The sequence below is a fragment of the Polypterus senegalus genome, chromosome 8 (assembly GCF_016835505.1).
Source record: "Polypterus senegalus isolate Bchr_013 chromosome 8, ASM1683550v1, whole genome shotgun sequence".
In the NCBI taxonomy this organism is placed as follows: Eukaryota; Metazoa; Chordata; class Cladistia; order Polypteriformes; family Polypteridae; genus Polypterus; species Polypterus senegalus.
The window spans coordinates 158,103,811-158,239,354 of NC_053161.1; the positions used below are offsets into that span (position 1 = coordinate 158,103,811).

At 42.5% G+C, this 135,544-nt stretch overlaps 1 protein-coding gene across 1 annotated transcript; it reads right to left on the reverse strand.

The window, feature by feature from the left end:
- Positions 1-31,717: 31,717 nt before the first annotated feature.
- LOC120533232 (calcium-activated potassium channel subunit beta-4-like) lies at positions 31,718-121,369 on the reverse strand. The gene is made up of 3 exons (XM_039760013.1): positions 120,224-121,369; positions 41,667-41,794; positions 31,718-34,001 (listed from the first exon to the last, which is right to left on the reverse strand). Exons 1-3 carry the CDS (start codon positions 120,557-120,559, stop codon positions 33,833-33,835), a joined length of 633 nt encoding a protein of 210 aa, XP_039615947.1. The 5' UTR covers positions 120,560-121,369; the 3' UTR covers positions 31,718-33,832.
- Positions 121,370-135,544: the final 14,175 nt, after the last annotated feature.

A 135,544-nucleotide genomic window follows, 5' to 3' on the forward strand; every position in this document is an offset into this window, starting at 1 on the left:
AATGTTAACAGTTTTCCATTAGAATAGATTTTGCAAAGACAATTTACAAATCACAGAGACAAAATATTCGAAAAAGTCTTTTTATTTAATAGAGAGAAAGAAACAAAATTCACTCACGGGCAGTTATACGTTGTATGCGTCACGATGAAAGTCCAAACACAGAATCAAAATTCAATGTGATATTGAAGAAAATATAATTAACAAAATTGTATTTTACTGAAGTTTCACAGTAAAAGTGTAAGTTTAAAAAATATTTGTGTGTTAATTTTAAAGCCAAACAGAATGAAATTGTATTATGCAGCAAAGAACTCTAACGCAACATGAAACATAATTTACTTTCAATTTATCATGTTTTACTATTTTTTAATATGGTTAATTACTCGCTGTAATGTAAAATAGTTAGTAAATTGTACATCCGCATCTCCATACGTGAGCAGCAGAAACGCAAAGAGGCCAGTGTGTAGTGCAGGCCGGGTAGTTGGCGAGAGAAGTGAGCAGGGGGCAAGTTTTTTAATATTTTAATGAATAATAAACATTTAAAAACATATGATGCAGACAATTATTTTCAAAGTTCCTATTCTTGTTATGTATCAGCATGGGTCTGACCCTTATCTCAAGCTTGCCTTCTGTTATTTTAAAGTTTATGTCATGGTTTGTTTTTCATGCTGTGTTAATTCTGTTTGATTAGTTTCTTTTTATTTGAATTTATGTAATTTTATGAATTATATAGTTTCTTTATTCTTTTGTATTCTGTGGGTGGCACCCTAAGGGGTGGGTCCATTCTGACATCCTCACTGAAGGACCGCCCCCGGTGTTTATATTCTGCCCCAGGCCTTTTGTCCAGTGAAGAGTCCCTGTGTGTTGTGGGGTTCACATCATTTTATTAAGTACTGTTTGGATTTTCTGATTATTGAGGATTTTTTGCTTCTCTCTTAGTTGATTCCGATTCTCGACTGGCAAACTCTCTTGCCTTACTTTTTGATCCTTGTACCCTTGTACCTTTTTCGTTTTCTGCTTCTTTTTTTTGATTATTAACTGCTAAAAACTCATTACTTTAACATGGCCTTCTCATAACTTCATTTTAATTTAATCATGATACTCTGTATTTTCAATTAATTATCATAACTATTCATGTTGGATCTAAAATCGATACTAATCCCTACTCTCTCTTTTGTTTCTTTCCCGGATTTCTGTGGTGGCGACCTGCACCACCATCACCTAATCAAAGCACCATGATGTTCCTACATTGATGGATTAAAAGCCAGAAGTCCACATGACCACCATCATCAAGTCCTTCCATAACCCTAACTCCAAAGAGGACTGTTTCATTTATCTTAGGTAGAATGCCCAGAGGGGGATGGGCGGTCTCATGGTCTGGAACCCCTGCAGATTTTATTATTTCTCTCCAGCCATCTGGAGTTTTTTTCTTTTTTCCTGTCCTCCCTGACCATCAGACATTACTCTTATTCTATGTTAATTAATGTTCTCTTATTTTAATTCTTACTTTGTCTTTTTTTCTCTTTAGTTCATCATGTAAAGCACTTTGAGCTACATTATTTGTATGAAAATTTGCTATGTAAATAAATGTTGTTTTTGTTGTTGTATTAAGTAATTTCTATAAAATATAATAGCATTTCACTTTTGTCCTTACAGCCAGAAGTTAACATTCATCCTCTTCTTTGAAGGACATTTCTAACTCTTTTGACGTTTGAAATTTTAAAGCCTGAGCCTCATTTGGATCATTGCAGTCTTGAAAGCATGGCTGTTACGTTTGGGGTCAGGCTGACTGGGGTCGAGTCCTGGTCTAGTTTTTGCATCTCTTTCCAGTGGTTTTATTTTGTGGAAACACAACAATTCCAGAGTAACTGGAAAATGCATTTTATATACAGAGTGAAACACATCAATATAATAATTATGGTAATATTTAATGTAATATTATTTTTGTCCAATGGTTTGTGTTTTACTTTTTGCCAGATTAAATTGATGCCTGCCATAATTAAATTATGGTAAATGGTTTACCATGGGGTCATAGACAACTGAAGGGTCTGCTGTCTAAAGATGATATGAACCTCTTGACCAAATTAGACACCCTTGACTGAGAATCGGTCCCTCTAAATCTAAGCTAATGGTTCCCTTCTAGAAAAGAGTTTGCTGTTTGATTCAAGTAAGGTTTGGGCAGCCACCCTACCTGAAGGGGTTCAAGTACCTGATGGTCTTATTTACATGTCAGGATGAAGTTGATCTCAAGATTGAACTGCCAATTGGCACAACTGCAGAAATTCTGTGTTTTATTGGACCATGGCTGTCAAGCAGCTACGTTCACAGATGGTGCTGACAGTGTGACGTGTCAAGACAACAAAACTTTACCAAGCACTGGTCAATCAATTGGTCATAAACTCTAGGTGGAAACTGGAAGAAAGAGTTGGTGAGTGCAAGGAGGTGAAATTAAGTCCCAGCTCACCCTCTCAATCAGAATGGCGAAGTCAGCTTTTTGTTATGAGCTTGGATCTCTGGATCAAGCTGAGTTATGGACCAGGAATATCCCCTGGGAGACATAGTGGACATGACCCAGGTGGAGAAGATCCATGTATGCTTAATATCATATCATATCACAACATTTGCAGACCCTGCTTAGATGTTCACAGGCTGTAGGAAGGGGGTGGTGCCATCTTTAGAAGATGACCATAATGGTGTGCAGGCACAATCTGCATGAACAGGAGCACTGAGAAGGTGATTTTTTTGCTAATTCTGATGAATACGCCAGCTCTGACACTTATTGATTCTTTAAAATAATCAAACAGTTTGGGCCAATGACTTGCAAATTGGCTTTAGCAATGCATTTCAGAGTTTTATTGTCTATTCACATTTTACTGTTGAAAACAGTTTTCTGACATTCTACATCTGCCAATGTATACATTATTTTGGATAGTCAACCTGTGTGTGAAATTCACAAAATGTAGCTTTTCTGCTCCACTGTTTTGTCTTTTGTCACGGTTGTAGTCCTGAAGACCATTCTTGGTCCTGATTCCTGATTTCCTGAGGAGATTTCACCATCACCAACCCTCTAAGCCTGCTGGAAATGATGGGAGTCCATATCTAACTTAATACTTACTTTGTATTTATTATTGTATCATCTTCTTCCATCACACATTGCTGTTCTGCCACTTTTGGATTCTAGTTATTGTGATGCCGCTGTGACTGCTAGAGTTTTTGTTTTCATCATTTCATTTTTTCTGATTTTATTTTGCTTTCTTCTCATTTTTGTCTTCTCTGTGGAGGTTTCAAAATGTGCAGGATCCATTTCTGCACTCACAATTTATTTGTGAATGGAAACTAGAGGCGCTAAGAATAGGGTGTGTCTTTTTTCAACGCCATTTTAACAGTCATTTCGTGGGGCAGATGCTACAAGGTAACTAAGGAAAATTATCAGAAGTGCACGGTATGTGACAGCATTACCTTGAACGTCTTATATTTAAGCCACTGTTTGTGCTTGGCTTAAATATATTTTCTCTTTTGTTATCATTTACTGTATATTGATTTTGAGTTATACCGTTTATGTATGTTTTATAATTTGTCATTTTTAATAATATTGTTCTGTTTAAATACTTGGTGCTGTAGTTGTGTATTGTGCCATATGTGTCTCACAGTTACAGCCCTTGTGTTTTGTGGGTGGGACCCTCAAGAGGCGGGGCCACCGTGACATCACTGCCTTTAAAATTAGGTAGAACTGATGGTCCTCATAGTGTCATTGAGCATTATTTAGTGTGGAGTGTTATTTCATCTTTGTAAGTGTTATTTAGAGTTTTCTGGCTAAATGGATTTTTAGCTTTGTCATTGAATTTTGTCTTGTTAGGTTTAAAATTTAGCAAAATCCATATGCGGACAGATGATCCACTGTGGCAACACCTAACGGGAGCAGCAGAAAGAAGAGGAAGAAGAAGTCTTGAGTTTTTCAACTCTAAAAGCCCAACTTCCAATTGGAGCCTGTGCCAGATGTAGCTGCATTTATCCAAAATTATCGAAGTTCTGCAGCTTTTAGTTTCTTTGTAGGATGATTCAAGCACCAGTGTGATGCATGATCAAATAATTCCACAGACAAAATATCATTTTTTTTAAAGTTTTTGTAAAATTTCAAGGCAAAATGGTTAACACAAAAATAGAGAAAAAACTGAGATTAAAGGTAAGCAAAGAGAAGTTCTTGTTTTAGAAAAGTTCTGCTTAAGGCTTAAAAAATCTTGCTTCATTTCTCTAAATTTGATCATGCAGTGTCACACATGTGCAACTAGGAAGACGTTGGATGGACCAAGCAAAGGTAATTCCATGCCAGGCCAGGGGTGGCGGAGTGCACTAAACCTTCTCCTGTTATCTCTACAGACCAGCTGCGGGAAAACCTGTCTGATATTGAGCAGATGATGTCATTGCCAGTTCCAGCGCCCAGAAGAATACCAGTTCCGATACCCAGAAGAATATTACTTCAGGCACCTACTCTGACATCTGAAGAACATCACTTCCATTTCCCTTGCGTCAATTCCTGTCCAATCCCTTAAAACCGCCACCTTGACAAACCATCAACAGTTCAGTTTTTTGACTCAGTATTGAGAACATCTGAATACTATAGAAAGAATCTTTTGGAGCCAGGAATAATATACAGCTGGCTCCCCCAAACCTTTTTAAGTGTTTCGAGTCTATTCTTTAGCAGTCATACTTGGGGCACATTAGACATGGTCAGAAAACTGTGTGGCATCTCCTACTAGCAAAGATCTTACAGTCCAAGCTAGCAGTAAGACGACTTCCGCACTAGATTAATTAACACTCTTTTCTACAGATATATCTATATACAGTATATGTATCTATATACAGTATATATATATATATATATATATATATATATACATACAGTGCATCCGGAAAGTATTCACAGCGTATCACTTTTTCCACATGTTGTTATGTAACAGCCTCATTCCAAAATGGATTAAATTTATTTTTTTCCTCAGAATTCTACACACAACACCCCATAATGACAACATGAAATAAGTTTACTTGAGGTTTTTGCAAATTTATTAAAATAAAAAAACTGAGAAAGCACATGTACATACTGTAAGTATTCACAGCCTTTGCCATGAAGCTCAAAATTGAGCTCAGGTGCATCCCGTTTCCCCTGATCATCCTGGAGATGTTTCTGCAGCTTAATTGGAGTCCACCTGTGGTCAATTCAGTTGATTGGACAGGATTTGGAAAGGCACACACCTGTCTATAGAAGGTCCCACAGTGGACAGTTCATGTCAGAGCGCAAACCAAGCATGAAGTCAAAGGAATTGTCTGTAGACCTCCGAGACAGGATTGTCTCGAGGCACAAATCTGGGGAAGGTTATAGAAAAATGTCTGCTGCTTTGAAGGTCCCAATGAGCACAGTGGCCTCCATCATCTGTAAGTGGAAGAAGTTTGAAACCACCAGGACTCTTCCTAGAGCTGCCCAGCCATCTAAACTGAGTGATCGGGGGAGAAGGGCCTTAGTCAGGGAGGTGACCAAGAACCCGATGGTCACTCTGTCAGAGCTCCAGAGGTCCTCTGTGGAGAGAGGAGAACCTTCCAGAAGGACAACCATCTTTGCAGCAATCCACCAATCAGGCCTGCATGGTAGAGTGGCCAGACGGAAGCCACTCCTTAGTAAAAGGCACATGGCAGCCCACCTGGAGTTTGCCAAAAGGCACCTGAAGGACTCTCAGACCATGAGAAACAAAATTCTCTGGTCTGATGAAACAAAGATTGAACTCTTTGATGTGAATGCCAGGCGTCGCGTTTGGAGGAAACCAGGCACCTCTCATCACCAGGCCAATACCATCCCTACAGTGAAGCATGGTGGTGGCAGCATTATGCTGTGGGGATGTTTTTCAGCGGCAGGAACTGGGAGACTAGTCAGGATAAAGGGAAAGATGATTGCAGCAATGTACAGAGACATCCTGGATGAAAACCTGCTCCAGAGCGCTCTTGACCTCAGACTGAGGCGACGGTTAATCTTTCAGCAGGACAACGACCCTAAGCACACAGCCAATATATCAAAGCAGTGGCTTCAGGACAACTCTGTGAAAGTTCTTGAGTTGCCCAGCCAGAGCCCAGACTTGAATCCGATTGAACATCTCTGGAGAGATCTTAAAATGGCTGTGCACCGACGCTTCCCATCCAATCTGATGGAGATTGAGAGGTGCTGCAAAGAGGAATGGGCGAAACTGGCCAAGGATAGGTGTGCCAAGCTTGTGGCATCATATTCATAAAGACTTGAGGCTGTAATTGCTGCCAAAGGTGCATCGAAAGAGTATTGAGCAAAGGCTGTGAATACTTATGTACATGTGATTTCTCATTTTTTTTTATTTTTAATAAATTTTCAAAAACCTCAAGTAAACTTTTTTCACGTTGTCATTATGGGGTGTTGTGTGTAGAATTCTGAGGAAAAAAATTAACTTAATCCATTTTGGGATAAGGCTGTAACATAAAAAAATGTGGAAAAAGTGATGCATTGTGAATACTTTCCGGATGCACTGTATGTATATATATATATATATATATATATATATATATATATATATATATTGTGAACTGGGACCCGGACACAGGCAGACGGACAACATAGTTCCACCACACACCGTTTATTATACAATAATATTTACAAATTTGTGCTCACGTGCACCCCCAGTGCCTCCAGCACCGTTCCCCCAAATGTCCAGGCCACACAAGTCCAATGCCTTTCTCCTGGCCGCCTCCCGTCCTCTCTCCAGTTCTGTCCTCTTCCACCCGATATCCACTGCTGACTGGAGGGAGACGGCCCCTTATATGGGAACCCGGATGGGCTCCAACTGCTTCCCGGCAATCAGTCATAGCCACACCCCAGTGTGGCGGAAGTGCCGGCTGCGCACCCAGAAGCTGTCTGGGTGTCCCCTGTCGTCTTCCTCCACACCAGGAAGTGCTGGGCTCCAGGGATATGCAGGCATTGTGGCGCCGCCTGGTGGTGGCCACGGGTCCCTACAGGGCTGGGCTTTCAAGCCCTTTACCCGAGGCCCCCCACATAACCAGGACGGACGCCCCCTCGCGGTCTGGAGAAGGCACAAGCCCTCCTCCGGTCCTCCTGGGTGTCCTGGCTGGGGACCACATGGGATATTCCGGCACAGGGTGCCGCCTGGCGGTGGCCACGGGTCCCTACAGGGCTGGGCTTTCAAGCCCTGTACCCGAGGCCCCCAACATAACCAGGACGGATGCCCCCTCGCGGTCTGGTGGAGGCACAAGCCCTCCTCCGGTCCTCCTTGGCGTACCGGCCAGGCTCCAGCCCCGGCCGGGGACCACAATATATATATATATTTTATGTTAACTTACAGGGTAAAGGGCTAAACCATATCTTAGGTAACCATAAGGAACTGATATTCTATTATTAAAATTAAGCTTTCACTACATGAATTTATCATCAAACATTAACTTTGTACAATTAACTCTTACTTATTGAACCTGCCTTTTGAGTTTGGAGCCAAGCTGTCATGTTTAAGTCTGGGCTCATCGCCTGGCTTATGTTTCATTTCCATTTTTATGTCTTTGGTGTTAGTTTTGATGCATTAATTACTTTTGGTTATGTAAATATTCTCATATACTTTTTATTATTTGTAATTTGATGTGTTATATATTATTGTATTTTGTGATTATTTCGATATTACAGTCATATGAAAAAGTTTGGGAACCCCTCTTAATTCTTTGGATTTTTGTTTATCATTGGCTGAGCTTTCAAAGTAGCAACTTCCTTTTAATATATGACATGCCTTATGGAAACAGTGCTATATCAGCAGTGACATTAAGTTTATTGGATTAACAGAAAATATTTAATATACATCATAACAAAATTAGACAGGTGCATAAATGTTGGCACCCCAACAGAGATATTATATCAATACTTAGTTGAGCCTCCTTTTGCTCCTTTGAGCCTCTAGACTCCCTCCTATAGCCTTTGATGAGTGTCTGGATTCTGGATGGAGGTATTTTTGGCCATTCTTCAATACAAAATCTCTCCAGTTCAGTTAAATTTGATGGCTGCTGAGCATGGGCAGTCTGCTTCAAATCATCCATAGATTTTCAATGATATTCAAGTCAGGGGACTGTGACGACCATTCCAGAACATTGTACTTCTCCCTATGCATGTGGCGTGAATGGAGAAAGGGCTTCTTTCTCATCACCCTGCCATACAGATGTTCTTTGTGCAAATTGAGCTGAATTGTAGAATGATGTACAGATACACCATCTAGATGTTCTTGCAGGTCTTTGGAAGTGAACTGTGGGCTGTCTGTAACCATTCTCAGAATCCTGCGCATATGCTGCTCCTGTATTTTTCTTGGCCTGCCAGACCTGCTGGGTTTAACAGCAACTGTGCCTGTGGTCTTCCATTTCCTGATTCCATTCCTTATAGTTGAAACTGACAGTTTAAACCTCTGAGATAGCTTTTTGTAGCCTTCCCCTACACCATGAGACTGAACAATCTTTGTTTTCAGATCTTTTGAGATTTGCTTTGAGGATCCCATGCTGTCTGTCACTCTTCAGAGGAGAGTCAAAGGGAAGCACAACTTGCAATTGACCACCTTAAATACCTTTTCTCATGATTGGACACACCGGTCTATGAAGTTCAAGGCTTAAAGAGCTAATCCAACCAATTTGGTGTTACAAGTAATCAGTGTTGAGCAGTTACGTGCAATCAAATCAGCAAAATTACAAGGGGACCCAACTTTTTGCTCAGCCAGTTTTTCACATCTGATTTAATTTCATACAACTAAATACTGCTTCACTAAAAATCTTTGTTCGGAAAACACCCCAGTACTCAGATATTCCTAGGAAGTGAAAGACATACCACTGTTATCTGTTTTGTTGAAAACAGAGTAAATCATTATGCAGGCTGAGAGGGGTTCCCAAACTTTCTCATATGACTGTGTGTGTTGTGACGCGTGAGTTGCTGTTTTGCACCCATAAAACACGAGACTGAGTCTCAGTACTTTAGCAAAACCAACTTTATTCAGCTTGAAACAGGAACAGCACAGTTTTTATTGTAGCAGGAATTGAGGTACCACTCTCCTATACAAAGACACAACAAACAGGGCATTTGTAATTTTCTTTACATTAACCATCGGCAACAGGAACTTGTAGCGTGACCACGATGGACTCGTAGTTGCCCTGTGCTGCTGCACTGCAAACCTGCAGGTCCTTTGGCGACAGACAAGCAGCCCTCCACAGATGCAGCAATAACGCTTCGGTGTGTTATCCCCAGGTGTTCGGGGTCTCAAAAGAGTTCAGAAACCTTGAGAATTCAGAAACTTTTGTTCTGCTGTGTTTCTTCTATTTTGTAGTTTTTTATATTCAAAAGCACTCTATTGTTTGGTTGTGTTGTAAGCACTATCTTGCTGGATTTTCTGAAGTTTTGCCTCTGCTTATGGTTTTCGATTTCTGGACTTGAACTGGGCTTCGGTTACTGTGGATTGATTTTTAGACAAATCCTTTTGTCTCTCTTTTTTTATAGATTATGAGTATTTTGTTATTTTTGCTGTTTTGTTAACATTCTTATTATTAAGGTTATTTGTGGACTTTTCTCTTACCTAACCAATTCTCCCTCTGGTAAGATATCTTCAAGTTTTTTTGGCGACTTTTTGCTGTTGTTTTGAATTTAAAATCCTGGTCTCTCATCTGAGGCCTAGTCCGGTTTAAGCCTCCCATTCTCCTGGGGTCAGGCAAAATTACATTCGGGCTAAGTCCCATTTTTTGTGGGATAATTTGGAGGCCTCATTCCTTGATATTTTGCATTGCCAGGCCAATCATAACACATGCTGTCTCGGGTGCAGGATGTTTTTCATGGAAGATCACTAAAGTCCTGGTCTCTCTGTTTGTTGGGGTGTGCAATTCTTAGTTATCATTGGGTAAAAGAATCTTTGCTTTAGTTCTTTGATGATCTTTTCTAATTAGGATTTCAGCCTTAGAGGAAAGACAGAATTAGGCTCAGCTCTCAACTAAAATTCATCTTGTCATAATGATAATCATTCCATCCATTCATACATTCATCATCTAAGACCATCTTTATCTTGAGCAGGGTCACACTATTGGAGACATAATAGCTAATAAGTAAGGCTAGGTGTGCCTGTGTACTTAAGTGTGATGGCATGATATCCACTATTACAGTTTACATATCACTCTGGCAGATCCACAGATGCTTTCCTTACCTTAATCCTACATACGGTACTGGCCCACCTGGAACGCAGGAAAATATGTGAATGCTGTTTATAAATGATACTTAACCTAATAAGCCCCTCTAAGCTCATCACCAAGCTCAAGGACCTGCGTCTGAACACCTCAGTGTGCAGCTGGATTTTTAACATCCTGACAGACAGACCCCAGGTGGTTGAAATGGGTGGCGAAATGTCATCATCCCTCTGCCTAACAACACAGGGGCACCACAGGGCTGTGTTCTGAGTCCTCTGCTGTATTCCCCTCTATGCATATGGCTGCATTTGATACCAATATCATTGTCAAGTTTGCTGATGACACAGCTGTAGTTGGCCTGATCTCAAACAAAAAAATGAGCAGACATACCTGGATGAAGTGAAGTGTCTGTCACACTAGTGGCCAAACAATAGTCTACTCCTGAATGTCAGCAAGACAAAGCAAAGCAAGACTGTGTACCTTGGGTGGAACCAACAGAGGCACTACCATCTCCTCAGTATTAACAGCACCCAGGTAGAAGGGTTGACAGCTTCAGACACTTTGGTTCCCACAACACAGATGGCCTGACCCGGTACAAGCAGACTGACACCTTGATGAAGAAGGCACAATGTTTTTACCACATCAGATGGCTTCAGAGATTTTCAGGTGCCCTCCCGGGTACTAAAGAATATCTATAAGTCCACCATTACATGTTTCTGACAGGAAACATTACCAACAAGTTTGGAAAGCTTTGAAGACAGTGGTGCAGTCACCTGAACACATCTTTGGGTGTGAACTCTTCAACTTCCAGGACATCTAAACCAAACGGTGATATCAGATCAGAGCAAAGCAAATGATCAATGATTCCAGCCATCCCAACAATGGCCTCTTCTCTGTGCTGCAGACAGGTAACCAGTTCATAGAGACTGAGGAGGAGCTTCTGGCCACAGTCCATCTGAATCCTTAATAAGGATAGTGACCTGATTTACATGATGCCCTATTGATAACATTACATTATTTATTTTTTATTATTTATTTATCCCATATTTTATCATTCTAAGATAATACATACTACTGGTGACATTTAAGAATTAATTTTATCAATTTTTCTTTAAAGTAACATCATATGTTTACGTGTCTTATTGTCTTTAATTATTCCTCTTAACGCACAATCTTGGAGTTTAGTAACTAAGCATTTCACTGCATATTGTACTTTGGGTATAATTATATACTAGAAATAACATTTTATGTAATTTGATTTAAGGCCAAGCAGAATGCTAGACTATAGTCTTGACTACAGAAAGTACACTGTCCTTTTCTAGAGTTAGGAATATAAAATACAATCAGTATAGCACATATTAGCATTATGTGTATAACAAAGACTTTTTTTTATTATTCTTTGATCTGTGTCTCTGTTTCCTCCACCACTGTTTCGCTCAAGTACAACACTAAGGTGAAAATGTGTAAGAGTGCCATCACATTTGGTGGCAGCGGTGGGATATAAACAGTGAGAGGTGAGTAAATGTTTGGCCCCGACAGAGTGCAGTCTGACTAAGCCAGAGTTATTTTAAAGTGGCTGTGTTGGGGATTGATTTGTTTCGAACCTAAATTTGGTGAACTTGACTTGCTTGTATGGAATGTTATTTGATTTTAATAAAATAAATAGTGGAGATCTAGATATGGAATCGGCGGTAGATAACAGATATTGTAGTTTCATCCAAGCCTTGGAGTTTCTTTCTTCTTTCTGTATGTGAGGCCTGATTTCCTAGATAACAAACAGTGCTGGAATCTTGTAGTCAGCTGCCCTTATGAAGGGGTCTATGAAATGGACATTGAACTGTACATTATCCCAATTAAGATCTGTACTGGTGGAGATTGTCCTGATTTCATGGATTGCTTGCTTTTGTAAGATGAGGCCACAGGTGAAGATTTGGGTTGGTCTTCTGATTGGGGAAGGCTCAGAAGCAGTTTTGGGTAATGTTGCACTCTAAGTACATCATATGTTGCGAAGAATCATTGCTGGGGTGATTCTTGTGTCTGACCATGCGACCTGGAATCGTATTGGGGAAGGGGAGTTGTGTTTAAGATTGCTACTTGGAAATAGGGCAAGAGTTGGCTTGGCTATTTCTAGAATTAGAAGAATATGTAAATAGTTAAGTAGTGCGCATACCCAACTGATGAGGGATGTTGGTTCATGTTGGCTCTGTAGTGTGGAGTGAGGGTGCGATGGACTTCCGGGGGTGCCACAGACTGTGAAAGGGTCCAAGTAAGGAATTAAGGTTCTGGTAGGTTGTAATACTACATTTTTCTTTATGTCACTGTATCTGGACAGTACTGTTATGAGTTTTATTCACATGTGCATGTTAACTGTGGCACACACGGGCTCAGCAGTTAGAATTGCTGACCAAGCATTGGATTAGATAGCCAAAGACAACTGGAGGCTTGTATAGTCAGCTTAAACACAGGTTAGGGTATTTCTGTCCTCTATCAGCACAAACCTTCTTTCCTTCTTGGGAGAATGAGAATCGACATGTAAGCACTATGATATTTCTGTATTTTGTGGGAGAGGAATTCAGCCCTTGTTTGGAGACGGAGAAGACCAGCAAATGAAGCAAGAACCATATAAAAGGTCTGGACAGTGGCCAGACCCTTGGAGGCTGTGCCGACACAAGGTGTTGGAAACCCTCCCAGCGTGGGGACGGAGAAAATGGCTGACTGTGTTGATCCAGATTCCCACCTGGATAAAAGTCTGTCCATATGCCTCCCCGTCTGTAACCGCGTAAAACGTCAGTAAATGTAAGCTAAAAGATATTTTGTCTCATGTGATTCTTGTACCGTAATCACTATGGGAGGGATATCGCCTTTTCTGGTATATTATGATATTGTTTAATTATTTAATAAGCCACAATATTAAAAGAACACATTTCCAAGAGAGCTAATGCCTCTGCAGGAAACATAATGGCGTAGTCGGCAGGATTGTGGCTACATTAATAATTATTATATATTACTTATAATATTTTATATATATTAAAAATATGCTTACACTGATGAATGAGAGGCTCGGTAAATATTTGGTATATATTTCGGGAGGTCGCGCGCACAGTCATGGACTCCCGGCCGAGAATTAAAAACTGCCTTAACATGCCTGGCCCGAATTGGTTATCCCATCAAAAGACAAGAGGCGGACTTGTCAAACTCGGCACAGTGCATGAGGCTGGAAAGAAAGCCCGACATCTGTCGGCGAATCGTGGTAGCGTCTGCTACCTACGGTATGCGAGTGAACTTTTAAGGTTGGACTTTTAAGTTTAACGCATAAGTGGGACTAAAATTGGACAAAATAAATGGAATACAACAAGATTGAAACTGATGGCACGAGACTGGCTGTCCAGTAAAATGAAACGGCACTCACAGGGGCAGCACAGATTAATTAATGGCCGTACGAAGCCCAAAATCTACCTAGAAAAGTAAATGCCGTGTTGGGAACACATATTTAAAATAAATTACATTGCTAGGCTTTAGAAAACAATATTGAAAAGCTATAAAGAACGGCGTGTTATTGTATATTAGTTGCGGCAGGCAGACAAGACATGCCGGGAATGCACTCACCTTGCCGTTATGCGTGGTAATCCAGCGGAGCTGAAAAAACTTAAAGATGAAATCAAAGCAACAGCGATAGAATCCATAACGTCTCAATTGCGATCGCTAAAATAATTTGTAGAAATCTTTAATGGCATCCAAGCAGCTCGATGCAAAAATACAAGCTTCGTCCACGTGTTACAAGCGGTCTAAAAGACGCCAGCTGTTTCTATCAGTCTACCTACAAGGGTAAAGGTTAAAGGTTAAAGGTTTTGGCGAACCCCATCTATTTTGGTACTTTTAAGAAATTGCCGTGTGTTTAAACACACAGAAATAATTAAATTTCCTTTTAAATATAGCTTAAATAACGAACCTACGTTATAAGCTAATGTTTAAAAAGAATTTGTAAAACGGTGTACACATATAGCGCTACAATCCAAAAGAGCTCTAACAACAAAGTGGAAAAAGAATACATACATTTGGGGATGAAACTTACAATAAGAAACATGCCTTTGTACCTTCTGGTAAGTACTGGCCAAACTTTGTTTTAAGAAGGGATTATTTAAATAAGTATGAAGTTAAAATCACGAGGCAGTTTCTCATAAGACAATTGGTTTAAAGCAAATCAAAAAAAGAATGTCTCCACTTTTGTTTAAAACTATAAACGTGCAAAACATGTTTTCTTTTAAACCCTGATCAAGTTTAAAGGAAAAATACTCTTTTAATAATACTAAATAATAAGGGAGACAAGTTCTCACGGATATGTAGCATGTGCCCGATTGTGCATGAATGGAGGTTATGTATTTTGGGAACTCTTAAGGGAATGTATGGTGGCGCAGTGGTTAGCACACTTGCCCGGTGATATGAGATAAAGGTTCAAGCATGTATGTTTTCCTTGTTAAGTCAGAATATTCTTTGTGACCGCATAACTTTTTCTGGGAACACTTTCTTGTTGTGGAATTGTGCTGCGTGATTTCCTGCGTGGATTTTTCTTGTTGTCACTGATTTTACGGATCGCCAACGGGTAATACGTTGCCTTCGTTGCCGCTGGACTCGTGATGCTCGCCACGAAAATTCCATGATCTGGAAAATAGAGCGTATTAAACTGAGGTAAGAAGCATTCCTAATATTTTCAGTAATATCAGCTTGCGGCCTGAGATGTTGTTTGATTAATAATAAGCATGAAGGAAAAGACGTGCTTAAGTATGTTGCATGGTGAAACCCTATAGATAAACAAAAAAGCACAACCTCGAGTGAGTTTATAGCACGTGTGCTAGAAATCGAGAACTTTATTCTGTGAATGAAGTATTGTTGTAAAAGAGAACGTGAGTATGTGAATACATGTGAAAGAATGAAGCAATTGCCAAATACTGTGTGTAGAAATGACTGAAACGAGTGAAGGTTGATTGTCTGTTCTCTAGTGAACGAATTTCTGCTTTAGCCAAGTAATTCTGCTTGGACATGAAGCAGGGTTTAGAATATATAAAAGAAAAAGAAAAGACGAATAAATTATTTTTATTTAGAGTCTGGGGTGGCAGATGCGTGTTTATGTCATTTGTACGTCTGTCTTTCTATGTTCGTCAGCTGACTAAGAATGTTAAACTGTAGAAATGGGAGACGTCCCATATAATAATATTCAAAGTTAAATGTAATACATGTGAATATCAATAGTGATCATGACTGGTGATTGATAACACAATCTGTGCCTGGTCTGTGTCTTTGAAGCCTGCAAACAGATGCAGAGTTTAAATAACGCCATGACTTATTGACCTCGACGAATCTCAGAATAGCTTGTAACATGGTCAGTTAAAGAGAAGAATTTTCAAATCTGAATTTCATGAAAAGTGTTATAAGCATAAAAGTTGCATTTAAAATCTATAGATGTTCTTTTTCTCCAGATTCAGCAAATCCACTGACCAACGGATGAAAAACACAAACTATGTTTCTATACAAGTTGCAAAAAATAGCTTAATAGCAAGTTTGGGCAGAGCAATTAGAAATAATCTAATCGAAGGATAGTGAATATTTATCAATCATAAATTAATGAACAGCAGCTATTAGAATAATTTTCTTGCATGCTGATTTAGTGCAAGTGTTAAAATGTTTAAATGAAAAAATGCAAACAAATGAACACTAGACTGATTTCGTTCTTTGAAAAAACAGTATAGAGGGTTTACATATTTTGATGTATGACAAATGATTATTATTATCACTTCAGTAATTACAAAATGTATTAGAAATGACATACATGTATTGATTTGTTTCTGTAAGTGATTAATTTTAAGAAGAGTTGTTATTGCATCAATGTATTAAGTTAATGCTCAGTGATAATGCACATAGCTAAATGGATTATTTCAGTTATACATTAGAAGCATTAGTCTATATGAACTGTTATAAAATCTTACAGATTTTGTCTTTTAATAAGATGAGCTATATGATATGGATGTTATAAGATATTTTTGTTTAACACTTAAATTCAAAAATGTAACATCCTGTTATAAGTTAAGACACTTGGATAACTGAGGCAATGTGTGAATTTTGTGTAATGTATGATCCTACTGAAGAAACATTGTCACTAGCCTGGTTTAAATGTATTACTCTATTTCTTGCTGTTATTTTATGAGACTGAACTGCGGGCCTAAAATGGTCATTTATAATGCTGCATTGTATGATACATATGATTGGAAAATAATTGCTTTATGTTATGTATTTGCTCTACCTTGAACCCTTCTTTAGTTAGCCTAGCAAGTAGCTTAATGAAGTTTAGCCATTAAATTTAGTGGTGAAAGCCTCTCCATTCAGTGGTAAAGTTTCATGGATGAAGTAACAGGTGGTGTATACACAAATGAAGATTTACAGAGACTGTACTGCGCTAATGACTTTTAATCTGCTGCACATACCTGAGAATAGCTGGTGAAGAAACACTTGCTTTCCAGAGGGAACGGAGTGAAGAACTAAAGAAAGATTGCAAGTCCAGCTACTCAAACTTGATGCCATGAACTAAGACAAGTTTTATGGAATCTTCAAGGACTGGCTGTAGCCACTGAGGTGATGTGACAGCTGTTGAAGGCTCCCATGAATGACCACTGCATACAGTGCAAGCCTAGAGGGAAGTGCACCTCTGCTAAAAGGGACAGTCACCATGTGTTCATCTTATGAGCTCCCTAATGGCAAAAGGACTGTTTACTTTCTGTTCCAGTAACAACAAACTTTAGTGCCTTGAAGCAGTCACACTTTGTTCAGACGGATCTGCAAAGTTACCAATCTGCAAAGCCACCAAGAAAAAGACTTTGTTAACAGACCACTGGGTTGGACAAGGCATATATATATAGCAAGTCTAGGAAAATACTTGAAACTATTATAAGAAGGGCTCAAAGGTATGAGGATATGCATGATTTATCAATGATGTGAACTTGTAAATTGTTAACTTGGAATAGAACATCTGATAGTGAAGTTGGGGAGGATAACAGATAGTGAATGAACAATTATGCAATAATACTAGTTAAGAACAATTAATAATCATAGCAATGAAGCTAGAATAGCATCTGAGTTATGTTACAACTATTGTAACTCATAAAGGGATCAGACACCAAAGGGTGGGCACATATAGCAGTATGTTGAAGCTAGAAATGATAGGAGTGCCAAAGACTAGTCTAATCCATCAAGATGCTATATAGGATTATAATATAATCTGATGCTATGACACCCACTGCATGAATTCAGTAATATGTAGACACAACACAGACTATGTAAGAAATAACAGGGCAAAAATCTCCACTAACACCATTGATGAGATACATTGATCACTACTTGATAACAGCATGTTAAATGTAACTGTTTGTCCATGTTTACGCTGGTTTTAGATGAATGGTACAGAAGCTATAGTGATACTACATCTCACATATCCGCAAATGACTTGAAATATTGACACTGTGATGGGGGATCAAGTACCTTTTGTTTTGTGGATATGACTTTCAAATATTGTTTTTTGTCACAGATCCAGTGACAAAGGGTGGCTTGTAATACTACATTTTTCTTTATGTCACTGTATCTGGACAGTACTGTTATGAGTTTTATTCACATGTGCATGTTAACTGTGGCACAGACGGGCTCAGCAGTTAGAATTGCTGACCAAGCATTGGATTAGATAGCCAAAGACAACTGGGGGCTTATATAGTCAGCTTAAACACAGGTTAGGGTATTTCTGTCCTCTATCAGCACAAACCTTCTTTCCTTCTTGGGAGAATGAGAATCGACATGTAAGCACTATGATATTTCTGTATTTTGTGGGAGAGGAATTCAGCCCTTGTTTGGAGACGGAGAAGACCAGCAAATGAAGCAAGAACCATATAAAAGGTCTGGACAGTGGCCAGACCCTTGGAGGCTGTGCCGACACAAAGGTGTTGGAAACCCTCCCAGCGTGGGGACGGAGAAAATGGCTGACTGTGTTGATCCAGATTCCCACCTGGATAAAAGTCTGTCCATATGCCTCCCCGTCTGTAACCGCGTAAAAACGTCAGTAAATGTAAGCTAAAAGATATTTTGTCTCATGTGATTCTTGTACCGCCGTAATCACTATGGGAGGGATATCGCCTTTTCTGGTATATTATGATATTGTTTAATTATTTAATAAGCCACAATATTAAAAGAACACATTTCCAAGAGAGCTAATGCCTCTGCAGGAAACATAGGTAAAGGCGTGTAAGTGAGGGGGCGTGAGTGAGCTAGTGAGACGATGTCGATTGGGAGGTTTTTATATCAGACATGCTGGAATGATGGGTGTCACACACGTGCGTTTGGGAGACAGTTTATGGGCTCAAATAGATGCATTTACCTGTCAAACCAGGGGTTGGCGCTGCTCTCTAACTCTTTCTCCTTTCTCCCTGCAGAGCAACTGAAGAATCTACAACCTAACAACATCACTTCTGGTCCCAACCCTCAAGATCCCACCTCTTCCTGATGTCACTTCCAGTTCCAGAATGCTATTCACCCATGACATCACTTCCTGCAGCCATCTATCTATATATATATATATATATAGCGGCACGGTGGCGCAGTGGCAGCGCTGCTGCCTCGCAGTTAGGAGACTTGGGTTCGCTTCCCGGGTCCTCCCTGCGTGGAGTTTGCATGTTCTCCCCGTGTCTGCGTGGGTTTCCTCCGGGCGCTCCGGTTTCCTCCCATAATCCAAAGACATGCAGGTTAGGTGGATTGGCGATTCTAAATTGGCCCTAGTGTGTGCTTGGTGTGTGGGTGTGTTTGTGTGTGTCCTGCGGTGGGTTGGCACCCTGCCCAGGATTGGTTCCTGCCTTGTGCCCTGTGTTGGCTGGGATTGGCTCCAGCAGACCCCCGTGACCCTGTATTCGGATTCAGCGGGTTGGAAAATGGATGGATATATATATATATATCTATACCACCTCCATTTTTCTATTTCTCAGTTCTGTTTTGAACTCTGTCGGTCTTTTTTTTTTCACTCTACAGTATAAGGGGGATCCACTCAAACCTTTAACAGTGTTTGTGTCCTTATTTTTCAGGGGAATTCCAATGTGTTAACAATTAAGGGAACATAAGTAAGGAATTGGGTGAGGTCTCCCCAGTGCCGCTATTTAAAGCTGAAGTGAGTAATGGGGAGAAGAGCAACTCAAGGTAGGGCAAATCATGAGAGCAGTTCATTAGAGTGCTCTTTTCTTTAAGTTTCAAGATTCAGTGATCAAAGTCAGATCTGCTGAAGGACGGGATTGTGAGGATGGGGTGCATGTGCAACCAACTCCAGTTAAGCAAAGAGTGGAGTGGACATCAGGTCTGCGGGATCAAGAAGGAACAGAGTTGAGAGATAGAAAGTATTATGACTTTCAAAACTCGACTTGATGTTTTTTAAGAAGAACTAAGTAAGCTTTGTTGGGCTGAATGGCCTGTTCTTGTCCGGACTGTTCTAATGAGGGGAGACCTCCTAAATCAGAGGTAAAAGTACTTTCAGGGATTACCTCTGTGGACGATGGGCTCTCGAAGAGGATCATGGCTAAATGGATGCCAGTTTTTCTTTTTTTCTTCTAGGAATATTTATTCATATTCTTTACATGATTTGTGACGTCCTGACTGCTTTACAGAAAACATGCACTGCTTTGGCACTGTGAATATAAGGAGCACACATTTTGCACTGTTTATGAAGTAGTTGGCGTTCCTCATGACCTCACTGGTGCTCCTACAGTTGGAGCGTGTTGAAGCTGAAATCGCAGGGCATTAAAAGTCCACTGGGAGAAAAGGTTGAGTGGCAGCCACCTTTCTAAACTGCAGGAAAGTGCTGGTGGCTGGGTGGCGTGGTGAGTCAAGTGTGGTGTGCACCAGAAAAGGTGCCATGAAAATCTGACAAACCCTAACAAGCCCGTACTGGATAATCAGATTAGAAATTAGACAGACAGACATGATTGGATAAAACGATTTGGATTGTTTCTGTCATTACCTTATCTTTTTAACATTCTATTGCCAGGATACTCTCACAAGAAAGAAAAGAAAGAAAGAAAGAAAATCAGAGCCACGTTGCAGAACAACAACCTTTATTTTATATAGTGCCTTTTCACAGTTAACAGCATATCAGTGCTTTCCAGTAACACCACATGTCATCCCGCATTTCCATACTGGATCTCTTTCAGGGTGCCGTGGGCTGGCGTCCTGCCCGGGGTTTGTTTCCTGCCTTGCGCCCTGTGTTGGCTGGGATTGGCTCCAGCAGACCCCCGTGACCCTGTAGTCAGGATATAGCGGGTTGGGTAATGGATGGATGGATCTCTTTCAGGGTCATACAGAGTGTAGGGGTGGGCGTTCATCTGGAACACTGTGATTCCATATAGCGCCTTTCCCCACTTTACAGGATCCTAAGAACAGTCTTTCTTTCTCTATTCTTGTCATTTTAAATAACGGCTCACTGATGTGGGTTTACTCAGTGAACTCCTATCAGTACTCGAATAAACATTTACATATCAGTGTGACCATTTTGGAAAAATCTCCTAACTGATAAGTACAGTAAATGAAATAATAAAAGTTATGACTATCCTAGGGTCTTTATGTATAAAAGAAGGAAAACAACTTGTCAAGAGAATGTCACACCTCTGCCCACATTGTGTCATCTACAGATTAATGGGTCCATCATGGCAGTGTTGCTGCTACGTTATAATATTAATAATATTAATAATAATAATAAATATGGGTGGGGGTTGATTTGATTCAAGCCTAGTTTTGTAAAATTTGACTTGCTTGTATGGAATGTTACTTGATGTTAATAAATTAGATTTTTTGTAAAACAATAATATTAATACATTTTATTCATATAGCGATTTATAGAACCTAGCAGTGCCCTCAGTTTAAACGCCATGCCTGGCGTCCGTCCGTGTCCACCTCGTATGTTCTCTCTGTGTCTGACTTCATTCTTTCTGGGTTTCTCCTGAGATATGTGGACATTAGGATGGTCTGTGAGTCTGGGTTCAAATCCCACACCTGGCCTCTCTCTGTGTGCATCTTTAATGTTCTACTAAGGTCTTCCTGCTGTTTCCTCCCAACCACGTATGTGTATGTGTGTGTGTGTGTGTGTGTTAGGGCAAATGGTGATTCTAACTGGGCAGGTGACACATTCAGGGTTTGCTCCACCAATTGATTTCTGTAGGGTTGAGAATGAGAACTAAAATGGACGTACTGACAGCCGGTCCCCCTGCCAAAGCTCCAACTGGTTTCGAACTTCACGGCTCCTTTGCTGACTTTTCCAAACCTCAAGTCGGTAATCTCGGTGTCATTTTTGACACTAACCTCCCTTTTGAGAAACAGGTTAACTCTGTAGTCAAGAGTTGCCTTTTCCAGCTTCGACTTTTAGCTAAGGTCAAACCTTTCGTTATCTCCTAGGGATCTTGACAAAGCTACTCATGGTTTTATCTTTTCTCAGCTTGGTTACTGCAACTCGTTGCATTCTGGGATCAGAGAATCCTTGATACGCAGGTTGCAGTTGGCTCAGAATGCTGCTGCCCGTTTTTTGGTTGGGGAACGAAAGTTTCATTCTGTTCCTCCAATTTTAGCTTATTTTCACTTGCTTCCTGTTAGTTTCAGAATTGAGTTTAACATTTTGTTGCTAGTTTTTAAATCATTACGTGGGCCTGTTTATCCCAGCCATCCAGAGAGCTTAGATCTGCCGGTCAGTTGTCTCTTGTGGTCCCTCGCACTAAGGGGGACAGGGTTTTGGCAGCTTCCACCCCTCGTCTTTACCTCATTACACTAAGGAGTCCCCCTCAATTGAAATGTTTAAAACGAGACTGAAGACCCATTTCTATTCTCTAGCTTTCAGTGACTTTCACTGATACTAATGGTTGCCCTGCTCTCAGTCGTCTTCTTTCTTTTCTTTAACTCACCACTGGCTGTATTTCATTTGATTGTACTTTATTTATGTTCATTGTATGTCGTAATGTAAAGTTCTTTGGCTACTGATGGTGTTTTAAATGTGCTCTACAAATAAATTGACATTGACATTTAGACTCGAGCAGAAGAGACTGCAGGTATTTCAAATCTCCAAAGGCGTTGATAGAGTAGATCCAGTAACATTCGTTCGGCTTAAGGATGAATCGCATCCTCGAGGACATCAGTGGAGATTAAGAGGAAGTGCATTTGAAACTGAAGCCAGCAAGCACTTCTTTGTGCAAAGAGTTGTGGGACTCGGGAACAAACAACCGAGACATGGAGCTGAAGCCGATGCCATGACAAGCAGAAGAAGAATCAGGACGAGATATCTGGAGAGCTAAACCAACGGGCTTGATGGACTGAATGGCCTCCTCTCGTTTATCAGATTTCTTATGTTTTAAAGTCTCGTTATAATAAATGATTATATGGGACTGGTATAGTTTGATCCGCTCCTTAATTCATTTGTCAAATCATCACCTAATGCTGTCATAATGAAGCTCAGCACAATGAGCCACAAACCCGTACTGACTTCGGCCTGCACCTGCACCTGCACCTGCACCTGCACCTGTGCTCTCCACAAGAGACCCTTGGCATCTAGAATGGTAGGGCTGGGCACTTGCTAAGGCTGCCTGTGGTGCAAGCTGATCCTTCACAGGTGTGCATTTCAGTCCAAGGTGTTTCTTTCAGGTGTCTTACCTGACGTGGACGAGCTGCAAAGTGGGAGACCTCCAGCTAGTGAGCTCAACAACATCTCGGAGCTGTGGTCTGTGGGACAAGCAGTTGTTACCTCAATTTGTCGATTTGTGTCGCAACGCTGTCACTCTTCGAATTCAAAATAATCCACCAAGACCGGCAGAAATACTGTTTTTTTTTTTTATGGGTGTATTCAGAGCATGCGTTTAGTTAGCTTTTTATTTTTACACAAAAGCGCAAGCTAAACTTTAACACTACCTTCGCCTTGATGTGTCCAGCATCTTGACGTGCCTGATTGTTGTTTGTATGCACTTTAGTTGTTCCCCTCGTGTGAGTGTCTGTGGGTTTCCCATCACATTAATAAAGATGACGCTAGTCTGGTTAAATCAGTGGTCCCAAACTCCAGTCCTGATGGGCTGCAGTGGCTGCAGGTTTTCATTCTAACCCTTTTCTTAAATGGTGACCAGTTTTTGCTGCTAATTAACTCCTTTTCCATTCATTTTAATTGACTTGGTCAAGATTTCATCCATCCATCCAACCCTAATTACACGGTCACGGGGGTCTTGTTTAAGATTTGTTCCCCTGAATTTCTTCATCGTTCCTCTGAATTGCTTCATTTCTATCCTTAAACAGAAATAAAATGTGAAGTGAGGGAGCCAACGGAAGACCAACTAAATTAGGGCCTCAAACTCCAACCAGTTGCTTGATGAGGCGCAGGGTCTTGTTAATTAAACCGATTAAGAAAGAAAAAAGAATTAAGGGGTATGAGTCTTCAAGAACAAGCCAATTTAAGCGAATTAAAAAGAAGTTAATTAGCAGCAAAAACAGGTTACTCATTAAGAAAAGGGTTAGAATGAAAACCTGCAGCCACGGTGGTCCTCCAGGACTGGAGTTTGAGACAACTGGATTAAATTATCTCTATGATGGACTGTTGCCCCGGTTAGGGTTGTTTCCTGCCTGATGCCAGCTACTGTCCAGATAGGCCCTGGCCCGCCATGACACTGAACTGGACTAAGTTGCTTTCACAATGACTTTCGAATAACCCTTAGTTCATGGGTGTCGAACTCCAGGCCTGGAGGGCCGCAGTGGCTGCAGGTTTTCATTCTAACTCTTTTCCTAATCAGTGACCAGTTTTCACTGCTAATTCACTTTTTTTCCCTTCATTTTAATAGCCCTGTTAGAAGGATTCAGTCATCTGAATTGATTTGTTTCCTCATTAAATGGCAGCCAAGCAGAAATAAGGCATGAAACGAGCCAACAGATGACCAGCTAAACTGGTGCTTCAAACTCCAACCAGTTTCTTAATGAGAAGCCGATTCTTGCTGTTGATTAAACCCGTTATTTAATTCCATGGCTTGTTGCTGCTCTCATTCTGTCACAGCAGACATTTCGAAAACTGTTGTTTTTCTGTTCTTTCTAAGAGCACCATCAAAATGTTTTGGTGACCTGAGAGATCAGCCTTACCAAGACCAACACCTCTCTTTAATTTCAGATATTGTGTGATGGGCACAGGGGAGCTGGTCATGTGGTGGCTTGTTTTGTGTCTCATTATTGTTTGGCTGCTAATTAAAGAAAAAGAAACAACTATGGGGTCTGAGTCAAGTTAATTAAAAAAAGTAATCAGCAGCAAAAACTGGTCACTAATTAAGAAGATGGTTGGAATGAAAACCTGCAGCCACAGAGGCCCTCCAGGACTGGCGTTGGACACCCCTGCCTTAGTTGATTTTTGTGTAGTTTGGCAGTAACCTCACATTTTCTCCCAAAACACTCACCTAATGCTATGTCCACACTAGTCAGTTTTCAAAATAATAATAAATTAAATAAAAACAATCTATATCCATACCATCATTTTCAAATCGTTTATGAAAATATCTCCATCCATCCCTACTCTCTCTTCTGTTTCCTTTTCGGGTATCCTTTTGGTGGTGGCCTGCACCACTACCATCTACTCAAAGCACTGTGATGTTCCAACAATGATGGATGGATTAAAAGCCAAAAGTCTGCATGACCTTCAACATCAAGTGACTCCGTGAGAACCCTAACTACAAAGAGGACTATTTCATTTATGTTAGGTAGAATGCCCAGATGGGACTGGGTGGTCTCGTGGCCTGGAACCCCTGCAGATTTTAGTTTTTTTCTCCAGCCGTATGGAGATTTTTTTTTTATTTTTGTCTGTCCACACTGGCCATCGGACCTTACTCCTTTTCTATGTTAACTTAAGTTGTCTTATTTTATTTTCTTATTTTGTCTTTTATTTTTCTTTTCTTCATTATGTAAAGCACTTTGAGCTACTTTTTGTATGAAAATTTGCTATATAAATAAATGTTTTTGTTGTTGTTGTGTATAACATGGACATTCGCTTCCACTGTGTGCAAGAGCTTTCCTTCTGACATCCTCAAAGACTTGTGAACAATTGATGACTGACTCTGAATTGGCTTTAGGTGAAGGTGTGTGTGACCGAGACCAGCGACAGCCTGACGGGACGACTCTCAGCTGGATTAAGCGGGTCTGAGAAGGTTAGAATATGGAATCACAGTATTGAAGCTGCAAACCTCCCAAAGGCCACGTCAATAAAACTGAACTGAATTTACTTTAGTCCCGCCATTAAAACATATGTACAAAATCTAAAACACAAATAAAGATCTATCTATCTATCTATAGTGCCATGCACAAGTTTGGGCCCCCTTGTTTAAAATGTCTGCTACTTTGACTAGCTAAGTGAACAAAAGATGAACTGATCACCAAAAGGCATCAAGTTTTATGTGAGATTAGTGAATTATTTTTGCTTTGTACAACTATACAATGATATTTGAGGTCACAGATAACTTTTCTCAAGGTGGTCTCAGACCTCCACTAGCTCATTAGGACTATGGGCTGTTCATAGTCATCATTCAGAAACTCCGGGTGATGCAAAGCTGTATAAATTCTCTGAGTCCTTAAATCTCGTCAGAACAATCAGCAGCCATGGGCTCCTCTAAGCAGCTGCCTAACACTCTGAAATATAAAAGAATTGACATTCACAAAGCAGGAGAAGGTTACAAGAAGACAGCAAAGCTTTTCAGGTCGCTGTTCCCTCAGTTTATAGTTTTGTTAAGAAATGGCATTTAACCGGAATGGTGGAGGTCAGGTTGAGGCCTGGAAGACCAAGAGAAGTTTCTGAAAGAACTGCTCATTGGATTGCTAGAAAGGCAAATAAAACCCCTTATTTGACTACAGAAGACCTTCAGGAAGATTTACCGGACTCGGGAGTGGTGGTCTACTGTCCTACTGTGCAGCAACACCTGAACAAATAGGACCTTCATGATGGAGTCAGTAGAAGAGAATCTTTCCTGTGTCCTCACAACAAAATTCAGCTGCTGAAGTTTGCAAACGAACATCTGAACAAGCCTGATGCATTTAAGTCCTGTGAACAATTGATGTCAAAATAGAACTTTTTGGTCACAATGTGCAAAGGTATGTTTGGGGGCCGAATTCCAGGAAAAGATCATGTCTCCAACTACTAAGCATTGGCAGACTTTGGGTTTGTGTTGCAGCCAGTGGTGCAGGGGGCATGTCATTTGTAGAGGGAAGAATGGATTCAAATAAACACCAGCAAATTCAAGAAGTAAACATCACACCATCCGTTAAAAGTTGAAGTTAAAAAGAGGTTGAGTCCTACAACAAGATAACGATCCAAAACACCCTTCAAAATCTACAATGGAATACCTCAAGAGGCTCAAGCTGACGGTTTTGCCATGACCCTCACTGCCCCCTGATCTAAACATCATTGAAAATCTGTGGAGCGATCTCAAAAGAGCAGGGCGTGCAAGACGACCCAAGGATCCAGCAGAATTAGAAGACTTTTGCAAGAACGAACGGGTAAAAATACCCCAAGTAAGAAGCAAAAGAGTCTTAGCTGGCTACAAAAATTGTTTACAAGGTGTGATACTTTTGAAAGGGGCTCTTACTAAGTACTGACCGTATCGGGGGCCAAAACTTTTACTTCAATCCCTTTTTAATTTTTTTCGGGAGGTATTTTGTACCTAGAATGTTGGAAATAAAAATGTAATGTTGCTTAAACTATTAAAGAAATGTGTCATCTTTAATTTTATGCCTTTTGGTGATCAGTTCATCATCTGTTCACTTAACTATTCACAGTAGCAGACATTTTAAGCAAAGGGGCCCAGACTTTTGCATGCCACTCTCTCTGTCTATCTAGTTAATGTGTTTTTATCTGCACATATTAAACACATCTGCAATTCCACTTCTGTTATATGAAATGACGATCCGTTTCTGCCCATCTCCGAATGTGGTCTGAGCGAACCCATCACGAGTTGATTTAACCTCTGTTTTTTAATAAGCTCAGTTGCAATGCCACGGTGATTTGATAACCGAAAATGCATGAGACGAAATGCCGTTTCAATAAACCACCCCGGGTGCTCTGACGTTTTATTTAATTCTCGATCCACAGTACTGTAAGAAACTGTTATGATTTACACTGAGAGGCGTATTTTTAAAGAGAAGTGTGTGTGTTTGTGTGCGCCCTGTGGTGGGCTGGCACCCTGCCCGGGGTTTGTTTTTCTGCCTTGCGCCCTGTGTTGGCTGGGATTGGCTCCAGCAGACCCCGTGACCCTGTAGTTAGGATATAGCGGGTTAAATGATGGATGGATGGAAGTTTTCCATCTGATAACGACATATAAAGGTAAGAAAAATATAATTTTACCATGAAATGAAGCTGTGTTACTTGTCCTCATAGTATCGGGTATTGGCACACTTTGAGAGCAGAGGTCGTTTCGATAATTCCGAAGTGTTTAAAAACTTTTAAACATCCATCACAACAGTCAAAGTGCAAATGTTCCCATTCTCATTATTCAATAAACAATTGAAAATGATCTCACTGCCATTTGTTTTTCCTTTAACCACCTTATCAAGGCGGCTGACATTCTTCACACAGTAGAGCTGTGTTTCTCAATTTTTTTTCGTTGGTGGCCCGCCTCACAGTTCCACTAACCACAAACACGTGATCGCTCTTACACGTGCTCAGCTGCCTGAAGAGGCGGGGCTTGCGGAAAAGCCAGTAAAAAAATCCAGTTCCGAGATCAGCGTTCGCAAACACGGCACTTACTGAGCACTTTGCTGGCATCTCACAGCTGCCTCGCCCCATTTGCCCGGCCCTTTCTGCTTCAGAGATAACTCGTAAGCCCACTATCCATCGGTCCTGTGAGACTTGCTGCCGACCACGCACCCAGGGCAGATTGAGTCTAGCAGCCTGGAGACGCGTCTGAAGTGCTGTGTCCGCAGTGTACTGATCACGGAGCTGCTTTTATGCCAGCTTCTCCAGGTAGTCCTGTCCTCCTCAGGTGTTCTGCGAAAGTTCTTTTCGCTTCTGTTTCTCTGATTGGAGAGCGCGGCGATCTTACCGACTTCTGTTCTGTACATTTCAGGAGCCTAGCGTGTTTATTCATAAAGTGCTTTATAGCGTATGTTTAAATTTGCATTTCTGATGTACTTACTAGACACATATAATATCTGTAGCATTTCGAGAGCATTGTGTGATAGTGGAATTTGAGGAATTTATTCTTATTCCTAAAAAGCTGTTTTGAGCTTGTTTTATATTGCTACGTTTAGCTTACACTCCATCTTCCAAAACTGTTTATCCAGGGCAGAGTCACACTGTAGCTGAAGCCAATCCTAGCAATATAGGGGGGCAATGCGGAATCAATCCCTGGAGGGCACACCAGTTCAAAACAGGGTGGACACACTTACTATGGCCAGTTTAGCAAAACCAATTTACCTAACAGATACAGGGCGAACATGCAAAGTCCACACAGAGAACATGAACCCTGGTGTCCTTGGTACAAGGCAGCAGCACAACCACTGTGCCACCAACATAGCAATGCCACATACATAATGTATGGGGCAAGGACACACTTTTCCTTGATTTACTCCTCTGCTAAGCAGTTTAAAATTACAAATCAAACACTTCAGATGTGATTAAAGTGCATATTTGCTGACTTTCGTTTAACATTTTGGTCACACCACGTAGACATGACAACACTTTTTTCTACATGGTCCGACCATTTCAGGGCACCATAATGTTTGGGACAATTGGAGTCACAGGTGCTTCTGTATCTTTGGGTGTGTTCCATTGCTTCATAAGATACCTGCTTCTACCCTTTGGAGTCTGTAGCTGTCATTGTTCAACATGAGGACAAGAGCTGTGGTAATGAAAGTCAAAGAAGCCACACTGTGGCTGAAAAACATGAATAAAACCACTAGAGACATCAGCAAAACCTTAGGATAACCTAAATCAATGGTCTGGAATATCATTAAGAACAAAGAACGCACTGGTGGGCTCAGTAATCACAAAGGGACTGGTAGGCCAAGTCTGACGACTATGGAAAAAAAAAAGGCCCCAAACACCTGTCTGACAGATCAGAAACAGTCTTCAGGGGTTGATGTGTGTGTCGGAGATGACTACCTGCAGAAGACAGAGGCCACACTGCAAGGTGCAAACCACTAGTTAGCCACAAAAACATGATGGCCAGATTACAGTTTGTGACAAATAACTTAAAAAAGAGCCTTCAGAATTCTGAGAAAAGGTCTTGTGGACAGATGAGACAAAAATGAACTTCATCAGCGTGATGACAAGAGCAAACTGTGGAATCGAAAAGGAACTGCCCGAGATCCAAAGCAGACCACCTCATCTGCTAAACATGGTGGGGGCTGGGGGTGTTATGGCTGCCACAGGTCCTGGCACACTTCTCTTCACTAATGATGGAACTGCTGACTGAAGTCACACAATGAATTCTGAGGTGCAGAGAAACATCTGATCTGCTCAAGTTCCAGTAAATGCCCCCAAGCTCATTGGAGGGAGCTTTATCATACAACAAGATAATGACACCAAACATACTGCTGAGGCAACACAGGAGTCGTGTGAAGCTAAAAAATGGAAAATTCTTGAATGGCCAAGCCAGTCACCTGATTTAAACCCAATTGAGCAGATCTTCAATATGTTGAAGAGAGAAATTAAGAGAACAAGCCCTAGAAACAAGCAGGAGCTGAAGATGGCAGCATTAGAGGTTTGGCAGAACATCACTAGAGAAGATCCTCAGCACCTGCTAATGTTGATGAATCGCAGACTTCAAGCAGTCACTGCACGTAAGGGATATGCGACAAAGAACTAAATATGACAACAGCTTTAACAGACCTGCCATTGCTGTGTCCAAACATTATGGTACCCTTAAATGTGGGGACTGTGTAGAAAAAGTGTTATCATTCCTACATGCTGTGACCGAAAAGTATGCAAATCCCCTGAAATAAAAGTCACAATGTGTGAATTGTTTGATCCTGTAATGTGGTGCAGAATGGTAAATCAAGGAAAAATGTATCTTTGTCCCAAACATTACAGAGGGAACTGAAGAGTAATTGACTCCCTAACAGATCGGCTGCAGAAAGGACCTTTATTTATGTAAACCAGTAACATTCTCCATAGAAAGCCACCTGTAGTTGTGAAATGCCATAAAGTTCCTGGTTTAAAAGGACTTTTGCTGTATTCAAGTAATACAGGCTAAATTAATGTATTTATTTATTTACATTTATTTGTTGTATGAATTAATACTTGCTAATCTCTCCAGTGCTTCCCAAACTGGGGACCCCCTGTGGCTGCAGGTTTTTCTTCCAACCAACTTCTGTTCTGGCCTATAATTAAGTGAGCAGTTATCTGTCACTTTCTGGGATTTGGGGTCAATGTAGAAATTACAAAGCTAAGTATGGGGAATTTTTATTATAATGTTCTAAGTAGTTATATGGGGATAATGATGCATTAAAAAAAAAAAATTAACAATATTGGCTGCTTGAGTCTAGGGGAAAATAATAAAGAAAACAACAAAAGAGAGTTAAGCATATAAAGCTATAGCAAAAATAGAAATGATTCTAAATACCTTATCAATGTAAAAATCATACTGGTGTACTTTTCTGAATGCAGAATTATGAGAAGAGAATAAAGATTAGCTAATTGAATGAGATCAGTTATTATCTCTAACTGTAAATCTGGTTGGAACAAAAACCTGCAGCCTCAGGGGGTCCCCAGGGCCGAGTTGGGGAGCCAGTGCACCACAGAATTCTATTTTCTCATCATATTAGGAACCTTTTCAAAGCCCAAAGAAGCAAATTCATATCAAAACAACCCTACCCAGAATAAAATAGTTCTTTGCCTAGCTGTGGTTCAGTGAGGCACCACACAACCCAGGAAAGTGAAATTAAGGAAATATTATTTTTTAGAGTATGCTGATAGTATTTGCAGCATGATCGTGTAGTATTTGCTATTACTGCAAGGTGGATTCTTCCAATTGGGACTTAAATGCACATCTTAACAGGAAAATATCATGAGCCAAAGTATGAACATATCTACTGCAGGATTTGGAACACTTTATAATTGTGATTTCTGTATTTGCGCATGTTCTGTTGTATTTGTTGGTGCGCATTCGGGTTTTAAAATTATATTAAACGTTCAAATGTGACACACACATGCAAGTCGGTCACTGGTACCATACTTAAAGTGAAAATCTTTAAATCATAGTTCATACGTATATATAATGGCGACGCAGTGGGTAGCGCTGCTGCCTTGCAGTTAGGAGACCCGGGTTCGCTTCCCGTGTCCTCCCTGCGTGGAGTTTGCATGTTCTCCCCATGTCTGTGTGGTTTTCCTCCCAAAGACATGCAGGTTAGGTGCATTGTTTTTTCTAAATTGTCCCTAGTGTGTACGTTCCCTGCGGTGGGTTGGCGCCCTACCTTGTTTGTTTGTTTCCCGCCGAATGCTGGCTGGGATTGGCTCCAGCAGACCACCGTGACCCTGTAGTTAGGATATAGCGGGTTGGATAATGGATGGATGTCTCTTACCAGTATTAGTTGCAGTTCTTAACTCTTTTATTTTTAATTATGGCTATACACATTTTCCGTTTCTGTCTGAAGTCTGATAGGTCTTGTCAGCTGCGTCTGCCGCAATTCGCTTCTTTTTGGTCCTACAGGAAAAACATGGCAGGACAAAAGTTTCACGCGCTGTGTAAAAGGATGAAAACTGTGATTCCGGTTTGGGTAGCCTTATTATATCCCCGCGTTTTAATTCTAGTGTGGTCGAGCGGTAGGCGAGGCTACATTTGAGCTTGTCGCGAAGGCCGCGCCCCAAAAATGACGCCAGACACGTTGACACGCCCCCCTATGCGCCCTGCGTCCTGAGTTCGAATGCCACGCTCGGCTCTTGCGAGTGTTTGTATTTTTTCCCCGTGTCTGCTTGGACTCCTGTTTTCCTCGCACAACCCCAAAGACCTGGATGTGTCTTCGACCAGAAACCTGGACAGGCGTCCTGTCTCGGGGGTTTCCAACCTTGAGCTCAATGCTGTCAGAATGGGCTCCGGTGACCCTGAATTAGCATTAATTGTGATTTATGTTTTCGTAATCCTCGGCCGCCTGCGTCGCGCTGCAGATTAATCCCGAGAGTCCTGCTGGATTAACGCGGCCGTGTGTTTTAACCATCGAGGGCTGGGAGCATGCGCTGCTTACATCTGTACCAACCACACGACAAACCGCCCGGACTGGGACCCATTGAGAAGCAACGGAAATGAAACTTTTAGTAGGTTTAGCCCTGCCGTCTATGCAAAGCCCAGACATGCTCAACCTGAAAGGCGCTGTATGTTTCAGTGTTATGTTTTGTTTGAATGCTGTCCTTTGTTCATATTTGCAATTGGCGTATAACAAACTGCATCCATAAGTGATACTCTGCTCTAAGAATTAAAATTGAAAAAAGCATTAATTTATTCCACCACTGTTACATTTAATGTATGTTTTGTACTGAGAAACGGAGACAGTAGCTAAAAGGACAACCATTTGTGTAGAGATTGTGGGTGTGCTCCCTACCAAAGGTGCCATGTAAACTAAGAGCTGCAGTTCATAAAAGAGTGTAGATTGTGTTACATGGTGAATTATTTTGTCAAAAGGGCTATACAAAATAAATACTAAACAAGTTAATCCGGCTGCAGGTCATGAGAGATATAGATTGTGTTACACGGTGACTGCTTTTATCAAAGGCGCTATATAAAATAAATACTGATTGACTTAATTCATTTGCAGTTCATGAGAGTATAGATTGTGTTACGCGGTGAATGCTTTTATCAAAGGCGTTAAATAAAATAAATACACTCAGCTTAATTCTGGTCATCAGTTCACTCTATACACTCTGCACATTGCTTTGTGAGGTCGTTCCTCATACAAGGCGCTACATGATGTGAAGACCATTGACCTTAGTTTACCCTGAAGATAACAATGAACATGAGTTTCTTTGTGACTCAAAGGCGCTATATGAGCGTACGCCAGGGTCACCTCTGTTTAGTGCTCTTAAATGAATTGGGTGAAGGTCAGGCCCCTTGGCAAGCTCGCAGTGGTCATGACTGCACTAATGTAGAAAAAGTCGCTACATTTCAGAAAGCCATAATAAAATGATTGACTTCAGACTTAAAGATAAAGAAAAGGAGACCGTGAGCCGTAAATCATTAGCGATGCATAAGGCTCCGTGTCGTCCTACGGTGAAGGGCACTACAGTATATCAAACAGCACTGGACAGCATAGAGTTCAGCAGCTTCCTACACTAACTGTGCGTGGTGCGTGAGGACATTCGAGCACACGGACACACACGCACGCACACACACACACAAACATACGCCAGGGAGAGCGTTTCAATGTACTGTACACACGCACGCCGTCTTTGCACTTTTCTCGCTACATGTTTGTTGTGAAAGAGACTCACTTGATGTGGGCATCGAGTAGTCCACGCAGCATCACATTGCCTGCTCCTCCCCTCGTTGTCTTCATGTTATCCCTAACCCTTCACCCGTGGACCCGATTCTCGAGCCCCCACCCCACCCTCAGAGGCATTGTCCTCCTCTTCTTAAGAGAACTTCCTCTTCTGGAAGGCTTCTGCCCGCACCGCCAGACTTTTGGCACAGATGGTAAGCACTACGATAAGGATGCCCACCAGCAGAGTGACCAGAGGCCAGAGGACGCAGTGCAGAAGGACATTCTCATCGTGGGAGCGCTTCAGCAGAACATCTTCTGGCCTGAAAAGAAAAAGCACAAAGAAAACAGTGAGACTCCACCTTCGTAAAGCCTTACAATCACAACAGTATGGTTGTGGGGGTTTGGGTGGTCACAATCCAATGACACTGAGGTCTGAACCACACATTTCAAAGCAATTCCTGCTTCACAATGCCAGGCTTTTGCAAGGGTGGTCACCAGGGGGTAGCAGTTGTAGTAAACGAGTTTGAGAGATTCATTAAATGGGAGGAAGAACAGGAAATGAACACATATTTCTGGGTGTGCAACAAAGCCCAGTTGAGCTGATAGATTACAGCCAGAAAGAGGAAGCACAAAAACACCAATTGTCCAAAACCAAAAACACGTATTCAAGAAAAAGACAAGCACAACTTCTAGCTATCTAAGTGTCCTATTGCTGTTGTCACGCATGTGAGCTTGGAAGAGATCTTGAAAGCTTATCTAATGGTAATTCCACTCCAAGGGTTGGCGCTGTTGCCTATGTTGCTTTCTCTTCTACAGATCAGATGACCAGCAACCTCAGTGACATCACTTCCTGGATCAGTGTTCCCTGACTCCACCCTGTCTGGTCTGGCTTCTACCTTTGGGGTTCCACCACCATTTTGAGCCAGTCTGTAAAGACCGTAATGATATTTGTTATCTTTTGTTATTTCTCCCAATCCATCATACGGGGTTTGCCTTTGATTTGCCCCAGCGCTTCATCTTGTCTTCACTTCAGATTTTTTAGGATTTTTTTTCCATAAACTTGGACATTGATAGTAGTGTGCCACCATCTTAAATAGGGATAACATAATAAAGTTAACATAACACAACAACGCCACAAATGCACAGTGCCTTTGCCAACAACTACAAAGCTGTGATGACAGACAAAATGATACGGTAAAATAACAATATGAAAAATAATAATGGCTAAAGGCAGAGACACCTAAAATCTAAATACCTGTATAACAAATTATTTCATAAATTATTTCAACATTGCTACACATGCAGCACCATTTTCTTACTCTGCTGCACTGCTAACCGTTTCTTGTAGCCTCATTTCAGACATTGAGGATTGGTGACACTTTTTTGAAAGGTGACAGGGACATTACAGGACACAAATGTACACAACGGAATTTGCTAATTGTAGTTTGAGATTAAAAGTTCCACATCAGCCCTCCAGGATTAGGACAATTCAAGAGTGACTGGAACTTGGGTCATAGTGAAGGCTGACATTAATGCCCAAAATGCTAAAAGTCGAGGTAATGAATATGACACATATTACCCTTAAAAAGAACAGGATCAGGCTTTGAAACAAGATGTGCGTCTTTTTTGTCACAATGGCAGATGCCCACACTATACTAAGTGGCACATTGAACATCGAGGTTAAAGGTTAATGTTTCAGCGCTTTTTATATCAGTGAAGCTGGGGCTGGGGATTTACCAGCAAAGCTGCACTTTAGATTAGTGGCAATCAGTTAATCAGCTTTGAGCGTCTCCTCCATGTGTGCCTGACCTAACTTTGTATAACCAGGATCTGTGTGCCGCCCCCTAGTGGCTAAGAATTGTAATACAGAAGGGCAGCTGTTCAACTGCCACCACCAACTCCCCACTACATTACAGCTGGGATTCCATGCCCAGAATTGTGTGTGTTTTCTTTTTTGTTGCCTTTTAAATGTTTTTCAAATATTATTTTTGAGTATGTTTTTGCTTTCTTATCTATTCTTTTAATAAACTAGGGGGCTCTGCCCCCTGCTCACTTCGCTCACCAACCCCCGGCCTGCACTATGCACCAGCAATTGCGTATCTCTGCCGCTTGCGTATGTAGATTTTGACTTCCACCAAACAACAAATCTTTTAATTCTCATGGATACGCCTCTTCATTGGGAAGAAATGCTACTTTTTCTCGATGGCAACACGAATTAGACGATCTACATGTCTCCGACTTAATGTTTGAAGTCAAACAGTATCTACATACTTCTGTCATATCACCTATGTCCATATATTCTTCTCGCTGTTCCATTATTTCACTGAGTAATAATAATTTACATTTGTTAGCGGTAATGCGATCTTTGCTATCAGTTTTTTTGAGACTTTCGATTTTTTTGTACTTTCATAATCTCTAACCTGCTCTGCATGTTTATTGCGCCATTTTTGAATTTTTTACGACATTCTACTTTGTCTTCTACTCTTTGTGTTTTATTTCCCCCCCCACTTGGAGCTGAGAGTGCAGGAACTATGTCCGACAATAGTATTCACATGAATGAGAAGTGATTGGACCGTGGGCGTGGTTGTAAATGTTTGAGAGGATGGTGGGACTTGTCAAAATCTCTTCACAAAAAGTCTCATCTCGCGGTACCTGAAATTATCTCTGAGAAAGTCTTGTCCCAAGATTTCCTTTTATAATAAAGAGATATTTGTTCTGCAGTTTGTTGCTTTTGTTTCATGTCTTATGCACTATCTGCTAAGGTGAGGGGGGCAGGGCCCCTAACGTGGCAGCTGGAGGACCACCCCAGAGCTACATAAGAGCCAAGTAGACCACTAGATAGCTGCTACAGCATTAGTTACAACTGCTGCATTTTGGCTCCCATTTTGGATTTTGTAGGTGCTCTTGTTTTTTGAATCTTTGGTTCTGGACTTTTGCGCGATACAATGAATTTTCGCACTTTCTGACTTATTTAGCTTGTTTTGGTTTGCCTTTTTAAGATTGCCTTTTCAAATTCAGTTTTGCATTTGTTTTTCCTACTTGAATCTAAATTTTTATTGATGAGTATCAGCTATAGTTAAGAAGCTCTGCTTTGTTTCTTAGCCAAGAGTTTTATGGCTCACCTCTTCCTGTTCTGAGTGTTTTTTGTTTTTTTTTAAATTTTTTTATAGGTTTCCATGCAGCTGGCTGTGAAGCTGCTCATATAAATGACAGAACTCCAGCTCATGCTGTTGGTGACTTAGCAATTAGCAATCGCCGGCCCATTTTACCTGAGGCCTCCACATTAATGGATTCAACCAACCAAAAAATAAAAAATAAAAATAATCTCTCTCTCTCTCTCTATATATATATATATATATAATCCAATGTCTGTCTGTCTGTATGTCTGTCCGGTTTTCACAAAAGAACTATTTAATGGATTTAGATAGGGTTTTTTTCTATAATTTGCTAGAACATTTTAGTTGATTTTGCGACTTCTGTCATTGATCTTAGTATCGTAGTTCTCTTGTGGTACCGATTTACAGTTGTGCTTGAAAGTTTGTGAACCCTTTAGACTTTTCTATATTTCTGCATAAATACCTAAAACATCATCAGATTTTCACTCAGGTCCTAAACGTAGATACGGAGAAACCAGTTAAACAAATGTGACAAAAATATGATACTTGGTCATTTGTTTATTAAGGAAAATGATCGAATATTACATATTTGTGATGGCAAAAGTATGTGAACCTTTGCTTTCAGTATCTGGTGTGACCCCCCTTTGCAGCAATAACTGCAACTAAACGTTTCCTGTAACTTTTGATCATTCCTGCACACTGGCTTGGAGGAATTTTAGCCCATTCCTCCGTACAGAACAGCTTCAACTCTGGGATGTTGGTGGGTTTCCTCACATGAACTGCTCGCTTCAGGTCCTTCCACAACATTAAGGTCAGGACTTTGACTTGGCCATTCCAAAACATTAATTTTATTCTTCTTTAACCTTTCTTTGGTAGAACGCCTTGCTCAAGGAGTGATCTTTGTTGATCAACCACTCCTGGGGAGGGTAACAATGGTCTTGAATTTCCTCCGTTTGTACACAATCTGTCTGACTGTGGGTTGGTGGAGTCCAAACTCTTTAGAGATGTAACCTTTTCCAGCCTGAGGAGCATCAACAACTCTTTTTCTGAGGTCCTCAGAAATCTCCTTTGTTCGTGCCATGATACACTTCCACAAACAATTCACAGGGGCTCACCAACATTGGACAAGAGAAGACTGGAAAAACATTGCCTGGTCTGATGAGTCTCAATTTCTGCTGCGACATCCTGATGATAGGGTCTGTCTACATCATGAAAGCATGGATCCATCCTGCCTTGCATTAATGGTTCAGGCTGGTGGTGTAATGACATGGGGGATATTTTCTTGGCACACATTGGGTCCCTTAGTACCATCTGAGTATCTTTTAAATGCCTCAGCCTACCTGCATATTGTTGCTGGCCATGTCCATCCCTTTATGACCACAGTGTGCCCATCTTCTGATGGCTACTTCCAGCAGGATAATGCGCCATGTCACAAAGCTCAAATCATCTCAAACTGGTTTGCTGAACATGACAATGAGTTCCCTGTACTCAAATGGCCTCCATAGTCACCAGATCACGATCCAATAGAACACCTTTGGGATGTGGTGGAATGGGAGATTCGCAACATGGATGTGCAGCCAACAGATCTGCTGGAACTGCGTGATGCTATCATGTCAATATGGACCATAATCCCTGAGGAGTGCTTCCAGCACCTTGTTGAACCTATGCCATGTAGAATTATGGTAGTTCTGAAGGCAACAGGAGGTCCAACCCATACTAGCAAGATGTACCTAATAAACTGGCCGCTGAGCCTACATACACACAATGTGCACAAGATTTGTTTCAGAATGAACTGAACTGCTTGGGGTCTAGTGTTTTAGTTAAGACGTCTTTGTAACAGAGACGGCCCCTTGTATGTAACTTTAGACTCTTGGACCCCTGTGAAGAAGACGGTATCGTGGCAGCAGAGCCGGCGCTAAGCTAAAGGCTAAGCGGCTAGTGAGGAAGAGGTGATACAAGCCATCGGTGCCTTCTGTGATCTTGGGAAATGTGAACTTACTACCAAATAAGATCGACGAACTGGCTGTGCTGGGGAAAAATGTCAGGACCTACAGAGAATGCAGTTTGTTGTGTTTTTGTGAAACGTGGCTAACAACTACCATCCCAAATGCTAACGTGGAGCAGGTTTAGCACAGTTAGAGCGGACAGAGATGCATATACCTGCAGGGACTTGCTCTCTATGTGAACACAAGGTGGTACAACTCTGGACATGTAAATGTTAAAATCTCCACTTGCTGCAGGGACATTGAACTGTTGGCTGTAAGTCTGCGTCCCTATTACTTACCCAGAGAGTTTGGACACGTCATTGTTGTTATAGTTTACATCCCTCCTCACGCGGAACATGGAGATAGCGAGTGACATCATCCAATTCGCTGTTGCTAAATTACAAACACAGCACCCTGAGGAGCTTGTGCTAATCGCTGGACATTAACCATGTGACGCTGGACAAAACATTACCTGCCTTCTCCCAGTAAGGGGATTGTAACACCTCGGTAAATAGGACTATCGACCTAGTGTATGCAAACGTTAAAGACGCATACATCGCCACCCCGCTGCCTGCACTTGGGAAAGCAGATCATAACCTGGTTCTGCTTCAGCCTCAATACAAACCAAGAGTGAGGGAGCTGCCTACAACCACACGCTCATTCAGGAAGTGGTCCCCTGAGGCAGAGCAGGCTTTGAGAGATTGCTTTGGAACTACGGACTAGGATATCCATGTAGGGGTCACATAGTGAGAACATTGAGGAGGCTGTTGACTGCACTACTGATTACATCAACTTCTGTCTGGACATTGTAGTTCCAGTAAGAACAGTACGCTGCTATGCTAACAACAAGCCATGGATTACAAGTGACACCAAAGGCCTTTTGAACCAGAAGAAAAGGGCTTTTAAAGGCAGTGATCAGCATGAGCTCAAGCGCGTGCAGAAGGAACTCCGAGTCCAGCTTAGGGCAGCAAAGGAGCAGTACAGGAGAAAGCTGGAGCAAAAGTTGCAAAATAACAGCATGAAGGAAGTGTGGGATGGGATGAAGATCATAACTGGCTGCAGCACGAAGCAGGGTGCCACCATCGAGAGAGACGTGGCGAAAGCAAACCTGATAAACAACTTTTTTTAGCAGGTTTGACCACCCTAACCCACTCTCACTCTCACTTTGGAGTACTGCACCCTCCACCCATCCTTCTGCTGATACCGGCATAGGAGAGACATCCCCACCCACAATTACAGCAGCCCAGGTAAGCAGAGAGCTGAGAAGACTTTGTGCCAACAAATGGAGTATCGCCACGACTACTGAAGGCCTGTGCGTTGGAACTGGGGAGTCCTCTACAGCGCATCTTCAACCTAAGGCTGGAACAGGGGAGAGTCCCGAGGCTTTGGAAAACATCTTGTATCACCCCAGTCCCAAAGGTATCACGTCCTAGTGAGCTGAATGACTTCAGGCCTGTCGCCCTGATGTTACATGTGATGAAAACCATGGAGTGGCTGCTGCTTCACCACCTGACGCCACAGGTCCGCCACGCCCTCGACCCTCTGCAGTTTGCATACCAGGAGAAGGTGGGAGTGGAGGATGCCATCATCTATATGCTACACCGATCCCTCTCCCACTTGGACAGAGGCAGTGGTGCTGTAAGAATTATGTTTCTGGACTTCTCTAGCGCCTTCAACACAATCCAACCTCGGCTCCTTAGTGACAAGCTGACAGAGATGGGAGTAGATTCACACCTGGTGGCATGGATCGTGGACTATCTTACAGACAGACCTCAGTATGTGCATCTCGGGAACAGCAGGTCTGACATTGTGGTCAGCAGCACAGGAACGCCGCAGGGGACTGTACTTTCTCCAGTCCTAATCAGCCTATATACATCAGACTTCCAATACGACTCAGAGTCCTGCCACGTGCAAAAGTTCGCTGACGACACTGCTATTGTGGGCTGCATCAGGAGTGGGCAGGAGAAGGAGTATAGGAAGCTAATCAAAGACTTTGTTAAATGGTGTGACTCAAACCACTTACACCTGAACACCAGTAAAACCAAGGAATTGGTGGTGGATTTTAGGAGGCCCAGGCCCCTCATGGACCCCGTGATCATCAGAGGTGACTGTGTGCAGAGAGTGCAGACCTATAAATACCTGGGAGTGCAGCTGGATGATAAACTGGACTGGACTGTCAATACTGATGCTCTTTGTAAGAGAGGACAGAGCCGACTATCCTTCCTTAGAAGGCTGGCATCCTTCAACATCTGCAATAAGATGCTGCAGATGTTCTATCAGACGGTTGTGGTGAGCGCCCTCTTCTACGCAGTGGTGTGCTGGGGAGGCAGCATAAAGAAGAGGGACGCCTCACGCCTGGACAAACTGGTGAGGAAGGCAGGCTCTATTGTATGCACGGAGCTGGACAGTTTGACATCCGTGGCAGAGCAACGGGCGCTGACCAAGCTCCTGTCAATCATGGAGAATCCACTCCATCCACTGAACAGTGTCATCACCAGGCAGAGGAGCAGCTTCAGCGACAGACTGCTGTCACCGTCCTGCTCCACTGACAGACTGAGGAGATCGTTCCTCCCCCACACTATGCGACTCTTCAGTTCCACCAGGGGGGGGTAAACGTTAACATCATATAAGACTATTAACTGTTATACCTGCCTCGCACTCTCCACCTTGCATATTTTAACTTGCACTGCATTTGTATCACTGTTTAATTAATGTTTTTTTATCAGTATGCTGCTGCTGGAGTATGTAAATTTCTCTTGGGGATTAATAAAGTATCTATCTATCTATCTATCTATCTATCTATCTATCTATCTATCTATTTATCTAAAGTTGAGCCCCCATGCTCGGCTGTCTTGACACTGCATGTTCCCCCTGTCTGGCTTACCTCCTGTGCTGGTTGAAGTAGCAGATGAAGGACTGTGAGCTGATCTGCTTGGACCAGTAGTCCTGCCACAGCAGAACCTTCTCGGAATTCTTCTCGTTGTCCCTCTCACATTGAGGAATGTATGAGCACTGTATGAGAAAAGAGAAGAGACAAGGAGACAAGTGAGGACAGGCGCATTACATTGGCTCTGGCATTGAAGGTGTGCTGGCATCCCAGAGCTACAGGAGGCACTGACCATAGACAGGCAACTGAGTGCCCACTGGGCTCAATGACAGCCTTTGAATTCTCCAAATTACAAGTGCAGTTGGCCCAGCTCAGTGAAACCTAGTGGAGACTTAGAGAAGTGCATTTCACTTAGAAATCAGGAAGCAAATTGGGGAAATACAGAAAAAGATGGCTGACCTAAATGGTTAAAGTGGAGACTCCTTTAAAAACATCTGGGTGAAGGATTGGATTAATTTGACTTTTATCAAGGAACGCAAGCTCATTGGACTGAATGGGCTTCTCTGTTTTGTGTATGTAAAAATTATAACAGCAAGCCACATCCAATTGTATGGGGTACCTCAGTAGTTCATAACACCTCCGCTGGCCCTGGGTTCAAATCTTGGCCTGCTCCACTGTCTGTGTTGGTTTTCTTCAGGTATGCTGATTTTCTCCCACACCATAAGTGTGTAGAGGTGACCCAAACTCAAAAGCGGACTGGGACCCCCTGCAGTGTTGGCGCCCACCTAAACATCAACACTGAAAGATGTAAATAAAATAAATGGATGGACAGACAGATGGAAATCTCTTTGTTAAAACAAGCTAAGCCTATTGGACCGTCGTGGCTTAATGATGTGATTGATAAATGGTGGATATCATTTCAAACGAGGGTTGAATGTTATAAATCAGAGGGAGCCCCCAGAAGTGCACCTTTGTAAACTAAGAAGTGCTGCACTCTGAGTTCCCCACATATCAAGCTGAAGAGCTCCATGGGGGCACGTGTGCTGGTCTGGTGGTCGCACATCACTTGGCGTCTGGACAACATTAATGTATTCCACTCCGCCTCCATTAAACTCCTTAATGTTATCCTACTTATGAATTTGACTTCACCCTTAAATGAATGAAGCGCCAAACACCTTGCAACGTCAAGCTGCTTTCTGAGAGTGGAAGATGCAAAATAAGATACAGATGTGTCACTGTGGACCAAAGGTGCAGCACACATGCTACAGAGTGGTGGCGTCCAGTGTTTTTAACCCACTGATTCAGTTCAGAGTTGTGGGCAGCTGGAGACGAGCAGCGACAACACGAGGTGAGAACCAACTGGGGCACCACAGAACACATTTCTACTAACTTACATGTAACCAATTAACCCGACCAGCACGTCTTTGCGATAAAAACTGGATCGATTAAAAGACATGCGGAGAAAACGCAAATTACAAACCAGCAGAGACCACCCTGAGACTTGAACCTAAGCCTATGTAGCTGTCGGGGGTGTCAGCACTAATCAACATGCCACCACTGCAATGGATTTCACTTCATTTTTCAGTCCTGACTAACATCTACCACCATGACCCCCCCAAGCTGGCCCCCAGGCCTGACGCTAATGAAGGTAATCTATGCCACTGACTTACTGAGTTGCCATAGGAACAATTTCGTTTGCTCCTAATTAGGCCACCTGTTTCTTCTCGATTTCCCTTCCACCTGTTGAGCTGAGCTTCGTGGACCCCTGCTGTCCTCTCTGCCCAGTCCCTTATAGGCTAAGCCCACCATCAACTGGGAAGTCGCTTTGGTACAATCAGTCATCTGGCTCACTGCCGGACTTAGTGTAGCCCCCTAGTGGCCAAAGTATAAAAGCAGCCAGACCCACTACTTCACCTTTCTTATCTCATATTGTAGGAACATGAGACCAGTTGGTCTATCCTGGAAGGTGTTTGCTATATAAAAGAGTAAGGTTATGAACTAGAGTCCCATTGTTGACCCCCTGAGACTCTCCTTCATGTGCTCATATCACAGGTACTCTCACTATATTCTTCTACGGTGCTCCCGAAAACTTGATTTACTATGAAAGGCACGATAAATTGACTCTGTGACAATTGATGACTCTGGGGAAAGTTTGGGCTGATTTTTGACAAAACTCTGTTTGGATGAGGCGGTGGGGCGGGGACATACCTTCAACAACAGCAATTCTTTTATATCCCAAAATGAAACATGGACTACCTCAGTGGGCTTTAACAGACCCTGTTTTTTGACAGCCCCCCAGCCTTGACCTTCTAAGAAAAAACTCCCCACCAAAAAGAACCTTGTAGGGAAAAATAAAAATGAAAGAAATCTTGGGAAAGACGATTCAGAAAGAGAGAGAGAGAGAGTTCCAGGTAGGACGGGCATGCAATGAGTGTCAAAAAATGAGGTAAATCCTCCACTGTGGGGTTGTGAGGTGCACTCATTGTGAAAGGCGCTGTATAAAATCAGAAAGTGAAGGAAGGAGATCAGATCATGATAGGTAAGAACGTGCAGCTCCAGCAGCACCCATCATGCCGTCATATAATACCAAACTGAACAGGAACATGTATTTAGAGCACATTTAGTGCAAGAGGTAGAAGACGACAACCTTTATTTTATAGTGCCTTTCTGAACTGAGCTCTTCCTCTTTACAAGTATAAGGCTATAAAGCAATTGCTCAAACCCAGACTTGGAGCACAAGCAGGTGAAGTGAAGTTCACAGCAGAAACTGGAAGTGTTCACACTTACTGCTTGGCCTACGTCTTTATTCATTTGGGATCCAGTCGTTTCTTTAGGTTTTCCAATTGGAGCCCAGGCAGGTGAAGTGACTTGCTCAGGGTCACACAGTGGCAGCAGTGGAATTTTAACCCACAACCTCTGGCATTTTAGTCCAAAATCCAAAGTAGCCTACTTGAACTCACATCCATCAGACCTTTGTGGCCACTGATGAGATGAAACCTGATTGCACACGTGCCGAAGAGCGAAGCATAAGCTTTTATAGATCAGCGATAAGGCGAGCCGAGATAAGCGCCAGCGCGACCACTGAGCAGTGAGGTGCGGGAAAACTCGAAGAGCAATGGCACGACGTCGCCTCTAGGGGGCAGCAGAGGCTTGCCGGCCGTCTGTTTCCTAAAGCCTCTTAGAACTTCACAGCGTCAAGGGGAGGTGTTCGTAAGCATTTGGTTCAAGGCAGGGGTCACGCTGAACTGCATGTCAGTGCCCCCGCACTACACATTTTCGAATGTTTACAGTCACACAGAGGATGATTCAGCGTCGGCATCCACTAGCAGTGATTTATTGTGTGCATGAAAGGCCAGGGAAATCCATGGAGGACATGCTGTCTTCGTTCAAAGGCAAGTGATAATGTCACGCTAATCGTTGTGCCACCAAGGCTTCTTTTCACGCGTCATTGCAATCGAATGCAACTTTCTTACTTGAGAACAAAATGGTCAGCGATTTGATGGCGCAGTGGTTAGAGCCACGTGGGTTAAAATTGCTATTTCTATGGACTTTGCTGTAATAGTTTTAATTTAGGGAGTCCATCCATCATCCAACCCGCTATATCCCAACTACACGGGGGTCAGCCGGAGCCAATCCCAGGGTGCACAAACACACACCAAGCACAATTTAGAATCGCCTAACCTGCATGTCTTTGAACTGTGGGAGGAAACCCAAACAGACAAGGAAATCACATGCAAACTCCATGCAGGGAGGACCCAGGAAGCGAACCCGGGTCTCCAAACTGCGAGGCAGCAGCGCTACCCACTGCGCCCGTCATTGAGGGAGGACTAAACCTTATCGCTGGCAGTATTAGTACGTACAGCATGAACGTTTTCTGGTTTTCTTAAAGACGAGTGTGTTAAGGGGATTGCGTAATGGGCTGGCTGACTAGCGCATCGGGCGAGGTTAGTTCCTGCTTTGTCTCTGATGCTGCCAGGATAGACTTGTGTCTTAGCTGAACTGGAGTGAACGAGTCTGAAACGGTTATGTACAAGAAGCAAATCCCTACATGTTATCTCCGTTTGCGTTATGCTAAACCCATGAGCTCAGTTAAAAAAGGAACATACTAGCGAAACGTGCACACCAGACCTTCCCATCCCAAATCTGAGCTGTCTGAGTGCTAAAGATGTAGGGCGTTATATTGCATGGATTGCACTCTAAAGTGCCGAGTCATAGTGTGCTCTGTAAGAGGGCGCTATAAAGTATACACATTGACTTTATGATTGATTTAGAAATGCACAACGTCCATCGAAGAGTTTACCTATTTTGAATTGTCAATTTCACTGGATTATCCTAAAAAAGATAGTGAACTGTGCACACCAAACGACGAACTGTTTGAGGGCTCTCGATGCAAGACGCTATAGTATATGGATTGAATTTAAAGGGTTCTAAAGCGCCGGGTCATAGTGTGCTCTGTGAAAGGCGCTATAAATAACACACATTGACTTTATGATTGATTTGGAACCACATAATGTTGTAATATCGTGTATAATTTATCCTGGTAGCATCTGGTAGAAAAAAGTACCCGACCCTGCACTTATACAGTCCATAGAAGAGCTCGCCTCTCAATTTTACCGGATTACCCTAAAAAGAGTTACATTTATAGTATATAGTATAGTATTGTATATTTTAGTGCTTTTCTAACCTTATCAAAGCGTTTTACATAGGCTGCGGGGGACCACTTCAACTGCCCCCATGCAGCACCCACCTGGATGATGTGACGTCAGCCATTCCAGCGCCATTACGATCTCCACACATTAGCTATTCGATGGAGAGATAGTCAACCAATTAGAGACGGGGTTGATTAGGGGGCACCCAGAAACACCTTACTCTTTTCGAAGGGTGCCCAGGGGTCTTTTCTGTGCACAGAGAAGACACTCACGTATGGAACAACCCGGGAGCGGGGTACTGCGTAGGAGCTATGAGACAGCAAAGCAGCGCTAACCCCTGCGCCGCTGTGCTGTCCTTAATTCAAAAGTAAGTTAAGATTAAACGAGGGGAAACATGTTGCCTAGCGAAATACCCTCCAACCAAGATGCAGCTATTTAAACTCCAGGATTCAAGTGCCGTCGGCTGCGGTTGCAAGGAGCGATATAATGAAAGAACATGGGCGGCACAAAACCGTCGCTGTTCATGTTCATGAGGCTGACGAGACCCCCAGACGCTGATCCGCCACAAAGCAGTCTGATAACGCGACTCCCCAGCCGCCAGTCCCTCCGGACGCGCTCGCCTCCTGGGGAGCAGAGTTGCCATGGCTACGACTCCTCTTTAATAGCTCTGATCCGAGGATAAGAATAGCCTGGCTGCGCGCTCAGCGTCTTCACAAGATTGGAGCCCGCGCTGCTGCTCGCGCTGTGTTTGCTTGTTTTTTATTGAGATTCCAAAAAAAAAAAAAAAATGAAGAAGAAAAAGAAAACTTCTTCTAAAAAGACAAGTTGCAACATGCGAGGATCTCTTTCCCAGTATTCCAGTGTTGTACACGTCCCTCGACCGTTGCTCGAGCTCTGAGACCTGCCGTGGCCAATGAGGAGCTCTATGAAGTTCAGCATCACTGATCTATAACAATATAAAAACTGGACTGACGGCATCCCATCAAGATCCAGCATAGAGTTCCTCATTTAACAATGCACGTTTTACTGGACGGCTGACAAGATATTGCTTTCTTCTGCAAACAGCGTCACGGAGAAAGGCGCTATATAAATGCGTTGAAGGTGCAATATAAATGAAGCTTATAATGATCTTGTCTCTCCCGTATCTGTTTTGGTGAGAAGGATCAGTCTTCTGTGTTGTTCAATCTTTTTTATGTATCTTTGCAAATAAAGCGCCTTCCCTTGTGAATATCAGCTTAAAGAAATTTACACTATTGATGTATAGTGTGGCCTGCGGATGCTCCCATTATTATTTGCTCCAAGAAACAGTTACAGTTTAAACCTAGACTGCCATTCTGATGATTGGAGAGGCCTCTAAAAATGTTAATCCATTAATCTTTATTGTATAACCTTTCGTACAGAGCACATTTCCAAGATATTTTACAATACGGTGAAAATTTAATTAAGCGTCAATGCAATATCAATTCGAAATGTTTGAAGGTGGCACAGGGGTAGAGCTGCTGCCTCGCAACAGGGAGGCCAGGGTTCACGTCTTGGGTCCTCCCTGCACAGAGTTTGCAAGTTCTCACCATGTTGGAGCAGGCTTGCTCCGGTTTCCTCCCACAGTCCAAAGACATGGTGATGTTAAATCAGCCCTACTATGTGTCCAGGTGTGGGTGTGTGTTCACCCTGCGAAGGCCTGGCACATTGTCCAGGGATCATTCATGTGTTGCACTTGATGCTTGCTGGGACATGAACCCTCTCAGAGTAAGCAGATCTAGAAGTTGGATGTATGGATGGATGGAAGGAACACTTAAGTTGCATTGGGTGTCTTTCAAATTCTATTGGTTTCTTTGAACATAGAGGGTTGGCAGTGGTTCCCCGGCCCACTGGTGACTCCTGTACACAACTGTTAAATTAGGGGATACTCAAAGGAGGACAAAGATAAAAACCACTCTACCTCCACCAAACTGGGGTGCAGCTCTGGGACATCCATAGAGATATGGGGTGGGTTCCCCCGGTGGTCTCTAGGTGTCTCTCTGACTAGCATTTGAAGGCTGGGCATTCATGGTAGGGGCACTCAGATGCCTATAAACTCATTGATCCTCACACAGAAAGTCTACTGGAGAGGACTACACTCTAGGAAAGCCCATCTTGAATCTTCCATGTACTGAGAGAAACTTGTGATCTCTAGTCATTACGGAAGGTAGCTCAAAGAGAGGATACACTTTTATTATTATTACACCTCCTAAACACGGTATTGCTATCCTGCACAATGCCAGACTCCATGTGGGTCACCGGCCATGGTTTACTACCCAGAAGTGCATTACGAAATGCCTAATGCCAATCAAAACAATAAAAAAGATGGGCAGACCTGACTCACACTTGCAGCTGGCCACACAAGCTCTTGTTACACTCCAGCACTTCTGCTATTGCATTATTTACAGAAGTACGCTTCCTTGACTTGTTTATTCATGGAGATTGTGCCTGACACAGTATGACAATCAAAGGGCGAGGTGAGGGAGGCGAGCCTCTGAAAACCTCCCAGATTCAGAAACAAACAACACAGTATTGTATATAGCACCTTTCTGCACCACACCGGGGCTGAAGCTTTTTTGTACAGATAAAGAAATGAGAATGGAGAGATGGATGCGTGAAGCTGCCATAAAGGACAGAAAAAGAAAGGAGATAATCAGAGGTACAACAAAAGTGGGAGAGACATCTAAGAAAGTACAATAAAGTAGGGTGAAGTGGTATGGACATGTGATGAGGAGAGACAAGGAATATGTGGGCAAAAGAGTGATGGGAATGGAAGTACAGGGGAAGAGAAAGAAGAAGGTGGCCAAAGATGAGGTGGATGGATAAAGGAAAAGACAATCTGAAGGGAAAGGGTGTGAAGTGCAGGACCATGCTGTATGGAGAAGGGTGCTCAAGCACACCAACCCCACATAGAAGTGGGAGAAGAAGAAGAAGTAGTAGAAGAAGAAAATGTAGTAGAAGAAGAAGAAGAAGTTGTAGAAGAAGAAGAAGTTGTAGAAGAAGAAGAAGTTGTAGAAGAAGAAAAAGTAGTAGAAGAAGAAGAAGAAGTTGTAGAAGAACAAAAAGTAGTAGTAGTAGTAGTAGTAGTAGTAGAAGAAGAAGTTGTAGAAGAAGAACAAGTATTAGAAGTAGAAGTAGAGTCCTCTGGTAAGAGGCAGGTGATGTAGCTTGTTTGGGGGTGCCAGCCATCACACTGAACCAGCTGGCCTTGCTGGTGTACTGCTTTGCCACTGGCACTATAGCTGAATGAGACCACTGACTGAATTAGCACAGCAGTCAGTGAGGAACCCAACAGAAACTGACTCGGAAGCCGGCTGTGCGCACAACATGCTAGTACACTCTAAAACGAAGTTTATTTCCATCGTAAACAACACCTCATAATGCTTTATATGTGTGCCACGGCTCTTTTCATTTTCTTATCATGAAAACCCACCCACGTCACTTTTGGGATTGAGCCCAGGCCTTGAAGTGCGCAATGTCACCACCAGAGGGGGCACATTCCTAAGTGAATTAACAGCAAAGGGGAGTTTGGAACAACAACAAAGAAAATCTGGTTTGAGTATCTGGCAAATACGGGCAAGATCTAGTTAAGTAGAACTACGCTGATATTTAACAAAAAGCTTCATTTCAGAAAGAACATTTCCATTAGAAGCATCACTCCACGTATCGGGGTACCAGGAATACTTTTATAATTCCCACAGTAGTTGGTCTAATCTACCATTTTGAACTGCTTACAGTTAAGCACCATTCCAAGAATAACAGTGAGTGCTGGCAGCTGAAGTGGCTCAATCAGGCAGTCCAAAGTAGGAGCTGAACCAGGGTGGGTCAGGTTGAGCAGCATGCTCTGCTACCGTGCGTCGCCGCACCCACCGCACCACAAAACAACTTGGGATCCCGGTTGGCAACCCCCCAGGAAGACACATGTTCCAGTACCACCCTCCGGAAATGACCCTCTATCTGTCGCGACCAGGTGTTATGTGGGTGTCCCCCTGGCCTGGTCCTCACCAATGAGGATACTGAGACCCGGAATCACACCACATGGTCATAATGCCATAACTGATGCTCCCTCGTAATGCAGGTATTGTGCCTCATTCTGTCACCCTGTCAATTAATATAGTGCCCTTCCATGGCATGGACAACATCATCTCAAGATGCTTTACAGGTAACGTGCAGTTGTCTCCATTCTTCTGCCACGCCAGTGCTGGTTGATGAAGAGACTTGTGGCAGGGAGTAAAGCAATGACACTAAAATTACTTTATAGCGCCTTTCCATCCTCAGCCTTTTTACACACGCAGTATAACTGTTTTCATATACCCACAGTCTGATATCCAGCAAGATGAGTGACTGATTCATGAAAGGCCAAATATGAAGTTAGTAGGGCGAACTGCGTGTTAATTTCTATAAAGCACCTTTCCAAAGTGAGTATCACCCATAAGCTGTTTACAGGTGCAGTTCCGATGTTTCCATACTCCTACAACTCTTAGCTCCAGCAGGGAAAAAAGTTCACCCACAGCCCATAACAGTGAGGACTGAATGCAGGGTCTGCTTATTTTATATAGCGCCTTTCAAAAGTGATCACTATCCATAAGCTGCTTACAGGTAAAGTAAAATTACGGCCATATTTCTACACTTTGATTTTTATTAAGCTAGGTGACTCAGTCAGGGTCTCAGGTGGGAATGAATTGTGAATTTCCTGTGTTTAGTACCTTTCTGTAGTGACTAGCATCCTGAGCCCCTGCACAGGTACAGCACATTAGTTTCATCATGCCTACAAATTGTAACCGGCTGGAGAAGTAACCTACTTTAGATAAGACAGGCCCACCGTTAGATGACGCAATGGAGGTAACATCAAGAAATCATCTACAACATTCACAATCAAAAGTAAAGTAGAACTGAGGACTGGGAGCCATCACAAAGCCCACTAGGATCCCGACACATGAGGAGAGCTTTCAGACTCTGGTGTGTGACCTGCAAGCCTCTCCCATAAATAAATACACAATCCTACTCAGGCAGACGACCATCTGGCCTGCAGCTCTCCTCCCGCCCACGGCAGCCTGTTCCCACTCAATAATAGCTGCCTTTAGTCATCTGACCACATTCAGAACACCAGGATATCATTAGAAGCTGTAGAGTATGAAATGAAGCATCGATCTCGAGATTGGATTGAGCAAAAGCTTGTCTACATGAAAGCATGTTCACACTAGCCAGCAAAACGAATCAGAGAAAGCATTGACAAAAATATAGAAATCAAATAATAATAATAATTAGAATAGAGCCAAACCAACTCTAATCTGAGCTGTGGGGAATTGGCAGCCCCCAGTGGAGTACTATGTGCTCTGAGGAGGGACGTGTCCCTGCTGCAGGGAGACTTGGACACCCTCTCGAAGCTTGAAGTTCTGATGGAGCAGCTTCTGAAGATGAAGAGCAGGACGTGCTGGGATAAACTATCATGAGGTGAGGGTTCAGAGTGTAGAGGTCAGGCAGGTTTATAATTCAAGGGGCTGATTTGATCCATCCTGGAGTGCTGACTGGACAGCTCCTGAAGACACAATGGAAGACAGATGGGATTTGAAGGAGGTTTAGGAGTTCAGAGAGCAGAACACATTCAGAATAGATAGATAGATAGATAGATAGATAGATAGATAGATAGATAGATAGATAGATAGATAGATAGATAGATAGATAGATAGATAGATAGAACTTTGTTTGTCCCCGGGGGTAATTTGGTTTTTTTATGTAGTATTTCAAAGGGACAATTTAGTCCACACTAAAGTCTTGTAGACTAAGAATGAGAACTGATTAGATAGACTGGAGTATGCAAACCCTTTGTGGGGGATTGTGGTTTTGTGGTGCTGCTTTGGCCAGGATGGGGGATTAATCTAGTTATCCCGATCACTTTCTAGCGGTCTACTGGAAACTGAAGGCCTCAATTTTGTAAACCTATTGGTTCTGAATGGACAGTTCCTAAAAAGATGAAGAGCAAGGCGTATGGCCATTTTACATTAGATGTCTTTTCTGGTGATTTTCATTCGTACCCATCATTTACATAATCTTAGCGAGATGGATGCAGCTGTTTCCTGATTCACGTAATGTGACACATCCAGTGACTCAGTCAAACTCATTCACAACTCTCTCAGTCAAACATCAAACAAATATGATTTTGTCTTTAGTAGTAGGGGTTGGCTCTGTGTGTATGAGTATATATTTAATTAATATAATGCAGTGACAAGGAATAAGGAGTGTGGGAGTCTTGGATCTTACAAACAGAAGAGACGTTGATATGTTTGACATGTTGTGCTTGACTTACCGCCACAAAATGGAAAAAAAAGAAAAATCATTGGAGGCTGAGGCAGAACTCACCATACCGTTTAACCCTTTGTACAGCTCCAGCTTTGACAAGCAGCATTTAAGTGGTTGTCACAAAAAGGGGCAAGTATGACTGAGCTAGAAGGCTGGCACTTAGCGGTATATGTGACATGCCCAGTCATTTTAAATTGGCATAGTCTGTTGAGGAGATCAGCAATATATTTGGAAAATCTGACATACCCAATGACACAAACGTTGAGTAATGTGACATCATCCTTAGGTAGAGCAATGTGGATTAGTAGGGGATCAGACAACTGAGGACTGTTGCTTTCTTTTCACCAAGTGGAAGGTCAGGATCTCAATTTAGTCCACCTTGTGGTGCTGAATGGACAGCTCCTGAAGATGAAGCTCAACAACTGCTTGGGTAGAATAATGGGTGGAGATTGTTGATTGATGGCTTACACCGATGAAGTCAGTCACTTTCTGATCAACAAATGAGAAGTTCAAGGTCCCAATTTAATCTACCCTATGGAGTTGTCTGGACACTCCCTAATGATGAAGAATCAGAATAACTTAAGTATAGGAATTTAAGCTTAGCACCTTCAGTCTCTCACTGATAACCTAATGGCAATGTGGCCCCCTGGTGGCAGGAAGGTGAATTGTAGGCTGCAACTTCACAGCTTAACACCGACTACTTGACTATATTTGATCAAGTCACTTCTCCAACTGCTATGTGGAATAAAACTCGGATGTACTAGACAAATGACATACTGTGCAATTCCGTGTCATCTCACCTACAATTTACAGAAACGATGGGATGACCAACTTTACAGTGGATGTAAAGTGCTCGTTGGTGGAGTTCACAATTAATGGAAAGGGACAATACCAATGAAAATTAGGAATGCAAAGCACCAAAACAAAGGTTTACGCCTCACAACTAACCCTTGAGTGGATCAGTTCACTTGCCGGGGTTGTAAAAATATGGCAACAAGACAAATAAACAGGTATGTAAATACATAATCAATGGAATGTGTATGGAAAGTCGTTCAGTATTGTGAAAATCATTATACAGGGTGGTCCAGATCTAATTATGCATCATCTGGATGATTTTGATTTATTCGGGGATGATTCCAGTTCGGCGTGAAGACGGTTCTTCATTCCTATGCGCTGCACACGGTGCACAAATTCCTCCAACATCCTGCGTTGCACGTTGTTACAGCGTAATGAAAATTGCATAATTGGATCTGGACCACCCTATAGTGGGATAATGAATCAGTCAACCAATCAACTAACTCAACTGGTCTGGCGGTGAACTAACTCATTATTTTAATTGCTGGTAGGTTTTTAAAATTAATTTACAATTTGATGGACTGTTTGCCTAAATGATTATCATTTTAGTGACCAGGCCAGGAATGAAACTCGGCTTGAAGTACACGCCTCCGTCTTTACTAATCCAGCAGTTGCACTAATAAGGTATGTTAATAGATTCTCCTTAATTAAACAGTCATTGTTTCATATAGCTCACAATGAACACAATAATAGGATGTCTTAGTCACTTGTATAATTGCTGAGTCACCCTATCATTATTTTATTTTGTGACTTTAAGAGTAACAGCGCATTTTAAGAAGCACAACTTCATGCAAAAGTCTCAATCAAAAATCATCTAGTCAGAGGAGGCCTTCAGCCTTCAGGTGTTTTCAGCATTTGACCACTTATCTCAGCTGCCACATATCATATTCCAATAGCCTTGATTTATTTATCACTCCATCTCAGAGGTGGCCTTAGGGGTGTGCGGGGTCTCGGGCTGACCAACACCACGTGGGGCCAGTTACGTCAAACGCTGTTACCGGTATGTGTGGACTGTATAAACTTACGTGCAAATTTAATAAAAATAATGCTAGCATATACCGGATTTTCTCCTTACAGTATTCATCTACATTTTTTGCAAGATAACAGACTTTATCAAAATATAACTGGAGAATATAACTTGACAAATCTGCTCGAACTGGACACACGGACCTCAAAAGCAAAGCCCCCTTAGACGTTGGGCCTGGCGGCGGTCGCCCCACTTGCCACCTCCAAGCGCCACTCTTGCTGCTAGTGATCATTGTGGAAGGTCACCAGTGAACATTGGATAGTTGGTATTTCCAAGGTGTTCAAGGCAGCCCCATTCTGTGTCATATTTAACTTGTCTTTCATTATCCTTAACTAAATGTCTTGTACTTCATCATTTATTTATTTTATCAGTACAAATAAAACATTCACTATAGAAATAAAAAATAAAATGGCCACACATGCATTTTGATCTGTGACACCATAAAGGTGGAAGGAGGTAAAGGCACACCAGGAACGTTCACAGTTAGTGGGTTAGATTTTTCGATCTCGCTCAACTGCTGTGGAGAAAGACGACAGAAATTCATTTACTGGACACTTACAAAAAATAACATCGAAGAGGTCCGCCTGCCAGTTAAAATGTCATTAACTGATGTGGCTGTAAGTGTGGCACCTTGTGATGAGGTGTCTGCTGCTTTTGATGAGCTTGTGATTTTGGGATGCTTGCCCACCAGAGCTAGAGGTGTCCAAATCATAATACAGTATATCCATTTTGTAACATGTAACACCAACATATTGTCATCATTTGGCTGGTGCCTTGCATTTTCCTGACCGTTTCTAGCACTTTACATTTTTTGAACATTGTCTCTAGGGTTTTGAAGACCAAAGAACCCAATGTTTATATCTGGTTTTGTTATTTCAACGTGTTTTTAACAATGTTAAAAACTAATTGTGTTCTCCCACGCCATTGTATTGTTTTCTTCTGGGCACCACTATGTTTTATTGCCAATTATTAACCATTTACCAGGCATATCAGCGTCATATCATCAACGCAACTGTCAATGTGTGCATTCCCTGATCATTTAGAGCTCATCAGTGGACATTCTTATTAGTATATTCTAGTTAGAATTTCTTCTTCTGTTCTGTGATTTGTTTAGCATCTGCTCGATTTGGCTCCATACATCCATCTATTATCAAACCTGCTATATCCCAACTACAGGGTCACAGACGTCTGCTGGAGCCAATCCCAGCCAACACAGGGTGCAAGGCAGGAAACAGGAAGGGCGCCAGCTTGGCTCCAATTATGTATCTCTTTTTTGAGTAGACAATTCCAGCACTGTATCCTGACATTGAGATTTCATTCATGTCCTGAGCTCTTTTTTTACTTACAGTAGAGTCTCGTTTATCCGAACTTCACTTATCCAACATTCTGTATTATCCGACGTCCCACCGCAAACAAAAAAAAAATCAATCGGCAACAAGAACTGCAAGTTGCGAGCGTGAGCGTAGTCTGTTTTTTGTTGCTATTTTCATTTTTAAAGTTAAATTTTTATGTTGTTTTGTTGTAAAACATGATTACAGTGGATTATGTGGCCAGCCCTCTCTGGCACGTGTGCGTGTGTTTCTCTTTTTCTCGTGTGTGTGTGTGTGTGTCTCTCTCTCGCGTGCATGTGTGTTTGTCTCTCTCTCGCATGTGTGTGTGTGTGCGGGTGTCTCTCTCTCTCTCTCGTGTGTGTGTGTGTGTGTGTGCGTGTGTCTCTCTCTCGTGTGTGTGTGTTTGTCTCTCTCTTGCGTGTGTGTGTGTGTGTGCGTGCGTGTGTCTCTCTCTTCCTCTCACGTGTGTGTGTGTGCGTGTGTCTCTCTCTCGTGTGTGTGTGTGTCTCTCTCTCTCGTGTGTGTGTGTGTGCGTGCGTGTGTCTCTCTCTTCCTCTCACGTGTGTGTGTGTGTGTGTGTCTCTCTCTCACGCTGCACAGGGAATGCACAGGGAGAGATTGAACACGTGTAGAAATCATCTGCGCGAACAAACCGAAAGGGAAACTGGCTTGTTTCTATACCGAGTGTGTGTTCGTGAGCAGAGGCAAAAGTTTGGCAAAGTTTTTGGTCGTAACCCGATTTGTACGTGTTCAGAGACGCTCATGAACCAGGCCACTGCATTAGATTCATAATGTGTAAAATTATAACATAGTTTGACGTTTAATAGGCTTTTTCTTAACACCTCCCATTATCTGACATTTTCGCTTATCCGGCGTTCTGCAGGCCCGTTTATGTCGGATAAGCAAGACTCTACTGTATTTCACGTCTTTACAGAGGGTGGCACGGTGGTGCAGTGCTAGCGCTGCTGCCTCGTAGTTAGGAGACCTGGGTTTGCTTCCCAGGTCCTCCCTGCGTGGACTTTACATGTCATCCCACGGTCCAAAGACATGCAGGTTAGGTGCAATGGCGATCCTAAATTGTCCCGAGTGTGTGCGGTGGGCTGGTGCCTGGTGCCCTGGTGCCCTGTACTGGCTGGGATTGGCTCCCTGTATTAGGATATAGCGGGTTGAACAATGACTGACTGACTGACATCCTTACAGTTTCTTGACTTGTTATTTTCATTTTGTGACTCCTCCTGATTCCCTTTTCATTTAATTAAAACTGTTGCTGCCTCATGCAAGCAAGTACACATATGGACGGGTGCCACTTTTAGACTTTATTTCAAAGGATTAATACATAATGCAACACTACAAATTGCACAATTTGTTTTCAGGATTTCACCGTACGTTATATTTTCCAATTTTTTATTTTGACTATTTTCTGTTAAAAAAAAATGCTATTTTTCCAGTAAATAAAACAGTGGAAATTTCACATGAGGCTTATACGTCAAAATCGAGATTATATTTATATGTTTATTGCATAGGAAATGAAGAAATTATTACATGTTTACCTTTCCTTACATGTTTAAACATTTGAGCAGAGTTAAGGTAATGTAAGTCCCCAGCCATTTTAATTGTCATACAGTATATAAACCTTGTGAATTTGTAGGTGTACCATTTGCATCTATTACATACTATACTATAGTATATCTCGATATATATAAAATCCAACGTCTGCCTGTCTGTCTGTCCGTCCGTTTTTCACGACTGCTTAACGGATTTAGATGGTTATTTTTTTCTATAATTTGCTTGAACATTCCGGTTGATTTTTGCGACTTCTCTCGCCGTGCTATGTTTCAATGTTCGCTTGCGGGACCGATTTATTAGCGCGAATGTGAGAGAGACACAGCAGGGCCCTCCTCACTCATCCTCCAGCCTAGGGGCGTAACCTTAACTCCGCTTAGCTAGCAAACGAGAGGACTACTTAACGGATTTAGATTGTTCTAGAATTTGCTTGAACATTCCAGCTGATTTTGTGACTTCTCTCGACACCCTAAGAATCATAGCTCGCTTGCAGGAGCGATATATTCACACTAATCCAGCGTTTCTCAACCCTTAAGAATTTGCAACCCGAGTTTTCATAACAGTTTTAATCTCGCCCCCCCCTAACATTTTTTTGAAATATAGATGCATATTTTATTATACCTACTTAACTTTTATCGGCATTTATCTAACTCTATATTTATTGTTCTATTTTTAGAATGTCGTTTAAGGTAATTTGGTTTGGTTTCAACAGATTTTTTTTTCATATTTTTGATTCTTGTTTTCTTTTTTTCACATCTTCGCGGCCCCCTTTTTGTTACTTCGCGCCCCCCTAGGAGGGCTCGCCCCACAGGATGAGAACCACTGCACTAATCTGACACAGAGGCTGCAGACCGAGGGGATGGGGGAAGAGTGACATCAGGAGTAGGGAGCCAGACAGAGTCCTCCTCACCGTCCTGTTTCACTACTACGTGGGTGGAACTGCGGGGCATGGCTAGTACAGTATAAATATGCATATCCACCGTAATAAAAGTATAAGTATCTGTGTGTCTATCCCATTGCTATGTCTCTGTCATTCCAAAAGATGGCACATCCAGGGCTGGCGCCACCATCAAGGCAAATTTGGCATTTGCCTAGAGAACAGAACACAATTGGGGGAAAACCCAGTCGCATGACTTAGCTACCAAACAGTCAACTGGTGCGCTAATAAGCTTGCCCTGGGGCACAAAATAACCTAGCACTGGCACTGGGCACATCAGAAACATTGTTAGTAATAAAATGCATTGCAGCTTCCATTCCAACAGATGGAGCATCACAAACATTAACACTGCTTTTACAAATCCCATACCAAATTGCACATAACAGAGACCTATGCATTGCATGGTGCCCTGCAAACATTAACACTGAGGTCTATGTTGATTATTTAGGTTTCGAGCTTTCACACGGCACACCAATGACTGGGGAAGCACAGTCGCTAACAGCCTCTCTTCTCTCGCTCACAGACTAGTAGACAAGTCCCATGATGGCAGCTGACGTCACTTCTGGGATTGGCCCAAAGGTCTTGCCTCTTTCTCCCTGCAGGCTATGTAAAGATCAATGTCACTGGAAATCAGCAGCCATTTCTGGCCTAAAGACACGATGGAGCAGAGATCTGCAGCAGGGAAGGCAAATCAAATCAGTAGCCTGAGGGAAAGGCACTGAAGGATGCTCAGGTCCAAAATATCTTTTCTTTTCCATGCTTGTTTTAATTTTTGGTGTGCATTAAACGTGGCACTGGCTGGCCCCAAAACCATTTGTCATTTTCTTTAAACAGATTATTTATATGTAATATATACATACAATCATTAGATATGTGGGGCTCAGTGGTAAAAATATTCATCTGTTTGAGCTTGTCTTCTGGAATATAGAAGTAAACTGAATTTCGATTGTCCGCCATTGCATTCACATGTTTTCTTCCATTCAGTTTAGTTTCATGTGATGTAATCTTCTGCCCTCCTATCCCACCATCTGTTCTATTTCTATATTTTATGTCCTTCATTTCATGAAGCAGCTTGCTGATCCCTATTTTAGATCACAACATAGTCTTTAATAAGAACACAGTGTCATGGCAGCAAGTATGAGATTAAGTATCAGTGCAGATCCTCAGGTGTCAAAGCTTGGTGTCGCACATTTTCATTTTAATTAATGTTTAAAGTTAAAAAAAAATGCATGGATGGGTTGTCCTCTTTAGTAGCCAGCAGCTGGCACTGCCACCACCGTGTTTGCACAGATGACAGCCTTAATCTTTTTAAATCTTTGAGATTTCATGTTAGGAGCACAATCTGGATGGGCGGCAGAAAACCAGATTGCAAGACAGGGGGATGAAAAGGCCTGCAGATCAGCGTGGAGCCCCCAGCATGTGTGACTCCACTCCGATGCTAAGACCTCAGCTCAGGAGATTTCATGACCTGGAAACCACAAACGACTGGCTTAATGCTCAGTATATTCACAAACATAATGTTTCAGGAGTACACAAAGATACGGCCAGAGCAGCTGTTTTTATTCTTGGCTTTTTTTTTTGTTTGTTTAAAACAAAGTTATCAAGGAAAAAGATTTAAATGTTTGTAAAAGTCTAGACACTGCGTAACTACGTATATGTCATGATGCCCAAATGCATTGGTCTGGCAGCGTGTTTCTTCTGATTGGATTACCACTCCATACACGTGGAGATAAATGATGCTAATCTTAATGTTCTAAAAACTCCTTGAACCACTGAAAGAACTCATGTGAAACTTAACCATTGGTGCCCATGCCCACTCGGTGCCCCATCAACGGGTTCCCAATTGTGTACCATCAAGTCTTCCTCTTTAAAAGTTACTGTGGATCAGTAGGTCCGTTCATAAGACTGCATCAAACATTAGGAGGCCAGAACGCCGTCTTGTAGCTGCTTCTCATACTTTCAATGCCTTAATTCTTGCAAGTGAATGAAGGGTCTGCAGGCTAACATTTGGCATGGTTTCATGTTTTTATAATATGGGGAGAGATTTGCTTTGGTAGCAGCATCCTGGGTGGCAAGCTACTGAGCACAAACGCGGCCAGTGAATTCTGAGTGCAGAGGACAGCCATCTTAGCCATTTGAGCTAAAGGAGAACTTCCTGTCTCTAGAGACCATGGGCCTTCTGACTGTTGAATGAGAGGGGTCTTCTTTACAAAGCAGGCTCTCTCTAGTTCAACCTCACTACTATATAATATATTATATTACATGAAGTGGAAGAAGCAGAATCAGATGTAAAACTGGATTACCGCTCCATTATCAGTCTATGTTTCTGCAAGAGTCAGCCCAGAATTGAACTAAATGAGTTATGAAACTGGATAGTACAATAATACTCTCTCTCTCTCTCTCTTTATCTGATATAATGCCTTTTGTATCTATCTATCTATTGTTATATAGTGCCCTTCACTATCTATCTATCTACAGTATCTATAGTGCCCTTCACTATCTATCTATCTATCTATCTATAGTGCCCTTCATTATCTATCTATCTATCTATCTATAGTGGCCTTCACTATCTATCTATCCATCGTTATATAGTGCCCTTTACTATATCTACCTATCTGTCTATCTATCTATCTATAGTGCCCTTCACTATCTATTTATCTATCTATCTGTCTATCTATCTATTGCAGTCCATAGCTGACCATTTATCCCGGCCAATACCCCCCCAGGCCGCCATAGGCAGCCCTCCCTGTGACATGGAGATGCCCCAAATTCCAGCAGGGCATCATGGACTATGGACTTTTCCTGTAAAGCCCAGCTGGATAACGTCGGGACCACCAGGGGTTGCTCCACGGAGAACCAGGGACTACTATTTGCCCTACACCCCAGAAGTACATCCGAGTCATATGGACAGGAGGAATGATGTACTTCCGGGGTGAAAAAAAGGACTTTGTATCTGGCCTGGAAGTGATAAAGAATCATGGACTGAAGTATGGGAAACACTTCCAGGTCTCTGGGAACTCCGAGATGATGATCTGAGCTGGGTGGAAGGGTGGCAACGCGTCTGGGAGTGGAGGATTGTATTGATTAGTTACTAGCAAAATACCCGTGCTTCGCAGCGGAGAAGTAGTGTGGTAAAGAAGTTATGAAAAAGAAAAGGAAACATTTTAAAAATAAAATAACATGATTGTCAATGTAATTGTTTTGTCACTGTTATGAGTGTTGCTGTCATATATACAGTATATATATATATATATATATATATATATATACACACACACACATATAAACATATACATATATACATACTCGTATCTACATATACACATATCTACACATACACATATCTATATATATATATATATATATATATATATATATATACATATACACATCTACATATATATACATATAAGGCCGTCGTTTCTCCTTGCTTCGCAGTTTTGTACTGTTTTATTGTTTGTTTATTACGATTCTTATAGTTATTGTGTAGCTATTCGAGACTTACTTTAACTTTACTGTTCAGGTACCCATTTCCTTTATTTAATCCGCGGCTTGTACGTTATTTTTTGTTTGTTTATCACGATAAGAGATATTTATTGATTCCCCTCTTTAGCTGACTGTCTGCTCATATAAGGCGCTCCGCTGGTTTTTTGTGAAGCAGCCTTTACACAGCTTCTCCGCTGTTTTATAAAGAAAAGACATATAAAGCTATCCTTTTTCTTGCTTTGCCAAGGAAGCTGCCTTTTTATTTAATCCATGTGTTCTCCGCTGTTTTATTGTTCATTTATTACGATTATTATAGTTCTCTTTATATATCACGTTGTCAGTTCAGCACTCTGGTTGTAATATGACGAAGCTGCACGAGCTCACTCTTGAGAATGCAACGTATAGTTGTCCAGGAGAAAAGCAATCTTGCCTGAAATGAATGGCAACCTTTTGTTGGGTCTGTCCTTGAGACTTCTTACTTCTCATCGTGAAGCAGAGTCTTACTGGAAATTGGAGGCATCTGAATTGAAATGGGAGATCAGAGGGTGTAACGGGGATGTGAGGAATACATTGAGTGTGGAGAAACTCTAGAGACAGCGTGTGTATTAACTTGTGGATTTTTCTGTGAGTATTTGGTGGCAGCGTGACGAAGTTGCTTCCGCAAGACCGCGTTAGCTGTGGAGCTCAGCTTGGAGCCTATTCTTTTCCCACCTTGTCAATTGTGTAATGTGTTTTTTGAACAGGTTTGATGCATGGAAGTGATCACTCGTACTGCGTTCAGTCAGTTCACGTGAGCTGCTCTCTTGTGTGATGTTGTGATGTCCACGGCTTTATTTAATGTTAGCTAAGACCCGGCACTTAAAAGTTTCTCGCTACAGCAATTTTAACTCTGTTACAAAGTGATCCAAAGTCTCGTTTATACCTCGTGTCTTCTCATTAAACTTGTATTTCGCAAATAAAGTATTCGACGAAGGCATGACAAACGGCAGCGGGAGCGTGTCCATAAACTTAATTTAAACGTACGGTTTACACCGTGCTTTGTTTCCGCAGTAGCTGCACTTATGAATAAGCTTGTATGCGTTTTTCTTCAGCGCTCTTTGGAGCTCTTCCTTCTTTTCTATGTACAGCGTTCACAGTCAGTTCACGTGATTACGTGGGAGGCGTGATGATGTGACGGCCATCGAGCTGAAGTCCATTACAGTATATGGAGAAAAATAGGTTCCAGTTTTGACCATTACGTGTAGAATTTCGAAGTGAAACCTGCCCAACTTTTGTAAGCAAGCTGTAAGGAATGAGCCTGCCAAATTTCAGCCTTCTACCTACACGGGAAGTTGGAGAATTAGTGGTGAGTGAGTGAGTGAGTGAGTGAGTCAGTGAGTGAGTGAGTGAGTGAGTGAGTGAGTGAGTGAGTGAGTGAGGGCTTTGCCTTTTACTAGTATAGATTGTGTATTGTTTAATGAGAATTGTGGAGAGGAGGGTGCTTTGTGCACTGTGCAATATTAATAAAGTCAACATTTGGACATTACCTGGGGCCTCATGTATAAACGGTGCGTACGCACAGAAATGTTGCGTAAGAACTTTTCCAAGTTCAAATCGCGATGTATAAAACCTACACTTGGCGTAAAGCCACGCACTTTTCCACGGTACCTCATGCCTTGTCGTACGCAAGTTCTCCGCTCGGTTTTGCAAACTGGCGGCACCCAGCGTCAAAGCAATGGTACTGTTCTTGTGTGATTACTCATTATTTTCATGACGCTGCTTTATAAATACACAGAAACTAACCGCATATTGTTTATTAGTGTAATGCATCTGATTGTAATTAACTTGTAACAATATAATGGTCCAGGGAACAGCCATAGTATTCTAAATATCAGAACTGCTTTAGCGTTCTTCTTCTTCTTCTTCTTCTTCTTCTTTCAGCTCCTCCCGTTAGGAGTTGCCACAGCGGATCATCTTTTTCCATATTACTCTCACTGCACCACTCGGAGTATTTATATCACTGTATCTGAGTGTGAATCACAGCAGCAGCTGATCGGAAAGAGAATTATCGGTATACAGCTTTAAGGACACGCTGTCTCAGCCACTGCAAAACGTTTTAAAGCCTTCCTGTACGGACCTCGCGGTTCAGAAACAGTTTAATCCCAAGAACTTTAAATGCATTCAATCAATTGCACCTTGTAGAACGGTTTGTACTTATAAGTACAATCACCTCACTGTAAACTTGCACTACAGTTATAATATCTCACAACCTGGGCCACTTTATAAAGCGCGTATTTACATATGATGACGATATCATTTTTAAGGTGAAATGCAGCAAAATATGTTTGTTAAATAATACACATAAAACTTTAACTTCATTTAAATAATCTATATTCTTCACTGGGAGTGTCGTGAAGGATAGAATAATTAAACATGTACTACGAAGATATTTCAATGTTCCTTAAACGTTTTGAAGAATCGGCTAAGCTTACAGATGGCTTAACGTCTATTACAGATCTGATTGTATGGCGATCGGTTACTTGGGGAAAGAAAAGCACTGACTGCAGTGACGGCTACGCCAATATATATTGAATATAAAACAGAAAGAGAAAATAACAACACAGCTAAAAACGCAGCAACAAATTTCGGCAAAAGTTAAATGTTTGTGTCATGAGCACAAGGCAGCTATGCAGTGTCTGCAACGGACGTGGCCATCCACCGTGATAAGCTACCTTACTGACATTGGCGGGCGAAGGAGCCACCGATTCTTCCTCTGCCCAGTGCCACCACAAGCTTAGAGCCGGCCCTGAGTACTGCTGCAATAAATTATTTCATCGAAGTGAAACATGTTTAATAACGTGCTTTAACTCCTGTCATCATGAAAATGACATCACGTATACATCTCAGTATTTTAGTTATTCAGAGAGCTGTAATATCACGAATGTAATGGACTCTGTGTCCAGTTGGAGGAAGAGAGCCGGTTTAAGAAGCAAGTAGTGATTCACACACACAGAGCACATACGAGTAGAAGATCAAATACAAAACAAAGCATTTAACGTGCTACTTTAATTACGATGTAATTTTGAGAAACTGGTTAATTAAACAATTTTAAGATGAAGTTTATGATGTTCTACTAAATTACAAAATAAACTACGTGACTAAAGTGGAAATGTCGAGATTGAAGTTGACATTTCGTGCTTTTTCTCCACCGTGTGCCTTTTTTCTCTGTACCCTAATAAACTTTCATATGACACTCAGACAGTGGGCTTACAACTTCTTTTCACGGCGACTTTGATATGTGACTTCTTTTTATTTCCGGCACTGTGCGATTTTGTGGATGTGAGCTTTCATGTTTCTCCAACACGCTATGTCACTCGATCAACTTCCTTTTGTTGATTATACCACAGTTTATTTGAACAAATAGTATTAATTAATATTATTATTAATTATATTTCCCCCCATGCTTTTCCCATTGTCTTTTCACAGAAGGCTGAACTTAAGGGCGATTTATATTGATTTGCATATTCAAATAGGCGTAATTCTGGGAGGAGTTGGGGCGTTACCTAAAGCACGTGCACGAGCGTTACTTTTCACGCTGATCGGGATTTATGTAACGGAAGAACGTGGAAGTTGGAGTACGCACAGATTCCTGAATCTGGATTTTTCTGTGCGTAAACACATTTCGGCTTTTGTGCTTACGCCATGTTATAGTGCGAGTTCTACGCACGGCGTTATACATGAGGCCCCTGGTGTCTGACGTATTGTCCGAGGGTTCAAGGGAGCGATAGCGCCCTCTATTTTTCACACTATTTATAGTGCCCTTCACTATCTATCTATCTATCTATCTATCTATTATAGAGCTCCTTCCATAATCTATCAATCTATCTATCTATCTGTTTCACACACACACCCACACACATTCACGTTTGGGTCAGTATAGAGCCATCATTTATCTCAACACAAACACCTTTTGATATGTGGTGAAGTGCATAATTGGAGTACCAGACACAAGCCCTCAAAATCAAATTGACTGCACAGACAAGGCCGGGTATTGAAGCCTTAGCCTGAAGTTTTGAGACCCCACTGCTCCACCCTGCCATTGACTTTATTCTTCTTTTATGATTATTTCTTCAAAGAGGAATGTAATTAGGGGATAAGAGAAGAAACCTGAAATAATGATGTCCATGTGCTAAAATGTGCTACCTTCAAATATCGACTGAGCTAGGATTTTAAGCAGTGCCTTATCATTATCATTTTGATGAAATATGACACAGTGACCCAAACCCAAAAGTGTTTCAAATGCTAAACCTTTTATTTTCCTTTCAAATCAGACCACACATGGTTGGACACTCTTCAGGTCAGTCCAGCACCCACTGGACGTGCACATCTATTGCCCAACTCCCTGGCACTCAGATTCCTTCTTTTTTTTTTTTAATAAGTTGTGCTAAATATTTTCATTTAAACGATTTCTTATCATATAAGACATTTTATTAACATTTCTTGAAGAGAGAGCTTTGGTCAACACTGCCACAGACAAGGATGTGGCATAGAGACAAAAGATTGTAGTGACTAAGGTCACAAGTTGCCAGTCTCATCAGGATGGCAGATGGCTGGTGGGTGACAGGAGTAGGTAAAAACCAAAGAGTCATTTGGACAGAAGACCTTGTAAGCATCACATGCCAAGCAGTGCCACCGCTGTCATAAAGGACCAAAAGAAATTTGATCAGAAAGGGAAAATCTGCCTCTGTCACAAGATGAATGGCTCTGAGCCTAAGAAACTGCATTGTTTTGTTTTTATTTTTGTATTAGTATACTGCTGCTGGATTATGTGAATTTCCCCTTGGGATTAATAAAGTATCTATCTATCTATCTATCTGGCATCCAGAAGATTGCCAGTTCGAATCCTTGAGCAAGGCACTTAACCTGCAATTGTTCCAGGGGTGCTGTACAATGGCTGACTCTGTGCTCTGACCTCAAGGAGTATGCACACACTAACAAATTCCTAATACAAGAAACTGTACAAGGAGAAATCAAGTACAGAAAAAAAATCTTCTGGAATATCAGGGAATCCCTCCTATATAGAGCCTTTCAATCCACATAAAATTCTAAACTAAATGAGATGTCAGTTACAAGGCTTCAGGAGTCCTGCTAGTCTCTCAATAAGACCTGGTGAGTGAAAATGAAAGAGGTGGGCCTTCCACTTAGTTATAAAATGGGATGCTTTATGGGTGAATTTCAAGGTGGCCAACTTCAGAAGCTCCTCTTTATTGAATGGTCAAGGGGGTCAGGGGAAGGGGACTGGGACCGTGCGTTCAGACATCCTGGGACTGGCAAGAAGGGAGCCGCTGTTCATGCCTGTAGCACATTCTGGATAAAAGTGACAAGAATCACAAGTGCCACAAGTGGCTTCTTCATGCAAAGCCTTGCTGACGGCTTTCCAAGTGATTAGCGGCCTGCAGGGACTTAAAACGTTCCTCCACATCCAGCTGCTCCTCTCAGCTTCGTTATTTAATTAGACTGCTTTGTTAATTGAAGTGGCAAGCTGAGACCGGCTGACGAGCTTCCTGTGAGATGCAGTGAAGAGCTAAGAAATAAATAACTGGCAGTACAGAGTGCTGACTTCCATCGAGCAAGTGGTCAGGTGTGGGCACCCCATGCAAGAGCCGTTGAAGTAGACCAACAGTAGGAGCAACATTCTGAAATGGAAATGTTAGGGTAGCACAGGCTAAAAGGTCACCACATCAGAGTGCCATCCAGTTCTAGAATGGTTCAAAAGGGGTAACCAGTTCTCGGGGTCATTTCAGAAACACAGCACCCCATCTAGAGAAGTGGTGGAGATGATGTCACCTTTAAAGACACCATATTTCTTTCTAGAGCAGCAGCAGGCAGTCCTGGGACAATTCACAGAAACACACGACAACATTCTCATCTATGTCAGTCCTGGAGTGGCAAACCTGGGATAGCTCTGGTTGAAAGGATATCACACCAGACAGTCATACACTTCTTGAATGGTTCTTAAGAGGTAACCAGTTCTCTGAATCAGTTCAGAAACAGGACCCTTCTAGAGGAGATGATGTCGACCCAGAAAAAACTTTAATACAACCGTTCTGGAGACAAAGACTGGACTCCTTCAGTGTCGTGTCTCTTCGGAGAATCCTTGGGTACCGCTGGTTTGCCTTTGTGTCGTGTGAGCGGTTGCTCACAGAGTCCTGAATGAGGCACATTACCTGCATTGTGAGGGAGCATCAGTTAAGGCACTATGGCCATGTGGCGTGATTTCCCGAGGGTGATCCAGCTCGTAAGATCTTCATTGTTGAGGACCCGAGTGGCTGGACCAAGCCAAAGGGTCACCCACATAACACCTGGCTGCAGAAGATAGAGGGTCATTTCTGGTGGGTGGGAGTGGGCCACGTATGTGCTTGGGGGTTGGCAACCAGGATCCCAAAGTGTTTCGCCATGTGTGCGGCAACACTTTGCACCAGTGCATGCTCCCCAACCTGACCTGACCTGTTCTGGAGTAGCCAGCAGTTCCAACACAATTCAAAAAGAGCACCAGGCACCAGCATTCTCTTCTAGGTCAGTTCAGGAATGGCAAAGCTGCCATAGAACTGATAAAACAGCACCACACTGATCAGAGAGGCTCTAGGGGATGAACTATTTCTAGTTGGGTACAAAGCAGCATCCCATTTAGAGCAGCGGTAGAAATGAAGTCACTTTGGATGTCAAAGGTTCAGTTCTAGAGCAGCAATTAGTTCCGGGCCAATTCACCAGCATCTCCACACATTAGCATTCTTTATCTCAGCCAGTCAGTCCAGGAATGGTAAGCTTGTAGCAGCACCAGCTAAAAGGTTGTTGTGTGTCACCTTGGGATTAAGTGTATTGTTTTGTTTAATTGTTTGTTATTATTTTCCAGGTCTTTTTGGGATTACTGTTGATTTTGTTTATTTTTCTGTAATAAGGTGCTGTGTCTTTAAATATGCATCCATTCTTGACATCACCACACCTGAGCCTTCCCTCTGGCTATTGAAGGTCCAGAATAGAAGATCTCAGAGGGTGGAGCACTGAAGTTGTTTGCAGTTTGGATATTTTTGATTATTTCTGATTTGCTCTTGGATTCTTCTTCTCTTTGGATAAGTGTTTTGGGACTTGTTAGCTTGGATTGCCTCTTTTGTTCATTTCAATAATTTAAGTATATTTTTCCCTTTTTGAAATAAAATGTTCATTTATAAAGAATCCTCATTCTCATGCGAGAGTTTTGACAGTTTATCTTCCTTTTTGGGCATTTCTAATATGTCTTTTTTTATTTTGTTTAACATCATAAGCCAGTTTCCCATTCATAGACCTGCTGGTTTGGAAGCCCACATGTTGTAATTGGAGACTACCTGGCTTTAGTAAACCTCTTCTGGGTTGGCCAGTGAAGTTCCTGGCCTGCTTTATGGTCATTTTGGAGGCCTCAATCTACTGTGTGCCACATCCAAAGCCCTTGATGACAACAAAGTATGCCACATTGGTCAGTAATCAAAAATTAGAACAATTTAATGGAGCAAAAAAATTCTTTGCTGGGTCATAAAAAGCCATGTCATCTGTGTCTTAAATAACGTTATTATTCATGGTGATTGGCCAGATGAATGGGGAATTATTTTCGAGGGGTCACTCTCGTTTCTGATCTTGTATTCAAGCTCTTCTTCATTCTGTGATTTTCAAGGGACAGTGATAAACTCTTCCAAACTATCATATAGATCTTCAAGAGGTATTATTTCTAAGCAATGGTCTCAGTTATTACCCCCCCAGAGACCCTTATGATTTTTGCATCATCTTACGTCCTAGTGCTCCTAGGCCTAAGGGATTTATTATCCATTGCCTTGTGCAGAGTCACATGGAGGAATATGTTAAAGAAAACTTCAACGATGGATTTATTCACCCATCTTCATGCCCTTTAAGGGTGTGTTTTTCACTTCCAAAAAGGATGGAACCTAACAGTTTTGACAACCCTAAATAAGATAATTGTGAAGAGTGATTAGTTCCACCTTCTGATGTCTTCACTTAGTGTCCAGATTATGGGATCCACAGTGTTTACCTAACTGCACCTTCAGATTGCTTATGAAAGGGACCCCATAACTATGGTCAGTTGATGAGTAAAGACAAACACTCATCTGGTGGGAGACAGAAGTCATAGTAGACAAAGGGAGAAATGAATAGGGGTTTTGTCATACATGGAGGTCTGAGGGTCACCCTCTGTGCCCAAACCAGGCTTGCAAGATTCTGCCAGACCAAGAGGGGGCATGGGTGATAACTGTGCTGTCTCATTTTTTTTTTAGGAGACAACCACTAAGGGCTGCTAAATCTCGCCCACTACCTGGGAAGCCCCACCTCTTCTGGCTGGGACCTCATTATTTGTATTAGGGAGGGTGACAGATTGAAGACGGTTTTAAATTAGTCACGCCCTATGGACTGGCCAATGCTCCAGCAGCATTTCAGACCTTCTGTAATGACATCTTCAGGGACCATTTGGTAGTTGTATATGCGGATGACATATTGATCTTTTCCAAAGATATGAATTCTCATATCACTCAAGTGAGGAAGGTATCATGTCATCTCAAGGCTAACAACTTGTTTGTTAAACTCAAGAAGCGTGAAATCCATAAACAGTCAGTTTTATTCCATCAGCCGTAAAAGCAATCAGATGGATCCGGAAAATTTGAAATGGAAGCCTCCGGAGAACACTAAGCATGTGCAACGTTGCTCATTTTTGCAGGAGGTGAATTCATAACTTTAGTTCCATAATTTGCCCTACCATCAGTTACATCAAATGGGGACGGCAGGAAATTTTATGGACTCCTGAGTTGCAACAGGCATTCAGCACCCTAAGAGTTCAATTTTACTTCTACCCCTAGCCTTCAGCACCCAGATGGCTCTTTGTCATTTTTGAGTGCTGGTGTGGGTGTCTTCTCATCACTTGTCTTCTGTCTTATAAACTTCATCCATGCATTTACTTTTTCAGGAGGAGGTCTGCAGTTGACCAGAATTACAATATTGGTATTTATGAGATGGTAGCCATTAAACTTGCTTTGAGGAATGGTGTCAGGGCTTGGAGGGTGTTGCTTGATGACCCACAGCTGTACTTATCAATAGCACCTGATGACTCTGACTCTCTTGATTCACTAACACAATGTCTTACTGGTATTTCAGAATGGATGAATAGTAACTTTCTCAAACTAAATAAAGAGAAAACTGAAATTTTAGTAATTGGCAATAATGGATTCAATGAGGTTATCAGAAATAAACTTGATGCATTAGGATTAAAAGTCAAGACGGAAGTAAAAAACTTGTAACTGTAAACATTTCTGCATTATTCCAGGAAGGCATCCATCTAGACCGGATACCTTGTAGAGGAATTTTGCAACAGTTGCAAGCTATGGATTAGTTTAGGATGAAGTGTTCTGTTCAACGTCGGACATTTTTATAGAGCCAAGACTGACCTAGAATTACATAATAGCCATCTAGTTCTTGATCAGGAGTTTAACAACAGAAAACTTGGTAGCCATTCAGTTCTAGGTCAGACCTGAAGCTGCAACCAGTTCTTGGCCTGTTTAGCAAGAACAATCGATACAAAGCATTGTCTAAAATGACCTGAGCATGGAGGATGATGCTATTAGGCAATTCAATGCTTCCACCCAATGAACTTACATTTATTTTTATTGATTGATTGACTATATTATCTGTGAGTCTGTATTCTTTTAAGTTTCTGCTGCTGTATGCATTTGAATTTCCCCATCTAACCTAACCTAATCTAATTCAATACTATTCTAATCTCACAAATACCCTGGTGCTGAAGTCTGTTCCGTTTCAGTTCTTTTAAAGAATCTACTGTATTATAAAGTATTGAATGTAACAGCACCATTCTGAAGAGTCACCCAGTTCTATATATGAAACACCCCACCATTCATTTTTCAGAAAAATAAAGACAGCAAAATTTAGAGGAGTGTCTGACACTCAGTCCCTGATGAAGTCCGCTGTATTTTCCAGTTACAGAGTAGTTCATCAACCGAATTCTGCTTTAGGTCAGTCCTGGAATGTCGTCCTTTCTACAAGTACGCCACTAACTGAGTGTGCAATAAAATAACAGTCATCTAGTTTAAGGAAAGATCTGAAGCAATTACATGTACAAGTAGCGTCCAATTCAACTCGACTGGTTAAGAAGGACTAATCCTCAAGAAGATTAAAAAATATATCTATCCTTTTAGGTGAACTCTGGAAAAACACGTCCACAACACACCTTATAACAAGAACTGAGCCTCAGCTATGGTCTTGTTACGCAGTGGGGACTGACCAAGTGACACCCGGGGTGGGCCCCGTTGTATAAGTGTTAACTAGTAAACCCCCTGAAGGCTCATGATCTGCCTATTCTGTAATATTTTTTTTCACTGCCTTGGGAAGCACTAGACCTCAAAAGACATTACATAAAATAAAGTCTTATTGATTGAGTGCTCATTTTCTATGTTTTTAAAGAAATGATTGCTTTATGATGCATGCCAAGCTTTCAAGAGTACTCGGAGGCTAAGGATCTGTGCCGGTATACGAGAGGTTGCCAGTTACTGCTAAAGGAGATCCTACTCTGTTGGGCTCTTCACCTGCACCTGCTCCAGTGGTGCTGCACAATGGCTGACCCTGAGCTCTGACCCCAAGAGGAATGAAACCACTAACAAATTCCAAATGCAAGAAACTGTATAAGGAGAAATAAAGAACAATAAAAGATTTGGAAAGGTCTAAAACAGAACTTTAAATCTTGTGTCAAGAACCTGGGTGTTGTGTTTGACCAGTCTTTGTATCTTGATGCTCGTGTTAGGTCCTTATCTCACTCTTGTTTTTCAATCACCTGAGGATTATATCAAATCAAAGAGCAATAGGATCCAAGGCTCAAATGAAGTCATTAGTGCATGCTTTTATTTCTTCACTTGATTATTGCAGTTCTTTATTTATGTGTTTAAACAAGACATTGCTGCTGAGTCTTCATTCTATTCAGAATGCTGCTGCTAGATTGCTAAACCACTCCAGTAAGTGGTCTCCCATTACTCTGATTTTATCTTCTCTTCCAGTGGAATTTAGAATCCATTTTAAAATGTTAGCAATCACCTGTAGAGCTCTGCATGGTCAAATACCACAATATATTTCAGACTTTTTATAGCATTATACTACCAGTTGCTCACTTAAGTCATCTAACTAGGGCCTTCTTATTGTTCTACATTGTTCTCTCGTGGGGATCAGGCTTTTCAGTCCGCTGCACTGAAATGGAGGAATAGCCGTCCTTATGCTTTATAGGCTGCAGATACACTTGATATATTAAAAAACAAAAAAACAGTTGAGGAAGCGCCTTTTTAGGTTAGCAGGGTAGCCATTTTTGGTTCTTCCGTTTTATGGTTCATTTGTGGAAATGTTAGTTTAATTTTATTTTTTATTGTTGTTTATAACAAACCCAGCCACAGGGGATGCACAAACTAATGTGTTTCTTCATGCCGGTCCTAAGCTCGGATAAATGGGCAGGGTTATGTCAGGAAGGGCATCCGGTGTAAAATTTTGCCAAATCAATATGCAGACAAGATGATCCGCTGTAGCAACCCCTAACGGGAGTAGCCAAAAGAAGAAGAAGAAGATTGTTGTTTATAAGAAAGTCTAACCAACTGCCTGACTGAACAGTTGATTGATTGATTTACTTTCAATTTTCATCACCTCTCTAACATACTATACTGTACATGCCAAGCTTTAGACAGCAATGTGAATGCACCATGACAGGCACCATATAAAATTAAAGTTTGTCCATTGTGGACGCCAGGTGGTGCTTTTGCCCCTTTAAACCAACAGACAGGCATTCAGGACACCAGGTATAAGCACCAAGAAGATCTTTAATTTCTTTTCTTCTTCTTACAGTGCTCTCTAGGCACCACAGCCACAATAAACAGGCAATAAATACAAACACAACTCTCTCTCTCTAACTCTCTATCTCTCTCTCTCTCTCTTTCACTTTCTCCTCCACACCTCCTAGCAAGCTTCGTCCACCATCCACCTGACTCTGACTCACCTGATGGGTTCACAGCAGTCCTTTTTATCGTGTCCGACCCCGGAAGTGCTTCTTTTCTTCCTCCCGTGTGACTTGCCACACTTCTGGGTCAGATAGAGAATTTATGTTCTTTAATCAGCCCATGTGTAATTTGGGGCTTCCATCTTTGTTACTTCCGGGCTATATGGGAAGCTTGACTCCCCAGGTCCTTCCACAGCACTGTGATAAACTCGGACAACTCACCTCAGTCAATCCTAGCGAATCAGCATGCAGCCTTCCTCTTTGTTGTACCCCGTGAAAGGTCATGTATAACATGTCACATGTTTTGGGGAGAGCTAAAAATGTACGGAGAAAGGCATTATATTAAACAAGGCCTCACTGATGGATTGATTGATTGATTTTGAAACGTCTACTCTGTCAGAGTTCTACTTTCTAACGTGTGTCATGCTTTGAATAAAGCAGTAAGGTGCTGTGAAAGGCTCCATAAAGCAAATCCTTGCTGACTCAATGGTTTCCATTCTTCTGAGACGAGCTTTGTAATGCATGTCAGCACTAAAACGTACCGTGAAAGGCGCCATAAAACAAAGCCTCGCGGGGTGACCGATTGCACTTACAACCGTATTTTATTGTATGTGCCGTTTAATACACTGAGTGCCATACTTGGACCATCAAGGCATTGCGCTGTCAAGGCGCTATATAGAATTCAACTGTGATGATTCCTTGATTGACTGACTGTCTAACATGAAACTAATGAAGCTTAAGCATCAGGACATCATAATCCTGGAAGGGCCACATTGCTTATAAATTTTGAGGGTCGACTGCATAAGGAAAACTTTTTTTTTAGCAATAATATTAATAGTAAAATGTAATTCATGTAAAATAATAATTAAAAATGTGAAGGTTGTTAAAGTATCATGAGGGTTAACCGTAAACGAAAAAACTTTCAAATTAAGGGTGTTCCATTCTCAAAATAGTTAATGCAAAAAATTATTAACACTATTACCAATGAAGCCAGAAATTAAAATATTTATTAGAATGATGTATCTTAGGGTAACCGTGTGGTCATTGTAAAGGACAACTGCACAAATAATGTGGCTGATGGCGAAGTGGCCCCCATAACCGCCTCTAAACCGTCGGCCTTCCTGAGTGCTACTTTCTTTGGCATACCTGGATAAACCAGTAGTGCGCTGTGAAAGGAGCTATATGAAGCTAAACTGGTGGGCTCCTCTTCTCAGCTCTCACCCCCCGACTGAGCCGTTGTCAAGTGTGAATGTGTTCTGGCCTCCCTTGCGTCCTCACCTGCACCTTCAGTGCTGAGTCTTCCTGTCTTTAGATATGAGAGCCAGTTGGGGTGAAGGAGTTGGAGGTGGGGGGAAGATGTGGATGGATTATAAGAGAAATGATGGAGGAAAATATTTGAGGATGGGTTGATGATGGAGTCCAGGGGGCACATGAACACAATAACGACTTGGCGGGCCAGTGCCTAATTGCTCTGAAGTGAGTGCACATCTGCAGGTGGACGCCAGTGGCGTGGACCCCTTTCCCTCCAGAGCAACAAACGTTTTAGAAGGGAAAGATGATCGTCTATAGCCTCAACGCTAATTAAAGCATTCAAAAAAAAATTTTTTTTGATTAAAAGTAAATGAGTTCTTTGATTAAAGAGCGCTCAGTGGAAGTGCGTCAACTCCTGCCCTGGGGCCTGAAAGCGAAAATAGAAGTAATTGAAATGTCTGCTTACAGATTTACAAAGCAAAGTGGGCCAGACGCCTCTAGTGTGTGCACTTTGAAAATGACTTGTCACATCATTAATTAAAGACTTAAAAAAAAAAAAACAACAACGTTCAGATCCTACAAAAGAAACTCAAACAGAAAGGACCCATCGAAGTTGGATTTAGGGTTTCCAAATCCACTTATTAGGGTCCCGGCCCCTCTTTGTGTTTACCCTGCTGCTCTGCCTGGTGGCTCATTACAGCTCTGTGTGGCCTGTGTGAGTAGTGAGTGCCCCCGCTGGCCAGTTGTGTGCACTGCAGTCAGTATTAACAACTGACTTAGCGCCTGCCATTCCTTCTCTGAATCAAATCCAAGTTGCCAGTGCTGAGTTATTTTATGCCGTAGGTCGGGCTTATTAGTGTGCCAGCTGACTGTTTGGTGGCCAACGTGTGTGGCTGGGTCCCCCAATCCTCTTATGATCTGTGCCATAGGTGAATGCCTAATTTGCCTTAATGTTGGTGCCAGCCCTGAGTGGAGGGCACCTCTCCCTGGTACTTGGCAGGAACAATCCAGTCGCCACTCATCCACACACACCGATACTCTGTGGTCCAATTCAGAGTCACCATGTAATGTAAAAGGCATCAAAGGGAGAACAAGCAAGCTCCATGTAGGTATAAATCATCTTGGGAATCAAACCCAGTTTATGAAGAAGTAGCACTTAACGCTGCACCATATGGTTACCCCTAATGAGATTTTAGGAACCACGTTTTCAAATAAATGGAAACGTCGAGAAATGAAAGCACAGAGAACACAAAAAAGGGGCAAATGCCGCAGCCATTTTCAGCCTTATGGATGACCTACCGGACATTTGGCTAAGTGCGTGAGCACCCGATCTCCACGACAGCTCAAATGACTGACTGGCAGTCTTATAACTGCTAGTTACATTGAAGCAGTCCAGTCAGCAGGCACTTTTGACTCAGGGAGACTAACCTCAACATGTCCTGGCCCATCAAATTACAAACACCCACTCATGACGGCCATGGCATGGTGCTTGTGAAGTTCTTATGAGAAATCTGAGCTTGGCACACAGTGCCCATATTCATCGTCTAGGTTGGTCACTCATTAGCACCGTTACATTGGGACACAGAACTGGACAAGATAGTGGACTCACTGGGTCAGGTCTCAGCTGGTTGTTATGATAGATAACAGCCATAACAAAGGCATAAAATAATAACAAAAAAGATATAAAAATGTGTGCGTTTTGTGTGTTCCCCCACGATGGACTGGCATCCTGTCCTGGGAGAGTTCCTGCTTTGGGCTCAGCTTACTAAGAGAGGCTCCAGCTACCCTGTAACCCAGTTTAGGATAAAGCAAGTTTGGAAAATGGATGGATAGAAATAAATGAAAATCAGACATCACAGTGTCACCTTGAGGTGTCAATATGTAACTACATCATTATAGTATCCTCATATTGGACCTCAAATTGGCTCAGGTGAGTTTGACACTTTATGTATTGGTAACAGCTGAGGGATGGCACTATGACACAGTGGTGAGCCCCCAAAATTTGTCTCACAGATCCAAGGACTTTTATCCAGGCAAGCCATTCAATACTGGGGTCAGCAGTGGTCTAAATAAATAGTCCAGCTAAGCAGTGCATGGGTGGCTATTCATTACATGGGGTGCTCAGTGCGGGGGCCCTTTTAGGGATAATTTTGTGTGTCAATGAGAGTTGGAGTTACGTTAAGAAACAGTGACAAGTACAGAAAGTTGGTATCATCTTGTCTCTTGTGAAAAGTCTCTACACAATTAGCTCAGAATTAGACAGTTACAAATGGCCAGTGCTGGAATTCATTCCTTATTTGAACCCTATAAAGTAAAGTGGTCCACCTCTCCCCTCACTCATTGGTCAAGAGTCTTGTCTTCAGTTCAAAAGTGCACCCCATTGAGAGTGGGCTTTCTGATTGAAGACTACTTCATTTTCTAGAGGTGTTTATCTTTACGTAAATAATGCAAGTTTTTAACTATTAGGACCTTATAACGGGGTAACTTGATGTGAGGATTATGTGACGTGATTTACATCTGACTTTTATCATTGAAGTTGTTAATATTGTGTGCTTTTGTCCAGCATTGGATGGCATATACAGTACTACCATTTTATCAGAAACTTGTTATTTCCTTTCTCCATGAAAGCAATACGTTATTATTGTTATATTATTTTTGGCAGTCACTACAAACAATAATGGGGAATTAACATGTAAAAAGTATATCATGTTTCGGTATTCCTTTAACCTTTTTTATATAGTGCTTTGATTATGTATTTTTATATCTATTATACAGTGCCAGTCTATCTATTATATAGTGCCTATCTGTCTATCTAATATAGTGCCTTTCCATCTATCTATTTTATAGTGCTACTTGATCTATCTATTATATAGTGCCTTTCTATCTTTGTATCTATTATATAGTGCCTTTCTATCTATCTATTATATAGTGCCTTCCTATCTGTCTGTCTATCTGTTATATCTACCTATTATATAGTGCCGTTCAATTTATCTATCCATCTATCTATTATATAGAGCCTTTCTATCTATCTATTATATAGTGCTTTTCTATCTTTGTATCTATTATATAGTGCCTTTCTATCTATCTATCTATCTATTATATAGTGCCTTCCTCTATTATATAGTGCCTTTCTATCTATCAATCTCTATTATATAGTGCCTTTCTATCTATCTATCTATTATATAGTGCCTTTCTATCTATCAATCTCTATTATATAGTGCCTTTCTATCTATCTATCTATTATATAGTGCCTTTCTATCTATCTATCTATCTATCTATCTATCTATCTATCATTTCTACACTGTCTATACAGCACAGTTTTATGTATTAAGTATGGCTCAGTAGAATGGCACATTGGATGGCATTCCTGACACCCTTTTCTTGGGACCTGGGCTCAAGACTGAACCTAATCGCTCCCTTTGAGTTGTATTTTGACTGAGGACTCCATGTTGCTGAGGAATAACTGAGCCCGAGTGTGTCTATAAATATGGCATCGTGTGCCCTTTGAATGTTGTGATCTCTGCGCTGTCCTACGGTGCCCATTATGTCAATCTTACTTTTCAAATCTAGTATATATTGGCCAGTGCAACTAAATGAGCTCCCAGCCTCACCACTTCTCAGAACTTTATGTTGACTAAAGATGCCAAAACTACCGAATGACCGAGTCTGGTGTGGGTCTATGAATGTGCATTGGCATGAATTGGCAGGGTTTGTTGCCGCTAAAGCAAACAACGCTCTCCCATCACCTACTTAAGAGCTAAGTGGGTTCACAAAATGGATAGATGCTTCACTGGGTGCCTGGTGGTACATGATGCCATCATAGAGGCCCAGAGACTTTGGCTCAGTTTTCCAGTTTCCTACCCAAAGTAAAAAAAAAGTGGCGACTCTGAATTGGCGCAGTATAACTTTGGATGCATTGGCACGTCCTTGTAATGGTGTCCATTTCTGCAATGGATCCTGCCTGGAGTGGCTGGTGGTTCCATCACCTGAGATCTGCCAACCAGAAAAATAACTGGATGGATAACAATCCCCCTCGTGGTAAGTGTGTTTGCATTATGAGGCAGATTTTGCACTACTTCACTGTCCAACCCAAAATGAGGCACTTTACCTGCCACTGCTCCCAATATACAAAAGCTGAGAAGACCGTTGATAAGGAGTGGACTGTGTAAGGCAATGTACAAAACCCTCATTTCAGAGTCACTTCACCTGCCAGGGCTTACATGGACGTGACCTTGGAATGGTGACCACCTTGGGAAGGCTCTGCACAAAGGCATGTGGTCTCAGGCCAAATTTCCAGCACTATCTTAGGGTGCAATTCTAAGTGACTCCAACAGCTTGTCCTCAACATTTTTTGAATATGAAGACCGCTGTGTCAATATGATTTGGAATTCCCTTTGGATTAATTGAAATTTCCATTCACATTTAGATCTTTCCAAAGCCTCAGAGTAATGAAGAAACCTGTAAGAGCAAAATGGTCAGCATGTGTATCTCAGTCTGGTAACAAAAGTGAAAGGAGCGGCGCAATCCAGGCGTGAAACTCACCGAAACAGCAGAGAGAGGAGACCACCATTGTAAACACGCTAACGCCGCCCCCGATGAGCTGAGGGGCACAAAATTAAAAACCAGTGGCAAGGATGAAAAATGTGAGGTGAGCAGCTGTCTTAAACTCGACATTCAAGTAATAATTCCAAGGGCACACCAAGCGAGCCTGTGGCATCACAATCCCCAGACCACAGTATGACTGGTGTAAATGTGGCCGTCTCTAGTTATCTCCCACTGTCTGACTTCATAACTACTTGATGTGAGTTTGTTTGGCTTCCAGGAAGATGTCATTTAGGATTTTGAGTAGACTCATACTGAAACCTGTTGTGATGGGGTAGGGGGCTTGGGGGAGGAAGCAAAAAAAAAAAAATCGATGGATGGATGACATCTACAATCAGATCAAATCTCAAAGACACCCGAGTGTGCCCGCACTAACCATGAATTTGTTGGGTGGGGTGAAACAACAAGGAAACTCCGCCTCGCGGGCAGCACCACCCAAAGGCATAGCGGCGGCAGCGGCGGCAGAATAATAAACCCCCGATCCGCAGGGGAACACGAAATGGGGGCGAGAGAATTCCTGCTGCGTGACGCCAACACACCTCAGAATGAAGACGGCCTGCCTGGGAGTAGCGATCGGCGGTGACGGACGGGCCTCTGCGTGCGATCGACTGCGAAACTGGAGGAGCAGCTAATGAGAGGCAGAAGAAAGCGAGTCTGGTGCGGAGGAGGGAGCCCGGCGACCGTGGGCCTCATGTGCTTTAAAGAGAGATGAGTCATGGAGCGGCAGAAGGGACACGCGAGCCGGCGAGGAAAAAATACATACACACACACATTATATATATATATATTTTTTTTTTTCATATATAAAAATAAAATCAGAAATCGGCGTGCCTCCAAAAACATAGCTCGTTCATATAACACATTGAAAGACAGTTTAAACGTTTCAGTATAATTGTTTTCTGATCTTCAAAAGAATGAGACGAAATGCCTGCCCCCACCCATAAAGTTAAAAATGGTACATTAAATTTAGCTAAAAAAGGCAAAAATGGCACAATAAAGGAACAAAAAGGGAGTGTAGATTTGTTAGACACTAAAACATGTGGTACTACAACATAGAGTGAAAGGAATTGTATAACGATAGATAGATAGATAGATAGATAGATAGATAGATAGATAGATAGATAGATAGATAGATAGATAGATAGATAGATAGATAGATAGATAGATAGATAGATAGATAGATAGATAGATTCCCTTATAGGTAGCCAGATCGCCAATTGATTGGTACAGCAGTTTTATTTCAGAGAGTCTGCATGGCCCGATATCGACCCTATTGTATTTCTAAGCGTGGCACTATATGGTAGTCTGAGGTTGCGACCTCTCTTCCTTGGCCCAGTTTTTGAAGCATTGAGCCCGCTTTGTGCTCCTTGAGGTTGAGCTGCTGCCTGGTGATGAGCACGTAGGGGGCCAGGCAAGGTCATTGGTGTAATTTAATTTTCATTAGTCGATTTTCCGCTCTGCTAATTGAAGGAAACATGCTTCCATGGGATGAACTGTGCTCCTCATTTCCTCTGTGCCCACTGGACAGGCTGATGAGCGTCATAATTGGAGGGATCTGCTTGTGGTTGCGTCCTAATTGTGTTAGCTGTGAACTGAGCTCTTCCTTCTGCTCAAGTACAGGAGGCTCCTTTATAAGCCCCACACGTGTGGGACAAGGAACATTCCTGCTTAGACGATGCCAGTTTAATCTTACATTGCCTTCTTTTGGATTCCTCCAAACCTTCCTGTGACAGTTCTCTCTCTCTTTCTCTCTCTCTCTCTGTAAAAGGCACCATATAACGTGAGTCAGTGTTGTCATTGTAGTTGTGACGGTGATGATCACCTGCCATCAGCTCATCACACTCATGGACCTGCAGGGGAGGCTCAGTTTGAGATGGGTAAGCTAGCTTTTGAGGTGGGCAGTACATTCCTCTGGTGCCCCCATGAGATGACTTTACAGTAATGGCTGGCATCGGCTCTCATTAATGATGATGATTCATCTCCCTTTTGTCCCTTGACAGCGCCAGCAGACTCTGCTGATGTAAGTCTCTACTCCTTGAGGTGCCCAAAGACAGAGAGGTGCCAAAGCTGCCAGTTCACTTCCAATTTGTCATCATCAAAGCATCGTGCGTAACTGGCACCATCTGCTGCCGAAATGGAGACGGGGGTTTGGGGGGATGCAGTCCAAATAAATCAAGACAAATCCATCATGAGGTCCTCCCAGGGGGACAGCCATCCATCCCACATGAGGGAATCGGGCAGCGCTCAGTCAGCGCAGGCTGTAAGCGGCTGAGAGGCACCCACAGTGAGCACATGAAGCGTGTTGTTGCGGATTTAAATTCACAGATTGACCATACTGGTCACTCTGCTCCCAAGGGTTCACTTCAATAATAAGGACTATTGAGGAGGAAGCAGGGAAGGCAAAGGCCCTCAAATTGCGATCATGGCGAGGAGTGCATGAGCGACTCGGGCTGGTGGCTGACTGGCCCGTCCGTGTCCAGCGTCATAACCAGGCTGCACTCTGTGTGAACTGCTGTTTACCAGCCAGGCCTGTTGCTAGGCAATGGCTTTATGTCATGTGACTAAGCACGAGGAGCAGGTGAAGGGGTGTCCTTGTAAAGGGGGCCATTGCAGCAGATAGTTCCAATCCTGCTGGTGAAACTAAGGGGTACATTGATGAGTCAGACACCACGACAGCTGAAAATCTAGGGACGACCATCGGTGTGCCTGAAACAAAGTCATGACAGTAGAGAGAAGGACACCTTCAGTGGCCAGGCCTGACGTCTGCTTGACGTAACGCTCTCCTCAACCCGGAGACTCGAACAGCCAAGTCTGTCTGAATTGGACGTGCCTATACTACAGAAAATACGGGGGCTCATTATACTGTGCTTTGCTGACTTGAGCCCTATGAGTGAGCGGAACTGGAGCCCCCTTGTGGCCAAGGATTTAAATGGCAACGCACAAGGCTCTGGATGAAACCCACCAAGGACTCCTCATGTAGGCCTCAGTAAATAATTTCTCCTGGCAGACCCCACATTTTATGATATGGATCTAATTATAATGGTGACGAGGTACTGTGGAAGACACCATAAAGAAGTTCGGCCCTGCCCATATGTCACCGTGTAGCCTTAAACACCGATGTTACTTGCGAAGCTGAAACAATTTTATTCACGATTCCATCTTAAGGTGATGGAGGTGCTGTATTAAACATTAGTATATATCAGGGTAGACATCTGACCAGGCCGTGTTCAAGTGTGGAGACATAAAGAGAACGGGTGGGGGTGTTGGCATGTTGGGATGGGGGTTATTGGGTTACCATGAAAAAGCACCACCAACACCACAACAGGGTCAACGTCAGCATTTACAGTACATAACTACGTGACTCCAAACACTAAATAGCGAAAACTTCAAATGCCCAAAATTATGAAAGGCGCTATATTAAGCATTAGCACACCCAGATAAAAGTCTCTACTGCATTGAGTGAGACATTCCGTTGGGTGGTACCCAGGTGCTGTAATTTAAATGTCAAATACCTGATAAAAGGGGGTCACCTGGAGGAGGAGGAAGAGGAGGAGGTTGGGGGCATGCGATGATAGAGCGTAGCCGCCTCCACCACATGACGGACCACCTGAATTGGGACCCGTTGAGTGCCAATCCTGCCACCAACCACTGAGTTTTACCTCCAAGTTGGAGGACCTGCTCACAGGGCCAGATGCAGATTAAAGGCACTATAAAATATAATAATCCAGTATACAACCATACACTAGAAACAGTCAGATAAGCTCAATGTATCCATCACACCACCTTGACATGACAGTCACTATGAAAGGCGCTATATTAAGCATTAGTATTACCCCTCAGCTATATAAAGTGGTCCATTTCATTGGTCAATACTTGTGTGCTGAAATATGATAATAATAGCATAGTAAATATCAGACACCTGGATACAGAGGTCACCACGGATGGCATGGTGGTGGCCAATTCAGCTTTTCCAGTATATTATACTAGGAGTCAGAGCGCTCATTTTACCTACAACATAAAAACGTTCACCCACTCCGTTTATTCATCATGCAGCCTTAAGGTGGCCGTTACTATGAAAGGCGCTATATAAAAACAAGGTGTTTTCAGCATTTGACCACTTATTTCAGCTGCCACATATCATATTCCAATAGCCTTGATTTACTTATCACTCCACCTCAGAGGTGGCCTTAGGGGTGTGCGGGGTCTCGGGCTGACCCACCCCACGCGGGGCCGGTTACGTCAAACGCTGCTACCGGTACGTGTGGACTGCATAAACTTACTCGCAAATTCAATAAAAATAATATTAACATACACCGGATTTTCTCCTTACAGTATTCAGCTAAAGTTTTTGCAAGATAACATGCAGACTTTATCAAAATATAACTTGACAAATCCGCTCGAACGGGACACGTAGACCTCCTTAGGTGCGGAGGCCTGGGGAGGTCGCCCCACTTGCCACCCCCAAACGCTGCTCTTGCTCCACCTTGAAATGGCACTCACCATGAAAGGCGCTATATTCACACCCGGGTTATTGTGGAGTGAGACATTTTCTCTGGTGGTGCTCATGAGCCAAATGTGAGATTAAAGGAAACGCATCTGTCAGGGAGCTCCAGAGCGTACTTACTATGTGAGGAGCTACAGAACTCTTTCGACAGTGTGGCCAGGAATGGAACGTTCCCCTTGAAGACCCTCACATTGAGAAATTGGATAATCACGTTGATGAATCTAATCTAAATACCTGGAGCTAAGAGGCCACTTGAGTCAAGTAGATCACCGGGTGACTTTGGACAATTAGTTTTACTTGATACCTTCAAACCAACGCTGGAGAATTCCTTCCTCTAAATCAGTTTTGCCCTCGATTGTCACTTCACCTGACCATTCTAACAGCGGGCTGTAAGGTCACACGCAGACAGATACGAAGGCTTCTGGGATTATGGCTGTTCTGAAAGGCGCTATAAAGATGTAAGCATGACAGTTTGACTACTTTTATTTTTCCTTTGTGTGTTTCTCTACCAGGTCTCACTGTACTTGTGAAGCACGCCATGAAAGGCGCTTTAGTTAACAACAAAGTACACCAGTGTCACCCCGAACAAGTTGACTATTTGTTCACATTCTAGAAATGTGGGAACAACTGGGATTAGATTTGATTGGTGATTTAGAATGGATTTGGGTAATTTGTCTAAAACGTGTAATATTAACAAGTGAATTTCATGCAGTAGTAGGGTGTTAGCCATTAAGGATGCCACGAGAAGTCAAGCAAAATGACCCCTTTAACTGGCTAACTGCGCCAATTGCAATAGGCAAGCGTTCGTCATCCCGCCTGAAGAAGGGGCCCGAGTTGCCTCGAAAGCCTTGCCTATTGTAGTCTGTCCAGTTAGCCAATAAAAGGGGTCGTTTTACTTGACTTTTCATTGCAAGTGAATTTCATGATCTACTTGTGCCAAAGGGGTCTTTAAAGTGTTAACAGATTTCATGCTGTCGGGTGAGGTTTTGTGATTTTGTACTTATCCGTGATCTCCAGACTGCTGCCCTCCCTTTATTTGCTAGATATGCTCTATGTATCTGCTCAAATATTTGCATTCGGCTCCCCTGACTGCATAGGTCAAATACGCGAGGTCAGGCTTATTCTCCATTTCCCGTTGGAAACGAAGCACACACACACTGACCTACACAGAACTAGGCCATAACTAGAAAGACCCCCTTCCACTTTACCTCCAAGGTATCATGTGGTCTGACACACACACACAAGGCCCAAAACTGACTGCCTCATGCAGAACTGAAACCTGGACCAGCAACTGTCCATCATGACCTCTTCACTCTGTCCATTCTGCAGATTTGTCACGCTCAAGAGCCAAGACTACTCGAGTGTGACAGAACCAGGCCACCCGGGGCGATCTTTGGGGCAGCCACTCAGAAGCCTTTGAGGACAACGTGCACCACGTGCACCACATGCAACGTCTGTGGAGATGTGTGGCACCAAATCTTTTCCACTAAGATTTGTATTCCATGGAGTTTTGTTTTTACATCCTGTGACAGACATTTCGAGGTAAGGAAGTAATACTTACCGATTATGGCGACAGAGAGTAGCGGTGTGTTGTATGTTCATTAGCATGTACAAGTAAGGACTCCATGGACACACTCCAGCACTTGATAATTGATCACAATAGATGACCAGCCCTCTGAAGGCTATGGAGTCTGTGGACAAATGAATTACAAAGAGGACATGTTGCTACACTGCACTGTTGTCAGAACAGCGCCCTCTACAGGCACAAGCAGGTATTCCTGTTGATGAGGTGACTCGACTCCACACAGGATGTGGCTACAGGTTCAGATCAGCCTTGAAGGGGTCACTTTGCAGGGTCAAATGATGGACCTTCTTGATACTAACACACCTTTGAATTATTTTTTGCGCAGACCAATTTGAAGAAGCAGATTCAGTTGTGTGATGAGTTGAGAGGACTTGGACTAGCAGGGAGGACTCATTCATTTCTAACAGGAAGGTCTACAACTGCTGCCTCACAAAATCAGAGGCTTGGGTTCACATGCTACACCGGTCAATCCATGCCTCCTGTGGCTGACTGGCACTTTTATTTCCCACGGTGGTCTCTGATTTTTCCAAAAAGGATATGTTAGGCTGCAGGGTTGGCTCCTGCCATACCTGAATGTTGAAATCTCTGGACGTCCACAAGCCCTGATCTAACTAAAGCAGGTAAGAAATGGTGGAGTGGTGGCTCTGTAACTAAGGATCTGGTTCACATCCCATTAACACTAGAAGGCTCTTAACCTGAAGGTTCATCCAGGGGCCCTTTACGGTGGCCCTGACCACCAAAAATGTGGCAAAAAGACAACAACTTCCCATTGGGGATAAACCAAGTAGTTTAAAAAAATAATCAAATGGAGGGTAGCAACTTATATATTAACCAATTTCTAGTTAAATAATTGATCAGATCGATTTTAATGGGGAGAGCCGGCTGCCAAATAAATAAAAATAAAAAGACACTCTGGCCATCAGTATCCTGATCAGACTCATAGCGAGTTCTCTTGTATCTCAACTGGGTAAAATGGCTGTGCTCTCAATCTAGTGGCCAAGTTTGGGTCCCGAAGCTCTGAGTGAAGACACACCACTGAGAGAGGCGCCACCCAAGTGAATTCTTACCCGTGACAGAGTTTAATGCAAAAGTTAATGAAATAGTTCAATAATCACCCAAAATGAACTCAGGTCAGGTCAGGTCAGGGAGCATGCACTGGTACAGCACATTGCTGTACCCCCAAACCCCCCCAAAGCAGCTCAGGATCCTGGTTGGCAAAAAAAGTCAGACATGTGATTCAGTCCCACCTTCCAGAAATGAACTTCTATCTGCTGCAGCCAGGTGTTATGTGGAGTCTCCTTGGCAATGAGGATCCTGCAAGCCAGACCACCCTCGGGGAGTCGCGCCAGATGGCCGTAGTGCCATAACTAACGTTCCCTCACAATGCAGGTAATGTGCCTCATTTGGGACTCCATGAGCAACACAAAGTCAAACCAGCGGTACCCAAAGATTTTCCGGAGAGAGACACAGTACCAAAGGAGTCCAGTCTTCATCTCAGGTCACTGGAGAGCAGCCATGTCTTACAGCCATATAGCAAGACAGGAAGCACCAGAACTCTAAAGACTTGGACCTTCGTCCTTTTGCATAGATATCAGGAGCGCCACACACCCCTTTCCAGCGACCTCATGACCCCCCATGCTCTCCCATTCCATCTATTGACTTAATAGGACGAGTCACCAGAGACATGAATGTCACTGCCAAGGTAAGTAAACCTCTCAACAAGGTCTATACTCTCTTCGCAAACAGACACACTGCTGATGGCCTGGATCTTGGTTTTTAAATGAATAAATTTTAAATGAACTGATCCATATTTATTAATTTGTAAATTACTTTGACACAGTTGACATGAAGGTTAGGCGAATTGGCATTCCCAAACTGACCCTAGAGAGTGTGTGTGTGTGTGTGTGTGTTCACCCTGTGATGGACTGGCAACCTGTCCAGGGTGTTTGTTCCCGCCTTGTACCCTATGCTGGCTGAGACAGACTCCAGCAGACCCCCTGATCAGGACTAAGCGGGTTACAAAATGACAGACTATTAGGATTAGTTATTTTATATAGCTCCTTTCACTATCATAAAACCCTTTTTTTAATGTTGATGTTACACAGTCACCAGCAGATGGCCACCTGGAGCACAGCACGTCACAATCTGCAGACAGGCCCATGGGAGCCCAAGGCAGATCAACACATGCTTATTTAGAGCTGGGTGTGTGGACAGACATGACAAGTTCATCGGCTGGCAGATGACACGTTCAAGGTGATGTTCTCCATCAGCTGCCGGCCGTCCTTGAGACTTGTGTAAACAGCACAGAGCAACTTGTATCAGCTGTCTGCCAAACCAAGCGGATGTCTCGGGCTCACAACTAGCCAGGTGGATTATTTTACAAGAAGTAGCTGAAGCCTCCAAAAAATGACTAGTAAGCACACTCATTAAGAAGAAGGTGATGGACCCTGTCAGGGTATAGGCAGCAGGCAGTGCCAGTGCTAGGGTTATTTGGCACCCTAGGCCAAGCTTATTAGTGTGCCAACCAACTGTTCAGTGGCTAACATGTGTGGCTGGGTTTGTTCCCCGCCTTATGATATGTGTCCTAGGCAAATCTTCTTAATGGTGGCACCAGCCCTGACAACAAATGGTGGGTACACTCCTCAGTTAGTGTGTACGATTTGTACAGAAACCATAATTTAATATATAGCCCTGAATCTCGTCATTAGGTGCCAAGCCTATTACTGCCATGAACCATCGGACTTGTGGCACCAGGGGGCCACGCTGCCTCAGCTGTGAATGCAGTAGGTCGGTCTACAATCCATATGGCTACCTGAGCTTGTCCAGACCCTGGCGCGGGTCACTCTCTGTGCTGATGGACGCTCACGTGATTCATTAAACGGCAGTCACTGCTCACTTTCATCCACTCGTCCCTGCTGGATCCTCTGGCTTTAAATGTTCTTGCACACTCGTGGTGCTCTTTTCATCCGGCAGATCAATGAGCTTAATTAGGTGGGCTTATCAAACAAGCGACTAAGCTTCATTTTTAGTAGATGATGGCACCAAGATTGTTTTTTATTTAAACCCGTATTATGACTAATTCATTAAATTTGAGTAATTGACTTAAAATTAGATTTTAGAAAAAAAAAACCCCTTAGAGATAATCGTTTGGGAGTCAGGCTATCGCTCCATCATCCTTAAAGGAACAGTCAGGTTTGGGATTTTCTTTCGTTTCAAAGAAGTTCAAGGCAGGCATACTGGGCCAGCTGTTTTAACCAAACCTCATAGAAATCCTCAGGCAGACTGATGGCCTGCATATGGACGCCCATGGAGTAGAAGGAAGTCAATCAGCCTGCTCTCTTCACTTACTTAAACATCTGGACTGGGACACAGAAGACTGAAGTCCGTTGGAAGGACAGAGAGAGGGTGAAAGTTGGGGTAACGCGTCCATGGATAAACGGGTGGATGGACCTGGAGCAGAACTGCCAGCCTCACTTCTCTCAGTTAGTTTTCTGGTACGAGGGCTTATTAGCGAGACTGTCCCCATTTCTCTTTCACACAGGCAGATATGGAAATGCTGTGCATGGCGTACATCGAAGTGTGGCAACCTGCAGATGCCCTGCCATATTCTTCAGCGTTCTGTCATGGCGAGCGGAAGCACCTCACACGTGTCGTCATGGAGGATAAAGAAGACATTCCCATGAGAGTATGGTAGAGCTGTGTGCCGAGATTGAGAAGAGCAGTAATGGAACTCTTGAAAACTGTTTTGGCAAGCATACGGTGATGAAATAATCAGTGGTGCTGCTGTTTGTCACCATTGCAAGAAGACAGAAGGCCCTCTGCACGCAAACTTTTAGCTTCACTTGGCATCTTGCTTGAATGGACTCAACACATTGTGACAAAAATCCTGAAAATGCATTGCATGTGCACATAAGAGCCGATACAACAACAAGAAGAAGTAGCTTTTGCTCCATGAGAAGTTGCTGCTGTTGAATTAGCAGCACTGACTGAAACTGGTGGGCCTACACTGGACAACACCCTCCATAGAGCCCCGATTTAGCACCGCGTGACTTCTAGGCATTCCCAACGCTGAACAAACAACAACTTGGAAAGATGCGCCACTGCTGTGTCTCAAAAAGTGATGTCACAAAACAGTCTGTTACTCGTCTTGTTTTTTTGAAACGTTCTAAACGACGTATTCAATGTGAGGGACACTACTTTGAAATTGAAGTGTTTTAGCCTGTGCAGTCGTCCGATTGTGATTTAAAAGGAAGGTAGGGTCTATTGTAGGCACGGAGCTGGACAGTTTGACATCCATGGAAGAGCGATGGGCACTGAGTAGGCTCCTGTCAATCATGGAGAATCCACAGCATCCACTGAACAGGATCATCTCCAGACAGAGGAGCAGCTTCAGCAACAGACTGCTGTCACCGTCCTGCTCCACTGACAGACTGAGGAGATCGTTCCTCCCTCACACTATGTGACTCTTCAGTTCCACCTGGACTGGGAAAACGTTAACATTATTCAAAGTTATTGTCTGTTATATCTGCATTTTTATCACCCTTTAATTTAATATTTTTTTGTATCAGTATACTGCTGCTGGATTATGTGAATTTCCCCTTGGGATTAATAAAGTATCTATCTATCTAAAACAACAAAAAATCAGGCTCAATAATTTTCAACCGGCCTTCATAGACTCATGAAGACTTCACATGGATGGTTGGATGGAAGGAAGGAAGGACGCCCAACTGGGTCTGGGACAGAGAGACAGATAGGTTGACAGATAGATATTCAGGCCCATTGGAGTGGGAGGACTTCATCTGTGTGTGTTAAACAGTCAAAAAGATGGACACATTGCAGCCTTGGACACTGGAGCTGGTTGGGTGGTTCATTGGGGAGAAAGACGGACCGATGGATGGATGGATTATAGAGTCGGGGGACGGTAGAGAAAAGCCAAGTAAAATGACACCTTTTATTGGCTAACTAAAAAGATTGCAATACGCAAGCTTTCGAGGCAACTCAGGCCAAGGGGGACATTAGACTAATTAATAAATGTGTGGATAAATTGGGGGAAATTGGCCTAAATGGGTAGATGGATTACTGAGTCAGGAAGGGGGTTGGTTGGTTGGTTGGTAGATAGATAGATAGATAGATAGATAGATAGATAGATAGATAGATAGATAGATAGATAGATAGATAGGAATAGCAGAATGGATGGATCAGTTGCTGACCCGCAGACATCAGACCAAGTTCTAGATAGCTCGATGATTGGGGAGAGAGTGTGACTAGAGGATTACTGAGTGAGGATAGCTGAACTAATGAACATTCATCCATGTCACCTGGAGAAGGGGAATTTCATTAAGTTAGCTGGCATATACACAGTGCATGGAGTGACCTTCAGGACTGCATGCCCAAAGCTCCTGGAGGATGAGCAATTCATTTGGCCGACTTTCTTCTCTCATTTCTTGCGCAAACAATGGCTTGACTTTTAGAAGTGACTGTGGCTGCCTACTCTAAAAGGCACAATCACCACCCACTCACGTTCACTCTTCTCCAGTGTCTGTCCCTCAGTTCTTCTTGAGTTGTAAGGAGCTAAGTTTGGGTGCAATGCATCAGCCAATGCTGTAGAGGTCACCACTGTGAATTTGCCCAGTAAGCCCTATGTGCACAGTCCTTTATGAGACTGCTGGCTTCATTTGAGTTTCATGAGCCCCCCAGCCTTGAGCCATCTCAACATGTCCATCACAAGCCACATTCTGTTGTTCTCGTCTCTCATCAGTACATCGGTATGTCTAACGTTTGGAGCAACCATAAAAGTGTCATCAAGACATCTTATCTCTACCCAAAGACTTCCTCTTCTATCATATCTGGAAACGCCGAGGGACATGACTTGTGTATCCATCTCTTGCTGGGTGGACTCTGCTTGAGTATATTTGATTCCTCTCTTGCCGCCAGCCAGAACATGCTGGGATGTCATATTCAGCTGACCCCAGGTAGCTCAACATCAGCCTCTTGTTTTGCTGGTTACATAACTGAGTTCAGGGACTTTCTGTTTTAGCCAAGGCTTAGAATCCTAGTGTTGTCTTTCCAATGTTGTTTGTGGGGTCAAAGGGTACCAAACAGTGGGCACCACCAATGGCATGACAGGTAACCAAACAAGGGTTCAAATATAACAATGGTCTCATTCTAAGTCAATTCTGCCCACCAGACCCTCAATTTGCAGAGAGAAGCTAATTTGTGAAGCAGAGTATCGAGGAGTCCGGCAGGCTCCTTTTCTTCATTCAGTAGCTCCCAGGAATGAAAGCACATAATTTTGAAATGAACATCAAAGGAGGCTTACAGTGTCACACGATGGGTGGCTTAGTTACTGCCGTAATTGGACATGGAACGAGACGTCTGAACCAGAAGCTGGGCCCGATGAGGAGGCGACATCCAGCACTAGAGTAGTGTATTATATTCAACAGCACACTGCAGCCTCCATCTGGAACCTTCTCCACAAACATTTGTCCCCTCATTTAAATCTTTCAGCACAACTGGGAACACACAGCGTGAAGCACTTTAAAACTGAAGGATGGAGCGACTTGAGAATTATAGAGCGCCTTTCACAAAGAGCTTCTTAAAGCACAAAGAAGGTGCTGAACACTGATCCACTGGCTGGAAAGCATCTGGTTTATAGTGCCTTTCACAGAGGCACTCAAGATCCAGAGTGTTCAGATTATATAGCACCTTTCATACGGAGTTCCGAATAATCCTCTCAGCAGGCAGAGTCTAATGAGCCCTTTACTGCAGATACAGTAGCACCTTGATGGACAGGAATGCACCGCGTCACACACTGTTTAAAGCAACTCATCGAGTCATTATGGCACAAAATGAATTCAACTAATGACAAGTGCAGACAGTCTGCACCCAAGAGCCTCTGCTTTGATCTGCTGACATTTTTAAAGGTCACCGTCTTTGTGTTTTTTTTTGAAGATGATGTGCAGGTTACAGAGTTGACCTCTACTTGCCAACTACAGCGCCTTGCTCACATAATTAACTGTAGGCTACAGGCATGGCTGGTGTGAAATAAGAGACAAATCTGAATAGAAGGCATGATGAAACGAGGGTTCAAAGGAGAGGACTAACCCCGCGGTGGTACCGGTGAAGTAAGCAGAAGAGAAATGAGTGCAGGGAGGGCGAGTCTACAATTCACACAAGAACAGAGGCGGGGCTAACACATAGGGGGCACTACAAGGCCGAATGAACACAACCTTGGTGGTGTCGGAAAACTCCGCCCCTGCTCCATTTTTCCCCCACCTCCTCTGGCAGTCATTTTCCCAATTTTTTTGGACCTGAATGTTTTGCAGGCTGATTGGCTGAAGGTTCAGTGGGGCACAGGGGAGGCCATGCAGGTGAAGTGTTGACTGATTTTATTCCAAGCACTTCTCGCGTCTGGACTCCCAACTGGGCAAAGCAATGCAGGACAATGAAATGGAGCGAAGCACCAAAATGACTGCCTGCCTGGCGTTGTCCAACTGCAGCCACCTTTCCCAGCTTTGTACCAAATGGTTGCTTTTTGGTCTATTTGTTTAGTCCATAAGTGCCTTTTTCAGGTTTGACAGCACTACGACTGACTGACTGAGACAGGAAAGGCTTTTAAGAAAATGCCTTGGTGTCCCCTATGACACCTCTAAAATTGTCACAGAGATAATCTTTTTCTTTTATCTATAAGAGCTCACTCTCTTCTTCTTTCGGCTGCTCCCGTTACAGGTTGTCACAGTGGATCATCTTCTTCCATATCTTTCTGTCCTCTGCATCTTGTTCTGTTACACCCATTACCTTCATGTCCTCTCTCACCACATTCATAAACCTTCACTTAGGCCTTCCTCTTTTCCTCTTCCCTGGCAGCTCTATCCTTAGCATCCTTCTCCCAAAATACTCAGCATCTCTCCTCTGCACATGCCCAAACCAACACAATCTCGCCTCTCTGACTTTGTCTCCCAACCATCCAACCTGAGCTAACCCTCTAATGTCCTCATTTCTAATCCTGTCCATCCTCGTCACACCCAATGCAAATCTTAGCATCTTTAACTCTGCCACCTCCAGTTCTGTCTCCTACTTTCTGGTCAGTGCCAACATCTCTCACCCATATAACATAGCTGGTCTCACTACCGTCCTGTAGACCTTCCCTTTCACTCTTGCTGATATCCATCTGTCACAAATCACTCCTGACACTCTTCTCCACCCATTCCACCCTGCCTGCACTCTCTTTTTCATCTCTCTTTCACAATCCCCATTACTCTGTACTGTTGATCCCAAGTATTTCAACTAATCCACCTTCGCCAACTCTACTCCCTGCATCCTCACCATTCCACTGACCTCCCTCTCATTTACACACATGTATTCTGTGTTGTTCCTACTGACCTTCATTCCTCTCCTCTCATATCTCCACCTCTCCAGGGTCTCTTCAACCTACTCCCTACTATTGCTACAGATCACAATGTCATCAGCAAACATCATAGTCCACGGGGACTCCTGTCTAATCTCATCTGTGAACCTGTCCATCACCATTGCAAATAAGAAAGGGCTCAGAGCCGATCCCGGATATAATCCCACCTCCACCTGGAATTTATCCGTCACTCCTACTGCAGACCTCACCACTGTCACACTTCCCTCGTACATATCCTGTACAACTCTTACGTACTTCTCTGCCACTCCCGACTTCCTCATACAATACCACAGCTCCTCTTGAGGTACCCTGTCATTTGCTTTCTCCAGGTCCACAAAGACGCAATGCAACTCCTTCTGGTCTTCTCTATGCTTCTCCATCAACACCCACAGAGTAAACACCACATCTGTGGTGCTCTTTCTTGGCATGAAACCATACTCCTGCTCATTAATCATCTCACTTCTTAACCTAGCTTCCACTACTCTTTCCCATAAATTCATGCTGTGGCTCATCAATTTTATCCTCCTTATTCTTAGAAATGTGCACCAGTACACTTCTACTCCACTCCTCAGGCATCCTCTCACTTTTCAAGATTCCACAAGACTTCACTCTAAGCAGGCAAAATGAAAATCACCGATTTTGCGCTGCTTAACTGGGGGACTCCAAATTGACCAAGTGCTGCCCTGTGAGGGACAAGTACACCATTTGGGATCAACTTTAAGGTCAAGGTTCTTGGCCTTCGTCCACCATGCAAGATACTTACTGGCCTGTCTTTCATAGACTAGCAACCGTAGTATAATACAAGCAACAGATAATAAATACAACATTAGGTGATAAAAGAAACATGCATGGAGTTCTTAGCATGAGCAGCTGTCGAGTAGCCTTTATAGCTGGGACTGAAAACCATCATTGAAAGTAGTGGTGCATGGGCTTAGGGTCCTGAAGGGAGATTGGGGGTGTAAAGTGAATGTGCAAAATGACTGAGGCCTGTAATAAGACCGGCTGTCTATGCAGAGGGTGCCACGTATGCCACTTATATTCTTGCTGCCTTCACCAGGTCAGTACACTTGTGCTAATGAAGTGCACTGAGAAGAGGACTGAGGCCAAGTAGAGGAGTTGATGGGACTGCAACTCGGTGGCAGCCAAACCAAGGAACTGCGTGCCGACTAGCACCGCACCAGAAGAGCCCCAACACCAAGTCACTGCTCAGGGAGTGTCACTGCTGCAGATACTTGTGACAGCCTGGACTGGTCTAGTAAGAAAGGACATAGTCTTTTATGGAAATGGAGTCCACTAATTTCCTTGTTATGAACTCACTTGATATTTTTTTTTTGTCGTTGTTCATAATGTACAGTCATTTATTCATTTTTTATTTTTATAAGAAGCCCCCACATGCTGTAGGAACCTTCATGCTTTCAACAACCATATAAAACAAGATGGAGAGCTGTGAAAACATTTGTGCCACTATAGCAGTCCAGATGTGTGCAGGAGCGGAAGCTCAGCAGGGGCCACACTGACGTCAGACACGTCGAAGAAGGTCCGAAGGGAGCCCTCGCTTGGCAGCTCACCAGATGGGACAGAGTCTTTGGGACCTGAAGGTTCCACCTGGGATGTGGTTCTTCTTTCATTAAATTCCCATTGTCCTGACAGTTATTCAAAATTTGAATGTTGCAACTTAAACATTTTCTGTGATCTGTGTGTTATAGAATATTCACACGTATTAGCCATCCGTCTTTCATAAAGTAACTCTTATACATTATCTTTATTAGCTATTCAGGATTTTTACCTTAGAACTTCTACTTTTCATATATTTATTGTTCTTTTGAAAATATTCTTACACATTATGTAATCCTCTTTATTTAGACTGTCTGCTGTGATTGGGGATCTACTTTGTAGAGTAAACATATTGTTCTAATATGCTGTGTACATGATACTGATATTCTTTCAGACTGTACTTTTAAAAAAATATAATAATGCACTACAATAGAGTCACTTCATCTGGGTACTGTCTGGGTTTATAGATTCATTAGAACATTAGACCATCAGAACAATCTAGACAAGAACAGGCCATTCAGTCCAACAAAGCTCTTCAGTCCTATCCAATTAATTCTTCTAAAATAAGTCGAGTTTTGAAAGTCCCTAACGTCTTACTGTCTACCACACTACTTGGTAGCTTATTCCAAGTGTCTATCGTTCTTTGTGTAAAGAAAAACCTCCTAATGTTTGCGCGAAATTTACCCTTAACAAGTTTCCAACTGTGTCCCCGTGTTCTTGATGAACTCATTTTAAAATACAAGTCTCGATCCACTGTACTAACTCCCTTCAGAATTTTAAACACTTCAATCATGTCACCTCTTAATCTTCTTTTGCTTAAACTGTAAAGGTTCAGCTCTTTTAATCTTTCCTCATAATTCAACCCCTGTAGCCCTGAATCAGCCTAGTCGCTCTTCTCTGGACCTTTTCTAGTGCTGCTATGTCCTTTTTGTAGCCTGGAGACCAAACCTGCACTCAGTACTCCAGATGAGGCCTCACCAGTGTGTTATAAATGTTGAGCAGAACCTCCTTGGACTTGTACTCCACAGATCGTGCTATATAACCTAACATTCTGTTAGCCTTCTTAATGGCTTCTGAACACTGTTGGGAAGTTGATAGCTTGGAGTCCACTGACTCCTAAATCCTTCTCATAAGGTGTACTCTCGATTTTCCGACCGCCCATTGTGTATTCAAACCTAATATTTTTACTTCCTATGTGTTATACTTTACATTTACTGACATTAAATTTCATCTGTCACAAATCTGCCCAAGCCTGTATGCTGTCCAAGTCCTTCTGTAATGATATAACGGATTCCAAATTATCTGTTAATCCACCTATCTTGGTATCATCTGCAAACTTAACCAGCTTGTTACTTATATTCCTATTTAAATTATTTCTATATATTAAAAATAGCAGAGGCCCAAGCACTGACCCCTGTGGAACATTGACCAGTTCTGATGAGGTTTCTCGCACCATCACCTTCTGCTTCCTGTGTTTGAGCCAATTCTGCACCCATCTAAAAACATCACCCTGAACTGCCACTTCTTTCAGTTTGACAACAGTGTCCTGATCCTGTAATATATTTTTGATACATTTACTAGGGGGGCTTTGCCCTCTGCTCATTTTGCTCACCATTTCCCCAAACCCCCCCGCCCGGCCTGTGCTACATGCCAGCCACTTCAGGTCTCTGCTGCTCACGTATGTGGATTTAACTTTCACCAAACAACAAATCTTTCAATTCTCGCAGATACGCTTCTTCATTGGGAAGAAGCACGAATTAGACGATCTACAAGTCTCCGACTTAAAGTTTAAATCCGAACAATATATTCTTCTATCTCTTTTCGCTGTTCCATTACTGTATTTCACCGAGTAATATTTTCCATTTTTTTGCACTAATGTGATCTTTATTTACATTTTCCTTTTGAGACTTTTGAATTTTCCTACTTCTCTAACTTGCTCTGCATGCGTATCGTGCCAACGTTTTTGAATTCTTTCCAATGTTCTACTTTGTCATCTACTCTTTGTCTTTTATTTCCAGCCTCTGGAGTGGTTAAATCTCTTGGCACAAAGTCTCGTATCATGGGATGTGAAAGCGTCTCTCTGAAAAAGTCTCGTCTCGTCCCAGGCTATAAAGACTCAACTCGTCCCAGGATTTTTTTATTATAACAGAGGGATGAAATTCTGCTTTTGTAAAAGAATTCTTACTTAGTTCAAGAGCTTTCCCGTCATAAAATTACCACTATCCTAAAAAATATCTTGAATGGCATAATTTGCACTTTCATATATTTACATACTTGTTCTCTTGTAAAATTATTGTACATATTTTCATAAACGTTTAACAGTTATTCACAATTTGTACCTTATACTGCAATGCGATCCTTCTTTCAATAAATCTCCATTATTATTAAAAATCTCTCTAATAAGCATTCAAAATTTATACCTTACAATTTACTTGTCAAATATTTATTTGATCCTATTGTAAAATATTTTTTGTGTATCATGTGATCCTTCTTTCCTCCTTCTTTCGGCTGCTCCCGTTAGGAGTTGCCACAGCAGATCATCTTCTTCCATATTTTTCTGTCCTCTACATCTTGTTCTGTTACACCCATCACCTGCATGTCCTCTCTCACCACATCCATAAACCTTCTCTTAGGCCTTCCTCTTAACTGGCAGCTCTATCCTTAGCATCTCTCCTCTGCACATGTCCAAACCAACGCAATCTCACCTCTCTGACTTTGTCTCCCAACCGTCCAACATGAACTGACCCTCTAATGTCCTCATTTCTAATCCTATCCATCCTCATCACACCCAATGAAAATCTTAAATCTCCATTATTATTAAAAAAACATACTAGCAGGTATTCCGGATTTTTACCTTGTAACTTTCACTTCTCATATATGTATGGTCTTTCTCTCTAGTAATAATATATTTATATATATTAATTTTATTGTAATCATTCCATACAAATAGATAATTTTTTTCAAAAAATAGGATTGAGATCAAATCAACCCCCATCCCGGCCAACAGGGTAAAACTTAAAGCTTGTGAACATACCTAAATTGATGAGTTTAATAGGCAGATAAAGATGAATGGAGAAGTAAAAGAAATGTGAGAATCTACATCCTCAGTGCTTTATGAGCTTATTCTAAAATATTACTGATTAGATCCTGGCAGGTTTTGAAAAAGTTCTGCACAGATCCTCCAACTGAGAATTAGATTTTTTCCAATTTCAAATAGTATAAAACATCAGTTTCCCACTGACTTAAAAGAGGAGAGTTAAGATTCCTCCAGTTTAGCAAAGTAAGTCTGCGTGCCAATAGTATAGTGAAGGCGATCACAGTTTGCTTGTCCTTCTCCACTTTAAACCCATCTGGAAGAACACCAAACACAGCTGTTAATGGGTTAGGAGGGATTGTGACACCAAGGCTGTCTGAAAGGCACTTAAAATGTTTGGTCCAGAATGATGTTAATTTGGTGCAGGCCTAAAACATGTGACCCAGTGAGGCTGGAACTTGATTGCAGCGTTTGCAGGTTGGGTCACCCTGGGAACATTTTGGACAATTTTAAGCGAGACAGATGTGCTCGATATATAATTTTGAGTTAAATAATTGTATGCATTGCGCATATGGAGCTCGAGTGAATTCTCTGCATTGCTACCTTCCACTCCTTTTCTGATATATTGACTCTTAATCTTTTTCCCAGTGTACTCTTGGATCTTTGATAGGGAGGGACTGTAAAATAGTTTTATATATTACAGAAATGCTGTCTGAGTCCTTGAAACTGAGCAATATGTTTCCAGCATAGAGGGAGGTGTGAGATGAGGAAAATTAGGCAGGTCCTGTTTAACAAAGTTTCTAATTTGAGATAGTGAACGAAATGTGTTGCTGGAAAGTTACATTTGGAATGTAATTGTTAATAAGATGCAAAGATATTGTCTATATAAAGATCTCTAAGTAATTTAATCCCAAATCTTTTCCAGATATTAAAAACTGCATATATTTGCTATGGTTGAAAAAGGTGGTTCTCATGCAGAGGTGTCACAGATAAAAGATTCTCCATCTTAAAATGCTTTTCTACAATGGTTCCATATTCTCAGTGAGTGACGCACAATTGGGTTATTAGTATATTGGTGATAACTTGCATTTATAGGGGCACAAAGCAGGGAATATAAAGAATTACTGCAGGATTTTATTTCTATTGTGGACCAAGCCTGTGTATGTTCATCTATTTGTGTCCAGGTTTTTATTGGTTGTATGTTTGCTGCCCAGTAATAAAACTGAAACTTAGGAAGAGCCATGCCACCTGCTGCCTTAGGTCTTTGTAGGGTCGCTCTTTGGATACGTGGATGTTTTAAGTTCCAAATAAATTAGCTTATGGTTGAATCTAATTGCTTAAAAAAATATTTAATTGATGTATATTGGAATGTTTTGAAATAAAAAGAGAAGCTTAGGAAGGATATTCATCTTAACAACGTTCATTCTTCCAGCTAGAGAGAGTTGAAGAGTTGACCGTCAATGCAAGTCTTGCTTAATTTTTTCCATTCAGACTTCAAAAATTTGTTGATAAAGAGCTTTATATTTACTTGTGATGTTTACCCCTAGGTATTTAAACTGATCTGCAATAATAAAAGGGAAGGTGTCCAATCTTATAGTGTATGCTTGAGAATTCACTGGAAAGAGCACACTTTTATTCAAATTAATTCTGAGACCAGAGATCTTTTGAAATTCTGTGAGTGCTGTTAAGACTGCAGGCACAGTATTCTGTGGATCTGATATATACAGGGTACAGTACCATATCATCTGCATATAGAGACATTTTCTGTTCAAGTCCTTCTCTGATAATCCCCTTTATCTGATAAGCATTTTGGCAGCGAACTGCCAGTGGTTCACTGGCAATTGCAAATAGCAGTAGTGACAAGGGGCATCCTTTTCTGGTACCACATTCTAGTTTAAAGTAGTCTGAACAAATGTTGTTAATACAAACTGAAGCTTCTGGATTGGTATACAGTAGTTTGATCCATGCACAAATGTTCAGGCCAAAACCAAATCTCTCTAATATATTGAAAAGGTAGTTCCATTCAATCAAGTCAAATGCTTTTTCTGCATCCAAAGATAATAATATCTCTGGGGTGTTTGAATATGCTGGTGAATATATTACATTAAACAGGCATCAAAGGAAGCGAAGTGTCAGAATTTAATAGATCCAGTTTGATCTTGTGCTATTACCGAAGGCAGCATTATTTCCATCCTTCTAGCTAGGATTTTTGAGAGTATCTTAACATTATTCAGAAGTGAAATTGGTCTGTGTAATGCACATTGTAATAAGGCCCTATTTTGTTTAGGAAAGACGGTGATTAATGCTTGGCGAAAAGTTTGCAGTAGAATTTGATCGTCTCTGGCTTCTGTAAATTTTGGGGAGCTAGCTGAGTGGAGAATTTCTTATAAAATTCTGCAGGGTAGCCATCAGGGCCTGCTGCTTTCCCATTTTGAAGTGACTTTATAGCATTTAGTAATTCTGACAGCGCCAAAGGTTTATCCTGTTTCTCTGCACTAAATCTATTTGTGGTATCTGTAATGTACAAAATCTAGAAATGCATTAGATTGTGTGTTATCTTCTTTAAACTCAGTAGAGTATAAGGATTTATAGCAGTCTCTAAATGTGTATTCTTACGTATTACGGAATTCCTTCATTACTTGTCCTTATCTTATATAATATCATGACCAGTTATTCAGCATTGTTAGAGTGTTGGCCTGAATTTGACCTACCATACATTTAGATGATTTTTCTCTTGAAAAGTATCTCTGTGTATTATGCAGTCTTTCTTCCTTTAAAATGCTTATTGTATTTTAAAGAAAAAAAGCTTTACTATATACATAACCGTTATTCTACATAAAAAATGTGCTGAGAATCTTAAATAATCAGTGTTATATCCCATTATACTTTTCTTGATTCTTAGGTATCATGAGATTCACTTTCCTTATTACTTTTTAAATGCCTTTAGAAAGTTCAGACCATGCTGAAATGTGTTACAGTTTTCGTTTCCTCCACTGGATCCTTAATGTTTTAATTAATTATTATTATGTTTTTACATCATTTTAATTTTCTCGTATACAAAGTATAGGGAAAGTATTGTAATCATCCAAAAATTTGACGTCAAGATTTTGATGAATCTCAACGTTTTAAACCTCCCTGAGTCCAATTTACTTTCTTGTAGAGAAAGTATTATAATTGTCCCAAAAATTTGATTTCGAGATTTTGATGAATCTTGACATTCCAGACCTCCCCGAGTCCGAAAATACCATTTTTGGAATTATGTCTGTGTGTGTGTGTGTGCATGCGTGCGTGCGTGCGTATGTAAACCCGAGAACTTGAGTACACTTTCACTTAGGTTAACCAAATTTGCATACAAGTATTAGGCACAAAACGTAGATTTCAATCAACTTTTGAGCTATTTCCGCTAACCGGAATCGGTACTTTACTTTTTATTCATGCAGCAGCAGACTTTGATTTATTCAACTTTAATTTTATAATAATTGTTCAATATATTTTTAATTTCATTCGTTGTTGATGGTTCTTTAACGTACAGAATATAAAAATATAATCACTGTCTTGTGGTTTTCTCCTCAAATATCCATCCCCATATTCCAGTATACGAGAAAGTCTAGGGTAGACCACTTCCGATTTTTCTTCTAAGAAACTAACCTCATAAAATTCTTTTATAATCTGTTGACATGTTTCTGAGGTCATAATGTACTTAGGTTCAGGGCTGTCTTACCTGCATCGTAGACCCCCAGGCAAAATACTGCACTGGGACCCCTGCTTTGACAGCAAGCCAGACACATACATAGGCGTCAGAAACATTGTGAGCCCCCAACCAATGCCCAAATGTCAGGATGGCCCTGCATAGTTCTGTGTCCCTCTCTTCTTTCTATGTACTCATGTGAACCTCTCACTCCTCCTAGGGTACTGCTGCGACCCCAATGTTTATCTTCCCACCATCTTTAATATTTTTACGTGTGTTAAATGCTGTGTGCACAAAGGAAATCCAATAGAAGAGAAGCTCTGATGCCCCATCATTGCTTATACTGTACATATTGAACCCCAGTATAGGATCAGAGAGAGCCCTCATATGGCGCAGGCTCACAACTCATCCTGGATGTGGTGCCGGTTCATCCCAGCACACCTTCTCAATATTCATTCGCTCTTTTTTACTCTGACTCATCCATTTCAAGATCTGCACCATCCCTGGGTTTAATATATTTGGGTGTGAAATAAGGACACTGTGCTTCCCCCATCAAAGGAGTAACCCTTGACTGTACAGAATCATCAGTGCTTTGGTGACACAGTCGGTTCTTCTACTTTGATTGAATTTCAGAATTAGCTTGGAGTGTAGACATGAACATTAATGACAACAACTGTCAAAACAAAAACACAAAGCTCATTTGTAACTCATTGAGCGCTCAAGTGCTGAAGCCGCACTCCTAGCGAAGAGAGGCTGACGATGCACTCGCCCACACACTCTTCTAACCTCTCACTCTTGCTCTGCCATCCACAATCTGAGTCAGAAGACACCAGGGGTACAAAAAGCAGCCAATCCTGCTCACGGAGGCTACACGAGGACGAAAAAGGGGAGCGTTACAGAGAGCACCGGGCCCAGTGACTAGCTGTGTTACTCTCCGTATCAGTTCTACCCTTGCAGAGCTCCAAGGAGACCCTCATCGTCATCAGAATTACCAGTCAAATAGCAATGGAAGTATCACGAGAAGTGTTGCTCCCTAGTGGTGTAAAGAAGCTGCAGCTTCAGTTTCTTTGTGACGCTCACCACACTCATCTGGGCTTATAAGAGCTCTAAAGTAGTCAGACATGGTGCCAGGTGTGAAGGGGGCCACAGTATACCAAATTAAGATGGGTCTTGCAAACAAATTGTGGCACCAACAAGGGGTGTACCAGCCAGCCACCGACCCGATACAGACGGACACAGGAGGCACAAATACCAGCACACATTACTTTATTGTTCTTTTTCCTCATGGGAAAATGCCATCCCCATTTCCCACAAATATAATACAATCCCACCAACACGATATAGCACAGTGCACAATTCTTCTCTTTTCTCTCCTCTACTCCTCCCAGTCAATTTACGATCTCCTCCTCCTCCTCCTCCTCCCAACTCTAGCTCACTAAGTAGTGGCTGCTAGCCCCTTATATAAGGGGCCCAGAAGTGCTCCAGGTGCTTGATGATCTGCTTCCGGCAGCGGTGTCCATGGATCCCAAAAGGTCTATACCAAACTCCAACTCCCATGGAGCCCTGCAGGAGTCCTAGGCACTGCTGCAACCCAGGGGGGCTGCCATCTAGCGCTCCAGGGCAGGTAACACTCTGGCCATGCTTGCTCTCCCAGTCCTCCCAGCATGGAGGCATCCCGGCCAGGCAAGAACCCCAACTGTCCGCCACAAGACGATGGCAGATTTAACCCTCAAGGAGACATCTAATTATTCCAGAATGAATAATCAGTAAAATAACATTGTGAACAATAAATAGAATTATTCTCTAGTAATTGTTACTATAGATGAGGTGGCAGGGTGGTACGGTCCTCTCAGTTCTGGCACCACGGGTTCATAACCAACCCCTAGTCATTGTCTGTGTGAAGTTTGCATGCTTTCCCAGTGCCAATGTGGGTTTCTCTTTCAGGAACACCAGTTTTCCTCCTACGCCTCAAAGGCATTTACCCCATCATAACTGGCATCAATATGAGTGAGCGAGACCGTGTGGCATGTTGCCTGATGCTTCCAGCATAAGCTCTGATGCCCCCAAAGACAGTGAACTGGGTCAGGCAGGAATTTTGTGTTGTGCTATTATCATGGTGGCACCACGGTCAACGCTACAGCCTTGCATCCCCTGGACATTGGGTTCCTAGCCCGGCTTCGTCAACATATCCATGGAGTTTGAACTCATGATGGCAGCGTATTCCGGGTCTTGAACTTTGTAGCTCAATACTGGAATGGATGCGACTCCAGTGTGAAGTTAAAGGCCCTGAAAGTGTCTGAAAGTTGAGTCAGAAGGGGCACAGAGAGAGACAAGCAGGGTGACAGCGAGTACTGAGTGGAGGACAAGCAAGGATGCCACCCTTCTGGCAGTGGGCATACAGGACAGCAAGTGGGGCAGGCAGGCCTAGCTGCTCGGGTTCTCCCTTTAGGTGTGTGCTTTGGTGAATAAGCCCGAGTCTGGCGTATTTTACTGGCATTTCACTAGATTTGTGATTATTGGGTATCGTGCTGGGCTCCTAAGTGGAAGGGCACCTGATGAGAGGAAGTGGAATCGGAGCAGGTGTGGGGAGACCGTAGGTGGCGCTCTAATTTAAAAAATAAACACCCTTACGCAATAGCATAGGGCAGCAGGAAATAAATTAGTGAATAGGCAAAAAAAGCATCATCTTTAGGTCTGCACAATAAGCAGCTCCACACAGGCTTAAGGAAAATGAATAAATGAAACGTCTTGGACAAAACTTGCCAAGTGAGTTCCTACTTCAGTTCGGCTCAGTTTATTCCATGCAGTGCACTTCTCAGAGCGCTAACACATGCGGGACAAGCAGCACTGGCGTGTAGAGAAATTCAGATTAAAAAAGGAATAAAAGCGTGTCTCTGAATTTAAGAATCGAAGGGTGGACAATGAAACAACGTAAGAGAGGATCAGCAATGGAGAGGCTCTCTGAAGATGTGGCCAACTAACTGTGAAGAAGAGAGAAATAATAATAAAAAATAATAATAATGACACTAGGTGGCACTACTGCTGGACAAAAACCCCATTCAGGGAAGAGAAGGGTCAGAGTGCCAGAAGTGGGCTGGAAACGACCCTGGATTGGGTGCCCAATGGAGTGACTTGACCCATGGACTTTATTATTCTAATATGGCACCGTCCATTGGGAGCACAGATAAACTACGGTGTGTGCAATGGTTCTACCACTACTGTGGGGGTCACATGGAGGATCGGATCCAATATAGAGCGCCTTCCCATTCACAAAGACCTTCCTCAAGTACTTCAGAGCTTAATGAACTCATTGCATAAGCGGCCACAAATCCATCGATGTCACATAGCACCTCTCCGTAAGAAACATGGTCGCCCACTTTACAGGTACAACAGTTTTGCCAGTTCTGCAGTGCGAGTTCTGGTTTATTAAATGGCTCACTCAGGGTCCCGTGTTAACACCACCACTAGGGGGTGCAAGTGTTGGCAGCAGACATGCTTACATATAACCCAATTTATGATGATGATGATGACAATAAAAATAACAAAGCCTTCTATTGGGTGGCACGGTGACAGTAAGGAGACCAGGATCCGTCCACATTTCAGGTTCTCCCCGTGCCTGCGTGGGTTTCCTCCCACAGTCCAAAGACATGCAGGTTAGGTGTATTGGCGATACTGAATTGGTCCGGGAGGGTGCAAGTTTGGTGTGTGTTCGCCTTGCGATGGACTGGTGCCCAGCACTAACTGGGTGAGGTTGCTTTACCCCCTGTGACCCTGTACAGGAATAAGCGGGTTATAAAATGACTGTCGGAGAGCATTTTATTTATATAACACATTCTCAGTGCTCTAGACACGTAAATATTCGGAAAGGTACAAAAAGAATAAAATGCACAAAAGATCAAATAAATATCAATATATACAAATGAATATCAAACAATACTTTACTACATGATCTCAAATAGTGTGGCAGAGCGAGTAAGAGACTGGAATTGAAACCCCAAAAGTTTGTCAGTTCAGGCCCCCATTCACTCACTGCCTAACGCAGGGGTCTTAGGCGGACTGTATGGACCCACCGAACACCTGCAGGAGGAGGTCACGTCGAGGGTCTCTATGACAGTACATTTCAGTCCGTACATGACAGGAGTCGAGTGATAATTAGTGGTTTTCAAGTTCAGCTTTGGGCAGCCCCCGTCTCCAGACCAAAATATTAAAAGAGGTCGTCTGAAATACTAGAGGGCACGATGCGATTAAAAAGGTCCCAAAAATCCAACAAGTAACATTGTCCCAGACAGCGTTCAGAGCCCAGGTAGGGTAAATGATACTCTGGAGCCGGGACTGGCCCTGGGGACCCCACCGTGGTAGCAGGTTTTTATTTTAATCACTTTCATAATCAGCGCATCGAGTCTCATTGTTTAGTTACCTGGCCTACAAATACTCCTATGACACTCATTTGTGTTCTTTGCCAGAGCTTCAAATCAATTCAGTGCAGAGGAGGACCAGAACCTGTCATGGCAGAATTTTATGCACAATGTGGGGAAACAATCTGGGTGGGACACCAGCCCCGACAGAAAAGAAAAGATTCAATAGAGGGATTGGACTATTCATGTTCATCTAATATAGTGCCTTACATATACGTTCAGCTTGCACAGTATTTCTAAAGCTACACCAGGGCCACATAAGGTGCCAACCTGCCAGGTTGGAGATGCTCTGACCCAGCCATTACAATATGGCCCTTGACAAAGCTGCTCACATCCAAACGCATCCCCCTTTTTCCTGCTTACAACACATCTCAACAACTGTTTACTCTCTTTCTGCCTAAAGTATCCCACTGCTTGACAAGTACCATTGTAATGAGATAATCAATGCTATTCACTTTAAAACCACCGATAGGTAATGTTGCGGCTGATTGGTTTATATGATATCATATATAAATCAGGTAATGGAAAGAATGATAACATTAATAAATCCAGACAGCCATCTATGGTTTAGTAGACTAAACACCATTAAAGTTTGCAAGGGGGTGGGGCCTAATCCAGCAGCATAGGCTTCAAGGCAGGACTCAACACGGCAGTCCATGACATGCAATGCACTAACCCACGAATCCCATTTTACAAACGGCAAGAGAGGACGTGCAGACTCCTGGCAGACATTTGAACTTGGGCGTCTAGAGCCCTGAGGATGCGCACTTAACACAGAGTTACATTAGCATTCCAAGCAGCCCTACTCGTGTGACTGAGGCGTCAGTCGACACCGCCGATCGAGTCCAGCCGCTCGCGAAGAAGAAAGCGTCAGCTAAATAAACAAACGCCGTTTCCGTCCGACGCTCTGCTCTCCTCTCATCGTGGTCACGTACACGTACCCGTCACGTGGTCATCGGCCCCGCGGCGCGTCACTGGTACGATAGGCTTTGGCAAGCCATGGTGTGCAGATGCTAATCCGCCCCCTTGAGGCCCCTGGCGGCCGCTGATAATTAAAACCAGGCGGCCCAGCAGAGAGGCCGTGGCCAGCAGGCCTCCTGGTGACCCAGTTTCATGATGGCAGCGCTTTCCGGGGAGGCTCACGAACACAAGCTGGCGTATAAAGACGGGAGCTCAATCAATGGGTGGTACCGAACTCTGCCGGAGTTTAAAGTACGAACGAGTGTGTGTCAGAAAAGTAGAAACTTAACTGACTACAATGTGAAAATGAAATAAAAAGGAAATCCTTAAATCGCTTTTCATTAATTAGCTACGGTAATAAAGCCGCTATGGATTTAGCCTTTTCAGAGGGTGGGCACAAAAGTAGGGGGCTTCAGACGTTTTCTATTTTTCTCTCTCGCATCGTAGTTAGCCAGTAATGGTGTCATTTTGCTTCACGTCTAAGTTGAAAGATTACAGGCAACTCAGGCCCCTTCTTCAGAGCATCTGAAATCTAAGCCCCCTGCTTTTTGACCCGCGCCGTTTAATTCCCTCAGTTCATATTGACACTTCAGGAGCTTTTTTTTTTTTTAACTTGTGCGGAAGGAGTTCAGACAGCGACGCGAGTCATGTCACCGTGTTGTTCTAATCTAGTGCCTTTCCCAAAGGACACAGTTTCACAGCTACAGCACATTTGCATTGAGTTTCTACTATAGGGTGGTCCAGATCTAATTATGCAATTTTCATTACGCTATAACTTAAAGTTTATTACATAGAAAATCACCCAAAAAATCTCGGACCATCGAGAAGTGTGCGAACTGACGACATGAAGAATCGTCTTCACGCCGAACTGGAATCGTCCCCGCATAAATCCAGACGATCTGGATCTGCATAATTAGATCTGGACCACCCTGTATTAACCCACGATCACGTCGAGAGTCTGGGTAGGGTCTGAACATGGGCCGCGGTTTCCGTTCAAATGGACCTTAAAGAACTTGAATTAACACGGACAGAAAGTGGTGAAGATGAACCAGAAAACCATCTAGAAGAGTGAACACCATCTCAGCACACCTTTCAGGTACAGCCCAGGAGTTTTTTTGTTTGTTTTTTTTTTTTTTTTAAATTTCTGCACTTTGAGGTATGGCTGGCTGGTCAACAGACCACACATTGCTAAATTGATAAACGTGTGATCTGACAAAGTGTCTTTCCATAATAAACATCCCAGGACCCTTTCCAGTTAACGGTCAGTTCTGCCTTTGTTTCTACAGTGTCAGTTCCCTAAAAGGTGAGTTGTGATCTTATACAGCGGCTTTGCACAACAGACACCATCACCCGAGTGTTTTTCATGTGCAAGCCACCCGGGTCAATATGTTTAATAAAATACCAATCCGAGCAGAGTGGTAAACTAAAGTGACACGGATGGGGACAAACCACATAGCGCTTTTACACCATATAGTTACCCGAGTGCACTCGATTTATATATTTTAAAACCTGAGCCCACAATGGCAAGGGTGCCAACTGAGGGTCCCACCGAGAGTCTCCGGGCAGCATTTGAACTGGGGTGCCATTTAGTATCTTGCATGCCCATACCAAAGCACTTTCCAGATGTTTCTCTATTTCTAAAAAAATCACATCCCGGCAGGTCAGTCGTCCACTGAGAATGTGGTAAGCGGGAAGCAGACCAGCTGTAACTCAACAGAGCACCTCACCATGGCGACCATCATCTCTATCTCTATATATAATCTTCATTTGGATCTTGATCTTTGTTTGTCCGCGAATGAAGCACTAGATGACAGTAGAGAGACAGCTAAAACATAGGCATTGCATTAAGACTCTCCTCCAGGCTTATACTACTGAAGACTGTAGTACTCCAGTCACAACTCAAAACACAGACATTCAAACTAAACAAAGTGTTGTGCTTTAAATTAACTAAAGAGATCTTCATTTAAATCTTGATCTTTGCTGTCCGCGAATTCCACGCATGCGTAGACCACCTTCCAGTTTAGTACGTTGTTGTTACTCATGGATGTCATCAGTGTGCCGGAATAACGAAAAAGGTAGTGGACAGTGTTAGCTCCCGAGGCCTGGTTAGAGAATGAGGTTGCCAAAGATAAAAGGTACGTGCCTACGTAACATATGAATGAAAGAAAGACAGTGGGTGAAATGAATGACAACGTAACAGCACGTGCCGGATATTATTATTGTTACGTTGTAGCCGGCGAGTGCTGCGCGTCTCACAGTTGTACCGTGGCTTGCTCACATGTCAGTGAAGTGATCCCTATTTATGCTTTAAAGAGCCTGGATACCTGTGTGTCCCCCTTTAATAACCATTGCTCCGTGTATATTGCCTTACTCTTTGGATTGCCACAAAGCAACCTGCGAGATTGGAGAAAGGTTGAGAAAACATCGTGAGAGGAAACGACAGCGTTGTGAAAATGAGACAGACTGTAAACGGACAGAAGCAGAAATACTTCTACACCACCACATAATTACTATTCGGACAGTGATTCCGAGTAGGCCGTTCCTATTAAATCAATGTCCAAGGGTTTTCTTTTGTAATTTTGTTTCCCTTATAAAAAAATCATAATGCTGTGCGACGAAGGGCGCAGTTCAAGACTGGCAGCCACGTTTAAACAGGGAGCCCTTCACAGACAACTTGAACACGCGCAACATGTGCGTAGTTGGGCACACACGGCTAGTTTCAATATACCTTTCAGGTACTTTCAAGCTGTGTCCAAATGTTGACAGGTTAGTGCCATACTCACGTAACGAAGTAGAAAATGTATGCCTTTCGGTATAGCGCCCTCTTTCTGCACTCTTCATATGGACAGTCGTGCTGTTTCTGTATTTCTTCGACTTACACTTACCAGCTGGACAATTGACTCAATCAGTGATTGTATATAGCGCCTTTCATAACGCTCATCATCTCATCACACATTACAGGTACGGTCAATTTAAGTTCATATGTTTCGAGTGTTAGTTCTGACAACTTGATCCAAATGACACCAGGGGTAAGTGACATGGATGAACCAGAAAACGTGTAGTTTATATGGTGCCTTTCAATAATGAACATCCTGTTTGAACTGATACGTCTGGGAGCACCGGAAGGCTCCGTCAAAATTACATATTCAGCAAGTGGTGAGGAAGAAGAAGAAAATAGGAGCTGTTAAATAGCGGGGGTGGCCAACTCTGATCCTGGAGAGCCGCATTGACGGCAGGTTTTTGTGCAAACCCAGTTGCTGAATTAGATGGCAATCTTCACCAAGAACAGATCTTCTTTAATGTCATGGCTTGTTAATGTTTTAACTCTACCAAGCCGGTTCATTCTTAAATCAAATATTATATATATATATATATATATATATATATATATATATATATATATATATATTTTTTTTTTATTTATTTTTTTTTCTTTCTAATGATACATGTATCATCCAAGTGATTTGAAGCCTAAAATGGATGAGTAATTTTCTGTTTATAACTTCCTCTTCAGTTTCCTTCTGTGTACTTAATTAACCCAAATATAAAATGATGAATACACACGAGTGGAAATGGAGACAAGCTAGACGGAGAACTGCTGCTCCCTTTGTCATTTGCATCGTACTGCTAATAAGGAGCAGTTAAAACAACGAATACTGCTGTTTAAAGACTAAAATAAGCAATTAAGGGTTTAAAATCGTAAGTGACACAACTAAATGATTTCTCATGAAGCAACTGCATTGGAACAAAAATTATGAAGCCCCTTGCAGCCCTCATTTAAAAGGGTCTGAGTCTTAAATAGAAATGAAGTTAATTAGTAGCAAAAACTAGTCAATAATTAAGAAAACAGAACGAAATCCACTGCGGCTCTCCGGGATCGGAGCTGGCCACTCCCGTTATATAGTGCCTTTCACCACCTCAGCACACTTTACAGGTACAGTCCAACTATTTATTCCTGTCGTGTGACATTTTGGCTGATTAATTAACTCACTAAGAGTTTTGCACAGAATAAGTGATCGGGACGAAGCAGAAACCCTAAGGTCTTATATAGCGCCTTACCATAATCAACATGCAGTGTACAAGTATAGTCTATTTCAATTCAATCGGTAGCATTCTAAGTTAGTTAAGTCATTCAGAAATACACGTTGAGGATGTGAAGGGGCTGGACCAGAACATCTGATGTTTTATAGGGACTTTCCACAATGAACCTTATTTCGTTATACTGTAATTCATTAGGACAGTCAAATTTTTTATGTTTATGGACATTCAAGCTCTGGCTGATCATTGACTCACTATGAGGAACTGCTGGAGATGAACCAGAAAACTTGAGATTTTTATTTATTTATTTTTAATCTACAGCGCCTTTCCATAATGAAAATCGCCGGAACAGACTTTAGAGGTGCAGTGCCGGCCTCTGAGCCAAGAGCCTTGTGAATTGCAGTGCACCCCCTTCACCACTAGGGGCGCGCTACATGCGCAGTCAGCAGGGCCAGGGCTGCTGTGCCAGTTTTGATTCATCACGACGGGTATTACTTTATGTAGTTATTATTATTCTTTTTTTTTTTTTTTTTTAAATAAAGCACCTTTAAGTCAACTCTAAGACAACAGAGCAGGCCAAACAATTTCGTTTACACACATGTGTTATGTTTGCTTCTTTTCATTCAGAAAACCAGGCGGGGGGAAAAGGGCAGGTGCAGGTTTTGTAAAATCTCAACAAAAACAAAACACATTCATCCTTCATCCAACCTGCTATTTCCTAACTACAGGGTCACGGCGGTCTGCTGGAGCCAATCCCAGCTAACACAGGGCGCAAGGCAGGAAACAAACCCTGGACAGGGCGCCAGCCCACCACAGGGCACACACACTAGGGACAATTTAGAATCGCCAATGCACCTAACCTGCATGTCTTTGGACTGTGGGGGGAAACCGGAGCACCCGGAGGAAACCCACGCAGACACGGGAAGAACATGCAAACTCCACGCAGGGAGGACCCGGGTCTCCTAACTGCGAGGCAGCAGCGCTTCCCACTGCGCCACCGTGCCGCCCAAAAACAAAAGAGCAAAAAAACGCCCCCCACAGGCGACACAAGTAAAAGCAAGTCGTCTTTAGGTTCACTGCAGTAGGGGCAGTCGACGAGGACAATTGTGTGTTCATGAGTCCATTGTACAGAAAATCCCTAGGGTTGAGGTAGTCTGAAAATTAAGGAAGGATTACTTTGAATAAGGCAGAGCCGAATGGCATCTAAATAAAATATGTTTTTAGACAGGGGGAGTCGTCTAAAATCGTTCTTCGTGTAAAGAAGTCTTCCCAAACATTAGGAAGTTTTTCTTTACACAAAGAACGATAGACACTTGGAATAAGCTACCAAGTAGTGTGGTAGACAGTAAGACGTTAGGGACTTTCAAAACTCAACTTGATGTTTTCTTTGAGGAAATAAGTGGATTGAACTGGCGAGCTTTGTTGGGCTGAATGGCCTGTTCTCGTCTAGATTATTCTAATTCTAATTCTAATTCTAAAAGAAAGCATTTATTAGAGAAAGTCGTAAAAAGTATTACAATTGGGTCATCTGAATGCCCCCGCACTATCCACACGCCGATAAATGTAAGAAGTGATATATCGGCCACTGAGTGGCTCAGCAGCTCGGAACTGTCATTCTTCAAGGAAAAAATATAGCGCCTAAATAAAATAAATAAATAAATAAATAAAAGGTTAAAGAGTTTTAGGAAACACAGATATGGGAACACGGATGCAAATGCTGAACAGCTGTACAGTTGCCCTTTAAAGGAAAAACGATCGATTGATCGATCAGGCCCAGTGCGTTATAGTTCAAGAGCAAACAGGGCGCTTTAAGTACAAACGAGCGGACACTGGACATGAAGGTGACCGAGTCTTGGGAGGAAGCGACGACGACGGATGAAGAACTTGAGGCGCGAGTCTATAGCTCGCGGTGGTGGCGATGATCGGGGGGTTTGTAGAATTGGGACAGAATTACGGACAACTGGCTCCCCAGTACTAAATCAATGGGACGGAAACCAGTGCTGAGAAGAACCAACTCGTTCATCTATTGATGTTTCCGGCCGCTGCTTTTTCTAACACATAGCAATGGAGCTTAGAAGGCATAAAGTAAGACCCATTTTTCTGGGTGGGCCAGTGAGCATGCATACTCACACAGCTTCACACATTCGGGGTTAAAATGAACGGTATACCTAACCAGTACATCTTTGCGTTACAGGACGCAAACTCGGAGAAATCCACGAACACGCAAGATGACACCGTTCAGGCTGCACAGGCTCAAAACCTTTCCAGTGTTTCTTCTGGACCACCGACTACTGGATTGTAAATGCGCGAAAAGGGCAAATCTGGACCTTAACCTCATAAAGGAATTCGCCGACCAAGAGATTCGTTAGAATGAAAGGTTGCGTACCTTGGATTTACGCTAGTGAGAGCTCTGCGTGCGTGTGCGCGCGAGCTATGATGGGGTTGGGGAATTGGTTGAGGCACACAAAACTCCTGGATTTATACAGCTTATATATTACTGACATGGGCCTCTGAAGAAAAAGAACTATTATGCGAAAAGCACATTGCAGGCCCTGGACAGCGCAATCAATGAGCCTGCCAGTGATAAACGGCCCCCCCTGGAACGATGGTGCGGAGTGGAGGAGGCTCTACCGATAACTGCAGTGACCGCTCCCTCAACGCCGCACTTGCATCGCCCATAAATTACTTCATTTCACAGAATGCTGAGCCCAGCTCGCCCGATCTCTGCAGTTTTACATCCAAGGCACAGCCTCGTAAGTAATGGGTGGATATCGGAGAAGCAGACTTGAGGGTTGGGGTGCACAGGCGGAAGCACGGAACACGAACGAGCTGGCATTGGGAAGGTCTCATGATATACAGCGCCCGGCAAAGGTCACGTGATATTCCGGGGTCATTCTATAGGCGTGTTATTTAGGGGTGGAAGCAACTTTAAGAAGTAAAGATACATTTAAGGACGCTAAATAATAGTTATGTATTTGTGTCGGCCCTCTGAGACTGAATTGAAAGGCGATGTATAAAAATAAACTGAATTGAATTACGCGGAATATATCTGGTAGAAAAAGAGATGGGAAAGACACCCTATGGAGGAGTCATATTTATGTACGGCTTACCAAGTAAATATGAAAGGCGCAGTACGATACTCAGAAATGTGCGAGACAGACTGGAATGGCGCTAAAAAACAGGCAGATGTATGCGAGATAGATTTACAGATTACAAGCACGGCATAGAAAGAGATGGACTGATATATTGTCTAGTGCCTTTCACGTCAAGTTAATAGATTTGAAAAGGACTTTATTATGGATGGTGGTGAAAAGCACCGTTTTATATAAGAAAGATAAAAATAAGAGTGTTATAAGATAGAAATAGAAATAGCGAGACTGCAAAATGTGAAATACACTATCGAAAGAAAAACACTTATTTCTGACATTACACAAAGTTATTGTCTGTTTTACCTGCATTTCTATCACTCTTTAATTTAATATTGTTTTTTATCAGTATGCTGCTGCTGAAGTATGTGAATTTCCCCTTGGGATTAATAAAGCATCTATCTATCTATCTATCTATCTATGTGATCCATACATGAAAGGCGCTATATAAAAGATGGTTACATCCAAAGCAACATTTAAATCACAGTGACTCCGTGTAAACTCTTAAAAGTAAAAGTTGCCAGAATTGGCCTTCAGAGCGATGCTATAGGGGAACCAGTTTTGGTCCCCCCCAAATGACCCATCCACATGAAGGTTCCTGAAAGACCCTTTCTTGATTTCTGTAACAGGATCCTTACAGTAAGTAGCCATGAAGAGATGGTAACAGATTTGTAAGATACCAGCGAGTCATGGTTTTTAAAAGGACTTGCTGCATGCAGTAACACATCAGGCTAAATCCAGGTTTTCTTAATCTGTTACTGACCTGCTGGGTATATGTACATTAAAGGTTTTTTTTTTTTTTAAAATACATATTAGAAAGTTTTACAAAGCAGAAAGAACCAGCTTCATATGCAAAGAACCCTCCCCATGATGAACTGGTGCTTTGTCAAGTAATAACTCTATGAAGAACCACAAAACCCAGTAAAGAACCACAACGTGCTATTACAGAACCAGGTTTTATTACAAGTGTGTATGCGGTATGTATTAAATATCCTTGTTTAAAAGCACTTGTCAGGTAGCCCCCAACCACCCCCTCGCCGTTTTTTTTTTTTTCGTTCCCATCTACACTCTCGTTACCCGAGGAGTTTAATTTCACGTTCATTCGAGACCTTTGATACAAGCAGTTGGTACCCTCGCAGTTTGTCTTGTCCGTAATCCAGTTCTCGGACGTTAGTAAATCCCTTATTTACCAACACGCCCCATTTGCTTTCATTGACAAAATGCCGAACATTACATGGCTGGGTGGTCGCGTGGCTTAACATTTAAGAACTCCCCTAAATCCCCAACCAAACCTCTGTCTCGCTAATGCCACCCACTCGTCACTTTCGAGATTTACGCGTAAGAGAGCTGGCACGTCTCTGGTCATTCGATCACACATAAGCAGGAATGGACACGACCTCACACTCATTCATTTTAAAAGAAATACCACCCAGGAGGTGAGCGGCGCTGTTTAAGGGAAGCTAAATGTTCAGACATTCGTCGTCGTGATCTATTAAACCGTTAGTCAAGAGTCAAGCAAAATGAGACGTTTTACTGCAGGCTGACTAAAAAGATGATAATATGCAAGCTTTCGAGACAACTCAGGCCCCCTTCTTCAGGCAAGATGTAATTTTTAGTTGCCTCGAAAGCTCGCATATTGTCATCGTTTTAGTTACCCAATAAAAGGTGTCATTTTGCTTGACTTCTCACTACATGCATAATGGCTAACATCCTAGTATTACCGCTTGTCAGGGAAACCGGCCAGACGCTTAGAAATGAAAGCGGGGGCTGCTCAGACGTGAGCGGGACTCTGAAAGGGTCAAACGATTTCATATAGCGGCTTTCAGAGAGAAAGTGTGTGAAATTTCTGACCTCGCATATAGGTTCTCACACAGGGAAAGGAGAGGAGATTGAAACTGTGGCTATACGCGCTTTGCTAGTTTGTTAATGGCTAGTCCACAAACACAGCCAATGAAGTCATGCATTTGACTAAAATGATCAGGAGTGAGCCTCGACAGTGTCACGTCATTAGCTGTATGCGTGTGTGTGCGCCTAACGATGAACTGGACCCCGTCCAGGAGGGGCGCTTGCTCTTACGCTCTGTGCCGTCTACGCAACTCACGACCTTTAACAATGGGTGTCTGGCTCCATGACATACTACATTTCATATCTTTAACAATTGTATTGATAAAGTCTTTTGTACCCATCTATCATTTTTATAGAACACCTTTCTAAATCCAGATTTTACAGTGTTCTGCATTTTTTTTTAACTGTTTCGCTCATTTTTACCGTTTACTTACTAATGTTGTTGGACTAAAAGTCTGCTTCAAAGTTCGCGTAGGTTTTTTTCTTCCTTAAAAACTGTCTGACAGGCAACCCCTCAAGTTTAGAGAGAAAAAAAATACAGCAAGCACAGTTAAGCTGGTGTCTTAAAGGTGACCTCGGACAATTTGACACAATACGAGAATTAAAAAATAACGGGGTCTTCGTTTTCCCATCAGGCTTTCTAAAAGAGGAGGCTCTGCGGCGTCCGCCAACACGATTAACCAAAGCTGGCAGTGTACTTTTAAACAAGTATAAATGAGATTTGATGACATCTACCTGATCTGAGCTGACGGACAGACGCAGTTTGCTGAAATTCCGACCGGAGATGAATGCCCGTCATTCACGCTGCGAGCGCCATCAGAAAAAAAAAACAACTTTTTAATATTTCATGAGTTCACAGTAGAATCTTCAACTAGCGGGAAAAAAATCAATGTACTTGTCACCTTCTGTGTAATTTGTTAATTTAACAAATGCTGCAATAACTGACCTCTCACCTTGCTCAATTAACTTAATTGCGTGCATACATTTTAGAAAGTCGGTAGGAAAAATAGCGAATTTAGAAAATAACGGCGAGGAGCTGCGTGGTGATCTTTAAGGAGAGGAGTTAAACGAAACGCTAATGTATACGATACATTTGTTGGTTAAATATCATAAATACACAAATAAATACGTCTGAGTTGTCCCGCAGCTCCCTCGACCAACGTCACGTGTCACCTTGTGCACGTCACTGGACGGCTGAGGGTTAAGTCCTATAGGACTCCGAGGTTAATGGCGGCGCTGGTTCGAGTGCGGCCGTTCCTTCAGGGATCCGCTTACCCAGGCTGATCTGAAGGCCCATCCGTGTCAGCTGGGGCACATTCGGCCTATCAGGTTTCTGTGTTTTTAGGTCCACACTTTAATTATTCCAATGGACGGTAGGACTGACACCTGGGCCCAGTGTTCTCCGCGCAGGTCAACGTGTGTCTGACTTGTCACGACTGTGGGCCTTGCTCTGCTCTTCTCTAGTCACCACTGCTGCATTTAATTATATTTAGTCGCACACATCGAGATGTGCAGGTAATATTTTAAGCAAAAATGTTTCTTATTCTCCGGTTTGTCAGAATGTATTTAGGTTACGTTATGGGGGCGCGATTAAAACGGTTAGGAAAACTCGGGTCGCAAATACTTAAAGGTTGAGAAACGCTGTCCTAGTGCACAGCGAGGTATCCAAGTTCCGTCTTTAGGTACAGATTCGCCTCAGGCACAGCTAACCCGCTATCTCTTTACTTGTTTAAACGAATGAAAGTAAAAGCCTTTGATTCGATTTGTGGAAACGAGTACTGGTTTGTTCAAGGATGCGCATCACGCGATTCTTCACAGCCACAGGTATGTGCATATTTGGGTTTGGGTAATTGTGAGCAGGCAGTTACCTTCTGTTACCCATAGAGCGGGGTAGGCAAACGCATCCGAGACTCTGGCTGCACAGGCATAACCAACTGCCTTTCAGACACGTGTGTGTCTACATCAAGGTCTAATTTCACGCAAATGCATGCAGGTGTGCGTGGCTCTCTTTAGATAGACGTAGAGAGGTGAATCTGAAAGGTGTACGCCACTCGTTCGAGTGTCCTTTTTAAACAAAGCGCACGAGGTCTGTCCGCTTCAGTTTATGAATCCGCCGTATGACGCTCTCCATTGAGTGCTGCAGGCACAGAGGTCTCAAAGTTTTGCAAGTAAAATGCCGTTTCAAACTTTATAAATCAATAATTAAAGATGTAGGTTGGTTTAAACACACAGCAAAACAAAGCAGTACCAAACGGATTAAGAAACACTAGCGTCACCGTTGAGCCTGTCCTTATAATTAGAACTTTTGAACAATCTAGAAGAGAACAGGCCATTCAGCCCACCAAAGCTTGCCAGTTCTATCCACTTATTCTAAAAAAAAAAAAAAACACATCAAATCGAGTTTTGAAAGTCCCTAAAGCCTTACAGTCTACCTCGCCACTTGGTCGCTTATTGAGGTGGTTCTCTATGTACCTCGACTGCTGAGCGATGAACTGGGGTGTCACGCGGGCATCAGAATGACGAATGCGGCTCTCTTTAGATGCACATAAGCAGGTGCAGCCGGCACGTGTACGTGTGTTTGTTTCTTCAGGTGTAAATAAAGCAGGCAGAGATGCCCAGCTCACAGCTACGGCTTTGGTTTCTTTTACTCCGATTTGAAAGTGAGCCACTTGTGGCAAGTTTGAGTGACCTAATAACCGCATTTAAAAGGACGTGTCTGGCGTTGTTTAATAGTTGGCACCGATGTTAGTCAGGTTCTCCACAGAGTACCTCTCGTAGCACTTTTATGGCGTGTGTGGCTTTGCGTTAGGGTCTCTTCGGTCACAGCTGACGCGTGTGTGGCTGGCGTATCCGGATTTCCAGAAGGATGTTTATAATATTTACGAGTCTGGTTTTCTGTTGGCACCGAGGTGTATGTTGCTCTCCGTGAGTGTAGCTTTGTTTGTAACGGGGTTTATTCAAATATATCTTTTATGGTACAGGTGTGTGTGGCTCTGCTTTGAGACGTACACTTGCATGTTTTCATCTAAAGGATGCGCGTGTCAGGCTTTTGTAGATTCGGCTCTTTATAATAAAGACAGCATTTGATCGATATTCCTGTAAGCAGATGGCATACTTGTCACATTTTAGCACACGCATGTAGGCGTGTTCGGTTTTCTTTAAGTCGGATTCTTCAAGGGTACACGTTTAGTTGGATTTAAGGTTTTACTCAGACAAGTTGACTTAGGCAAGTACTGCCTGGTTTGTATCCGCCCGCTTCCTTCCCATTCTACCTACCCGTGTGTCAGGTGCCCCTTTGCCATCTTCCAGTTCAAACCCAAACTCCGTTTAACCACGAGACGAGGGGCCCAAACCGGCAGCTTACCTTGGGGTTAAGCAGGAGCTGCTGTTCGTCGTAGTGCAGGAGCGCCCTGGAGTTGGACTCAGAGTTGTTCACGTAGATCTGCAGGCAGGGGTACAGCGAGGTGCCTTTGCAGTCCGTCCCGCAGGTGAAAGTGCACTCAAACATCTCCCCGTTCTGCTGTACGGACAGCACGGTGCAGTTGGCCGTCTTGCACTGCAGGTTTTGCAGCGTAGGGTTGAGCCAGCAGAAACCCAGGATGAAGAGCGACAGGACCCCGCAGATGATGAGAAAGAGTCCTAGTCGTATGCTTTTGTCCTCCGCCTCCGAGTACTCGTAAGACACGCGGATTTTCGCCATCAGTCCAACTCGAAAGTTCACTCGGAAGTTGCCACCGCGATGAGGAGAGAGAGAGAGAGAGAGAGAGAGAGAGAGAGAGAGCGCTCAGGTGCTGCGCATCCCGGAGCGGAAGAGGGCGAGGAGCGCAGGACGGGACGCGCGTGCCCGTGTCCCTGTTTCAATCACTGCAGCTGGATATGCGCCCGGCTTCTACATCTGGGCTTAGGCTAAGCAGCTTAGGAGCAAAGAGGCTTCAGTGCCAAACGAACGGTGCTCTCTCCCAAGTGAATGGCGAACTATCCCGCTGGACCGCTCCGTGATCCCGTGTTCTCCGGCTAATCAGCCGAGCCAGAAGGGCGACGCCCTGACCGCACACCTGTATCACCCGTAAGTGGGTACCGCAGCTTGTTAAAGGCGACTCGCCGTTACTCCGACTCTTATGTAAGAGGCTCACCGGACTAGGGCACCGCGGGCGCTTCAGTCCATTAAGTCGGCTCAGTGATCGATCCCAGGCTTGCGTCGTTCAAATATCCATCACGGGAATCGGCGAGCTTCTGTCGCCCGGCTGCTGCTCATGCACTCAGCACTTCACCGTAATTCTTTAGTTGCCATGGCATTTGGTTGCTCAGTATTTTTATCATCCTCGATATAAAAAAAGAAATCTAGGTTAGCAATTTCGCCAGGAGCTGACTCGAAAAAGATGCGCGGACAGCGGAAGGAGCAGATGGCAAGCTCTGGCCCGCGTGACACACCCTCAGTGCCAGGTAGGTACTTGGGAAGGTGAAGAGAGTGGGCACGGCTTCGTGTCCGTGACAGCAGAGGACCACTCACTTTTACATGTCTTCATTTACTTTGTGGACTTGAAGACTTGCACGTTTACCAACAGCCCCCAACACTCCCCCACAAACAACAAACTTTTCTATAAAAGGCGTTCTGTCCCGCCCACCTCATCTACATGTCTAACAAAAGGCTTTACAGACACACATTTAATATACGCTCATACAGTCATGGTGAGCACTGTGCCTACAAGCAGTCTAGCGGTTTTACTTTTAGGTCTCGCTTGTTATTCAGTAGAATGGCTTATGAGACAGCGAAGATCATGTGTGTGTGTGTGTATATATATATATATATATATATATATATATATATATATATATATATATATATATATATATATATATATATATATATATGATTATACAATTAAACTATATTATCTATTTTCTTAACCAATTTAATTACATATATAGTCTATATTAAACACGGTAATATACATTGTATAAAAAGTGCGTTTGAATGAGTAAATTCCACTTGCAGCGAATACTATTTGCGCCCGTTTTCGGTTTTCTGCAGACGTAAAAAGAATAAACAGGAGAGGAAACAGACTGACAATTACTGCGCACGTGCTGCCCTCTAGTGTCGGCTTATTCCGCGCAAGTGCTTCCCCCTAGTGCCTGTTCAGTGAATCATTTCCAAATGCTTTTAATCGAAGACAGTGACGCGAGTCCGAACACCAAGCATTTCTCAAAGCCGAAAAGCGGGATTGGCTAATCAGGAGTCGCGTGTGCCGATCTGTGATTGGCTCAGATTAGAGAAGTCACATGGCAGAATTTGTTTTAAACGGCTGTGGTTTTTTGATTCGTTCAATTTTTATATTAAGGAGCGTTTTTTAAGATGACCGATTCATCGGAGCCAAAGGTTCAAAATATCACTTCAAAACAACGTTGGTTTGAACAAATACAAGAGAATCGTTTTACGATAATGATTTGTCGCTTCTCTTACGCGCACACACACACACACACACTCCGAATCAAGGCTCTAAATGTCGCGATCAGCATAATCACACGGACGTTTCGGCTCGCCTTTGTTAAAGCAACACCAAAGAGAAACGAGAACAGCAGATCACAGAAGAAGGCGTCGGTACAGTGGGCGGGATGGAGGGAGCCGAGCGCATATTCATCATTAAAGAGAAAAAAGGCAATGCGATCAACAACAATAAAGAAGAAGCATCTCGTATTAAAAAGTAATTCATGTGGAGGGAAATACAATATGTGGGTGATTAGTGCCGTTTCGTTGCGGATCTAGCGTCTTAGATTTGAATGCCGAGTGCGGCCGCTGTTCATTGAAGGTGGATTGGCCCCTCTAAATCGGTCGACGAATAACATGGAGCTCGAGAACGAGTCGTGCGCTGGACTAGCGTCTCATCCGGGAATATTTGTTGCTTTGCACCCTGCACCCCTGCTTCGCTGAAATGGATTAACTGGGTTTGAGAATGCATTTATAATTATTTTACATTATAGTTTGTGGTGGATTGGCAGCTCTGTCAAGCGTTGTTTCTTGCTTGTTCAGCTTTGGTCTAAACAAGTGCAGGGAAGAAAATGGACAATTAAATATGGTTTGGCAATTGTCGGTGTGGAGTATATGCAGTATATTCTCCCCATATCTAAACTGTTTTTGCCCACATATCTTCTGCCACATTCCCAAATGGGCACACCAGGTTGAGGCAGGACTGTCCAAATAAAACTAAATTAGTGGTGTGTGTGAGAGAGAGATGTCACTTAGTCTGTAATGTACCTAGTGTTGCTGCTGTAGAGTCATGCACCTCTGTACCTGGAATAAGAAGGTATAGAAACTTGCTAATTGTATTAAAATATTGTAACCATGGGAGAGGCATTTGGAATTGAAGAATAAGCTGCCATTCAGTCACCAATGGCAGTAGGTGGTACTTAAAAGGGGCCGTTTGTTGTTCAGCAACTAAAACTTAATCTGTTTCCACAGCCCCATACATTTCCTTTCTCCATCATGACCTTCACACTTCTCGTGGTAAACACTCATGCAAATTTGGAGTCTCCCTCTCCTTACAGGAGGTCAGAGAAAACATCCTTCTCACTCCCAAAAGCCAAATACTAATCTGTTTCAGGATCAGTGGCATCACTGGGAGATGCTTCAGGCGTCCAACATAGTCCTAACCCTGTCCCAAGATCTCAGGCATCCAACCCCAGCCCATGATCTTTGTTCCAACATGCATGAACGACTCTCACAAAATGCTACAGGACACCACCAACATCACTTACCTACCTCTAAACTCCACTATTCAACCTAACCTACGTGTAAGACTAACAGCATTATCTCGGGTGGGCTAAGCCTCTAGTAACTACAAAAGCTAATAATGGGCCCAACCAGGGTCAGGCCAAGTAGCCCCACTAAGTCACTCCAAGAGACACACCCTTTCCTTGAACCCAAAAGACAACATTATAAACTATCTGCCAAGTATGAAAATCATATAATAAAACAGGTATGTGTGTTATAACCCCGCCACTCAGCCCAGATAGAGCTTCTCCATTCACTCCCCGCCATTCAACCTTGATGTTATACTTAACGACAATAGAAACTTTGTAACAGAAGTAATGTTTTTAAAAGTAAGTAAAAATCAAATTTTACATATTCCTGTTTTTGTTTTGTAAATAAAGGACTGTAAAAAATGATGTTTTTCTCTTGCCTGTGCCTGGTAATAAGACACTGTGGTGGGGTATAACACATAAGTACCATAAAACATTTCTGTTATAATAAAAAATCTTGGGATGAGACGTGACATCCTCAGAGAGACACTTTCACGTCCCATGAGACGAGACTTTGTGCCAAGAGTTTAACCACGCCTGGGGCTGGAAATAAAAGACAGAGAGTAGATGGCAAACTAGAACGTCAAAGAATCCAAAACACATGCAGAGCAGGTTAGAGATAATGGAAGTACGAAAATTCGAAAGTCTCAAAAAAAATGATAGTAAAGATCATATTAGTGCAAACAAATAGAAATTATTACTCGGTGAAATAATGGAACAGCGAAAAGAGATCAAATATATTGTTCAGATTTAAACTTTAAGTCGGAGACTTGTAGATCGTCTAATTCATGTTGCCATCAGGGAAAATTAGCGTTTCTTCCCAATGAAGAGGCGTATCCACGAGAATTAAAGATTTGCTATTTGGTGAAAGTGAAATTCTGCAAGAGAAAATTTTGAGTCCTGCAAGACAAGACATTATGCAAAGAGATTTGGAAAAGTGCTGCCCACATCTAAAACATTTACAACCACGCACACGGTTCAATCATTTCTCATTTGTGTGAATACTATCGTTAGACAATTTGTGTAGAGAGAAAGAAACGATATTCACTCATGGGCTGTTATACATTGCATTGTTACGATATAATTCCAAACATGGAATCAAAATTCAAAGTGATATTGATGAAAAGGTGAAAGCGAAAAAGAGATAGAATATATGGACATAGGCGATATGACAGAAGTATGTAGATATTGTCCGGCTTTAAAGTTTAAGTCGGAGACTTGTAGATCGTCAAATTTGTGTTGCCATCAGGGAAAAGTAGTGTTTCTTCCCACTGAAGAGGCGTATTGGCGAGAATTAAAAGATTTGTTGTTTGATGAATGTGAAATCCACATATGTGATCAGCAGAGACGCAAAGTTGCTGGCACGTAGCACAGGCAGGGGGGTTGGAGAGCGAAGTGAGCAGAGGGTGAAGCCCCCTAGTTATGATATAAAATATACTTGACCATGAAAATGTTAAATTAATTCCTAAAGTGAGCTGTTGGCCCAATTACAATGCGTTTTAAAGTCAGGCAACTTCATTTAAACAGGCAACATTCCCATTAAGCCTGCTCTACCAATCCTCATTACATTTCAGCAGTGCCTGTACGAGCCATACCAAAACAAATGTGGCAATTGGATAAAAACTTGCCCCCCATATTCAATTTTAAGGTTACTTATTCTATGCATGACTCTCAAACTGCCATAATAGCTGCTGGTGGGCTCTGTCAAATCAGGGTCCTACAGCTACCCCAGTGATGACTCTGGCAAGGTGTCCCCAGTTCTGAATGAGGGGGAGTCAGTCATATTTCATCTCGGCACACAGTGTTAGCAAGGTGGATCTGCCAAGATCAAGTTCACACAGAGTACTGTAACTGCTGCCCCACGGGTTTTGGAGAACGTGGACTCACCGATCTTTACTCACAAAGGTGTTCAAGGTTGAAAATCTGTATACTTCAATAAAAGGCTTCTGATAAGAAGGTATACAGGTATATCCTACAGGGATCACATAGTGAGTCCAACTCAGGGCAGAGAAGGAGTTGTACAGGAGAAAGCTGGAGCAGAAGTTGCAGAATAACAGCATGAAGGAAGTGTGGGATGGGATGAAGATCAACACTGGCTGCAGCTCGAAGCGGGGTGCCACCATCGAGAGAGACGTGGAGAGAGCAAACCTGATGAACTTCTTTAACAGGTTTGACCACCCTAACCCACTCTCACCTCGGAGTACTGCAAACCTCCACCCATCCTTCTGCTGATACCAGCATAGTAGAGACATCCCCACCCATAATTACAGCAGCCCAGGGGAGCAGAGAAGATTTCGTGCTAGCAAAGCAGTGGGTCCAGATGGAGTATCGCCACGACTGTTGAAGGCCTGTGCGTTGGAGCTGGGGAGTCCTCTACAGTGCATCTTCAACCTGAGCGTGGAGCAGGGGAGAGTCCTGAGGCTTTGGAAAACATCTTGCATCACCCCAGTTCCAAAGGTATCACTTCCTAGTGAGCTGAATGACTTCCGGCCTGTTGCTCTGACATCACGTGATGATGACCATGGAGTGGCTGCAGCTTCACCACCTGAGGCCACAGGTCCGTGATGCCCTCGACCCTCTGCAATTTGCATACCAGGAGAAAGTGGGAGCAGAGGATGCCATCATCTACATGCTTTACTGATCCCTCTCACACTTGGACAGAGGCTGTGGTGCTGTAAGAATTATGTTTCTGGACTTCTCTAGCACCTTCAACGCCATCCAACCTCTGCTCCTTAAGGACAAGCTGACAGAGATGGGAGTAGACTCACACCTGGTGGCATGGATTGTGAACTCTCTTACAGACAGTCCTCAATATGTGTGTCTCGGGAAGTGCTGGTCTTACATTGTGGTCAGCAACACAGGAGCACCGCAGGGGACTGTACTTTCTCCGGTCCTGTTCAGCCAACAAACATCAGACTTCCAATAGGACTCAGAGTCCTGCCACGTGCAAAAGTTCGCTGATGACACTGCTATCGTTGGCTGCATCAGAAGTGGGCAGGAGGAGGAGTATAGGAATCGAATCAAGGACTTTGTTAAATGGTGCGACTCAAACCACCTACAACTGAATACCAGCTAAACCAAGGAACTGGTGGTGGATTTTAGGAGATCCAGGGCCCTCCTGGACCCCGTGATTATCAGAGGCGACTGTGTGCAGAGGGTACAGACCTATAAATACCTGGGAGTGCAGCTGGAAGATAAATTGGACTAAACTGCCAATACTCAAGCTCTGTGTAAGAAAGGGCAGAGCCGACTATTCTTCCTTAGAAGGCTGGCATCCTTCAACATCTGCAATAAGATTCTGCAGATGTTCTATCAGATGGCTGTGGCGAGTGCCCTCTTCTACGTGGTGGTGTGCTGGGGAGGCAGCATAAAGAAGAGGGACGCCTCACACCTGGACAAACTGGTGAGGAAGGCAGTCTCTATTGTAGACACGGACCTAGACAGTTTGACATCCATGGCAGAGCAATGGGCACTGAGTAGACTCCTATCAATCACAGAAAATCCACTGCATCTACTGAACAGGATCATCTCCAGAGAGAGGAGCAGCATCAGCGACAGACTGCTGTCACCATCCTGCTCCACTGACAGACTGAGGAGATTGTTCCTCCCCCACATTATGCAAATCTTCAGTTCCACCTGGGGGGGGGACGGGTAAACGCTAAAAGTTAACATCATATAACGTTATTGTCATAACGTTATTGTATTTTTATCACTCTTTAATTTGACATTGTCTTTTATCAGTACGCTGCTGCTGGAGTATGTGAATTTCCCCTTGGGATTAATAAAGTATCTATCTACAAAGTATAAACTGTGTGTTAACCAATGATTTACTTGGAGGTAAAAAGGCGATAATCTTACTAACCTGAAATACAATATGGCTGAATGGAAACAAAAACTAATGCAGAACAGAACAGGGGATATACGAACATGTAACAAACTAGAATGGGGAGGGGGGGGGAGATATGGAAGGAATATACTAAATGCTGTCCAAGAATAATATTAATATCATCTGTAGCAGCACAAGCCGGCCAAAGATGGGGAAGCACTTGTGTATGAGGAGTTCGGAGAAGCCTTCTAGAACTACGTTCAGAGGGCAAGGACACCAAAGAATCGCAGAGACATCAACGAGGCTGACCTCACCTGAGGAGCTTCCAAACCTGCTGGATATGCTGTCCTCGGAGGAGTCTGTGTCAGTATCACCAAGATGGGCTGCGATCAGCTCCTAGGTTAAAAAGCTCAGAGTGGATCACATTGGCATCTTGGTTAATGTGGGTTAGAAGATGGTGGTGGTGCTGTTCTCAACCTTTAAAAAGGGGGCTTAGGTGGAAGTGTTTCAAATTACTACTGGATTGCACCATTCCACCTCCCTGAAAAGCCCAAACTGGAGTATTGGAATGGAAATTCCATCTGAAAGCTGCACCTTGGACCCAGGAGGAGCAGTGAAGACAATCATGCCCATGGAACTGACATGCGAGAGGTCATGACAATGTACTGTGTATGCTTTGCTGACCTGTCGGAGGCTTATGACCACCTGTGAGTGAATATGAGAGTATGGGGGTCAGGAAACACTGCTGTGTGCCACTTTGTCCACAGAGTGGTCTACACTGCTATTCATTTCTATGATCATGAGTTATGGGTGGTGGCCGAAGGAATATTATAATTACAATAATAATAATCACCAATTTCTCATGCTCAAAACACTTACAAGTGGCCAAAATAAGGTTCCAGTGCAGAATTGCTGAGCTCACTCTCCAACACAGGCTGAGGAACTCTGCAATATAGGAGACCATTGGAGGGGAACCCCTGCTTCAAAGGATTAACAGGTCGAGGTGGAACAAACCTGGAGACAGGCTGCAAAGAAAACTGGTCAAGCACAACTTAAGAAAATGAGCTCCTTCTCAAGCACTCTTGATGGTGATCTCATCAGACCTTCTTCTAATGCAAGGAATCTTGGTGTCATTTTTGATTCCTCCATTTCTTATTCCGCCCACATAAACCATACTAACAAACTTTCTTTCTTTCACCTTCATAAAATATCCCGTTTGCTCATTCATCTCCTTTTCTAATGACGAATAACACGTCCAAGCTTTTATCAAAGCCCGCATTGATTATTGTAACTCCCTTCTGGCAGGTGTGTCCCTTCTAATCTTCTATCACAGCTCCAGCTGATTCAAAACTCTGCTGCAAGAGTCCTGACATTGACCAGCAACAAGCAGCACATAACAGCCATCCTGCTTCACCTCCACTGGCTCCCTGTCTCTTACAGGACTGAATATAAAATTCTGTTAATAACCTACAAAGTTTTAAATGGCATCACACCACACTTCATCAATAACTTCCTCCATCGCTAGGCTCCTGGTCACTGAACTAAAGACCTCCGATTCTGGAAATCTTGTTGTGCCCCCACACTAACCTGTATTCTAAGGGTGACTGGACCTTCAGGTATATAGTGCCCAGACTTTGGAATGATCTCTTGAAATGAATGAGATCAGCTGACGTTATTCATTCTTTTAAGAAAGAAGTGAAAACTCATCTGTTCAGGAAGGCTTTTAACTTAACCTGCCATTCTGCTGCCTCCTTTTAGTTTACCTCTCTGTCCAGATGCTCAGGATAATTTGTGTGTTATACACTCACCTATAAGATTATTAGGAACACCATACTAATACGGTGTTTGACCCCCTTTTGCCTTCAGAACTGCCTTAATTCTACGTGGCATTGATTCAACAAGGTGCTGAAAGCATTCTTTAGAAATGTTGGCCCATATTGATAGGATAGCATCTTGCAGTTGATGGAGATTTGTAGGATGCACATCCAGGGCATGAAGCTCCTGTTCCACCACATCCCAAAGATGCTCTATGGGGTTGAGATCTGGTGACTGTGGGGGCCATTTTAGTACAGTGAACTCATTGTCATGTTCAAGAAACCAATTTGAAATGATTCGAGCTTTGTGACATGGTGCATTATCCTGCTGGAAGTAGCCATCAGAGGATGGTTACATGGTGGTCATGAAGGGATGGACATGAAGGGATGGACATGGTCAGAAACAATGCTCTGGTAGCCCGTGGCATTTAAACGATGCCCAATTGGCATTAAGGGGCCTAAAGTGTGCCAAGAAAACCTCCCCCACACCATTACACCACCACCAGCAGCCTGCACAGTGGTAACAAGGCATGATGGATCCATGTTCTCATTCTGTTTACGCCAAATTCTGACTCTACCATTTGAATGTCTCAACAGAAATCGAGACTCATCAGACCAGGCGACATTTTTCCAGTCTTCAACTGTCCAATTTTGGTGAGCTCGTGCAAATTGTAGCCTCTTTTTCCTATTTGTAGTGGAGATGAGTGGTACCCGGTGGTGGTCTGCTGTTGTAGCCCATCCGCCTCAAGGTTGTGCGTGTTGTGGCTTCACAAATGCTTTGCTGCATACCTCGGTTGTAACAAGTGGTTATTTCAGTCAAAGTTGCTCTTCTATCAGCTTGAATCAGTCGGCCCATTCTCCTCTGACCTCTAACATCAACAAGGCATTTTCGCCCACAGGACTGCCGCATACTGGATGTTTTTCCCTTTTCACACCATTCTTTGTAAACCCTAGAAATGGTTGTGCGTGAAAATCCCAGTAAGTGAGCAGATTGTGAAATACTCAGACCGGCCTGTCTGGCACCAACAACCATGCCATGCTCAGAATTGCTTAAATCACCTTTCTTTTCCATTCTGACATTCAGTTTGGAGTTCAGGAGATTGTCTTGACCAGCACCACACCCTTAAATGCATTGAATCAACTGCCATGTGATTGGTTGATTAGATAATTGCATTAATGAGAAATTGAACAGGTGTTCCTAATAATCCTTTAGGTGAGTGTATATCACAATGTTATCTGTTCAGGATTTTTTTAGTATTTGATTTAGTATTTTACTCTGGTTTATTGTCTTTTATTCTTTTTAATGCTTTGTATATCCTGTCTTTATCTGTTTTAGTGTTCTGTGCAGAAAATATTTGTAGCCAATGTTTTATATATCCTGCAGTTCGTTTTAAGACTCCGTGAAGCGCATTTATCATGGGAAAGGGTTTATATAAAATAGAATGTATTAATAATAATCAAGAACAAGAAGGATTTAAAAAAAGAAAAGCGCCACTTCCTTCATTATGGATGCAGCGCCCCTGGTGACGGATTGGAAAATGTCGCGCTTGCAGGTCCTTTACTGTAAAATATTAAAGCGCTGATCGTTCTTTGTCTACTGACAGATTATCTTAACTTCTCTGTAGTCTCGTTACGCACCAGTCTCTTAAATTAAAGACGTTATTATATTTTTTAAATCACTGAATTATTGAAAGTCCTCTTAAACTTTCCACGTGTGTCCTTTCCATTCCCACGTATCAGCGCAGGTGCGCCGCAAGGACTCTATAGTTTTAGATGCGACTTGGACACCTAACAGAGGTAAAAGAAAACGGTGCCCTAACTGCGGCGATTAGAATTCAAGACATTCGCCCAATTAAAGTAAGTTGACCTTCGATATTGAAGCGAATAGTAAAGATATGAAAATGCTTGCTGATGAAGCGAAAAAGTGAACATAATCATGATGAAAACATTGCACAAATAGCTGCTCGTTAACCGATCTGCCGGCGGCTTTAAACGGGAGCTCAGTGTGACACCCTATTGGCTAACATGGAGTTCTGTAAGCTTCAAGACTGCTATTTAAGTGATCAGAGGCTGCGAGACCTCACTCGATCCAGTAGCCCTTTCATTTGATTTTACTGGAAAACATCTGGGGGTGTATTCATTGAAGATGAAAGGCTTGACATTAAAAACATAAATGGACTCGTGTGTTATAACCCCGCCACAGGCAAGAGGAAAACTGCATCGTTGTTTACATTCGTTTATTTAACAAACAAAACGACGTAAATTTTGATTTTTAATCATTTTTGAAACATTACTTCTCATGCCGCGATGTTTCTAATGTCGTTAAGTATAACATCGAGTTTAGTGGCCGGGAGTGAATGGATATGCGCTATCTGGGTTAAGTGGCCGGATTATAACACACGAGCACCTCAGAAATTCCAAGATTAAAGCCCAATTACAAATTTAACGTTAAGTGACTGTAAGGGAATCATTTCACCTCCCAGTGCACCCATTTTGTTATGCGTGGAAAGTGTTTTGGGTTCTTATTCATCAAGTAAAGTCGCTCCATTTATTTAGAAGCTTACATAAAATGGCCAACACCAGATTTCTGTATAGGGGAATGTGATTAATTTAATCTAATCTATTGTATTAAAGCTTTCTTAGTTGTGAATTCATAGGGAAATGAAGATTCACTCCGAAGGCCCAAGTTTAAATACAGAGCTCACTTCACCTCCCTTAGCTCATATTTTGTTGTATAAAATATCTTCGCTGTTTATTAAGAAAATTAGCTATATAAAAGTTCTTGTAATCGTGACATTACAAATTGCATAATCCAATTCTGTGTCACACAGAATCGGCTGCCATTCTCACCACATTGAATACAAGGTAAAAATCTACTTACTGTAACTGCAGGGCTTACTCGTTTACAAACACACCCACTAGGATAGGAATGGAATCCCCAATTAGCCTAATAAGGACGTCTTTAGGGATATGGGAGGAACACTCAAGTGGACATGGGAGGGGCTTGAAAATTGATAGGGCGCATGTCTTGAATCCAGGACGTTGGATGTGCGAAGCAGCAGTTCTAACCACTGTGCCACTCTTAATTCAAGGGGTCACTGGTTAAATTTCCAGTCACCGCATCTGTGTGATGAAGAGAGGTTCACCGCACATCTTAGGGCTCCCACTTTGTTACACCAGGAAGGTATCATCATGAATGCTTATTACTTATTGAGGAATGGTGCTATGTTAAATCAGAACTCATCTACTCTATATCATTGGCATTCTGGATGAGTCCATTCAACTGTCAGCGCTCTCATCACAGAAACTCTAACACACTCAAGATGTACGTAAAAGGTGTGTTAGAAATGTTTACAAGATAGAAACATGCCTTAAAAAAATTAGAATGGCTTGAAAGCTGAAAACATGAATTAAAAGTTAAAAAAACTCCTTGAGTCAAGCGTAGGATGTGATGGCACCTATAGCGACTAAAGTTAAAGAGAGAAAGAAAACATCGTTTGCAATTTCTGTAATTGCAGTAGTTAACATTCCGAGCGCTAAAATTCCGCTCCCTGGTATCATATCTGAACACTCTCCAGGTCTTTAATGGTCTTCCTTCCACGTCACTAAAGACATGTCGGTTAAGTTAATAAGACTGTAAACAGGCAAACTTGGACTGACCTAAGTGAGTTTGTGCGTGCCCTGTGATGGACTGCCACTCCTTCCAGATTGTTTATTTGTTGATGTCCAAAGCTGCCAGGATAGGCTCTGGCTCCCTGCAACCTTGAATTTAATCAAGCGGTTTGGAGCATGTTGTTCTATGTTAAATTCTAGCAAGGCCAATTAAAGAACAGATGACCTGGGGACTCATGCATAACACTGTGTGTAGAATTCACACTAAAACATGGCGTACGGACACAAACAGAAATGGGCGTATGCACAAAAAATCCAGATGCATAAATCTGTGTGTATGCCAACTTCCATGTTCACCCACTACATAAATCTTGGTCAGCGTGAAATATAATGTATGTGCACATGCCTGCTGCCCCACCCCATCTCCTCCCAGAATTACACCTCTTTGAATATGCAAATCAATATAAATTGCCTCTTAAATTCAGAGTTCTGTGAAAAGCAAATGGCAAAAGCACAGGGAATTAAGAATTTCAGCGAATACAAAGTGGAGGCAAGGAAAAACTTACTATTTGCTAGTTTAAGCAGTGGTATGAACGGCCATTGACAGTTGATCGAGTGGAGGAAAAACTTGAAAGTTTAAGTTCATAAAGTCTCACAGTGCACGGAATAAATAAGTGGCCAGGCATTAAAGTCGCTGCGAAAAGGAGAGTCGTAGCCCATCAACTGAGCGTCTTATGGAAGAGTATTAGGGTGCAGAGAAAAGAAAGAAAAAGAAAAAAAAAAAAAAACCCGGTACAACATCCAGAAATTGTTCCTACCTCCCGCAAGATGCTTGCTGCACCATGCATGACCCTTGATAAAATAAATTTATCTCAAATGTACTAACTCCCGATTCCTGTCCTTCCTTTTCTTTCTCCAAGTAACCAATCGCCACACACTCAGCTCTGTAATGGACGTTAAGCCATCTGTAAGCTGAGAACGCAGATTCTTCAAAACTTTTAAGGAACATTGAAATATCTTCGTAGTACATTTTTAATTAATTAAATTTTAATTTAGGGAGTTCTGGGCGCTATGCAGCTGAAGGCCCTGCTGTCACCCACAGAGTGCCAGTTAGTTTTTTATTTAAAATGGTAAAATAATACGATAAAAAAAACAAATATATACAATATGAAAGCAGAAGTGGTTCAGGTTGTGAAATATTACAACTGTAATACAAGTTTACAGTATGGTACTTATTATCTATAAACAAACAGTTTTACCGAGAACACTTGGACTGATTGAGTGTGTTTAGAGCTCTTGGGATGAATCGGTTTCTGTAATGTATATTGTTACAGGTTGATTACAATCAGATTAAACTAATACATGATAAGTGGTTAATTTCAGGGTATTTGATAAAGCCACATCAGGGATAAGAATCTAAAAAGTAAAGGGAAACCTCACAGGAACAGTAACACAGCTTTGACACTGGGTGCCGCCAGTTTGCAAAACCGAGCGGAAAACTTGCATACACTATGGTTTGAGCTGGCGTGAGAATGTGCATGGCTTTACGCTAAGTTTAGTTTTTATAAATTGTGAAGCGAGCGTGGAAATGGCCATACGCAACATTTTTGTGCATATGCACTGTTTATACATGAGGCCCCAGGGCTCGGGGTTAATCAGTTACAAAATTAGTGTTAACAACATTTGAGTCAATGAAGACAAAAAAAAAAACACACTTTGAAATGATAACAGTGAACCGACTCCTTTGCACTTATCGCCTTTAAAGGTTGTGCAACAAATAAGATTGGGTTAAGGGTCCCATCATTTTTTTTCAAGCCATTTTCATCTGTGTTATTTGAAATATCCAGTTAAATCAAAACTCTAAAGCAAAGTCTGATTTTTGTTAAATATGGAACAAACGACGAGGGGTGCCAATGACTTTTCAGTTTCATGTTATTTAAGAGACAATTCAGGATTTTTCTTTTTTTGTGGAGGGGTACCAACAAATTTATCCACATCTGTCATAGCCACCTTGGTTTGGTAAACTTTTCAATATTTCGACCCACTCCTGAAAATATTAATGCACATCATAAACAAGATAGAAAACTTTGATCAGCACAGCATGGCACTGTATAAAACACACTTCCTCAAACCAGAACTCAGACAGGGCCAAGCCAGTCCAAGTGATATATTTTAGGATGGCTTAAGACAACGCTGTACTATATATCTATATATATATATATATATTCTATATATATACATATATATATATATTCTATATATATATATATATATATATATATATATATATATATATACATATATATATATATATATATATATATATATATACATATATATATATACATACATATATATACATATATATACATACATATATATATACATATATATATATATATATATATATATATATATATATATATATATATATATATATATATATATATATATATATATATATATATATATATATATATATATATAGTGTATATAGTGTATATATATATATATATATATATACAGTGGTGTGAAAAACTATTTGCCCCTTCCTGATTTTAATTCTTTTGCATGTTTGTCACACAAAATGTTTCTGATCATCAAACACATTTAACCATTAGTCAAATATAACACA

What these genes read in the sequence shown, in the direction of transcription:
- LOC120533232 (XM_039760013.1), bottom strand. Translation starts at nt 120,559, where the DNA reads ATGGCGAAAATCCGCGTGTCTTACGAGTACTCGGAGGCGGAGGACAAA. An exon ending in AGCTCCTGCTTAACCCCAAG is followed by an intron (nt 41,795 to 120,223) that starts GTAAGCTGCCGG and finishes TTTCTCATACAG; the next exon opens with TGCTCATACATTCCTCAATG. An exon ending in TACTTCAACCAGCACAGGAG is followed by an intron (nt 34,002 to 41,666) that starts GTAAGCCAGACA and finishes TTTTCTTTTCAG; the next exon opens with GCCAGAAGATGTTCTGCTGA.